The sequence below is a fragment of the Lathyrus oleraceus genome, chromosome 3, assembly GCF_024323335.1.
Source record: "Lathyrus oleraceus cultivar Zhongwan6 chromosome 3, CAAS_Psat_ZW6_1.0, whole genome shotgun sequence".
NCBI classification, from domain to species: Eukaryota; Viridiplantae; Streptophyta; class Magnoliopsida; order Fabales; family Fabaceae; genus Lathyrus; species Lathyrus oleraceus.
This window is the reverse complement of record NC_066581.1, coordinates 457,443,539-457,587,717: the sequence shown is the minus strand read 5'-3', so window position 1 is coordinate 457,587,717 and position 144,179 is coordinate 457,443,539. Positions and strand designations below refer to the sequence as shown.

General features: G+C 38.7%; 4 protein-coding genes, 1 long non-coding RNA gene and 1 pseudogene across 8 annotated transcripts; 4 read left to right on the top strand and 2 right to left on the bottom strand.

Annotated features, from left to right (window-relative positions):
- The first annotated feature begins 38,388 nt into the window (after positions 1–38,388).
- LOC127128163 (uncharacterized) lies at positions 38,389–41,340 on the top strand. The gene is made up of 7 exons (XM_051057410.1): positions 38,389–38,813; positions 39,062–39,224; positions 39,486–39,686; positions 39,814–40,059; positions 40,281–40,428; positions 40,519–40,741; positions 40,821–41,340. Exons 1-7 carry the CDS (start codon positions 38,489–38,491, stop codon positions 41,177–41,179), a joined length of 1,665 nt encoding a protein of 554 aa, XP_050913367.1. The 5' UTR covers positions 38,389–38,488; the 3' UTR covers positions 41,180–41,340.
- A 14,666-nt stretch (positions 41,341–56,006) lies between these two features.
- LOC127128161 (uncharacterized) lies at positions 56,007–67,773 on the bottom strand. 4 transcript variants are annotated; one of them, XM_051057408.1, is made up of 13 exons: positions 67,232–67,773; positions 58,891–59,180; positions 58,574–58,786; positions 58,405–58,497; positions 58,205–58,321; positions 57,801–58,115; positions 57,455–57,712; positions 57,282–57,356; positions 56,932–57,194; positions 56,681–56,841; positions 56,443–56,553; positions 56,276–56,352; positions 56,007–56,175 (listed from the first exon to the last, which is right to left on the bottom strand). In XM_051057408.1, exons 3-11 carry the CDS (start codon positions 58,646–58,648, stop codon positions 56,513–56,515), a joined length of 1,398 nt encoding a protein of 465 aa, XP_050913365.1. In that variant the 5' UTR covers positions 58,649–58,786; positions 58,891–59,180; positions 67,232–67,773; the 3' UTR covers positions 56,007–56,175; positions 56,276–56,352; positions 56,443–56,512. The 4 variants fall into 4 exon arrangements, with proteins under 4 accessions (XP_050913365.1, XP_050913366.1, XP_050913364.1 ...); XM_051057409.1 differs by having other exon boundaries at positions 56,283–56,352; XM_051057407.1 differs by lacking the exons at positions 56,007–56,175; positions 56,276–56,352; positions 56,443–56,553; positions 67,232–67,773 and adding exons at positions 64,536–64,601; positions 64,691–64,852 and having other exon boundaries at positions 56,562–56,841.
- LOC127128162 (uncharacterized) lies at positions 66,629–69,169 on the top strand. The gene is made up of 2 exons (XR_007805716.1): positions 66,629–67,310; positions 68,768–69,169. It is a non-coding gene; the product is annotated as an uncharacterized LOC127128162 (long non-coding RNA).
- Positions 69,170–74,749: 5,580 nt separating this feature from the next.
- Positions 74,750–75,955, bottom strand: LOC127131654 (F-box/kelch-repeat protein At3g23880-like). The gene has a single exon (XM_051060567.1). It carries the CDS (start codon positions 75,953–75,955, stop codon positions 74,750–74,752), a length of 1,206 nt encoding a protein of 401 aa, XP_050916524.1.
- A 30,160-nt stretch (positions 75,956–106,115) lies between these two features.
- On the top strand, positions 106,116–115,210 carry LOC127128160 (importin subunit beta-1-like; annotated as a pseudogene).
- A 290-nt stretch (positions 115,211–115,500) lies between these two features.
- Positions 115,501–115,983, top strand: LOC127131653 (uncharacterized). Its single transcript, XM_051060566.1, has one exon. The coding sequence runs from the start codon at positions 115,501–115,503 to the stop codon at positions 115,981–115,983; it is 483 nt and encodes a 160-aa protein (XP_050916523.1).
- Positions 115,984–144,179: the final 28,196 nt, after the last annotated feature.

Below are 144,179 nucleotides of genomic sequence, written 5' to 3'. Positions count from 1 at the left end.
TTCTTGGTACATGTGGTGGGATCAGCTACAACCCTATACTTGCACGTCGTCAGCTTGGGTTCCCCCTAAAGGACAAACCTAATAACATTCTGTTAGAAGGTGTATTCTTTCAGGAGGATAAAGATCCCCAAGGCTTGAAAGCCAGATTCGTCCGCGCTTGGCGCAGTATCCATAAGAAGAGTAGGAACGAGTTGGGTCCGAAGAATTGCATTGCTTTGGAGCCCTATACTTCTTGGGTCAGACAGAGAGCTGCAACCTACCTGATGCCATACGACTATCCGAGACCTACACCTTCGGATGTGGTTGGGCCTTCAACCCTCCCTATCCAACGTGTAGAGGAGTTGAGAGAAGAAGACCTTTCACGTGCTTGGATCCGTGAAAGAGAGGAGCTACTGCAGCAGCTTAAGGAAAAGGACGCTCTGATTGAATTTCTCGAGCATCGAGTGATTGACGATCCCAATGATACTTGGACTTCTTTGCTTCCTTAGTCTTCCAAATTCTGGAAGAGGAAGTATGATCAGCTTGCTAAGGCAAAGGCAGATATGGAAGCGGCTTATGAGAGAGAGATCAAGAAGCTGTGCACTTCTCGTCTTCCAGCATCCCGAGCTAATAGGGATCCATAGGATTTTGTTTTCCTTTTCTCTTTGTAATAATCAAAACGTTGTACTTCTTTTGTCCAATATATTGAATGAGATATTTTCCATGTGAAATTCAAAACGCTTAAATATTCAAAATACTGCAAATAATACCCTAAAGGTTCCTTGAAAATAAAACAAAGCATCTGCACAAGCATGTCATGCATCATTTTGCATAAACAGGTACCTTGTTTCTGGTCTCCCTGTCCTAACTCTGTGTTCTTCATTCATTTTGAAGACAAGCTGACTCACCGGTATTATACCAGAGCAAATTCTGCCAGAGTAATGGATCAGCTAGAGCAAGAGAACCGTGAACTGAGGGATGAAGTCGCCAGACTTGGCGCTTTGATGGAGCAACTTCTTGCTACTCAGAATCAACCTGCTCAACCGCCTGCAACTCCTGTCCAGAGGACTGTGATCTCAGAGGTTGCTACTTCTGTTGTGCCTGCTGCCAGTATTCCTTATATGCCCAACGCCATGCCAGCCGGATTCCCTTGGGGCATGCCTCCAGGTTTCATGCCTGACATCCCAGCTCCGACTTTTGCTCATATGCCGGCATCTAGCCCGGTCCTTACTGCTGCTCCTCCTGTTGTGCACGCCATGCCAAGGGCAGAGGACCCCATCTATCATTCCGAGCCATCTGAGGGCCCGGATGTTAATGAGAAAATGGATGCTATGAATGACCAGTTCCTCGAGCTGAGGAAGGAATTGAAGACCCTCAGAGGTAAGGATCTATTCGGCAAGTCTGCTGCCGAGCTCTGCCTTGTTCCAGGGGTAAAAATACCTATCAAATTCAAAGTTCCTGACTTTGAGAAGTATAAAGGGAACACCTGTCCTCTGGCACACCTGGTCATGTACGCCAGGAAGATGTCTACACAGACCGACAACGATCAGCTATTGATCCACTACTTCCAAGACAGCTTGTCTGGTGCTGTGCTCCGTTGGTACATGAGTCTGGACAGTGCCAACATCAGATCATTCAATGACCTTGGCGAGGCTTTCGTCAAGCAGTACAAATATAACGTCGATATGGCGCCTGACAGAGATCAACTCAGGTCTATGTCGCAAAAGGATAAGGAGACTTTTAAAGAGTACGCCCAGAGGTGGCGAGAGCTTGCAGCGCAGATCACTCCACCGCTCGAGGAGAAAGAGATGACTAAGATTTTCCTTAAAACTCTTAGCTCATTTTATTATGAGTGAATGGTGGCTAGTGCTCCCTCAGACTTCACCGAGATGGTGAATATGGGGATGAGACTTGAAGAGGGTGTCCGCGAGGGACGACTGGCCAAAGACGAAGGCTCTTCTAGCAAGAGGTACGGCTCATTTGCTAAGAAGAAAGACGGGGAAGCACATGCTGTGCAGTCCCATAAATCAAGGAAACCTCCCGTTCAGAGGAAACCAGCACGCTGTGCTGGTCATCAGCATCAGGTGGCCCATACTGCGCCTGTCTTCAAAGACAATGCTCAGCATCAGCAATATCAACCTCAGCAACAATACCAGCAACCTCAGTATCAGCAACAGCAACGCCCACAGCAACAGGCTTACCAGCCTCGTGGAAGCACAACAAATCAAGCCAATTTGAGTTATGACCGGAAAAAGATCAGCTTCGATCCTATCCCCATGTCATACGCAGAGCTTTATCCCTCCTTGTTGGAGAGAAAATTGGTTACTCCCAGGGATCCTCCTGCTATTCCTGCTAATCCACAGTGGTGGTACAAACCGGATCAACACTGCGTTTATCATTCCGGTGCCCCTGGCCATAACGTCGAAAACTGTTATCCACTCAAGACGAAGGTTCAAGACCTGATGAGATGTGGAATTTTGAGCTTCGAAGATTCGGGCCCAAATGTTACCAAGAACCCATTGCCTTCGCATGGGAAGTCTGTAAATATGGTCCAAGGATGCCCTGGGAAATATAAAGTCAAATATGTGAGCCATATTCGACAATCGTTGGTGGAGCTGCACCGTTTGTTGTGTCAATACAGTTATATGGAACATGACCACGATAAGTGCCGTATCTGTTCAGTGAACCGTCTGGGGTGCAATCAGGTACGAAGAGAATTGCAAGAATTGTTAGACGAAGGGACCATTGAGATTCTCCAGAATCGCAATGTCGATGAGGACGAACCTGAGGTTAATGTTATATCTCCAGTGTTCAAGTTACCAGAGCCTGTTGTTATTCTCTACGATAGCAGCAAGCCGAAGACTTCTCCTTCCCTTGTGATTAAGCCAGCAGGCCCTGTGCCGTATTCCTCTGATAAAGCTGTGCCGTTCAGGTACAATCCAGTTGCTGTGCAAGATGGGGTGGAAGTGCCTTTGCCTTCAACTGCTGTTACCAATATTGCCGATGTGAGCGGCCTGACCCGGAGTGGTCGAGTATTCTCTGCGCCTCCTAAGGCTCCTGTTGCTTCTGAATCTTCTGAGCGTCCAGTTGGGACTGCTGTCAATAGTCAGAATCCGACACTTGATGTCGCCAGACCCTCCTCAACACAAAAAACTCCTACTTCTTCAGCTGGCCCGAGTGGCATTTCGAATGAAGAATCTGATGAGATGCTGAGGCTCATCAAGAAGAGCGAGTATAACGTGGTAGACCAGCTTCTACACACGCCTTCCAAAATCTCCATATTATCCTTACTGTTGCATTCAGAACCCCATAGAGAGGCTCTGCAGAAGGTATTGGATCTGGCATACGTTGATCACGACGTCACTATTGAACAGTTTGACAGTATAGTTGCAAACATCACCGCTTGCAATACTCTGAGTTTCAGTGACGCTGATCTCCCTGAGGAGGGAAGAGACCACAACATGGCCTTACACATATCTCTGAACTGTAAATCTGATGCTATGTCCAACGTGTTGGTGGACACTGGATCATCTCTTAATGTGTTGCCTAAATCCACACTCTCCAGATTGTCATATCAAGGTCCTCCTATGAGGCAGAGTGGGGTTGTTGTGAAGGCTTTTGATGGGTCGCGCAAGACCGTGATAGGGGAAGTTGATCTCCCTATCAAGATAGGCCCAAGTGATTTCCAGGTTACCTTCCAGGTAATGGACATCCACCCATCATATAGCTGTCTCCTTGGCAGACCATGGATTCACGAGGCTGGCGCCGTGACATCCACCCTACACCAGAAGCTGAAGTTTGTTAAGAATAAAAAACTGGTTGTGGTAGGGGGAGAAAAGGCTCTCCTGGTTAGCCATCTGTCTTCTTTCTCATATATTGATGCAGAGGATGAAGTTGGAACTCCATTCCAAGCTTTATCTATTGATGAACCTATCGAGAAGAAGTCTCCTTCATTTGCTTCCTACCGTGATGCAAAGCTGGCCATTGAATGTGGTGCAGTTGCTGGTTTAGGGAAAGTGATTGAGCTAGAAGACAACAAGTCCCGGGCTGGCATTGGCTATTGTTCTGGGGCATATAATGAGCACGGTCTGTTCACGAGTGGAGGATTCATCCATGATGATCAGTCTGTAGAAGAGGAAGCTACAGCTATCATTGAAGAAGATGCGGAGGATATGAGCAATTTTGTTATTCCTGGTGGTGTCTGCCACAATTGGGTCGCTGTAGATGTTCCTACAGTTATCCATAGATCAGAGTAAATATGCTCACTTTGTTTAAAACCCTTCTCCCATGCCAAAAGGAGAAGTGATGACATTGTTTGGCTCATATATACAATGATGTTGTCATTCAATTAATGCATTGTTAAACATTTGTTTTTCCATTTGTTTTCACCTTTCGCTTTGCATGAAATCAGTGATCACAAAAAACCCATAAAAACAAGAATAAAAGCAACCTTTTCATCTGCATAATGGTTTGCTTGTTTAAATGCTAAAAGTTTTTCATTAACCAAAATCATTATGCAGGTTGATTCTAAAACCCATTGAACATAATGATCCAATGCCATCTCCCAACTTTGAATTCCCTGTATTCGAAGCAGAGGAAGATGATGTTGAAGGAATTCCTGATGAGATTACCCGTCTCCTTGAGCACGAGAAGAAGATCATTCAGCCGCACCTCGAAGATTTGGAAACAGTCAACTTGGGGTCTGAGGATTGTGTTCGTATGGTGAAGATTGGGGCACTTCTTGGAGAGTCTGTCAAGAAGGACTTGATCGAATTGCTACGAGAATATTCCGATATCTTTGCTTGGTCATATGAAGACATGCCGGGTCTAGATACAGATATTGTGCAACATTTCCTGCCTTTGAAGCCTGAGTGCGTGCCGGTGAAGCAGAAGCTCAGAAGAACTCATCCAGATATGGCAGTGAAGATCAAAGAGGAAGTTCAGAAGCAAATTGATGCGGGGTTTCTGGTGACTTCTACATATCCTCAATGGGTGGCCAATATTGTGCCTGTTCCTAAGAAGGACGGAAAAGTCCGTATGTGCGTTGATTACAGAGATTTGAATAAAGCTAGTCCGAAAGATGATTTTCCTCTACCACACATTGACATGTTGGTAGACAATACAGCTAAATTCAAAGTCTTTTCCTTTATGGACGGATTTTCCGGATATAATCAAATCAAAATGGCACCAGAGGATATGGAGAAGACAACATTCATCACACCTTGGGGAACATTCTGTTATCGAGTGATGCCCTTCGGTTTGAAGAACGCCGGAGCCACGTATCAACGAGCTATGACTACCTTGTTTCATGATATGATGCACAAGGAAATAGAGGTCTATGTTGATGATATGATTGCTAAGTCCCGAACGGAAGTTGAACATGTTGAGCATTTGTTGAAGCTTTTTCAGCGTTTGAGGAAGTTTAGACTCCGCCTGAATCCGAACAAATGTACCTTTGGAGTCCGTTCCGGAAAGTTATTGGGTTTCATTGTCAGCGAAAGAGGTATTGAGGTTGATCCTGCAAAGGTCAAAGCAATACAGGAGATGCCTGCACCCAAAACTGAAAAGCAAGTCTGAGGTTTTCTTGGCCGCTTGAATTATATTTCCAGATTTATATCCCACATGACTGCCACATGTGCGCCGATATTCAAGCTCCTTCGGAAAGATCAGTCTCATGATTGGACCGAGGATTGCCAGAAAGCTTTCGACAGTATCAAAGAGTATCTGTCTGAACCTCCGATCTTGTCTCCGCCGGTGGAAGGAAGACCTCTGATTATGTATTTGACTGTTCTTGAAGACTCGATGGGTTGTGTACTCGGTCAACAAGATGAATCAGGGAAGAAAGAATTTGCTATATACTACCTCAGTAAGAAATTTACTGATTGTGAGTCTCGGTACTCAATGCTTGAGAAGACGTGCTGTGCTCTGGCTTGGGCTGCTAAGCGGTTGCGCCAGTACATGATAAATCATACAACTTGGTTGATATCCAGAATGGACCCGATCAAGTATATCTTCGAGAAGCCTGCTTTAACTGGGAGGATTGCCCGTCGGCAGATGTTGTCGTCTGAGTATGATATTGAGTATCGAGCTCAAAAAGCTATCAAAGGTAGTATCTTGGCTGACCATTTAGCGCACCAGCCGATTGAAGATCATCAGTCTGTTCAGTATGACTTCCCTGATGAGGAGATTCTGTATTTGAAAATGAAAGATTGTGATGAGCCTACACTTGATGAAGGTCCAGAACCTGCTTCCAGGTGGACGATGGTGTTTGATGGCGCTGTTAATCAGTATGGAAATGGAATTGGGGCAGTGATTGTTAATCCCCAAGGTGCTCATATTCCTTTTACAGCAAGGCTAACTTTCAAATGCACGAATAATATGGCTGAGTATGAAGCCTGTATTATGGGACTTGAAGAATGTATTGATTTGAGAATCAAACATCTTGATGTGTATGGTGATTCGGCCCTAGTTGTTAATCAGATCAAGGGTGAATGGGAGACGAATCAGCCAAGTCTCATCCCGTACAGAGATTATGCAAGAAGGATTTCAACTTTCTTCACAGAAGTTGAATTTCACCATATTCCTCGAGAGGATAATCGGATGGAAGATGCTCTTGCTACGCTTGCTTCCATGATTGTGGTCAGATGGTGGAATGATGTCCCCAATATTACTGTGATGCGCTTGGATAGACCAGCTCACATATTTGCAATCGAAGAAGTCAATGATGACAAGCCTTGGTATTTTGATATCAAGAATTTCCTCCAGAACCAGGTCTACCCGCCTGGGGCATCTGTGAAAGATAGGAAAACTTTGAGAAGGTTGTCAGGCAGTTTCTACCTCAGTGGTGAAGTGTTGTATAAAAGAAATTTTGACATGGTTTTGCTCAGATGCGTGGATAGACACGAAGCAAACCTGTTGATGACTGAGGTCCATGAGGGTTCATTTGGTACTCATTCCAATGGACACGCCATGGCTAAGAAAATGTTAAGAGCAGGCTACTATTGGCTGACAATGGAGTCTGACTGTTGCAAGTATGTGAAGAAATGTCACAAGTGTCAAATTTGTGCGGATAAGATTCATATTCCTCCTACACTTCTGAATGTGATTTCATCACCATGGCCTTTCTCTATGTGGGGAATTGACATAATCGGCATGATTGAGCCAAAAGCATCCAATGGACACAGGTTTATTCTCGTAGCAATCGACTACTTCACCAAATGGGTTGAAGCCGCTTCATATGCGAATGTGACCAGACAGGTGGTTGTGAGGTTTATCAAGAACCAGCTGATTTGCCGTTATGGTGTGCCAGAGAGGATCATTACTGATAATGGATCCAATCTGAATAACAGGATGATGGATGAGTTGTGCGCTGAGTTCAAGATTGCACACCATAATTCCTCTCCCTACAGACCTAAGATGAATGGGGCTGTTGAAGCCGCTAATAAGAATATCAAGAAGATTATCCAAAAGATGACTGTCACGTACAAAGATTGGCATGAGATGCTGCCATTTGCTTTGCATGGATATCGTACGTCTGTACGCACTTCAACAGGGGCAACCCCTTTCTCTCTTGTTTATGGTATGGAAGCTGTTCTCCCAGTAGAGGTGGAGATCCCGTCAATGAGAGTCTTGATGGAAGCCAAGTTGACTGATGCTGAATGGGTTCAGAGTCGTTATGACCAGTTGAATTTGATTGAAGAGAAGCGATTAACTGCCATGTGCCATGGTCAGTTATACCAGCAGAGAATGAAGAAAGCATTCGACAAGAAGGTCAAGCCTCGTGTGTTCAGAGAAGGTGACCTTGTGCTCAAGAAAGTTTTGTCTTTCGTGCCCGATTCCAGGGGCAAGTGGACTCCAAACTACGAGGGTCCATATGTTGTTAAGAGAGCCTTTTCAGGCGGAGCTTTGATGCTTACAACAATGGATGGGGAGGATTTCACTCGTCCTGTGAATTCTGATGCAGTCAAGAGATACTTTGCCTAATAAAAAAAAAGTATATGCAAATGAAAGATAGAATAGCTCGCTAAGCTGAAAACCCGAAAGGGCGGCTCAGGCAAAAATGAGCGTCTCGGTGGAAAACCTGCAAGGGTGATCCAGGCAAAAATTAGAGACATTGAAAAAAATGATATTTGCATCCCGCTAGATTGAGTACCTCACTCTGGGGCAATCTAGGCAAAAAAATTAGGGATTTGGCAAGTAACTGCATCCTGACAAGACCTTCTGGTTACCAGCTGTCTTTTCGTCAGAAGGTTCTCGATTCATCGTCAACTGAAGCTTCGCATACATCGAGATTCAAATTGGTAGAGAAAGGATCATTATGTTCAATGTAGCCCTCTTCCAATATATATCACTGATTTCAAATTTGTACAGATCTATGGAGTCTTGCCATTTGCAGACTACCATTCCATCAAATAAATTTGAGCTTTTATCCAATTATTTGCACTCTTATTTGTTTCAATTCAACAAATGTTTTGCATGTTTTAATTGATAAAAATATCATTGGTTTAAAAATAAATTTTTTCAAAATTATTGTTTTAAACAAAGTGAACATTCACAATGATAAAAGGATACTCAAAGAATTTCCCCAGTGCTCTCCCAAGGGTGGCATGGTTTCCAACAGGTAAGACATTTGTTCATACTCCTGGTTTGGTTTGTATCCTTCTTCTCCAGATTTGGTTGTTGGGGTTGTTCCCCAAGCAGAGATTTCGGTTGTTAGGGTTGTTCCCTAAGCAGAGCTTCTGTGGATTTTGACTCCCCGAAGCAGAGTAGTGTATTGAAGGCTCAGTCTGTTCTCCAGCAGTAGTCTCTCCCCGGCTTGATTGCTCAGTTGTTCAGAAAATTTGTGGTTAGTGGGTTGGTATCCCCGTATCCCGTATTTCTCCCCAAGTGAGTTGCCAGCATAATTGCAAGTCGAGTTGTTGGTGGGGTTGTTCCCCAAGCAGAGTGTTGTTGAAGACTCAGTTTTCTCCAACAGCAGTTTTCCCCAGCATGGATGCTTTCCTTGTGGAAGATTCGGCGGTTGATTGGTTTGTCACCTTGGTGCCTCGCCACTTTCTCCAGTGGATCGCTATCCCCAGACTTTATTTGTCTCCTTGGCACAGTAGAGCAGTTATTGATATCCCCATCGAAGTCGCGAGCAGAGTTGTTGTCACTCATCCCTAGCGCAGTCGAGAGCTGAGTGCTTACTTTCGCTCTATCAGAATGGTTGATCTCCTCATCAGAGCAGGATTTATTTTCCTACTCAGTGGTTGATTGGGTTGATATCCCCGTATTTTCATCCAACTTTCTCCAGCATTTCTCTGCAGAGCGGTTGTTGTGGCAGTATTGCCTGTTGAACCTCTTTCAATCCCCGGTATGGTCGGTTGATAGCTCCGTCATCCAGAGATTGTATTGCTTTCCTGATTACTTTTCGATCCTCAGTAGAGCGGATTTTGTTGCAGAATCTGCTGATGTGATCCATCAGATGTGTGTTCGCCCCGAGTAGAGTGGTTTGGTGCAGAATCTACTTGTTTGGTGCTTTCCTTCCTCGGTGGGTTGTTCCCCAGGAGAGTAGTGGACGATATCCCCAGTAGAGTTGCTTGTGCAACCAAACCCTATCCGGGTGACCTTTGCTCCTTCAGTGGGTTGTTCCCCAATGGAGTTATGTTGGATCCGTTCCCATAGAAGTGTTTGCTAGGATCCCCTGCAGGACTTTGAGATTCTCTTGTTCCCCAACAGATTCGTCTTGGTGGCCGTTTTGCCCGTTGTGACTTTTTGTGCCCTAGTTTGGGCGATCGCTGATCCATTGCTCAGAGATTTGGTATTCTCCAGATATCTCTGATTCTTTTTGCTTCCGCTTCCCAGCAGTACCCGCAGATCTTTGCTTTATAGCATGTAGATCTCCAGCAGAATTGGCCTTCCATTTGGTTTTCCCCTAGAAATGTAATACCGGACGTTTGATTCCTGGACCTTTTGTGTTAGATATGTCTGTTTTGTCAGCATTCATCAAACATAAACCACGCATATTCATGCATATTCATAAAACATTCAAATATTCATGTTGCATTTTTGCCATATATCCCTTGTTTGTTGATCCCTGCTATGGTGATATAGATCTTTATAGATCTCCCTAAGCAGATGTCGGGTGTTAAATCTCTCCATATAGAGTCAGCCCATAAGCAGAAAGTGTCTGTCTTTCCTTCTGCGGTTCCCCACTGAGATATACCCTCGTGGATGACGGTTTCTTCCGTTTCCTCCCAGCATATATATTGGGATGGAGTTTTCCTATTGAGTTATATCCTCATAGGACGTGTCTTGATTCGGTCTGTCTTTTCGGAATATTCCCGAATTGGCGTTTTGTCAACTATATCGTGCTTCCCAGTGGGTTGTTCCCCAGCGGAGTTTTCGGGCCTCTACCCTTATACCGGTAGTTGTAAGTCCTATTGTTCCTTTCCTCTTGGCGGAACTTGTGGTTATATACCTTTCATTCCTCCGCAAGAGTCGATTTTGGCCCCTACCCTTATATCGGTGGTTGTAAGTCCTATTCTCCTGGCTTTCTTGGCAGAACTTGTGGTTATATACCTTTTAGTCCCCAGCCAGAGTTGTTGGTTTTCTACCTGATAGTCGGTAGTCGTAAATCCTAATTCCCTACTCTCCAACAGAGTTTGTGGTCTGTTATAAACCTCATTTTTGGTTTCTCGTGCGGATTCATGATTTATTCTATCCCCACGCAGAGTTTTTGGTTTTCCACCCCGTATTCGGTAGATATAAACCCTAATTTGTGGTTATTCCCACCAGAGTATGGCTTCCACCCCGTATTCGGTAGTTGTGAGTCCTATCTCTTTTCCCCTAGCAGCGGTAACCTGTGTGGTTCGGTCTGGCTGATGGTGGATCTTCTGTTGTTGTGGTTTTATTCCCTAACAGAGTTGGTATCTCCCTGCGGTGATTTGTATCCCCAGTAGAGTTTGTGGTATTCTACCCCGTATTCGGTAGTCGTAAATCCTATGACGCTGTGATTTTTCTCTCCAGCGGAGTGGTATCTTATGATACATGTGGATAATTGCCGGTTGCTAGCAATTTTATCCTCAGCTGAGTCTTTTGGTTTCTTGCCCAGTAGTGGGTATTGTTAAACCCCTTGTTTTCTCAGCCAGATTTTTGGTCTTCTGCCCCGTATTCGGTAGATGTAAGCCCTAATCTCTCCTTTGTGGTTATCTTCATTCAATATTCGATGTTGATATTCCTCCCTGCCTTGGGTAGTTGCTCTTGAGTAAGCACTTGTATTCCCAGCAGTCTTCTGGATCGTTGCCGGATACTCGCAATGTTATCCTTTTGAAGTCACCAGTGGGTCTTTTCACCGTTTGCTAGTGATTTGTTCCCCGGATCATTGGTTGTTTATCAATGTATTCCCAGTTTTGCGGATAATTGTCGGATGCTTGCAATTTATCCCCAGTGAGTCTTTCATTTACCCTTTTTGTTGGTAATGTTGTTACTCCCTTTGATTGGTCATCATTATATGCCTGGTTGGTATCCCGATGCCTCTCTTTTCGGTCGATTTATCCTTTGTTAACCCTTATACCGGTTGTGGATAATCTTCCATGCGAGTATACTATCCACGTTCTGACGGTAATAGATAATATATCTCATGCACTCTTCAGTTGAAGCCTTTTGTGTTTCTCTGGTCGAGTAAGGTTCGTTATTTCCCTTTGCGGAGTCGAATATTCTTGTTGTTGGATAATTGCCGGATGCTTGCAATTTATCCCTTGAGTTGTCTTTCGTTTACTCGGATGCTTGGTATCGATTGTCTCTCTTTTTGGTTAGTCACCTATTATATACTTCGGTATCTCTGGTGTCTTTTCCTTTCGAGTATATTATTCACGGTCTGCCGGTAATGAATAATATGTCTCATGCGCTCTTTAGTTGGAATCCTTTGTTGATTTTCCCCAGCTAAGCGAGATTCGTATTCTTTGTAGAATCGAATATCCATCCTGTAACCAGTTGTGTTTCGGATGTGTGAATTGGCATATATACCAATTCACGTTTGCGGTAGATCACCTATCATATACCTCGGTATCTCTGGTGTTTCTTACCATGCGAGTTTATTGTCTACGTTCTGACGGTAATAGACAATATATCTCATGCGAGTATTCTTATCCACGGTCTGCCGGTAATGGATATTATATTTCATGCACTCTTTGGGTTTGTGTCCCCATTAGAGTAAGATTCGTTTTCCCGTTGTGGATTCGAATGTCCATCCTGTAAGTCGATTTGCTTTTTCAAGCCCTCCTTTCGGATGATGAGTGTCTTGGCATATATACCAATTCACATTTCGGTCGGTCACCTATTATATACCTCGGTATCCCTGGTGTTCCTTCCTTTCTACTCCCTATTATGACCTTGGTCCCTTGTGGAGTCAGATTTTCCTGAGTTTCGTACCCTTTGTCGGTCTGCCTCAGATGTTGGTTGATTGATATCTCTCACCCTTGTACCGATCTTAGATATTCATTCTTCCTGAGTTTGTTACCCTTATACCGGTAACACCTCACTTCTTGTTGCTTTCCCAGGAGAGTCTCTTTGTTAGACAGTCCCCTGCGAAGTTCCTTTGGTGATTTTTACCCTTTGCTATATGGGTGTTTATTCCCCAGTATATGCATTTCCGGCAGGGAAGTTCTATGTGAATCTTTTCCAGGTCCGAGTCCGGATTTTTATCCGAAGTATCCTTTCTGGATAGTTGAGTCAGCTTATGTCGTTCCGATGGATTTATTTTCCTCTGGAATTCTTTATTCCCCGGTGTGAGTCCTTTGCTTCCCCAGCAAGCTCTCCAGTCCGATGTCATTTCCCCACTCCCAGTTGTGTCTTGGTCACGCTGTGTCAGTTTTGTTTTCCCTAATCAGAGTCGTGTCCTGCTCACGCATTCTTTTTCTTACTATCCCCTATAAAAAAAAAAGAGTCCCAATAAGAGTCTTGTTAGAATCTCTGTTCCTGGTGAGTGTATTACTCCGATGGATCGTCTTTTCTTCTGTGCGAATCATATATTCTCCACAGAATTTGTCTTTTGCATGCATACATCTGCATCATGAGGTCTCTTAGGGACCAAAATTTGTCTCATCACTATTATTTAAGCCCATTCTACCGCGTCGAGATGAAGATTTATAAACTTCATTTCTCCGGATAGAATGACCTTAAATAGGGGCATCTGTAAGACCCCAATTTTGGCCCTAAGGTCCCTCATGGCCCATAACATCTCATATCATGGCCTCAAGGATCACTGCATACCCTAGCTGCCCTCCTAGTGGGTGGGATACCTTGTGAGTGTGTTTCTTGATCACCAAGCATGTATTGCATTTGTATATCATTGCTTTTCATATGTCCACTAACCAAAAGTACAAAAATATTGTCATCTAACCTTGTTTCTTGCAGCTGAAGCAATCATCAGTCAATTAGTCAAATCAGGCATTGAGCAATAGATGGTGGCCATTCTTGAAGAATTTGGACACCATGATCATTCATAAAGAGTTCATATAACTTGTGATATCATTTGGAAGCAAGATCTCGAGAAAAAGAGGCTTGGAATTCATCAGAACATGGCCCAATCAAGAAAAGTCAACAAAAGTCAACTGTGGTCGACTGTGCGTTTAATCAGGATTTGGGAGGTGTGAGATGGTTGGAAAGGTCTCATTCATGTCCATATAAGCTTCATTTGGAATTTCAAAGATCAAGGTTGAAGGAATCGAAGTCAGACAAAGAGTTTCCCAAAATGGAAATGACTTGTAATTCTCACCTGCCAAAAATGGAAAGTTTTGCTCCTCAAATTTACTTCATGATACAAGCTTCAAATCAAAATTTGTCCAACATGAAAGTTGAAGATCTTGTCCTCACCATTCCAAAGAGTCCAAGAACTTGAAAATCCCATGTATGGTTGGCAAGTTATGGTCCATTCAATTTCAAAAATGACCCATAATCAGAAGGGCATAACTTCCACATGGAGTGTCCAAATTGGGTGATCTTTTTATGCACAAACTCCATTTGACATGTACTTTCATGGTGCATAATTGGATTTCTTCAAAAATGGTCAATGCAAAAAGTCAAATTTCAACTGTACAGTTAAAAGAACCAGGGGCAAAATTGTCCAACTTGTGAAATAATTGGAATTTTTGAGTGGGGATTTTTGCAACACTTCATAAATGGCATTTGAAACTTGTTGGAATGTTCATAACATGCTAAGGCTTCATGGTTTGGAAATTGGCTTTTGAAATGAACTTGAAAAATGAACAAAGTGCCATGACATAGTGAAATTGAGAAATGTACATTCAATGGACATGGGACCAATTCCATTAGCTCCTAAATGAGATTTGTGACTTGTTCAAGTTGAGAAATCACTGTTACATTGGTCATAGCCATCCAAGGGCAAAAAGGCCAAAATACACACATAAGCTCATTTTGCTAATCACCATTTTTTGCTAATCTTGATTATGAGTTGGGATTAAGCAACCATATATAAGCCTAATTGTAACAGAAACTCACAACACTAATCACAATTCACAGATCCAAAAGCAAAATCTCACCAATTCTCTCATTTTTTCCATTTTTCACCAAGAACTTTTTGCATCAATTCATCAATTTTTACTAATCTTTGTGCGATTTCATGGTTAATTCATCATCTACAGGTCTTGTGTAATTACTGTTTGCAGAGATTGAGAAGAAAATCCAGCAAGAACTCCAACTGTCCAAGTGAAGCTCGATTATGGTGAATCAAGATTCCGTGCATTAGAAGTGGATTCACTCGAACCTGATCATATCATTCAACTTCTTGGAGCTTCTACTGCATATGTTTCGCATCAAAACGCCTTGAAATCTCCAGTTTCGACACTGCCTACAAATCAAGGTACCCTTAGTTGCTCAGTTCTCCTAAGAACTTGCATTGCTTTGCTTAAATAGCAATTTGCATTGAGGTAGACTCTCTATTCTTCATGTAGTCTGGAGACCCGGCCTGTTATTTGGCCGGGCAAACTGTCTGAAGTCCTCCTTAAGAGGCAATGTTTGTGATTGTTTATATTTGTCCCAAGCAGGAAAAGTCCTCATGTGAGGCAATTGGTGGATATAAGAGATATGTAGCCTATCTCCCACTATTCTGTGTGTCTTCTCCTTGCTCCCATTACATGGTTGTAGCATTGAGATCCAAACCCAAGATCTATAGAGTCTTCAATTGGGGAAAGAGTTCCATCTTTCTGAACTCCCCCACATTCTTATATCTATATGCTCTCTCGGACTTGAGATAGAAGCAATGAGGCACACCCCTCATATCCTTTCATCTGCTTCACCTTAGCCCCTCAATGGCAAGGTTAAGAGCGACACTTACCTCTTACAGTGGACTTTCATAGTCAAACCCTTTGATTGAGCCTCATTGAATGGTTATAGTGTGTGCTACTTGAATTTATGTGATTGATTACTTGATTCATTTATACATGATTACTTGATTGCCATTGTGCGGTTACTATCATTGATTGCCGTTGTGCATTTATCATCTTTGTTTGCCATCAGTGCATGATCAGTTCTTTTGTCCTTGTGACATTGATGTTTTCCCATTGAGGACAATTGTAAGTCCATACTGATTGGCTTTTGTTCCTAGGATATGGAAGAGATAGAGTGTAAGACCTCATTGGTCACTCATATCTTCTTTGCTCTTTGTTTGAGCATTGTTGTTGTATGTGAGGATTCATTGTAAGTCCCTGTGATGTGGCATTTGCATTCCTAGGATCATACTGTGGAGGTTAACATAAGTCCAGATAGATTGGCAGTTGACTTCCCTGTTTTGTTTTTTTGTTTTATTCTGATGGAGATTAGTGTAAGTCCATAGAGTGGCTTCTGATATCCTTACTTGTTTTAGGAGACAGGTATAAGACCATTGAGTGGCATCCAGTATCCGCTTTTATTGACTTTCATCTGTTACCATGTTCATATTATTGCTCATTTGTAGCCTATTCCTAAGGACACACTTGAATCATCTTCTATATGGTTTCAAGAGGTGAACCTTTCTAAGAAGTTTTACACCATTTATCCATTCATCCCATTGTGTCCTACCTTTTCACACATGTTTTAAAACTTGAAATAAATGTTGTGCAAACATTCTCACCCCTTTCCAAATTAGAAACTTGGACCTTAAGTCCATGATTTTTCAAACTCCATTTTGTAAATACTTCTTTGAATTGACTTTAATCATACTTTGACTTTTTGTAAATAATCCAAATAACTTCACCCATTCAAATGATTTTGTGGCTTTGTCCATGCTTGTTAAGATTTCATACATTAGCTATAGGTTTGATTTACCCTAGTTGGTTGATATTAATCTCACCGATTTGTCCTTAGTAGATGAATTGTAAGTCTTCCTTGCCTATTATAGGGTTAACCCCTCTCTGGCAAGTGGAAGCTTTTCTCACATGGTGGACTAGTTGTTATATAAGGTTGAGTTTTCTCCCATGGGTAACGTAAAGCCTTAGTGCTATTGTTTTAAAATTGAATCCACTAACTTTTGGAAATTTTTAGCCGAACTACGGCGTTTTGATCCTTACCTTTGATGGAAGGTACGTAGGCAACGGGTTCATCCGTTCGAACACAAAAATAATTAACTTGTATATTCTTTTCTCATCATCCCAATCATGTTTGCACAATACTTATGTCATGACAAATAATAATTTTCAAACAACAAAGTGTGAAAAAGGCTCCCTAGGAGTACCTAGGACGTGATGGGTGCCTAACACCTTCCCATTGCGTAATTTACCCCTTACCCCGATCTCTGATCTTTTCATTGGTTTTCTACGTGTAAAACTTCTTAGGCTTTTGTTCGCTTTTTAGCCAGTCCTTAGGATAAATAAAAGTGCGGTGGCGACTCTATGTTCATTGTATACATTGCTTATGATTTAATCAATAGATCATATAGCAACGAATACACCGCTACAATATGAACCACCTCAAACACCATCTGAACCATAACCAACCCACTCTGAACCACAACAAACCCACTCTGAACCACAACCAACCCAACCACCATCTGAACCAACCCCACAACCTGAACTATCCTTATAGACCTACTCTAACATACCACCACCCATCACTTCCGCTGACCCAATAACTCCCACACTTAATATAAGTGCCCTTATCTCACCCTCCCCATCCTCTGCCACTGAACTAGAAACTACCATTCCTACCCTTGAAGAAGCAATCCAGGTTTTTGCAGAGTCTTCAGTTGAGAAGGTCAAGTCTCTGACCATCAACTCTGGTATCAGTGATGATCCCTCTGCTATGAGTATCCACTGGAATAGAGTGATAAGTTGGATGACCTCTGAAGCCTTCAAGCTGAAAGGCCTCTTTGAACAAGTCCGCAATGACTTCATCAGAGATGCTGGGATTAGACTTCAAGAGCGCCTAGCCAGAGAAGCTCAGGAACAGGCAAGGAAGGAAGCTGAAGAGAAAGTGCGCCAAGAAGAACTTCACAGAATCAAAGAAGCTAAAGCAAAGGCTATTGCTGATGCTGATGCTGCTGAGGCTGAGGCAAAAGCTAAACCCAACGCTAAAGAAGCAGCTCGTGTTGCTAAAAAAGCTGCTGCCAAAGCCAACGCGGATGAACTGACTCAGGGGGAGCACTCTAACTCTGGGTTCGTCCCTCTGGTCTTGAAGACTCTAGAGGAACTGCAGAAAGAACAACAGGTAGTTCGGGCCAGGCTGGATCAATAGGACTCAGTCAACGTCAACATTCAGAACATGTTGTCCCAGCTGCTCCAGAGGATGCCTCCGGCTCCAAACCCTTAGGCACCTAGGCTATTTGCGTGTTGCTTTCTCTGATTTGTGTTTTCTATTTGCTTTCTGCTTTCTGACATATGTGCTTATCTATAAATGCTTCTTTATCAATATCAACCTTTTTTGTTGCTATGTCTTTTTGATTTTGACAAAAAGGGGGAGAACTAAAACAACTCTGATGAAAACATAACTAAATCCTCTCAAACACTGCAAACATTTTCAATAAAATCATTACTAAATCATGACTATAGATATGCAGGAAAGTAGCTAAAGCACTAAACCAAGGAAGGTTCGGTAAGAACATCTGAGTTATCCAAGGATCTAACTCAGGGGGAGCCCACTTACCTATCTGATATAAGATTTTCCTTTATGTTTCACCTTTACTCTGTATTGTTTTGTCATCATTAAAAAGGGGGAGATTGTAAGAACAAAGTTGGTTCTACAATCTATCTCTAAGATATTAATGATAACAAAAGATGAAACAAAATGGTACTCTAATGAGATTTTTTCTTAGTATGTAGGACTCTGATTAAACATCATATAGAAAATTACATCAGATAGAAAATATTCGATTATCAGATGCTACTCAGAAAGAATGTGTCCAGAAGACTCTGATTCTGATCAACGCAGATACCCAACGCAACATAAAGAAGCCAGACTCTGATAAAAGAATACTGAATCCAGACTCTGAATCTGAAGAAGTCTAGAGCTTGAGAAACTTTGATACATTCAGACTTAATCAACCTCTAAAGACAAACTTTGATCTATCAAGACTCTGACGTAGACTCACCAGCTAAGAATGCGTAACCGAAAAGAAATCTGCATTTGGAAAGAAACTATTTCAAGAAGGAAATAATGAGGCTCTCAAAACTGTTTTAGAAAGAAACAAGAAGAGTAATGACATTAAACATTCTTCAATGACCAAGATCCTGTCATCACTTCAACGGTCCTTCACAACGACTATATAAAGGACAAAATACTTCACAAGAGAACACACCTGAGACACACAAGAAATTTCATTCATTCTCTCTCATCTTTCATGAGCTGCTGCTCTAACGTGAAAAGCTATTGTTCTTACAACTCTGTAATTCTTGTTTACTTGTTAGAAGCACTTTACATTACAATTTATATTCTTGCTTGAACTACTTCCTCAAGTGACTCTGCATAGTCCGGATACTTGAGAGGGCTGAGAGATTATTCTCTTAGACAATTGGTTGTGTAATCTTTCAATATTAGTGGATTAAGTCCTTTTTGAAGGCGAAATCACCTTGGACGGGTGGACCGGAGTAACTTTAAATTTCAAGCAAACCAGTATAAAATTCCGTGTCATTTCCTTTTTATTCTGTGTGTGTGTCTGATTTCTGAAAAAGTTTTTATTTCCAAAACAATTCAAACCCCCTTTCTTGTTTTTCTCAACCTTCACTTTCTTATTATTTATCTCATAGTTTTTCTTAACTTGGGGTTTTTGTGTAGCATAATCATGTGTGTGCCTATAAGTGAAATGGGTATATAAATATTTTGGTGTTGTTGCCTTTTATTTAGAATTAGGTTTGACCCTAGAGTATTTGGGTGGCAATAACCAAGACCTCTTTTTCCATTCATTCTTACTACATAGATCGTGGAAGCCATTTTGCTTTTATCTATGTTTCATGCAAGAATTTTTTTTAAAACCATGTCATATTTCTGTATGACACCTTCAGAATCCATATGAGCTTCTAAAAGAATCTCCTTTTCAAGTTCTTTACTCTTGATTATTAAAGTAGAGTTATCTTTTTCAAGAACTAAATTTTTTTCTTTCAGAGTATAATTTTCTTTCTTCAGCTCACTAAGGGCTTCAGAGTCAACTACATAGATTCGTTTCAAATCCTTGTGTCTGTTCTGAAGACTCTAAAACTTTTCAATAATTCCAGTGAGAAAAGACTTAACTTCAAAGCGAGTAAGATTATATAATACCTCATTGGGGTGTGAATCTGATTCTGATCTAGAGTCGGATGCTTCTGCACTTGCCATCAGCACCATGTGAGCCTGCTCTTCTTAAGAATCATCTTCTAAAGCTTCTGAGTCATCCTAGGTTTCCATTAAGACCTTCTTCTTCTCTCTGAAGAATTTCTTTTTAGGCATGAGTTTGGGTCAATCATTTTTTTAATGTCCATGTTACTTGCACTCAAAGTGGGTAACTTCCTTTCCAGCTCCAGATTTCTTATGCCTAGAGGTTAACTCAGACTGTCCACCTATTCTTCTGTGGCCTCTAAAATTCATCTGTATTTTCTTCCAGAGTTGGTTGACCCTTCTACAGAGTAGAGACAACTAATATTCTTCTTTTAGACTTTCTTCAGACTCTTCTTTTTCAGCTTGAAGACCTTTGGCCTTCTCAGGCTTACCTTTGGACTTCAAAGTTACATATTTTACTTTTTTCTAAGTCTCATCCTCCTCAAGTTCAATCTCGTGACTCCTTAGAGAACTTATAAGTTCCTCCAAAGTTATTATGTTCAGATCTTTTTACACCTTCAGTTCTTTCACCATTAGTCTCCATTTCTTAGGAAAACTTCTGATGATTTTCTTTAGATTATATGACATGGTATAACCTTTATTCAGAACTATTAATCTAACTACAAGAGTTTGAAATCTTGAGAACATTTCCTCAATCATTTCATCCTCTTCCATTTTGAAATATTCATAGATTTGGATTTAAGCCAATGCTTTAGTTTATTTGACTTGCTCATTTCCTTCATGATTCATTTTCGAATAATCAAATTTAGACTTAGCATAGTCTTTATTTGTTATCTTTTCATAATCATAGTAGGAAATATCATTCAACAATATAGTTCTGGATCTATGATGATTCTTGTGATCCTTCTTTTGCTGATCGTCCATTTTTCTTCTTTCAAGCTTAGCCTTATCTTCACCTGTAGGATGTGTGTAAATATCTATGACCATATCCCATAAATCAACATCACACCCTATGAAGAAACTTTCGATTCTATCTTTCCAATAGTCAAGATTTTCTCCACCAAAAATAGGAGGTTTTATAGAATAATGATCTTTATCATTGTTTGCGTGAGCCATTCTGTCTTTAAAAAAATGGATCTTTATCTGACACAATTAAGTGTTTGACACAAAGTATTCAAAACTAGAACAGGAGCTCTGATGCCAATTGAAGGTTCAAGAAACACAAGGAAGAGGGGTTTGAATTATGTTTCTAGATTTAAAACTTTTTACACCCAAGAATACAAACAACTACAACAATGATAAATAAAAATAACTCAAGTATTTTTATCCTGGTTTGCTGTTAAAGAAGCTACGTCTAGTCCACCTGCCTGAGTGATTTCACCTTCTCAATAAGGACTTAATTCAATCCTAAAACCGATTACACAAATTCAAAGACAAATTTTTTAAGACTTCTTGAGAAATTATGACTATATTCTAGTCTCTCAAGGAAATACAACTCAAATACTAATTGTATAATACTTCTTGAAAATTATGACTAAACTTAGTCTTTCATGGAAATTAACCAACGATTAAGATAAATGAAGTTCTATTTATAAGATGCTTCAAAAAGTAGATACACAATTTAAAATAAAGATACACTTAAGAAATATTCAAGAAAGTGTTTGAACATGTATGAATGTTTATAGTTTTCTTTTTCTTTTCATGTAGAGCACTTCTGCAACCTTTTGCCGTGTATGTATATATATTCTTAATGTTGTTCTTCCAAGCTTCAAAGACCTCTTTATATAGGAAATAATAGATCTGTTGGAGGGTTAAATTGGAATTATCCTTAATGTAATAGTTGTATGAAGGTCACTTCATTTTTCAAAGTTAGAGTGGTGCTTGCAGCAGAGAGTTAATGAGGATGATGGGACGTGTGAAACTTTGTAGGTACAGTGTACAATACTTTACATAGAAAGTAGATTTAGCTTTTTTACTATTATCACTTCAATTAGTCGTTCACTTTGGGATTTAAACTACTAGTTAGAGGCTTCGTGTACAAGTTGATGAAGCTTAAGTGGAGTTTAGAACCTGTCTTCAGAATTTTGTGAGAGTAAGAGTTCAGAGTCTGTGGAGATCAGAGTTCTGAGACTTCAGAGACTTGTATAATCATAGTCTTTTTCAGGATCTGTCTGGGTAGTTTCTTTTCAGAAATGTTGACTTAACAATTCAGATGCTTGACTTCCTTGTAAACACACTTTTGATTGGTCCTTTGGTTCAGAGTCTAAACATCTTCAGAGTTAGAATATGTTTTCTATTATCTGCACACTTAGCAAAATAGTTAGAGTACAAAATTGTTCTCTAGATTGTGTTATCATAAAAACTTAAGGATAATTGTAGAACCAAACTTGGGTAGTGTTAGGTTCTCATGTTTATGGGGAGCCATAAATAGAAATTCATTAGGTAGTTATAGGAAGAGGCATTGAGCATTATAGTGTTTTTTGTTGCTTGTAAGACTAATTGTACTAAACTACTAATAATGAATTTCCTTTCTTGGGTTATGGATTAAATCCCCCAGGCGTAGGTGTGGTTTCATCGAACTAGGTAAATAACTATCGTGTTATTTATTAATTTTCTACTCTATCATTTGGTAGTTTTTATTATGGTGTTTCTGGTTTAACTTGTCCAACTAGTTGTCTAGGACATTGTGTTTGACATTTTGTCCCTTGAGAAACATAATTTCAACTACTGAGGTAAAAAGGGAAAGGTTGAGAAAATTACCCCATGAGTATGAACTTTTCATAATGAAACCTGAAGGTAGCAAGTCAAATGGAAACATGTTTTACCCATATTGTGAGTCATGTGAGAACTCTGAGGAAAAATTTTCAAATGAGGACTTGATTGTGAATATTCTTAGATGCCTGCACCGTAGTTGGAAAACTAAAGTCACTCTGATTTGTGAATCTAGGCGTTTAGCAACCATGAACATGCATACTCTTTTTGGTAAATTGCAGGAACATTAAATGGAGCTAAAGAAACTTGTTAATGACGAAGAAGGTGACAAGAAGAAGACAAAAAGTATTTCACTAAAAGGTACTAACATCAAAGATATGGAATCAGAAGATGAAAACTGCCAAAGAAAGATTAATAAATACATGAAACTTATGTTTTAAAAATTCAAGGAGTTCATAAGGCACAAAAAATGAATTTCAAGTTTCTAGGACCAAAAAGTGTTCTTGCTAAAAAACACTAAAAGGTTGACTTCCTGGTTCTAAGTCAAGGAGAGCCTAAAATGAATTGTTGGGGTGTCTGTTATGTATAATAGTCTCCCTTTTTTTCCCTCCAAACATCCTCATATTTATAGGCCTCAATCTTCGTCACTTCTCCCTTTTGCTTGACTCTCCATATCCTTCATAAATTCACCTATCAATAACTCTCGCCACTCTTATAATTGCCATATAACATCTGCCTCTTCACTAATTATAACTCCCTACTATAAAGTATCACTGTGTAACTGTTTCCTATGACTCTTCAAATGGCTTCCTGGCCTTGTCATCGGATCCGACTTGTACTAATTGGACCATTCTCAGCTTATGGGAGGTCGGATCCATCTTGTTTACTCAGATATCCTAACTGGATTCCGGTTTGGTGAATGGAAACCCGATAATCCTATTTTCTAACCCTACCATACTCCGTCATTGCGCCAACTCAGCCTCAAAGAACTCACATGTCTAAATAGGCTTCGTCGATCTCATACCTCGGTGGGTCAACTAATTTTTTGGATGTACATAAGCCCCCCCGAGCATGAGATCTAAAAGGTTGAAGTGCTCGAGAAAAAGAAGCCCGAAAAATTTAATTTAAAATTCTCCCTAATCCACTCACAACGTGATGTTTGTTTATGATGACGTGTCTTCAATCATGACAACGCATATTTATCACATTTTATTATTCCTTAGCAATGATGATTTTTATAGGAATTTGCTCCCCCTCAATGACCCGAAGCATTTCATATCATTTAAATCCCTTTGAGAAGAGTTACCCCTAATTAAAACCACCTCTTTGTCTCCAGGTTTATCATTCGTTGGAAAAATCATTTCTCTCTTCTAAGAAATTTTCAGAGTTCTCGTTTTCAAGACCAGGTACATTTTATTTTTGCTTCCATTTTATTTTATTCAATGACTATTGTTAATGCATGTGACGAGAACACCAAAACATTAAGAACCTTGAGCGCCCGCCAAATAAAAGATCTTTGGGATTTTTATTTGGGAGGGTGTAGAGATACTCTAACCCAGGTTGACTTTGATCGTATTGTAAAGGAGGCTTACAGTGATATTTCTGCCTCTTTTAGCAATTCTGATTCTGACTCTTCTTCACCATGTTCATCCGTTGAGGTGCTGGTGCAGATTATAGAGTCATTTGATCATGAAGTAATGAGTTATGATCACAACTCCATAGACGAGGTGAAGATAGACAAACTTCGTTCTTTGAAGAACATATCTTCCATTGGGAATGAAGACGATGTTATTTTGGACCCCTGTATTCCAGGGGAATATGTTTGCATAACTCATCCTAGGGGAGCTAAAGATGAATAATTTCATTTCTATGACGGGGTATTGGAAGATTTTAATATCCACCTTCCCTTTATCAATTTTGAATTCAATATACTAAAAACCCTAAATGTCTCCCTTTCTCAACTTCGTTCTAATAGTTTGGGGTTTATCAAGGATTCTGAAATAGTCCACGAGGCTATAGATATAAATACCACCATACACTTATTTTTCTCCTTTTTTGAAATCAAAGATGTTGAAAAGGGTGGATGGGTGACCCTTAGCGGCCTTCCCGATAAGAGTTTTCTCCAAGCCTACACCACCAACTATAAAGATTTCAAAGACCGATTACTACGAATTAGGCATGGACTGAGATGTCCTCAGTTAATATATGCATTATACATATCTTATCATTTTCCTATTTAATGGACCGAGAATCCTCTTTCAGTATCCGAGTTCGATTTTGATAAATTAAATGACCATGAGGTTAGATCTTTGGCCATCTTAGATTCCTTATGTATGATGAAGGTCTGGGATCTATTTTCTCTACCCGAAGAGGAAATTATTTCTTTCTTGGGTAATGATTATTTATTCTCTTTACATACCACTTTGGGTACCATCCCGTATTCCGTAACTTTTTCTCACTTTGCCTTCAGGAAAAATGATTGACATCTATGTGAAAGAGAAGAAAAGACTGATGCTGGAAGCCCGGGTGATGAGGAGAGTAGGCGACCAAAATGCTGCTAAATCGGACGTGTCCGGTTTAGAGATTGTTGTTTAAGTTCACAGGGTTAAATCAGATTTTTATCTGCGCATTCGACAATCTTATGCCGATATGCCGCCAAATCTCAATACAATAATCGAACATTTCACCAAGTTATAATCTTACGAATGACATTGATCGTGTTATCATTTCGTACAAACCGGTTTTTGAGCACATTGTGACCAATTCAATTCAATCAAGAAAGTCGACGTTATTACCTATTTTCTTTCTCTTTTGATTTAATTAACTATTTAATTAAAAAAAATCTTAATTAGTTTAATTTTGATTAATCAATTTTAATTAACTTGATTATTTGATTTAATTAAATAATTTTGATGATTAATCTTAATTAATTTAATTAATCGATTTAACCAAGTTTTAATAAATTAATTTTGTTAAATGGAAATTGGTCGATTTCTCCCACTATCACAACTTCACATTATTTCAACCCAAAACTACTTCATTTCATTATCAATTCATAATCACTTTCAATTCTATTCCAAACCAATTCATCATCGATTCAAAACCATTTTAAAACCATTAAAACACATAATACTCTATTCAATTTCGAGTCCATTTTCAAATACCTTTGTAAGTCGATCGCTTTTGGCATCGTCATCAACCTCGCATAGCTTACTCTTGGGCTTCCTTACAATGAGACCTATTCGGTTATTAATTAATCGAGTAGATGTTTGATACACCAAAATAATGCAATTTATTCGCAAATACAATTTTAAAACCTCGATCCAATATCAAGTATTGTTATTCAAATTAATTAACATACCTAATCACAATCAAATACTATTTCATTTGGAAATGAAAAAGGGGATGGTTTTGAGTTTTCAACTCCTCTCCTCAATTATTTGAATACGAGTTCTCTTACTCGGTTAGTCAAATGGTTGTCAGTCTTATCCACCTAAACACAATTAAATCAATTTATTCTCATGATAACGAAATGAAAAGGGAGATGGTTTTAAGCCTTTAACTTCTCTCCTCGATTGTTTGAATACGAGTTTTCTTACTCGGTCAGTTAGACACTCGTCATTTCATTATAAACTTCTAAACCCGATTAAATCAAACATTCTTATAATAAGCTAAATGAAAAGGGAGATGACTTTGAGCCTTCAACTTCTCTCCTCAGTTGTTTGAATACGAGTTTTCTTACTCGGTTAGTTGAACAAATGTCATTTTTTCACGAACTTAAATTAATCAAATTGTTTTCATAATAAACTATATGGAAAGGGAGATGGTCTTGAGCCTTCGATTCCTCTCCTCAAATATTTGGATATGAGTTGTTTTACTCAGCCATTTGAGTACTTGTCATTCATTCTAAAAATGCATCAACCATACATAATTCTATTTTCATAATCACTCAGATGAAAAAGAAGGTGGTCTAGAGTCTTCTATTCCCTTTCCCGACTATTAGGATACAAGTTGTCTTACTCGACTATCCGAGTATTCGTCATCCTTTTAAAACACCTTAACTACTATCAAATCCTTTCATAATTAAGGATGAAAAGGGAGATGGTCTAGAGCCTTCGATTCCTCTCCTCGACTATTAGGATACGAGTTGTCTTACTCAACTATCCGAGTAATCGTCATCCAACCAAAAATATCTTAACACATCAAATCTATTTGTCCTCGCCTCGTGCGATTGAAACCAATCCAATAAAACATCAAACCTATTAACACAACTTGTCGCCCCCGTGTGACAAAAACTCTTTTAAAAAAGAACACTATTTAATCCTTTCTAATGCGCACAACAAACTAGTGCTTAAGCCTCCGCCGAGAGTAGACAAGCCAATGTTTAGCCTTTAGAACGCGATCTAAATAACTGTTCGGTAAAAGACACCAACAAACTGTAGTTCCCTGAACTACGAATGCTCTGATTTCCTTATTGCATAATAAGGATACGTAGGCACGAGATTGCTAGATCTTGGCGAGCACACTATTAAAAAAACTCCCTTTTCCCCCTTTCTGAGGTTTCGATTCATCTATATTTTTAATCCTTTATTCACTCGAAGAAAACAAACAACATTCACTAACATTCAAATCGCAAATTAAACTAAAAGGTTCTCGTTGAGTACAACAGACGTGAGGGGTGCTAATACCTTCCCCTTGCGTAATCGACTCCCGAACCCGAATATGGTTGCGACGACCATTATTCTATTTTCAAAGGTTTTATCGATATTTTCCTATTCCTTCATTGGGATAAATAAAGTTCGGTGGCGACTCTATTCGAACATGATTTTTTCCGCGACCATCGTGAGGAATCGTATTTTTCGAGATGCGACACATCGTATAACTGAAGTATTAACGATTTTGATGATGATTTTGTGTGGCCCGGGAAAGTTTTACCGAGGCCCCATGGTGGGCGCTAAATATCCTTGATAAAAAATACGAAAAGGTTAACTTCCTTATTTCAGTCAAGGAGAGCCTAAAACGATTGGTTGATTTCTCTGTTATGTATTTCTTGTCTTTTGTTTGCTTGCCTATTACCCTCAAAGCATTCCCCTATTTATAGGTCCCAACCTCCTTCTCTCATCCTCCATTTTACTTTCCATATTCCTCATAAATACATCTGCCAATAACGTTCGTCATCCCTATAATTGCTACGTAACGCCATATCTTCAATAATTATAACCCCTTATCATAATGCATCATTCTGTAACTGTTTCTTACGATCCTTCAAATGATATGTTAACCTTGTCATCAGATCCGACTTGCACGAACTAGATCATTTCCCGCTTACATGAGGTCGACCCCGTCTTGCTTATTTTTATACCCTAACCGAATTCTAATTAGTAGGTGTAAGCACGACTATCTAACGTGTTAGCCTCACCATACTCGGGTGTCACACTAACTCGGCTTCAGGGAGCTTATGTGCATAATAAGCTTCGTCGATGTAACACCCATATATAATACATGTCTAGAATTACATATTATACATAGTTGTATTATTGGTACTGAAATACATAAGCACCTAGCGACAATATTATACATATTACATGCCCAAAATTAAATACAAACATGGCACAATATATACAAGAGTTCCCAAAAACATAAACTAGGAACTAGATCATTATAGAATGATCTAAAAAAAGATATCTAAACAGCGGAAAAAGCCATCCAAAACATCGAACAAGTAAGGACATCAAGCTATCTTGTCCTTACCCTTCACCTGCTCATAACTACATGAAAATAATCAACAACATGGGGTGAGATAATAATTCCAGTGTGTTCCCTATCTTATGGGTCCACTCGGATTTACAAAGTTCTAATCAACACCTAACTAAAGTCACAAAGGGAAAAAAAACTTGAGTACATACAACTTGCAATGTATGGAACATGTCTCTTGAGTTCATCAACTCAAACAATCACTAACCGGAAACCATCTCAATGTATCTTTCCCCGGTAAGCCCTTCGTCTAGGGTTATCAACACAAGTCACAAATCCATGTATCATAGGTATTTTCCCCGGCAAGCCCTACATCTAGAGTTATCGGCACGGGTTACGGATCCTATCACATACTTTGACATATTCATGGATTTCGGATTCTAAGGGATAACATCCACCTTAAGAGTCGTCGCTTCCTATGGGACTCTAAACCCATTTCAAGCCTTTTACCCATATAAGATTTCCACCCACCATGAGATCCACCGCTTTTGGGATTCAAACCCAGGTCATTCAAGTATCAGTGCGTACATCCCAATTCTTACTCTACATAAGCATTACAACCTGGGACGATACAATCGAGAGGTTGCTTCCGACTACGCGATTAGATAAAACATAACATGATTGTATTTGACAATCACAAGGTGATGACATTCACTATAACAATCACAACAACAACACATGTTTCATACAATGTCTATCGTTCCTAGTTAAACAACTACTTGTTCATGACACACACCTAGGTATCATTTTGTACAAGAACTTCCATCTAAGTCATTCATCATACCCTAATTATCGTTCTAATTCATTCAATTAGTTTGCTCCTAGAGTTTCCTCACCAATCCTTATGAATTTCCAATCATATTATCACCTATACACAAGCAAGCAAATCATAGACAAAATATATGCACAACCAACACAACCACAATTCATAACATATATCATAATGTGGTTCATAAACATGCTTAACCAATTCATGACTAATACCCCAAACAAGAATCATGGCAGGAACATGATTTCTGTAACACCCTTCTACCCAAACGACATATTTAAATAGATTATCAGAGTACAACATGTAGAAGAGTTTACATTTCTTACAACATAACACTTATCGCATCACAACATAAAACATATTATTTATTTTATTAAAACTTCGCAGCGGACAACAACACAAATATTATCATTCATCATATAACAATTCATAATAATGTTTCAACATTATCTCAACAAAGCATCTCAACATATTAGTCATCATAAACAACGTAAATAATAACCAACTATCTATCGAATCCCATAACCCCGGTGTCACATGACCAGAGCATTTGACTCGACTCTGTAGAATAACTCTACACTTATTCTTCAAACCTCAACGATAGCTACTCCTCTTTATCTGCACATTGCTCATCATAGATGAACATAAACACATGCAGAAGGGGTGAGAATTACATTATTAAATAATAATATAACGACAGAAATATAAACATAAATATATTTCACATATGCCAACACAGCTCATCATAATCATCATAATCAACATACTCATGAACATCAACAAAACAACATATCAAATGCAATGCACACACCCATGCATGACTCAACACGACTCGGTATACCCATTTTGTGACCAACTACAGGCTCACCACTCCCAGATTCATCACCATAGAATCCGAGTTCCCCGCAAGGAACCAAGCCTCTCAACAAGCCCGGAGTCAACAACATCATTGGAACTCAGTCCGTTCATCACTAGGCATCGGCCTTTCATGAATGCATGCACACCAAACATGCATCATAATCAACATAGCAACAACAGCATCATATAGTCATGTTATCATCATCATTAATAGCATGACATACAACTCAACAAAAACAACAACAACATTACAACGATATCACATCGTTACATAACACATTTATAACTAAACACGTAAATTCAACATCTCATCATCATAAACACCTCATACACAATCATATAATCACTGTTAATTGTTTATAATACAATTACAGCGACTTACTAAGAGTCTCGCAACTCAACGTACTCAAAAACTCGCCAACATTAGCTTCACAGCACAGTTCGCGCCGCCAACATAGGGACGCGCCGCGAACTCCTCCATTACTCCAGGACGCGCCGCGAACGAAGGATCGCGTCGCGAACAATTAATTCGCTTCAGTACGCGCCGCGCAGCAGGGTTCGCGCCGCGAACGATGCGTTACAAAACTCCTCTAAATCCTGCCCAGTTCGCGCCGCGAACTGGGCTTCGCGCCGCGAATCGCGCGCGAACAGAAGCCATCTGCTACGGAAACCAGCGCAGCTTTGCTTCTCTACTCGCCATAACTCATACCCCACAGCTAACAACCCAATATCAACATTTAACAGTCATATATACACAACATACTTCGATTATAATGCATATAACTCAACAAAACTCACAGATCGGAGAATTTCCATCAAAACCCCAACTTTCCCAATCTCCCTAAAATCCCCAAAATCCATCAACAATCCAACATATATCATGAATTTGCTCGCATATTATCGTTTAATAAGGTTCAGACCCCTTACCTCTTTGGATTGAAGGAAGTTTTGAGCAATCTTTGGCCTTTTCCTCTTCCTTCTCTTTCTCTTCAGCGTTTCTCCCTTTCTCTGACTCTGAGGCAAAAATACGTGAAAACACTCTGAGTTCTCACTTTGGCCTCTTTTATCAAATTCCACTTTTACCCTTCCACTCTTCATATTCCATTTATTTTATTTATTTAATATTATTAAAATAAATAACATCTATAATAATAATAATAATTCCCAATATTATTTAATAATTCATTTTACCTTCAAATAATCATATTAAAATAATATTTAAATTAATCTAACAATATTCGGGGTGTTACAACTCTCCCCCACTTTAGAAGTTTTCGTCCTCGAAAACATACCTCAAGCAAATAGAGCCGGATACGACTCCTTCATCTGATCTTCACGCTCCCAAGTCAAGCTCTCACCAGTTGGACCTCCCCAAACAACTTTCACTAGAGCAATCTTCTTACCTCTCAGGGTCTTCTCTTCTCGGTCATCTATCCGAATTGGCAACACCTCAACGGTCAAATTATCCCTCACCTGGATATCATCCAACTGAACAACATGCGAAGGATCCGCAATATATTTTCTCAACTGAGATACATGAAACACATCATGCAGATTAGAAAGCGACGGCGGTAAAGCTATCCGATACGCCACTTCCCCAACCCTCTTCAAAATCTGATACGGACCCACAAACCTCGGAGTAAGCTTTTTAGACTTTAAAGCTCTACCCACACCTGTCGTCGGAGTAACTCTCAAGAACACATGATCTCCCTCTTGGAACTCAAGTGCCTTTCTCCTCTTATCATGATAACTCTTCTGACGACTCTGAGAAATCTTCATTTTCTCCTGAATCATCTTAACCCTTTCAGTCGTCTGCTGCACAATCTTAGGTCCGAGTACAACACTCTCACCTGATTCATACCAACACAATGGAGTTCTACACCTCCTACCATACAATGCTTCATATGGAGCCATACCGATACTAGCATGAAAACTATTATTATAAGTAAACTCCACCAACGGCAAATAACTATCCCAAGAACCACTCTGCTCCAACACACAAGCTCTCAACAAATCCTCCAAGGATTGGATAGTTCTTTCAGTCTGACCATCAGTCTGAGGATGATAAGCTGAACTCAACCTCAACTTAGTCCCCAACGCTTTCTGCAAACTTTCCCAAAATCTAGAAGTAAATCTGGGATCTCTATCAGACACAATACTGGATGGAATACCATGCAGCCTCACTATCTCCTCAATATACAACTCTGCCAACTTCTCTAAAGAGTGATTAATCTTCATCGGCAAGAAATGCGCCGACTTAGTCAATCGATCCACAATCACCCAAATAGAATCATTACCTTTCACCGCCCTCGGCAATCCCGTCACAAAATCCATGGAAATGCTATCCCACTTCCATTCAGGAATCTTCAAAGGTTGCATCATACCTGCCGGTTTCTGATGTTCAATCTTTGACTTCTGACAAGTCAAACAGGCATACACAAACTTAGCAACATCTCTTTTCATACCAGCCCACCAAAACAACTTCTTCAAATCTTGATACATTTTAGTTGCACCTGGATGGATACTCAATCCACTCCTATGGCCCTCTTCAAGAATACTCTTTTTCAATTCAGACACCTCAGGAACACAAACTCTACCTTTAAATCGCAGGATGCCATTCTCATCAATCTCAAAATTACCACCATTACCCTGGTTAACCATAGTAATATGATCAACTAGAGCGACATCAACTTGCTGACCATTCCGAATATCTTCCAGAATTCCACTAGTCAACTTCAGCATACCCAACTTTACACTATCAGCGGAAACTTCACAACCCAAACTCATATCACGGAACTGTTCAATTAACTCAAGCTCCCGAACCATCATCATAGACATATGTAGAGACTTTCTACTCAGCGCATCTGCAACTACATTAGCCTTACCGGGATGATAACTCAATTCAAAGTCAAAATCCTTCAGTAATTCTAACCACCTTCTCTGCCTCATATTTAACTCTTTCTGATCAAACAGATACTTCAGACTCTTGTGATCACTGAACACTTCGAATCTGGAACCATACAGATAATGCCTCCACATTTTCAACACAAATACAACAGCTGCAAGTTCTAGATCATGCGTAGGATAATTCCTCTCATGAACTTTCAACTGTCTAGAAGCATAAGCTACAACTTTACCATTCTGCATCAAAACACCACCAAGACCCATCAAAGAAGCATCACAATAAACAACGAAGGACTCACCAGGATTAGGCAAGATCAACACTGGAGCACTGGTCAACCGCCTCTTCAACTCAACAAAACTCGCTTCACAAGCTGCATCCCACACATACACTTGACCCTTCTTAGTCAACTGCGTCAACGGCAATGCCAACTTAGAGAAGCCCTCAATAAATCTGCGATAATAACCTGCTAACCCCAGAAAACTGCGTATCTCAGTAGCAGACTTCGGAGTCTCCCACTGTAATACAGCATCAACTTTAGCAGGATCAACAGAAATCCCACCACTCGAAATCACATGGCCAAGGAAACTCACTTCCTTCAACCAGAACTCACATTTAGATAACTTTGCATATAATTTCTTTTCTCTTAACACCTGCAAAACAATTCTCAGATGTCCTGCATGCTCTTCTTCCGTCTTAGAATATATCAATATATCATCTATGAACACCACAACAAAATTATCAAGGTACGGATGAAATATACGATTCATATATTCCATAAACACACCTGGAGCATTAGACACACCGAACGGCATCACAGTGTATTCATAATGACCATACCTCGTACAGAAAGCAGTCTTCGCAATATCATCTGACTTCACTCGGATCTGATGATAACCCGACCGCAAATCAATCTTACTGAAAACATGAGCTCCAACCAACTGGTCCATCAAATCATCAATCCTCGGCAATGGATACCGATTCTTGATAGTCACCTTATTCAACTGCCGATAATCGACACACAACCTCATCGTACCTTCTTTCTTCTTCACTAACAATACTGGTGCACCCCAAGGAGAAACACTTGGACGCACAAACTTCTTCTCAAGCAATTCTTCAAGTTGCTTCTTCAATTCAACTAATTCAGTTGCCGACATTCTATAAGGAGACATCGACACTGGACTCGTACCTGGTACTAAGTCAATGGCAATTTCGACTTCACGTTCTGGAGGTAAATCACTTACATCCTCCGGAAACACATCCTGAAATTCACAGACAACAGGCAAATCTACACTCACCACTTTCTTATCCGCTTGCAGAGACGCAAATAAAGCGAATATTTGAGCTTCATCTTTCACAAAATCCCCCACCTGCCTAGCAGATAGAAATCTTGCCTCATCATTCTCACCAACTTCAGAAAACCGCACCGTCTTCCTATAGCAGTTGATAAACACGCCATAGAATTCTAGCCAATTCATTCCCAGAATAATATCAATTTGGTGCAAGGGTAAGCACACCAAATCAACCACGAACTCTCTCTCAAAGATCGTCAAATGACAACCTCGACAGGCAACAGAAGTCTTCACAGAACCATTAGCAGGAGTATCTATCACCATACTTCCGCCTAGGGACGACATAATCACACCAATCCTGGTCGCACACTCATACGAAATAAACGAATGAGTAGCACCAGTGTCAACAATAGCAAGCAATTCAACATTATTAATCAAGCAAGTACCTTTAATCAGATTATCTTCTTTAGGAGCTTCAGCCCCACTCAGAGCAAACACCCTACCAGTAGTATGAGCTGCAGTAGCCGCCTTCTTCGGTTTCGAGCACTGCGAACTGATATGGCCTTTCTCGCCACAATTAAAACATGTCGGACCAGCATCCTTACATTCAGTAACTCTATGACCAGCCTGACCGCATCGGAAACATCTCAGCACTTTCTTGGTACAGCTATCAGCACGATGGCCTGGCTCGCCACACTTGAAACATTTACCAGCTATGGGAGATCCTCCCCCACTTGGCTTCTTCTCATCTACCACTTTCTGCTTACCTTTACCATTCGGAGATGCATAAGGACTACCACGATCCTTATTCTTCTTCTCACTAAGACTCTTGTAATGAGCAGTCCTAGCCTTGCTATCTTCATCAAATATCCTGCACTTATTAACCAGTGTAGGAAACCTACGAATCTCCTGGTAACCAATGCCTTGTTTGATCTCGGGACGTAACCCGTTCTCAAACTTGACACACTTGGATTCCTCAGCATCAGCATCATTATAATGAGGACAATACTGCACCAGCTCCTCAAACTTCGAAGCGTAATCAGCAACAGACATGTTACCCTGCTTCAGTTCTAGAAATTCCATCTCCTTCTTACATCGCACATCAGCAGGAAAATATTTCTCCAGAAAGACCGTCTTGAACCTTTCCCAAGTCATCTCAGCACCTGGTACTTCAATTCTCTGGCGAGTGTTATCCCACCAGTTTTCAGCCTCTTCAGATAACATATGCGTACCAAACTGCACCTTCTGTGCTTCAGTACACGTCATCACCCGGAAAATCTTCTCAATTTCCCTCAGCCAAATCTGAGCACCATCTGGATCATAGCGCCCTTTGAATGTAGGAGGGTTATTCTTCAGAAACCTTCCCAAATTCTTAAACTCGTCGACCGGCGGATTCTGCTGCGCCTGCATAGCCTGCGCCATAGCAGCCAAAGCCTCAGCAATCGCACGGTCATTTTCTCCAGCCATACTCTGCACAACACAACCACAACCGTTAAATATCGACAGTGTCATTTACACTAATCGACCAACAGGGAAAACATCACATTATGACTCGACTGGACTGACTATGCTCTGATACCACTAATGTAACACCCTTCTACCCAAACGACATATTTAAATAGATTATCAGAGTACAACATGTAGAAGAGTTTACATTTCTTACAACATAACACTTATCGCATCACAACATAAAACATATTATTTATTTTATTAAAACTTCGCAGCGGACAACAACACAAATATTATCATTCATCATATAACAATTCATAATAATGTTTCAACATTATCTCAACAAAGCATCTCAACATATTAGTCATCATAAACAACGTAAATAATAACCAACTATCTATCGAATCCCATAACCCCGGTGTCACATGACCAGAGCATTTGACTCGACTCTGTAGAATAACTCTACACTTATTCTTCAAACCTCAACGATAGCTACTCCTCTTTATCTGCACATTGCTCATCATAGATGAACATAAACACATGCAGAAGGGGTGAGAATTACATTATTAAATAATAATATAACGACAGAAATATAAACATAAATATATTTCACATATGCCAACACAGCTCATCATAATCATCATAATCAACATACTCATGAACATCAATAAAACAACATATCAAATGCAATGCACACACCCATGCATGACTCAACACGACTCGGTATACCCATTTTGTGACCAACTACAGGCTCACCACTCCCAGATTCATCACCATAGAATCCGAGTTCCCCGCAAGGAACCAAGCCTCTCAACAAGCCCGGAGTCAACAACATCATTGGAACTCAGTCCGTTCATCACTAGGCATCGGCCTTTCATGAATGCATGCACACCAAACATGCATCATAATCAACATAGCAACAACAACATCATATAGTCATGTTATCATCATCATTAATAGCCTGACATACAACTCAACAAAAACAACAACAACATTACAACGATATCACATCGTTACATAACACATTTATAACTAAACACGTAAATTCAACATCTCATCATCATAAACACCTCATACACAATCATATAATCACTGTTAATTGTTTATAATACAATTACAGCGACTTACTAAGAGTCTCGCAACTCAACGTACTCAAAAACTCGCCAACATTAGCTTCACAGCACAGTTCGCGCCGCCAACATAGGGACGCGCCGCGAACTCCTCCATTACTCCAGGACGCGCCGCGAACGAAGGATCGCGTCGCGAACAATTAATTCGCTTCAGTACGCGCCGCGCAGCAGGGTTCGCGCCGCGAACGATGCGTTACAAAACTCCTCTAAATCCTGCCCAGTTCGCGCCGCGAACTGGGCTTCGCGCCGCGAATCGCGCGCGAACAGAAGCCATCTGCTACGGAAACCAGCGCAGCTTTGCTTCTCTACTCGCCATAACTCATACCCCACAGCTAACAACCCAATATCAACATTTAACAGTCATATATACACAACATACTTCGATTATAATGCATATAACTCAACAAAACTCACAGATCGGAGAATTTCCATCAAAACCCCAACTTTCCCAATCTCCCTAAAATCCCCAAAATCCATCAACAATCCAACATATATCATGAATTTGCTCGCATATTATCATTTAATAAGGTTCAGACCCCTTACCTCTTTGGATTGAAGGAAGTTCTGAGCAATCTTTGGCCTTTTCCTCTTCCTTCTCTTTCTCTTCAGCGTTTCTCCCTTTCTCTGACTCTGAGGCAAAAATACGTGAAAACACTCTGAGTTCTCACTTTGGCCTCTTTTATCAAATTCCACTTTTACCCTTCCACTCTTCATATTCCATTTATTTTATTTATTTAATTATTATTAAAATAAATAACATCTATAATAATAATAATAATTCCCAATATTATTTAATAATTCATTTTACCTTCAAATAATCATATTAAAATAATATTTAAATTAATCTAACAATATTCGGGGTGTTACAATTTCTCCTTACCCATATAACATACATGATAATATATCACCATTATCCTATCCATGATTGACATATATCCATGTTTCTAATTTAATATTTTATAAAGCATGCTTATGGTAAAAATAAGAATCATGCTCGCCTAGCGAGTTAGGGGTAAGCTCTTAATTCAGTTGCATCTTAATTTAGAGTTCGTGCCAAGTCCTTAGAAGTCTGATTTCCTTGTGCTGGTGCCCTCCTCCTACAGGTTGGATCTGTCTCAACTCAGACAGTGCATGTAGGAATGATTTTTGTGCTAGTTGTGAGGGTCTTTTTCAGGATAGTTGTGATAGGTGGCTTGGTGGTTTCCACAAGTCCTTAGAAATTGTTCTAGCATCTTGGCTGAACTTTGGGGTGTCCTTGTTAGTTTAGAGTTTGTTTGGAAGAATAATTTCAAGAAAATCTTAGTGCAAGTGGATAATAAAAAAGTGGTTGATATTCTGGTAGGAGTTGACCTTAACTACTATCAAGTCTCCTCTATTGCTAGACGAATCTTCTTCTTCACAACTTTGAAGATGTTATGTTCAAGCATGTTTTCAGAGAAATTAACATGTGCGTTGACTTCTTGGTCCAGTTGAATCCTTATAGAGTTGTAAAGGGGATTTAATTGGATGGTTTCTCGACTGAATTTAAGCCGTTCTTAGTTAACGATTTTGATGGTTCTTTTGTTAGGCTTCTAACGCATTTTTTCTTGATTTGGGCTTTTTGCCCTCTTGTATACAATTTTTTTATATAATAAATCATAATTAAATTATTGCTTAAATTATGATTTTTCTAGACAAAATATAAGAAAAAAAGAAAAATTTGTTGGAGAAGCCGCGTAATGCGCGCCACTCATACAAGTACTAACGGGCACCTCATCGGATCGGGTCGAACCCGAGAAATCTGAGTTTCACGCGTGTGGTAAACAAAGAAAGTACGATAAAACAAAAGAACAAAACAGAGAAGATTAGAGAGACATAATAATAGAAACACTTGAGATCCAGCATAACAAAACATAGCTTCAGAATTTCTCAATAGAGAGAGAAAATGAGATATGGCGGTGGTAGAAGGAGGCGAATGTTACTACAACCTTTTCTTGTTTTATGCGCCACCGTGACTGGTGTTGGGTTATTGATGCTAGCTTTGAGGCCGTTAGATCCTCAAATCAGCGTTAAATACGCGAGAGATTACGACTTCATAGATTCCAATACCTCCGCTTTCGATGTCGGCTGGGCCGTCGAAGAGAAACCACCGCCGACAGCTAAACCATGCGCGACGGTGGAAGAGATGGGGAAGGATTTCGAAAGTGGTTTTGTTGTGAAGGAGACACTTCGAGTCAGGAGCATTATCGAGAAACATTTTGTTTTAAACGGTAATTACTTGTTTTTAATATGTTTTGTTTTCGTGACTTTTGATGATCTAAATGAAAACAAAAACATAGGATGCTAATGTTGTTGTCGTGTCGTGTTCTAGGTATTTTTTTTTTCATGAAGATGTGGAATTTTTTCTAGGCTCAGCATAAAAGAATGGTTTCAGTGAAGTTACTAATATGAAAGAAATGTTTTATTGTTTGGAATCATGTGCTCTGAATCTGAACATGACATTGAAATTTTATGTCAGGTGCTTCAAGAGTGAGAGATTTGCCTCCGGATGAGTTCTGTAATCATGGATTTGTTCTAGGAAAGACTGCCGAGGCGGGTTTTGGGAATGAGATGTACAAGATCTTATCGGCTGCGGCGCTCAGTATAATGTTGAACCGGTCCTTGATCATTGGCCAAACCAGGCATATTGGTTCTTTCCCAAGCCTTTCTTTTTCATTTTTAACAACCTGCTTTTGCACCTTTTTTTACAATGCCTGATGTGTCAATGTTTATGTCATGTCTGGTGTCTGTGATAGTGGAAACCTAGAGTAGTATGCCATTGATTGATTTCCAACCTGATTTGAACTTAGCATCTTAGAGTTATCTGCAGATGTTACTATTAGGACATAGAATTATTTATGTTTCCATGATCTCAATGTTGTCTTGGTGGTTCTATATTTCAGAAGCAAGTATCCTTTTGAGGAGTACATTTCTTATCCCAACTTTACTTTCACCATGAAAGAAATAAAGCATCTGTGGAGACAAAATGGTTGTGAAAGCAAATATGGTAGGCGTCTGGTTATGAGGACAGACGACTTCGAAAAGCCATCTCATACTAATGTTCTATGTAGCAATTGGAAGGAGTGGGAACAACCTATCATTTGGTATAGTGACACGGTTTTTTTACGCATCAATTACTCTATCTATTTCTTTTTAGTTGTTGTTTTAGGATTGTTTACAAATACCCAGAAAACCAATAAATTTTGTTATGAAATTATTTGTCCTTTTTAGGTTTCAAGGAACTAATGATGCTGTTGCGTCTCAATTTTTCTTAAAGAATGTACACTCTCAGATGAGGATTGCTGCTTTTGATTTATTTGGTGACCCGCAAGTTCTTGGCTCTCAGCCGAATGTGTTCGGGGAGCTGATGAGAGTTCTTATATCGCCTTCGCCAGATGTTGAGGCAGCTGTCAATTGGGTTATTGATGGCAAGGAGAATCCTGATATCTCGTTGCATATGCGGATGCAAATTAACAGGTGAAATAAGTACTCAATAGTCAACACTTTCATTGAATGAGACTTACAATGCTTGATTGAATCAATTGGTTCATGACCTGAAGGTCTCACCGATACGAACTCCGGTTTGATTTTTGAAGCTTTGATACAAAATATCCATGCAACATCCCGACTTTTTCTGCATATGTACCTTCTCATATGATGTGTTTGACTCATTGATTCAATTTCTGTCTTTCTTTAAGGCCCGTAAGAGCCGTGCAGGCTGCATTGCATTGCCTAAGAAAAGCTGTAGAGAGTCGACACCTAATGTCAAGACCAAAGGTTGTTGTGGTGTCAGACACACCTTCCCTTATTAAAAGTATTGTGCCTAACATAAGTGAATTTGCAGAGGTAATTTTTCAACCCATCCTGGTTGATGATTAGCATGCAATAATGCGGTAAAAAACACATGTCTTTGATTCTTGCGTATCCGTTGAGCAGGTTCTGCATTTTGATTATGAAAAGTATAAAGGAAAAATGTTTGATGGTTTGCCCAAGTCAGATTTCAGAGAGAAGGACTGGGGTCCCGCGCCCAGATGGGTTGCTTTTGTAGATTTTTTTCTAGCATCTCGTGCCAGACATGGCGTTGTTTCCGTAGCTCATCGACGTGTTGGAACTACCTATGCTCAGTTAATTGCTGCACTTGCCGCAGCTCACAATCTAGGTACTTGCTCTACCTGTTTCCCTCTTTCCGTTTCTCCTTTTCGTTATTCATCATAGTTTCATGGAAATTATTTCTTCAGCGGACAACAACAACAACAACAACAACACGACTTCTGGTTCAAGTTTTTCATTTTTCAGCAGTTTCCAAAGCAATCTATTAACAGATGGATTAAAGAATCAAGTTGGTTGGGGACATGTTTGGAACAGATATGCTGGACCATTGAGTTGTTCTAACCAAAGCAATCAATGTGCCTTCACTCCACTTCTTCCACCAGCTTGGTGGGATGGTCTTTGGCAGTCACCAATTCCAAGGGATACTAAACGTCTTGCTTTCTATGGTGTTCAACTATCTGGTTTTGGTAATGTAGACACATATTCACTTCAAAATTATTGTAATTCTAGGAAAACTATTGTGAAAACTCTCACATTCAATTTGTAGCATTTGGAAGTCATGTTTAATTCTAGTTTACTTTTTAGATGATGATACTTAAGGATAAGAACTGATATTTATATACTTAATTGTATTTATATTGAATATAGTATAATGAGAATCCCATAATTAAGGGAGGTAAATCAATAGAGACAGTAAATTCTAATGAATATCAATCATAATAATTATATATAAATTATATCATATCTTAATGCTCTCCTTTAAATTGCAGCATACCGATTGTAAATTTTGTTATATATGTAAGTTATTTTCGGTCTTCAAAAGAGGTTTTGGGAAAATATTGTCAAGTAGACATCAAATTTGTCACTTCAATATATTTAGTATTCTCATGAAAGACTGAATTATATACAATGCATATTTTACAAAAACGCAAGTCTTTGAGTAGATGCTTGGGGAAAATGAGCTGAGACTTAAATTTTGCATATTTTACACGGGCATTATTTTAGAGATGAGATGAGATGAGATGAGTGTGAATACATTGGAAATTCGAGTTTATCCTTTTTAAATTAAGAATACATTGGAAATTCGAGTTTATCCTTTTTAAATTATGACTTAAATTTTGCATATTTTACAACGGCATTACTTTATTCATGAGATGAGTGTGAATACATTGGAAATTCGAGTTTATCCTTTTTAAATTAAGAATACATTGGAAATTCGAGTTTATCCTTTTTAAATTATGACTTAAATTTTGCATATTTTACAACGGCATTACTTTATCCATGAGATGAGATGAGTGTGAATACATTGAAAATTCGAGTTTATCCTTTTTAAATTAAGAGTTGCATCTCCGGACGTACTCATTACATACATAAAAGACGTAATTTTGTTTATGTCAAAAATTAATTTAGAGATGCATTTTTGAAATCACCACTATATGATGTTTTAAGTTGATTAAGCTAGTTTATTAAATCAGTGACAATTTTGAAAATGCATTTTCAGAAATGTCAAATGGGAGATGTTCTTTTTCTACATGATCAAGCACCACTATTCTATCAAAATCCTTAAAAAATCTCATTCCATTCTCAACTAATATTTGCACTCCAAAATAATATTTTTGTGTTTTATCACATCAAAAGAAGAAAAAGAAACTGCAATTTAAAGTGATGAACATGTTTTTCCTTTCATATTGCTTGGTGATGAACATGTTTTTCCTTTCATATTGCTTGCATTAATTCGTTTTTGCTTGTAAAAATGAACGCCGAGTCTGGAGATGCATCTCTAGATAAGGTTGCATGTGTTCCGGATATGCATATTCAAAATTGTTCAAAAATTGAGTTTGAATATTAAATTGTTTTTCTGTTGTATTTGGTTGTAGATATGGTGTATCCTGATACTTTCCCTAAAGCTACTGTGTATGTTGATGTTAAACCGGATAAAGTGAAGGATGATGATAAATCAGACGATGTCGAGGATGATGTTAAAATGGTTGATGTCGAGATGAATGTTAAACCGGATAAAGTGGATTATGATGTTAAACTAGACGATGTCGAAGATGATGTTAAACCGATTGATGTCGAGGTGGATCTTAAATCGATTGTTGCTGAGGTATATGTCAGTGAACAATTTATTACTAAACAGAAGTTTGTTGAGCATGAACATATGATTTAATGGATCAACACGGAGATCGCTAAACTTGGATTCAATGTTGTAATTGGAAAGTTTGATAATGGTTCTGATAGAAGATATGGATTTGTAACAATGGGATACGAAAGAAGTGGCACGTGCTAACAACATATTCGGAAGTTGAAACGGGATGACGCCGAATCGATAAAGTGTGATTGACCTTTTAAGGTTTGTGGATACGGTAAGACAAATAGTATATGGAAATATAATGTGATTTATGGTATACACAATCATTGCTTTTGTCATAAGTTAGTCGGTCATCCCATTGTATGTCGCCTTAATCCTAAGGAGAAAGAACTTGTTTATGACATAACATTGAATATGGTGCCGCCTATAAACATACTTGAAAAGTTGAAATGGAAAAGACCTAAAAATGTCTCAAATATTAAGAAAATATACAATGTTTGTGCCATAAAAAATAAGACAATAAGAGGATCAAAAACTAAAATGCAATAACTGTTTAAGCTTCTAGATTATGAACACTATGTTTCTAGGTACAGAGTGTGTGAGGATGAAGTCATTGTTCGAGATATATTGGTGAGAAAAACAAAAGAGAGGGGGTGAGGGGTTGAATTGTGTTAGTTTTTTCCTTTTAAGCTTTTTAAGCTTTTGCTTCTAATAGCTTTCAAACCGATTCAGAACACTTAGTTTAGAGCCTGACTCAGAAAAGCTTGAATAGCTTCTGAAGGTCCTTATCAGATTCTGAACCAGAATCTGACTTGGAGTATCAAAGTTGATAGCAGCGGAATATAAATGAGCAGAAGAAAGAAAAATAAAAGCAGAGACACAAGCAATTATCATGGTTCCTCTCACACCTTGAGAGTAGTCAAATTCTCTTGTACTTCCAAGAAATTTCCACTATAACCAAACTAATTACAAATGCTCAAGCACCAAGCAAGAGACTTCCAATGCTCAAGCACGCAAGCAAGAGACTTCCTTTGCTTAAACACACAAGTAAGAGACTTACAATGCTCAAGCACACAAGTAATATCCTTCACATGTTCAAGCACTAAAGCAAGATACTTCTAACTTTATAACAAACTGTTAAGAGATTTGGCTAACAACTATGCTTGATATACAATAAGAGGTGTAGACAAAATACAACTTAGAAAGACTCAGACATCAAAGGCGAGATTTTCCTTAAGTCTTCACGTGATCAAAATGTATCTGAGTGTGCTAGAGTTACCTCGATTGAAGAGACTCTGCTTCAGAGGTTGACTTTCTTCAAACTTCACTCTTCAGAGGCTGATCACTTCAGAGTCCTCTTCTTTGCTTCTGAAGCTTCAGTCTGGATCACCAGAGGCTAAATTTCTTCAGAGTTGACTTCTTCAAAGTCTGGATCTTCCATTAGAGCCAAAGTCTTCAGAAGTAATCTTTAGAGCCATAGTCTAATCTTTAGATGCATAATAATTAAGCTTCTCTCCATCTGTTCTTAATCATATAATCATGCATACTTGAACAGATGCCAGAATGCCCAATTGTTCTTTTAATACTTTGTTATCACCAAAATCAAAGGATATGGTATCAAACAATTTTGTTCCAACAATATTTTGGACTAATCCTTATTCCATCAAGTTGTTCAACATATTTCCCACTGTACTTATAATTGATTCAACATACAAAACAGACAAGTATAGACTTCCACTTTAGGAAATTGTTAGTGTTACTTAGAAGGACATGACCTTTTCAGCGGGTTTTGCATTTTTGAAAAGAAAGAAAAAGGACAACATTACATGGACTTTGGAAGTGTTCAAGACTACCTTGAAAGACTAAGAAAATATGCCAAACGTCATTGTAATCAATCACGATACCACACTGATGAATTCGATTGCAAAGTTGTTTCCTACATCCTATGCATTACTTTGCATGTATCTGAAGCTAGCGGAAATATACCCGAATGTATCACACGCTCGAACATACAACAGAGTCACCATCGAACTTTATTTATTCCCGAAGGAAAGGGAAAACATCGATAGAACTCGGGGGAAAGAGATATGTTGCTGGGTAAGGAAGTCGGTTATGCAAGGGAAAGGTATTAGTACCCCAAACATCCATGGTACTCCATGGGAACCGTTTTGATTGTTCTCGCTCGAATAAGTGTTGTATCTAAAGGTTACTCGCAAAAGAATGGGAAAAGGAAAGAAATAAATAAAGTGCTCGATGAGGATTAGGGCCCTCATGCCTACGTATCCTCATAGTGCAATGAGGAATTCAGAGCTCCGTAGTTCAAAGAACTAGTGGTGGGAAGTGAAAAGAAGTGTGATAGAGGTATGGTCTGAACCAAAGAATTATGTGTTTGAACTCCAACAAGAGTGAAAACATGAACCCAAGAGTAAGGTGGCTCTTACCAATACGCGGGCTAGCATGGCTGCCGATATAGGGTAATGCCGAAAAGACGAAGAAATAGGTGTTTGGGCACAGTCCCAAACATCTCTTGGTTCACAAGGTGACGCAAGAATGAGAACAAAGAGGTAGTAGTGTATTTGGCTAAAAGATAACTGATATATCATATGGAATGAAGGAAGGTAGAATATGAGTGCATCATGGAGATGAACGGAATGAAGTGACCAAGGTCACATAAATGAATATTTGGTGACAAGTGACTGAAAAGGTATTGTTTGAAACCGAAAGGTGAAAGTGTATTGGAATCCATAAGAGAAATGGGATTTCTACCATAGAGGGAAACAAGTTTAACCAATACGTGGACTAGCGTGGCTTCCACTATAGGGTATTTAACCAAAAAAGAAGGAATTAAATGTCTGGGTATAAGCCAAACAACTCTATATAGAAATGAGGAATTTTCGCTAGGCGTCCTAAAAGGGTGTATATGGATATCCAAAGGAAGTGCGTTTTTGATCTCAAAGAAGTAGTATGTCACTGGGTGAACGATTTCCGATCAAAGGTAGATAATGAATTATGAGAGATATGAATGATTCCCTAAGGCGGAAGAAGGAATAATTAGGAGTATGCTCGCTAAGGATTCACATCCTTGTGCCTACGTATTCTCACTGTGCAATGAGAAAATCAGAGAAATCATAGTTCGTGGAACTACGAGAATGAAGGAGATATATACAGTGATGAAAAGTATAACTTGTACCAATAGAATGGTATCAAGGGAACCGACAAATGGATGGAACTTGGAATCAAAGAGTAAACAGGCATTTACCAATATGTGGGCTAGCACGGCTGTCGCTATAAGATAAAGCCACAAACAAAGATTGAATTAAATGTTTGGGCACAATCCTAAACAACTATTGATTCACAAAACGGACTCCCGCTATATCGTCCTAAAAGGGTATAGGCAGGGCCCAAGAGAAAGTATTATTGTGTACAAGGGACAATATATCACTGGATGGGGAACAAACAATTTGAGATCAAAGAAGGATAGTATCTTGGGTCCAAGAAAGAGATGGACTCTAAATCAAAAAGCAAGGTAGGCGTTTACCAGTACATGAGCTAGCATGGCTGCCGCTATAGGGTAACGCCAAAAACAAAGACTGAATTAAATGTTTGGGCACAGTCCTATGAAGGAGAAGAGCGATCCAAAATGCAGCGGAATTTAAAAATTTCTCCTTTAGTGATCCTTACGAATGGTCATGAACAGTGATAGAATTGTTAACTCTTGTGGCAATTAAAACCTTTGATGCAGATCTATGGAGCGATCACGAACGTTGAATGGTGACAACGCCTCTACTCAGTCCACACGAATAGATTCTTTTAATCTTAGTGCTAGCTGCTACGAATGAAGGCTTTGAGTGAGTGAGAGAGAGAGAGAGAGAGAGAGAGAGAGAGAGAGAGAGAGAGACACTACGCCAAATAAGGGAAAAGAGGGCGCTTATTTTGGCCTATAACAGCGCTTTTAAGCGCCCTCTAAAGTGGCGCTGGCATAGGTAAAGACAGCGCTTTGTTTTCCTGGAGAAAGCGCTGTCTAAAGGGCCACATTATAGTGCGCTTTATGAAAAAAGCGCCCTCTGGAGTGGTCCATAAAGGGACACCTTAGAGGGCGCTTTCTGGAAAAAGCGCCCTCTAAAGTTGTCAATGTAAAGTGTTCAGAGGGCGCTTATTTTTTTAAAATAACTAACACTTTAGAGGGCGCTTTCTGCAGAAAGCGCCCTCTAAAGTTGTCAATGTAAAGTGTTTAGAGGGCGCTTTCTGGACAAAGCGCCCTCTAAAGTTCTCAATGTAAAGTGTTTAGAGGGCGCTTCCTACAGAAAGCGCCCTCTAAAGTGTTAGTTATTTTAAAAAAATTTGTTTGAAAAACAGTGGATATTTAATTGGTAACCTGTTCGCATGCTGCAAAAGTGTAAAATTCATATTGATTTCATCCTTTAATCCAATGTTATACACCATTAATCCATTGATATATACAACATGAATCCATTTATATACAACATTAATCCTCCATATATACAACATTAATATATGATTCTTTGATCAACAATATACAACAACATATTCATGATTTAGTAAAAGTACAACAACAATATACAACATATATACAACAACAGCATACAACAACAACATTCCATACATATATGTACAACAATATACAACCTAGCTATATGATTCTTTGATCAACAATGAATTGACACAATTCATCCTTCATTTCATCCAAATGAGCTCTTGAGTAAGATTTGTATTCCTCAAAGTACTACAATTAAGAGAATAAAACATATTCATGATTTAGTAACAAATTAGATGAGTTATCTGATAATATTAAAATAAACCCTAAGTTATTATTCCATACCATTTTTGGGATGTCTATACGATTCAACGCAATGATATCTGTAACACCCCGATAATAATAAAATAATTATTTAAATTGAGTTAATAATTTATTTATTAATTTAATTAAATAATTGGAAATTTTATTATTATTATTATTATTATTGGAAAATATATATATGTTGGAAATAAGGAAAAGAGCCCATTTGGAGTAAAAAGGTTTTTACGTGAAAAACAGAGAAGCGATCGTGAAAGAGGAAAAGGGCAAAGAGACAGAGCAAGGGCTGAAGGTTGAAGAGAGAAAAGCTTGGAGCTCAAAGATTCGCCGAATTAATCAGGTAAGGGGGGTTTATCGTCGATTAATGGGTATTATGGGATAATATGTGATGGGTAGTGATAAGCCGTTAATTTGACCCTAATTGGGATTATTGATGCTGGAATTACGTTGGATAAACTGTGTTAAAAACTGAAATTGAATCCGTAGTTTCGTGAGTCGTGTTTTCCGAACGTATAGCTTTTTACGGAATTGGAATCGGAGGTCCGGAAGTCCTCCAACGGCGGAAAATGCGGAGAATTCTGCATTCTGCCTTGAGTTAGCGCAGGAACAGCTTCTGTCTTGCGTTAACCGGTTAACCCAGGGTGTTAACCGGTTAACACTGTGTTGAATTGTGAAAATTTGCTGTTTTGTCTGCGTTAACCGGTTAACCCAGGGTGTTAACCGGTTAACACTGTTGTGATTGCTGAAATATTGCTGTTTGTGCTGCGTTAACCGGTTAACCCAGGGCGTTAACCGGTTAACACTGTTAAGTTTTGGGACAGGAGGCGTGTTGTGCTGCGTTAACCGGTTAACCCAGGGCGTTAACCGGTTAACACTGTTGCAGAGTGGAAAATTGGTGTTTTAAATGTTGTGTGCCTATTTGAGGGTTGGCCTATGTTGGCCTATGATGTAACAGGGATTAATTCCCGCTGTTTTGAGCAGTATAGGTATTAGTAGAGTGTGCTAATACTGTGTTTAATTGATTTACATGATAATGATGTGTTGATACATGTGTTGATGATGTATGATGGTATGCATAATGATGTTAATGTATGTATTATGCATGTATTTGTGAATGGACCGTTGTATGGCTTAGAGTGTGAGCATATGTCCATTGTGAATTGTTGTTGATGCTGCATTGCTAGATGATTAGCATGCATAGCATAGCCTTTGGGGCTGTAGCTAATTCCCATGGTGAGGAATTAGTGAGTGAATCATTGTGGATTTGTTGTTGATGTTTGCATGCTAGATGATTAGTGTGCATAGTCTAGCCTTCGGGGCTGTAGCTAATTCCCATGGTGAGGAATTAGTGAGTGAGTCACTAGGTCTCAAATGAGTGGGACTAGTGAGCTTAGTAGCCGTATCTGGAGGGATCGGTGAGCTTGAACTATATGTTCAAGAATAGTCGGTACCGCATGTGTGGAGTCTCATTGCATAATGTATGTATGGCGTATAATATGAATGGATGTATTCCAATATTATACGTGTGTTTGAGTTGTTGTGGAGTATGATTTGAGATTATACTTGTGCTTTATGTTGATGTTGAGCTGATGTGCTGTTACTGATTGTATGTTGCGATTAGGGTGATTAATGTGTTAAATTACTTAACATGACATTATATTCTATAATGCTTATTATATTGATTGAGGAACTCACCCTTACAACTATTTTTCAGGTAACGAGAAATGAGTTGAGTAGAAGCGAATGCTTGGAGTCTAGTGTAGTCTCCTTAGTGGGTCGTGCTCTGATAGATGTAACATCGGGATGGGATATTTACCTTGTTGAATAATTTACATGTGAATGTTACATGTTTTACATGATTGAGGAGATCTCTATCCGTTGCGTTTTATGCAAATGTTTATGTTTGAATAAATAAAAGAGCATGACCGTAATATTGTTGAATATGGTGTGAATATTATGTGTGACACCCTTGAATGGCATAATTACTCTGAATTGTTATATGTTTATTATTTTTAGTTAAAAATTTGGGGTATTTTAGAAGGGTGTTACATTAGTGGTATCAGAGCATAGTCGGTCGAGTCGAGTCGTAATTATTCTGTTTCCCCTGTACGGTATAGGTGTTGTGTAACCCTATCAGTACTTATTGTTTTAGTTTGTTTGGGTTTCAGAATAGAGATGGCTGGAAGAGGTAGAGATGATGCTGCGATTGCTGAGGCTCTGGGTATGCTAGCTGGAGTACTTGGAGGAAATCCGAATGTTGTGGGAATGGGAGCTGCTCGTCAACTGAGTGAGTTCCAGAAGAACAATCCTCCAATGTTCAAGGGAGCATACGATCCAGATGGCGCTCAGAAGTGGTTGAAGGAGATCGAGAGGATCTTCCGAGTAACTGAGTGTGCCGATAACCAGAAGGTCAGGTTCGGTACGCATATGCTGTCAGAAGAAGCTGATGATTGGTGGGTTGCTACCCGCACTGAGTTGGAAAATGCTGGGAATGCTGAGATCACTTGGGCTGTGTTCAGAGAGAGATTTCTGAGGAAATATTTTCCAGAGGATGTCAGAGGAAAGAAAGAGATAGAATTCTTGGAATTGAAGCAGGGTAACAAGTCTGTTACGGAGTATGCTGCTAAGTTCACAGAGCTGTCAAAGTATTATACTCCCTATAATGAGGCTGCTGGAGAATTTTCGAAATGTGTGAAGTTTGAGAACGGGTTGCGTCCCGAGATCAAACAGGCTATTGGATATCAGCGGATCAGAGTGTTTTCTGACTTGGTTGACTGTTGCAGGATTTTTGAACAGGATTCCAAAGCCAGAGCAGAGAGTTATCAACAGAGAGTTGATAGAAAAGGCAAGAATCAGAATGATCGTGGGAAACCGTATGCAGCTGGCAAAAGTTTCCAGAAGTAGAGTGGGATGAAGAGGCCTAGTGGGGGAGACTCTAGTGCCCCTGCTAAGTGTTATAGATGTGGTCGGGCCGGACATCGTGTCCATGAGTGTACCAGTGCTGAGATGAAGTGTTTCAAGTGTGGCAAAGGTGGTCATTTGGCTGCAGAGTGCCGGTTGAAGACTGTAACTTGTTTCAACTGTGGAGAGGTGGGTCATATTAGCCCACAGTGTCCTAAGCCAAAGAGAGAGAATCAGTCGGGAGGCAAGGTCTTTGCTTTATCAGGTTCTGAGACTTCTGCAGATGATCGTTTGATCCGAGGTACGTGTTATATTAATGGCTTTCCTCTTGTAGCTATTATTGACACCGGTGCTACTCATTCCTTTATATCTTTGGATTGTGCTGTGAAACTTAAGTTAGAGATATCTGAGATGCTTGGAAGTATGGTGATTGATACTCCTGCGAAGGGTTCAGTGACTACTACTTCAGTTTGTTTGAATTGTCCCTTTAGTATTTTTGGTAGAGACTTTGGGATAGACCTTGTGTGTCTTCCACTAGTGCAGATTGATGTTATCTTGGGTATGAACTGGTTGGTGGTTAACCGAGTTTATATTAACTGTTTTGATAAGACTGTGATATTTCCTGAGATTGAAGAAGGAAAGAGTTTGTTTCTATCAGCCAGACAGGTGAATGAGGAAGTCGCAGATGGGGCAGAGTTGTTTATGCTGTTAGCGACTTTGGAGGCTAAAGATAAACTGGTAATTGGCGATCTAGCAGTGGTGTGTGATTTTCCTGATGTGTTTCCGGAAGAGGTGAATGAATTGCCGCCAGAGCGTGAAGTTGAGTTCTCGATTGATTTGGTACCTGGTACTAGACCGATATCGATGGCTCCGTACCGTATGTCTGCTGTTGAGTTAACTGAATTGAAGAGTCATTTGGAAGATCTGTTGGATAAGAAATTTATTCGTCCGAGCGTGTCACCGTGGGGTGCACCAGTGTTATTGGTTAAGAAGAAAGAAGGTACTATGAGGTTGTGTGTGGACTACAGGCAACTGAATAAAGTGACGATCAAGAATCGGTATCCTTTGCCGAGGATTGATGATTTGATGGATCAATTGGTTGGTGCGAGGGTGTTCAGCAAGATAGATTTGAGATCTGGGTATCATCAGATACGTGTGAAAACTGAGGATATTCAGAAGACTGCTTTCAGAACAAGGTATGGACATTATGAGTATTCTGTAATGCCTTTTGGTGTGACTAATGCGCCTGGAGTATTTATGGAGTATATGAATAGGATTTTCCATCCGTACCTAGATCAGTTTGTTGTGGTGTTTATTGATGACATTTTGGTGTATTCGAAATCTGAAGAAGAGCATGCTGAGCATTTGAGAGTGGTTTTAGAAGTTCTACGAGAAAAGAAGTTGTTTGCTAAACTATCCAAGTGTGAATTTTGGTTAGAAGAGGTTAGTTTTCTTGGTCATGTGATTTCAAGAGGTGGTGTTGCTGTTGATCCTTCTAAGATAGAAGCGGTGTCTAAGTGGGAAGCTCCGAAGTCTGTTGCTGAGATTCGAAGTTTTCTGGGATTGGCTGGTTACTATAGGAAATTCATTGAGGGATTTTCTAAGTTGGCGTTACCGCTGACAATGTTGACTAGAAAGGGGCAAGCATTTGTTTGGGACTCAAAATGTGAAGAAGGTTTCCAAGAATTAAAGAGAAGGTTGACTACTGCTCCTATTCTGATATTACCGAGTTCGTCGGAACCATTTGAGGTTTACTGTGATGCTTCATTGTTGGGTTTGGGTGGTGTGTTGATGCAGAATAAGCAGGTTATAGCTTATGCTTCGAGACAGCTGAGGGTTCATGAGAGGAACTATCCGACGCACGATTTAGAGTTGGCAGCTGTGGTATTTGTTCTGAAGTTATGGAGACATTATTTGTACGGGTCAAGATTTGAGGTTTTCAGTGACCATAAAAGTTTAAAGTATTTGTTTGATCAGAAAGAGCTGAATATGAGACAGAGGAGATGGTTAGAATTTCTGAAGGATTATGATTTTGGTTTGAATTACCATCCGGGTAAAGCAAACGTAGTAGCTGATGCATTGAGTCGGAAATCATTGCATATGTCTATGTTAATGGTTAAAGAATTGGATTTAATTGAGCAGTTTAGAGATTTGAGTTTGGTGTGTGAGAGTACTCACAATAGTGTTAAATTGGGAATGTTGAAATTAACGAGTGGTATTCTGGATGAGATTAGAGAGGGTCAGAAATCCGATATGCTTTTGGTTGATAAGTTGACTTTAGCGAATCAAGGTCAAGGTGGTGAATTCAGAGTTGATGAGAATGGTGTTTTGAAATTTGGTAATCGGGTGTGTATTCCGGATGTTACCGAACTTAAGAAGAGTATCCTTGAGGAAGGACATCGTAGTGGCTTGAGTATTCATCCTGGAGCTACAAAGATGTATCATGATTTGAAGAAGTTATTTTGGTGGCCGGGAATGAAAAGAGAAATTGCGAGTTTTGTTTATTCCTGTTTGACTTGTCAGAAGTCGAAAATTGAGCATCAGAAGCCGTCTGGGCTAATGCAACCGTTGGCTATTCCAGAGTGGAAGTGGGATAGTATCAGTATGGATTTTGTTTCTGGTTTGCCGAGGACAAATAAGAATTTTGAAGCTATTTGGGTGATTGTTGACAGATTGACAAAGTCGGCTCATTTCATTCCGATCAGAATGGATTATCCGTTAGAGAGATTAGCCGAGTTGTATATTGAGAAAATTGTAAGTTTGCATGGTATTCCGTCTAGTATTGTTTCGGACAGAGATCCTAGATTTACATCGAAGTTCTGGGAAGGTTTGCAGAGGGCTTTGGGAACTAAGCTGAGATTGAGTTCTGCATATCATCCGCAGACTGATGGTCAGACTGAGAGGACGATTCAGTCACTAGAGGATCTTTTGAGATCTTGTGTTTTGGAAAAAGGAGGTGCTTGGGATTGTTATTTACCTTTGATTGAGTTTACCTACAACAATAGTTTTCATTCGAGCATTGGTATGGCACCGTTTGAAGCTTTGTATGGTAGGAGATGTCGGACACCTTTATGTTGGTATGAGTCCGGTGAGAGTGTTGTGGTTGGACCGGAGATTGTTCAACAGACTACAGAAAAGATTAAGATGATTCAGGAGAAGATGAGAATTGCTCAGAGTCGTCAGAAGAGTTATCACGACAAGAGGAGGAAGTCACTTGAGTTCCAAGAGGGAGATCATGTGTTTCTTCGTGTTACTCCGATAACTGGTGTTGGTCGAGCTTTGAAGTCGAAGAAGTTGACACCTCGATTTATTGGTCCTTATCAGATTTTGGAGAGGATAGGGGAGGTAGCCTATCGTATCGCTTTACCGCCGTCGCTTGCGAATTTGCATGAGGTTTTTCATGTGTCTCAGTTGAGGAGGTACATTCATGATCCGTCGCATGTAGTCCAAGTAGATGATGTACAGGTGAGAGATAACCTGACTGTTGAAACATCACCTATGAGGATTGAGGATCGAGAGTTGAAGCAGTTGCGGGGTAAAGAGATTGCCTTGGTGAAGGTAGCTTGGGGAGGACCAGCAGGTGGCAATGTGACTTGGGAACTGGAGAGTAAGATGAAGGAGTCTTACCCAGAGTTGTTCGCTTGAGGTATGTTTTCGAGGACGAAAACTCTTTTAGTGGGGGAGAGTTGTAACACCCCGATAATAATAAAATAATTATTTAAATTGAGTTAATAATTTATTTATTAATTTAATTAAATAATTGGAAATTTTATTATTATTATTATTATTGGAAAATATATATATGTTGGAAATAAGGAAAAGAGCCCATTTGGAGTAAAAAGGTTTTTACGTGAAAAACAGAGAAGCGATCGTGAAAGAGGAAAAGGGCAAAGAGACAGAGCAAGGGCTGAAGGTTGAAGAGAGAAAAGCTTGGAGCTCAAAGATTCGCCGAATTAATCAGGTAAGGGGGGTTTATCGTCGATTAATGGGTATTATGGGATAATATGTGATGGGTAGTGATAAGCCGTTAATTTGACCCTAATTGGGATTATTGATGCTGGAATTACGTTGGATAAACTGTGTTAAAAACTGAAATTGAATCCGTAGTTTCGTGAGTCGTGTTTTCCCGAACGTATAGCTTTTTACGGAATTGGAATCGGAGGTCCGGAAGTCCTCCAACGGCGGAAAATGCGGAGAATTCTGCATTCTGCCTTGAGTTAGCGCAGGAACAGCTTCTGTCTTGCGTTAACCGGTTAACCCAGGGTGTTAACCGGTTAACACTGTGTTGAATTGTGAAAATTTGCTGTTTTGTCTGCGTTAACCGGTTAACCCAGGGTGTTAACCGGTTAACACTGTTGTGATTGCTGAAATATTGCTGTTTGTGCTGCGTTAACCGGTTAACCCAGGGCGTTAACCGGTTAACACTGTTAAGTTTTGGGACAGGAGGCGTGTTGTGCTGCGTTAACCGGTTAACCCAGGGCGTTAACCGGTTAACACTGTTGCAGAGTGGAAAATTGGTGTTTTAAATGTTGTGTGCCTATTTGAGGGTTGGCCTATGTTGGCCTATGATGTAACAGGGATTAATTCCCGCTGTTTTGAGCAGTATAGGTATTAGTAGAGTGTGCTAATACTGTGTTTAATTGATTTACATGATAATGATGTGTTGATACATGTGTTGATGATGTATGATGGTATGCATAATGATGTTAATGTATGTATTATGCATGTATTTGTGAATGGACCGTTGTATGGCTTAGAGTGTGAGCATATGTCCATTGTGAATTGTTGTTGATGCTGCATTGCTAGATGATTAGCATGCATAGCATAGCCTTTGGGGCTGTAGCTAATTCCCATGGTGAGGAATTAGTGAGTGAATCATTGTGGATTTGTTGTTGATGTTTGCATGCTAGATGATTAGTGTGCATATTCTAGCCTTCGGGGCTGTAGCTAATTCCCATGGTGAGGAATTAGTGAGTGAGTCACTAGGTCTCAAATGAGTGGGACTAGTGAGCTTAGTAGCCGTATCTGGAGGGATCGGTGAGCTTGAACTATATGTTCAAGAATAGTCGGTACCGCATGTGTGGAGTCTAATTGCATAATGTATGTATGGCGTATAATATGAATGGATGTATTCCAATATTATACGTGTGTTTGAGTTGTTGTGGAGTATGATTTGAGATTATACTTGTGCTTTATGTTGATGTTGAGCTGATGTGCTGTTACTGATTGTATGTTGCGATTAGGGTGATTAATGTGTTAAATTACTTAACATGACATTATATTCTATAATGCTTATTATATTGATTGAGGAACTCACCCTTACAACTATTTTTCAGGTAACGAGAAATGAGTTGAGTAGAAGCGAATGCTTGGAGTCTAGTGTAGTCTCCTTAGTGGGTCGTGCTCTGATAGATGTAACATCGGGATGGGATATTTACCTTGTTGAATAATTTACATGTGAATGTTACATGTTTTACATGATTGAGGAGATCTCTATCCGTTGCGTTTTATGCAAATGTTTATGTTTGAATAAATAAAAGAGCATGACCGTAATATTGTTGAATATGGTGTGAATATTATGTGTGACACCCTTGAATGGCATAATTACTCTGAATTGTTATATGTTTATTATTTTTAGTTAAAAATTTGGGGTATTTTAGAAGGGTGTTACAATATCTCTCATAAATCTCAATACAAAAAATCCGCAATCGACCGAATTATTTTGCTGAGGACACTACACAGAAAAACAAACAATATATATATAGTTAATTTCTTACAAACACTATTATAAGCAAAAAAACAAACACTATTATAAGCAAAAATAAGATACTTACTATATACCTGAACTCTGACCCAGGTAATGTCCTTCCTAATGCGGTAATTCTTTTTCGATCTAAATTTTATTATTGCCCTAACAAAATAAAAACGTATATTGAGATCAATCTGACAGACATAATTAAATATAGAAATACACACGAATATTTAGGGGAATTTCACTTACGTGTCAACCATCTTCTTCAAACCCGGATATTTACTCCAATCACCCGATAACGAATCGAGATAATACACTATTAGTCTCGAAAGATCCATAGCAACCAACATCCAGTGACCACTGTAAAATAAAACAAAAATTTAGATGAATGAAAATTTTCTACGTAAAAGATATACATAGATTAGAATGAAATTATTAGAAAGAAAATCTAATCCGTTGCCAGAATTAAACGGTAAAAAATACAAACTGCGTGTAGTATTATCGCTGGCCGCCATGAATCTATCGACTAGATCATTCTTTACGGATGTTGGATTTTTCGATATTAACGTTGCGTTGACACGGGAAGCAGCAATAAAATTGAAACGGTTACACAATTCAGTTCCCCGCATCAATTTGTCATACATATACCTTAAATAAAAACATAATAAATATTAGACTACTCATTGAAATGTGTAAATAAATTGTTCAACTAAGTAAATTATAGATTGATCGGAGTACCATATGTATGTATGAATGATAGCGATGCCCAATTCGTCGTGCTCAAAAAGTTGTTGCATGTCCTCCTTTCCAATTATTTCGAAATGAGCTTTTCCGAAAACACCTTCATCAAAATCTATACTACGAATGGACCCGTCCATAATATCGGACTCTTCCACCATTTTCTCAAGACGCATCATAATTTGAGATTTTGTCCCGGCCGTCGTTGGAATATCCTTCGTTGGAATATCCTTACCATCGCTTTTCAACTTTCGACCGGGAACCTAAAAATTCATATAAAATAAATCATTACTTTTTGTGATGCAAAAGAATCGTTGTGTATATAATTCAATGGGTATATATATTTGTACCTCTTTTTGAGATGCAACCGACTCGATGCGTCTTGAAATCCCTTTACCAGCTTTAGGGGTGGGTCTTGTAGGAGTCTAACATTACCATGTAATAAGGATTGATTAAATATCATAATTGTAGCTGAATTGAAATGTGAATACTAAATATTCATAATCATTTAGAACATATATACCTCGGCATCAGGGAAAATTAGATCTGACGGCCAACCAACAAAGGATCCGACTGCATCTCGCATCAACGTTGTCTCTGAAACAACGTCGGGTAATGGTAGACGGGCGTCCGTATCTAATACGAGGTCAACCGAAACTTTCATAAATCCCACCGGGAGGGGATTATGGTGAAGTAATTCACCCGAAGTATTGTGCACTTTTCCCTTGCCAACCATGCGATAAGTTGGTGACGATAGATACAGCTGACAAGGTGAAATGCCCTAAACCAATAATAAATGTTATTGTTAACTTGTATATGTGTCAAGTAAAAAAGTGCTATTTTAATTTCATAATAACATATATAATTACCTCGGGAAATTTCGGTTGATGATTGATACTAGCTCGGTCACTAGTATCTTTTGCCTCGGAAGCGCACCTTTCCTCTCTATACCTTGCATTCTCGTTTTGCAGTTGGAGTACTTGTGCCCTTAACTCCGCCAAGGTCTCCATCACCTCTTTGTTGGTAGGATTTTTTGTTTTTGTTTTTTTATAAAATGACGACGGAGTCACACCAAAACCCTTACCCCTCACACGACCGGAATACTCAGGAACATTTAGTACTCGACTAAGTACGCTCCTGCAATCCTGGACCTCGGTTGAAGGTACGGTTTGGGATAAAGTCTCCTGAAATATTATTAGAGGAGATTAAAAATGAATTATATGTCTAACAAAATTTTCGATATAATTAAAGAAATAATGTTACATATACTTACACATTCGTCATAAACATTTTGGACCGCTTCAACGACAGTCCCATCCTTCCCAACCCGAGCAGCCTTCCATAATACGTGATCCGGAAGAGATGTTGCGTCACTTTTCTCCTCGGCTAGCTACACATTGAATTAGATTATAAGATCATCAATTATAACATATTGTGACAATGTATAAGCTCATAGCATTTGAATATACTCACAATTCTTTGTTGTAACCGTGCATAACCCGTACGCCCTTTTTTGTACGGATACGCGGGTTTTGATGCCCTTTTCCTATTTATGTCGCTTACTTCCTGGATAAAAAAGTTTAAGGCATATTAGAACCAAGTAACTTAACAATTGTATAATACCATAATTAATAGACATTACATGGAATTTTTCGTTTCTTCGTTTGGCGACAAAGTTATCCCATTCATCGGCTGAAATAATCTCGACATACTTCATTGGCCGTTCTCCTTCAACAAATTTTCCTTCCTCATCCTTGAGAAATTTGTTGCACAAAAAGGATCGAAATCCTCAGAGTCTTTTTCCGGCCAATTGAATACAATATTTTTGCCGGCTTTCATCGATGTGAAAGGATCTCTAAAAAACATACAAATGGAGTGTGTTATTATAAAGTAATATTATAACAATATATGGCTAACAAATAGTCAACAAAAAAACATATAACAATATATGGTAAGTACCTGTATCTCCGACCATATTTTTTCCTTGCCAACCTTCAAGTCCGGACTTCTCCAATTATCACATGTAATCGGAATATGTTGGCGAACAAGGAAACCAATGTAACTTGCCAACATTGAACCGTTAGGCTCAATTAGTTGGTCTTCAGCACTCCAATGTACTTCAAATTTTACACCCTTGTCTCTTGCACGAATGATTGACTTCATAACAGTCAATCCTCGTTTGATTTCTTTTTCAACATTATTACGTGATTCATTCGCGGCATGGGTATCGTCTTGGTTAGCCATTTTATCTGTAATATAGAAATGATTCAATAAGACCCAAGTAAGACAATGATTCAATACGTGAACACATTCATATACCTTCCATTTCTCTCATGTTACAACAATCTAAACTCTTTTTTTTTTATCATTATTGAATACAAACTCACACACACCTACTGCATGCAAAAGACCAATGCAAACTTATGGTGTTTGGAACATGAACAAACTTGCATCCATAATCATCAAACTTCCAAGCACAAGCTCAAACACACTTCAAATATATCAGTTTTCAATCAGAAATAAAAAACTCAGTTTGCCCTAAACAACATTAATCAACATAATGCACAAAATGAAAAACTAAGTTTAGAAAATGCCCTAATCAAACACATGAAGAAAGTGAACGGTAACGATGGAGAAGAGAAATACCTTAAAGGTGACAGTAACGACGGAGAAGAAAGTGAACAGTGACGGTGGAAGAGGTTAACGCAGTGAACGTGAACGGTGAGGGAGGGAGAACGAACGGTGACGATGACGGTGAGGGAGGGAGAACGAACGGAGGACGAGAGTAATCGCAGTTGAGAGAAAACCCAGTTACGTAAACGAAATAGCTTATAGAGAGGGAAAATAAAGAGACATGCAGTATATGTTATAATTTTAATGTTTACTAAAGGGGACCTTAGAGGGCGTTTTTTTAAAAAAAGCGCCATCTAAAGGGGGCCTAAGAGGGCGCTTCTGAAAGCGCTCTCTAAGGCTTTCCAAAAGCGCCTTCTAAACTGGAAATGTACATGGACTTAGAGAGCGCTTTTTCAAAAGCGCCCTCTAAGGGTAACCTTAGAGGGCGCTTTCACAAAAGCGCCCTCTATTGTTGTCCCTCCATTTTTTTTTGGCTTCACTTTAGAGGGCGCTTTGTTACAAAAGCGCCCTCTAAAGGGGGCCTAAGAGGGCGCTTCTAAAAGCGCTCTCTAAGGCTTTCCAGAAGCGCCTTATAAACTGGAAATGTACATGGACATAGAGAGCGCTTTTTTAGAAGCGCCCTCTAAGGTTACCCTTAGAGGGCGCTTTCAATAAAGCGTCCTCTATTGGTGTCCCTCCATTTCCTCATTATTTTTTCGCTTCACTTTATAGTGCGCTTTGTTACAAAAGCGCCCTCTAAAGTGCGCTGTCTATTCCAATAGTATGCTCCTTATTTTTTCTCTTCACTTTAGAGTGCGCTTTTGTAATAAAGCGCCTCTAAGGGGCGCTGTCTATTCCAGTTTTTGGCGTAGTGAGAGAGAGAGAGAGAGAGAGAGAGAGAGAGAGAGAGAGAGAGAGAGAGAGAGAGAAACGAAATTACAACTACGTAAATGCTTCTGCACAAGGGTTCTATTTATAGAACCACTTGTGTGGGCTGCAAGCTAAAAAGCCCACTTAAGTGTATGTGGCCCATATCTTATAATTGACCAAAGTCACTTAAGCGCATGGTACCTTACCATATTTCGTATTCTACTTAAGTACACCGTACCTTACGATGTTCTACAATTCACTTAAGTGCATTGTACCTTACGATGTTCCTTAGTTACTCTATCTCTCATCAATCCGTCCTTTTGTGTGTGACCCTGTAGGTTTTCGCGGCATTGGCAATTATATTAGATCACGTATTTAACATAATAAACAGTGAGCGGTATCTAGTAACACATTACTGCTACCCAAGATACGAAAATGTCATGTGATCTGACAAATCCTTTTGTGATAATACTTATGCGTACAATTACCTTTTTGCCCTTATGTCTATATTGAACACAAGGCATAGATTGTGTCATCCTTGTCTAGTTCAATATTAGGCCTGTAGACATTTATCTTGTTACGCAGGATGGCCAAATTCCATCTAGGTCACTCATGTCCCTCAACATGCTTCGTGGAGTACTCATCAACTGTCTTTATGGTCATCCAGTTACGGATAACGTTTGATCAACAATAAGGCACTCGACTCTACATCTAGGGTCCATAGTGGTTTCAGGTCGAAGGGTGGTATACACCATTATCACCATGAGAATAACTTATGACACTTTGCATAACATTCTATATAGTATTTTCATAGCGGGTCAATCCAGTATAAATATTACTCTTAATATTCATACCCATGTTTAAGAATTGATAACTTCTTATCCATGATCCATGAGATGTGATCATCAGTCTATATACATAATAGTCTTAATGCTTTAATGTTATCCCACTTCACAATAAATCTCGACTACAGATACTTTAAGAATAGTGTCCTTATGTTTAATGGGATCTCATGATTAAGTCACACTTGATACATTAAACGGACTAGCTATTCTAGGGACTTTATTAAACAAACATAATAAAGAAAAAGCCTTTTATTATTAATAAATAATTCGATACAAGTACCAAAAGTATTGTCCTCTAGGGCTTACACCAATAATCTCCCACTAGCACTAGAGCCAATCAGGCATACCCCTAATGCCCATAGATCTAGTATGGCCATCATGCTTCTACTGCGCAAGAGGCTTTATCAGTGGGTCAGCAATATTGTCAAGTGTAGGTACTCTGCATATTTTCACATCTCCTCTATCTATTATCTCTCGAATGAGGTGATAACGCCTAAGTATGTGTTTGGATCGCTTGTGAGATCTAGGCTCCTTAGCTTGTGCGATAGCACCATGGTTATCACAATAGAGATCAATGGGATCCACAATGCTAGGAACTATGCCAAGTTCACTAATGAACTTTTTGATACAAACAACTTCCTTTGCTGCACTTGAGGCAACAATATACTCGGCCTCGGTTGTAGAATCAACAACTGTGTCTTGCTTTGAACTTTTCCAGCTCACAGTGCCACCGTTTAAGCAAAACACATAACCAGATTGCGATCTAAAGTCATCCTTATCTGTCTGGAAGGTAGCATCGGTGTATCCAATTACAACAAGCTCTTCATGACCTTCATATAGCAAGAATGAGTCCTTAGTCCTTCTCAAATACTTAAGGATATTCTTGACAGCTACCCAATGAGCATCACCGGGATCAAATTGGTACCTACTTGTTGCATTTAAAGCATACGAGACATCTGGTCGAGTACATAACATGGCATACATGATAAATCCTATTATAGATGCATATGGAATCTTATTCATGCGATCCCTTTCTTCCTTAGTTGAAGGGGATTGTGTTTATGATAGACATAAGCCATGTTGCATAGGTATGAATCCTTTCTTGGAATCATGCATACTAAAGCGTCTCAGCACTTTGTCTATGTACGTACTCTGACTTAGGCCAAGCAGTTTTTATGATCTATCTCTATAGATCCTGATTCCTAATATATAGGCTGCTTCACCCAGGTCCTTCATAGAAAAGCATTTCCCCAACCAAGAATTTACTTGTTGTGGGGTAGGGACATCGTTTCCAATGAGTAATATGTCATATACATATAATACCAGGAAGACGATCATGCTCTCACTAACCTTCTTGTAGACACAAGGCTCATCTTCATTCTTGATGAATCCATATTATTTTACTGTTTCATCAAAATGAAGATTCCAGCTTTTGGAAGCTTGCTTCAATCCATAGATTGATTTTTTAACTTACATATCTTTTGGGCTTCTTCTGGTATGTCAAATCCTTCAGCCTGTGTCATTTACACATCCTCAAGAAGATTCCCATTAAGGAAAGCAGTTTTGACATCCATCTGCCATATTTCATAATCATGATATGCATCGATAGCAAGTAAAATCCGAACAGATTTAAGCATTGCAACTCGTGAAAAGGTTTCATCATAGTCAACCCCATGAATTTGTTTATATCCTTTTGCAACCAGTCTTGCCTTATAGGTATGTACCTTACCATCCATGTCAGTCTTCTTTTTGAAGATCCACTTGCATCCTATAGGGTTAACTCCTACAGGAGGCTCTACCAAGGTCCAAACCTAGTTTGTGTACATGGAATCCATTTCAGATTTCATTGCTTCTAGCCACTTCTCAGACTCGGGACCAGTTATGGCCTCTTGGTAGGTCACAGGCTCATCTTGATCCATGAGTAATACATCACCTTGATCAATTATGAGATATCCATATCTCCCAGGTAGGTAACATATCATGTTTGACCTACAATGGTCTTGTTCTACTTGAGCAGGTTGCTCTTCCACAACTACTTGTGTTTCCTGCTCTAATTCCTCCATAGGTGTATCAATGCTTTGTGATTCTTGAATTTCTTCAAGCTCTACTTTCCTCTCACTGATTCCTTTGGAAATAAAATCCTTTACTAGGAAAACTCCAGTTCGAGCGACAAACACTTTGCCCTCAGAAGGATTGTAGAAGTAATACCCTCTTGTTTCTTTAGGATACCCCATAAATAAGCATTTGTCAGATTTTGGCTCAAGCTTAGTTGAAATTTATCGTTTCACATAAACTTCGCAACCCCAAATCTTCATGCAAGACATATGTGGTTTCTTACCACTCCATATCTCATATGGTGTCTTATTAACCTTTTTGGATGGAACACAGTTAAGTGTGTAAGCTGCTGTCAATAGTGCATGTCCCCAAAAGGAGTGGAAGATCAGCGTGTCTCATCATGGATCGAACCATGTCTAACAAGGCTCATTTTCTTCTCTCAGATACACTGTTCCATTGGGGTGTTCCAGGAGGAGTAAGTTGGGATAGGATCCCACACTTTTTCAGATGGTCATCAAACTCTAGGCTTAAATACTCACCACCTCGATATGATCGAAGAGTTTTAATATTCTTACCTAGTTGGTTTTGTACTTCATTCTTGAATTCCTTGAACTTTTCAAAGGGCTTTGATTTGTGTTTCATTAAATACACATAACCATATTTATTGAAATCATCAGTAAATGTGATGAAGTACTGAAAACCTCCTCTAGATGGTATGTTCAGTGGTCCACATACATCAGTATGTATGAGGGCCAAAAGATCATTATCTCTTTCACCTTTTCATGTGAATGGAGACTTTGTCATCTTTCTAATTAAACAAGATTTGCATGTCTCATATGATTCATAATCAAAAGAGTCTAAGAGTCTATCTTTATGGAGTTTGGAAATGCGTTTCTCATTTATGTGGTCTAATCGACAATGCCAAAGGTAAGTTGGATTTAACTCATTAGGTTTCATCCTTTTAGTATTAATGTTATAAATATGCATTTCAAGATCAAGGACATATAGTCCATTGTTCATTTGTGCAGTAGCATAAAATATATCATTCAAATAAATTGAGCAACAATTGTTCTTTATTATAAATGAAAAACCAAACTTGTCCAAACAAGAAGCAGAAATAATATTCCTACTAATTGCAGGTACATAATAACAGTTCTCTAACTGAATTATTAAACCATTAGGTAAAGTCAATACATAAGTTCCTACGGCTAAAGCAGCAACCTTTGCTCCATTGCCAACTCGTAGGTCAACTTCACCTTTTGCCAAATCTATACTTCTTTTTAGCCCCTGTACATTGGTACAAATGTGAGATCCGCATCCAGTATCTAATACCCATGATGCATAATTAGATAAATTAATTTCAATAACAAAAATACCTGAAGTTGAAGTCTCTACTCCATTCTTCTTATCTTCCAGGTACTTTGGGCAGATTCTCTTCCAGTGTCCGGTCTTACCGCAATGGAAGCAGGTGCCTTACTTTGCTATGCCTCCACTAGGCTCCAATTTATATAAATAAAAAGAGATTTTTGGTCATATCAAATTGTTACAATTTCCATTTATATATATATATATATATATATATATATATATATATATATATATATATATATATATATATATATATATATATATATATATATATATATATATATATATATATATATGGGGCCCATAAGAAAGTATTGTTTGGGTACAAGGAACGGTATATCACCGTAGGAAACAAACAATTTGAGATCGGAGAAGAGTGGTATATCGGATCCATGAAGGAATAAACTTTGAACCAAAGAGTAAAGGCATATTGTCAAAAAAAGAAGAAGGAATAAAGTGTTTGATATCAAGGCAAACCTCTCTTGGTTCACTAGGTGGACTTTGATTAGGTCGTCCTAACAGGATGTGCATGGAATCCAAGAAATAATATATTGTTTGATCTCAAAAAGATGGTATTAATTGAATGGATAGTGAAGTATTAATAAATAGGGTAGAAATAAATAAGGCATCTCGCGGAGAATCTGAATCCTCCTGCCTACGTATTCTCATCGTGCAATGAAAAAGTCAGGGCTTTCGTAGTTCAGTCTACTAGGGCTGACAGCAAGATGATTGAGGCAAAATAAGTGATTGATTAATAATGGAATATGAAGAGTGCTTGACAATTGTTTGATAAGTATCATACTAAAGTATATGAATGAGGGCGATTGGTTTGAATAGCTAGGGCATACGCCTCGTACGCAAAGTCACTCTAGACAAGGGTAAGAGAAACTCTGTCTCATTATTCCTCATTACTTTAGGTGCATGTCGTATGTTTTTATCATAACTAACAAGTTGTTAGAGAAGAATCATCATTGCTTCTCCTTGAGTTGATATTGCTTTATGAAGAAGATTTGGAAATTTATTTGATTCGTATTGTATTAAAGTCTATAAATGAAGACAAATGCTTTAAATAGATGGGACCTACACCCCGTATGCAAAGTCACTCTAGATGAGGGTAGGAGAAACTCCGTCTCATCATTCCTCATTACTTAAGGCATGTGGTATACAATTTGAATCGTAGTTACCAAGTGTTGACCTTTGATGTATCTTGTATAATTTGCTGCCTGATTTGACTAAGATGCCTTGCATGAAAGTCTGGACTTGGAGCTTAGAGATCCACAGTGTTAGAAATAGTCATATCAAGTGATCAAGGGACTTTTGATCACTTGAATGGACTGTGGGATTATACATGATCAAAATATTTAGCTAATCAAAATTGCTTTTGATCAACTTGGATCGAAGGGTTTGAATTGATTTGAAAATTGTGATTAACATAATATAAGGGTTAAGATTATTCACAAGCTATTCTTAAGGGAGCATGCCACAATTAAAGTCATACTAATCAAATATTCCATAAAAAAACTTGATTAAACTAGCAAATATTCTAAGTCAAAATTTAGTCCTAAAGGAACATGCATTCTTATGGCTAAAATGACAAAAATAACCCTAAGCGTAAAATGGTATTTTCACATGAAATGTCAATTATGAAAAAAAAATTAAATTCTAATTAAAACTCTAACTAGAATCTAAAAATTAATCAAGCTCTAAAATCTATTTTAATCAAATCAAATAACCTAATTTTTTAGAAATTAAGCTAAATTCTAAAACATCAATTAAAAATCTAATTAGTCCTAATTTTAGTCTAATTAAAATTCTATGCTAATTAATCCTAAATTCTATTTAATCTCTAACTTCTAATTAAATCCTAAAAACTAGATTAACCTAAGGTAAATGATTACCAAGAATTAATCACGATTAGATCTAATTAAGCTACAATTTAGAATTAAATGTAATTAAACTAAAGAAATATTGGGGGTGCAGAACTGGAACTGGTGTGTGATCAGCGAATGGGCCTTAGGCCCAAGAATTTCTGCTGCAAAAACAAAAACGATCCACAACACTACAGCTAGGGGGTATGTGGATCAGTTGGGGATGATGATGTTTGAAGGATGGTTAGACCCAAAATGTTATAAGCCCATCATAATCACATGTCATTGCTTGAAACAAAAAAAACTCCAATATGCGCCCCCAAAATTGAATTTGAATGGAGCACAGACGCGCACTCTCTTTGCCCACCCTATCAAATCAATGGCTGTCGCGGGCCACCACACTGAAAATCGCTTCTCGCGGTTGTGGCCACCAGAAACACAAACCAGATATTCTGTTGGAATCATCTTCACCTCCCCAATTCGAATCCATCCTCAATTTCAACCAATTTCTGATCCATTTCCAAAAATTGGATTAAAGAGCTCAAGAACCCTAGAGGTTCAAATACAAATTACATATTGGAGAGACAGATTCAGATCCACAAATGTTAGGGCTTTTAATTGCCCTGATGCAAGCTACAAAATGACAACATGATTGTAGTGAAAGGGTGAGGATGAACCTACCTCTGAAGCTGAGGATCGCTCCGGAGAAATGTTGAATCAAAGAAGACAAACTGGAGATGGAAAATCACTTGATTAACAGGTATGCTCTTGGCTCTCTCTTGATGTATGCTTCTTCTTCTGCTTTCACTTCTTCTCACAAACTTCTTTTTGTGATACGATTAAATTGAGATTGATGAAAGGTTAAGCTCACTCTTCTTGAAGCTTCAAGGTGAAGCTTCAATGGAGTTCTGAATAGAGCTTTGAGTGAGAGAGGGAGAGAATTTGGATTGATAAAAAACAGAGTGAGAGTAAAATTCTGAGATTTGTGATCGTGATCTAATGATTGGCAATGACGAGGCTTTTATAGAGCTCACAGCTTGTAACAGAATTGGGCAGGTAGTTAGGTAAGTTTTTTTAGGGCAACTTAGGGGTTAGTGAAATTCAGCTATGGAATTGGAATTCGAGGCAAAATGGTTAGTTATGGAAGTTAGATGATTTCTGTTATGAATTAGTTAACATGACAGCTTGCATTTTCTGCTATTGAAGTTAAATTAGGTTAGCTACAAAACTATTAACTTGAATGGAGTGATGTTAGTAGACTGCTATGAAAATAACTTGTTAGCAAAACCAAACTATTGGTACAAAGTAGTAGTTAGCTATGTCAATAATGGTTTGATTAATAATTTAAACCACTTGTTTATTAAGCCTGTTTTGAACATGATGGTAGCTGATTTGAATATGATGCCATTAGCTGTAATACAATGCTTAGTAAATGGGATATGCTATAATGGAATTTTGAGTTAATACTGAAGGGATGTGTTAATTGTATTTTGAATTTGAAAATGAATGCACATTTAAATGACAATGTATCTCCAATGAGCTGTTAAAGGAAAACTTTCTAGGAGCTATGACCATGCTATGATTGTTATGTTATGAGTTAACTTGTGTTGAAAATGATGTGGATTGAAAATGCTAATGGAAAGTGTATGTTATGGATTTTCAATTAAGCTTGAATCACCTAGAGCCAATATGCGAAATAGCAGTTCAATTAGCATGCTAGGCATAGTCATGGAATGATTGGTTATGAATGATTTTGTGAATTGTCACATGCTTAATGTTATTGACCTATGTTGTAATGTGATGCTTGTTATACATGTATGTATGCTGCCAATTAGTGTTAGGATGTGTTGTAAGTTAGCTATGTTGCAGCCCAATTACTGATGTTGATTGCTCGATTAACTAAAGCCATCACCATGGTCATGGTGGTCATGGATTTATGATGATTGGTTTGTGCACTGCAAGGAACTTGTTGTAGGACTTGATTTGTTCATTTGATATGCTACTAAATGATGATGCTTATGTATGGAACTATTGCTGTAATGATCCTGTGTTAATGTAGTTTGGTTTTTGTTTCATGACATGTTCTTGTTTGGAATTTCTAGCTTAGCGTATTGCTTGGTTTGATGTTTGCTTTTGCATTGCATTCTTCATCTTGGTTTAAAAAACATGTGTGTATGGAAAGCTTGACATGTTCTGACCTCATTCATACATTGTTAGGCTTCTTGGTCATGAGCACATGAAGGGTGGTTTTGGAACAAAAGGTTTGCAACATGACATTGAAAATGGAAGCAACATATACCAATGGAAAATCAAAGGATCAAGTTGGATCTTGAAGGTCAGGAAAAGGGTTTAGAATGGGAAAAGAGGTTAAGTTGACTTTGGTCAAAGTTGACCAAAAAGTCAACTTTTGACCAAAGTCAACACTTAGTAAAAGTTGCCAAATTTGGTAATTTTATGTAATGATCATTATAATGGATTGTAGTGACCATTTGAATGAAATTGATTGGTTTTGAAATTGAATCTTGTACATGTATGATCTTGAATGAACTTGAACATATCATGAACCATTGTTTGAACATGTATGAAAAGGAATAAAAATGAGTTGAACATGACTTGTAATGATTGGAATGGATAACATAGATTAAAATGACAATGATTTGATTAACATGAATGATGATCAAGATTATGACTTGAATGAAATTCATCATAAATCAAAGGACATGTATATGGCTTGAATGAACTATGCCAAGCATGAAACAAACTTTACAAAGGCCTAAGATGTCTAATGAACTAAGTCACAAATAAAGCCACAGAGGGACATATGGGGCCTTGAAATGAACTTGATCTAATCAATGAAACTTCATAATGAGCCAAAAATAAATAGTCTTAAATGAAGCTTGACCAAACAAGGGAATCAAGCCACAAAGGGATGGTCATATGAAATTAGGTTTGGGAGGTCACACAAAGGGCATTAGGACCACATCTCCCCTGATTAGGATTTCCATGAGGCATACCCTTCAACTAAGGTCTTTGAATCAATCAATATGCTTCACAAGCAAATCTCCAATATATGAGTCCTCAACTAGGGTTTAGAAGCCAAGACAAGACCCAGAGAACAATCATGAAGCCTCACCGGTAAATTATCAGAAAATTAGGGTTTGAGACCCTTAAGAGTACCATGATGGAACTTTGTTGAACTCATGTCCCAAATATCAAGTCATTAGGGTTTTTCATCCCCTACGATCAAATGAACACCCAAGTCATGCCTTTAGGTTTTCATCCATACACAAACCCTAGCTTTGCAAGCCAAGAACCTTGGATCCACAATGATCAACTACTAAGTATGGATGAGTGCTTAATGCATATGAATGAAACATGAATGTATGCAAATGATTCTCAAGTTAAAGGTTGAATGAAAAGATAAAAAAGGAGGGCAAATTTTGGGGTACAATAGTGGTATAATAATGATGTTGATAATATAGTAGAATGGTTAGTGATAGTGATGCTGATAAGTTATATCAATATGCCATGGTAATGAAATGTGCAGTTCAAATATATGTTGAACATAAAGGTAAAGGCAATGCAGAAGAAGTTGATGTAGGTGATTTTCAAGAATATGGTGCTGGTGGTTTTGAAAAGGTTGAAGAAGCTAATGTTGATGGTGTTGAATAGGTTGAAGAAGCTAATGTTGGTGTTGTTTAACAAGTTGAAGACACAGAGGACAGTGAGAACAATTATGATAATGACTTTGAAGCTGATGGTTTATCATTTGATGATAGTGAGGATGAGAGGGCTCTTGGATTGGAAGATTGCTTTGATGTTATTGAAAACCAAGTTGAAGAAAAGGGACATAAATTAAATTTTTTAAACATTCTGATTCATTCAATAATTAATCCTTATAGGGACGAAATTCAACAACTACCTTTCTTCTAGGGTCTAAAACCAAAAAAAAAATTACAAACACCATGAACATGAAAATCACTACCATTTTTGGTAAGCAAAGAACAAACACCATGAAAGAGTCAACAAAAGCTTAAACACTTTGGTCTTCTCCCTTTCATTTTCCAACTTCAATTTCATCTTCTCCTTTTCCCTAGCTTCAAGATATTTAATGGTGCAACCTAACTCCTGAACTACCTCCGAGCAATTGCATCTGATTGACTTTTTGTATTCAGTTGATGTGTTGCGTTCAACTTCATCATCCCATATGAAAAGCGAGCAACCTAATCCTGAATGAGTACACTTCCAGAATCTTCTTTTAGGGTTTTTAGTTAAATATTATATGAACATCCTCATTGCTTTATTGCAACTACAAACTGGGATTTCAGACTCAGAGAAATTACCTATAGATGATGTTGCCATGGTTGAATATGCATTAGGTTTGAAGTTTTGAACAAAGAAAAAAGAGAAGAAGAAGCGACGAAGATTTGAAGAGAAGAAGAAGAGATGTAAAATGGTGTCATTTTTTTTGGATTTAGTCCTCTTTTTCAATTCCCTTCCACTAGGTTTTCCATGTATTATACCCAGAAAATTAAAAAACAATTCCACGTGTGCACTGTTTGCCAAGTCACCTTTTTTAAACGAAAATCTAACTCCAGGGACTAACACGAACATAAAAGTGAGATATAAGGACTCAGACCCAATAAAAAGATATAGGGACCAATAGACTATTTAAGCCTTTGAATTATAATAGAAAATTAATATGTTATTGAAAATATTTCATGATATTATATACCTGATCTCACGAATCAACAATGCTGACAGAGACGATGTTCACATGTGTTTCATTACATAGTATCTACACTTGTATCCCTCTACTTATTTCATAGTCTAAAAATTTAAACATTTCATGAATATATATATATATATATATATATATATATATATATATATATATATATATATATATATATATATATATATATATATATATATATATATATATATATATATATATATATATATATATAAAGATGAAATGACTTTGCAAAGATGAAATGAAAATGACAAAGAAATATTCAAAGACCAATAATTATTACCGTCAGTAGTGTGATGCTGGCTATGACCTGTTTCCTCTTCCATATACAACCATCGCTCAGCTTCGAATACAGGTAGATCAAATAAGCCTCCCCCGTTTGTACTCATGGATCCGCTCGAAATCCATAAAGTAATATAGGTAGACGACATATGTATAGGTGGCACTCTTGTCTATTAAAATCGCAATGCCAACCAAATAAACTAGGTATACTCTTAATGCATGCGATTTGTGGAGCGCAACCTACTCATCATCACCATCAACATATTGTGCACTCAGGAGCGCATCCTCATATACCTTCTTCAGGTATACAAATCTAGCATGAGCACCCCTGGTCTTATCCAACTCATCCATCGCCTCCCCTAGATTCACCCCCAGATACTCTACCATTATCTCGAGTGCCTCGACTTTGGTCATCCTCCCATGATCTAGGAATCTCCTTCTGATCGAAAGATGTAGCGAACACGAGACATCATCGAGTGTGATAGACATCTCACAATGTCAGAGATGAAACGAAGAGGTCTCTGAGTGTCATCTCTCCATGAATGAATTATGCATCATGTGGTTAACTGTAATATAATTGGTCATGCACAAGTCCTTTAGGCCAGATAAGGACAAAACCGACTGAAACCATTCCTCATTCGGCTGAGGCAATGCATCAATCTTTCTCCCGTGGTTAAGAAACTTATACGGATCACGCTCCTGAAATTTGTCAAAAATAATCAATGTTAGAAATTAAAATTAATGTAAAAATAAATAAAGAATCCAACTAATGCTACCTCTTCGTCCCATATATGTCTGGAAGTATGGTCTGGATACATAGGTAGTAAGGAAAAATCAACTAGTCCATCTTCAAAAGCCACTGGCTCAACATCTACAACAACCCCACCCTCCAGAGGTAACACTGAATCAACAACATCATCAGTAAGAGGTGGGACAGGAGGTGGGACTAGATCAGCAGCATCATCGGTAGGAGGTGACACTGGTGAATCCTGACACCCGCGGGAGGATGAGGGAGTGATGCGTCAGATAGTGAATCATGTCTCCTATGGGAAGAAGAAAATGGAATGGCATGAGGAAAAGCATGATCCCCAGAAGTAGATGACTCTGCCTGACCAGAGGGAACATGAGCCTCTAGAAACTGCTGACTCTTCTCCTGCCGAATGAATGTGTGGTGAGCAACCCTGCCATGCCTCAATCTATCATGTCTATCAGCCATTATGCCTGTAAGTTAAAGTAAGACTGACCATTAGTGCAGGCAAACAACACAAGTAAGAAAATAAAAAAAAACAAAGAAATTTCTATAGATGCGTCTCCAGTTACTAGGCATTAAACCGCTGAAAAATTCCAAAGATGCATATCCAGAATTTTCTACAACTCAGAAGTCGCGTCAATGGCGTAATCTACCACATGCAAACTCAAAAAACATGTTTTGATCATCAATTTCATCCAGCAACCAACAAATACACTATACCTAAACTATCTTAAATGTGATTTCTACTCATTTGTAACCCTAATCATTGATTTCTATTTATTTACACAAAAACTCAAACTTTTATCGAAAACTCGAAAAACTTACAAGAAATTGATATTTTTGATGAAGATGGATGATGTTACAGATGAAGATTGATGTTCCTTTGAGTTCCCTTGAGCCTTGTTGAATGAAATTTGACTTGGTATAGAGAAGAAATTTGAGAGAGATTGAAGTTGAATTGAGTTTGAGTAATGTGAAATGAGGAAGGAGAAGAGTCTGACGCAACTTAACCTCCACCGGAGATGTATCTTTGGAATATTTTAACGTTAACTGACATTTTGATGCGTCATAGATGCATCTACAGAAACTGGGAACATTTTTAAAATTTCACGTGGTGCATAAGAAACATATCGGATGCATTAAGAAATCCTCGAACCAAAAGGTAAGTACCATATGCAACATAGTTATGAAAATTAAAAAAAAAGTTGTTGTTGAGGATTAAATCTATGAACATTTCAAATATCCTCTCAATTATTTAAAAACCGATGATTAAAGTGGTAAATTCTCATATCGTCCTTCGTTATCTTGTTTGACTAATTGAGGCAAAATCTTCTTCATTCATGAGATAAAATAAATATATTTATAATAATGATACGTTCATGACTTTCACTTTAAATTAACATTATAATTTTAAGTTTCGTATTTGAGTCTATCTTGTATAAATTAATTGCAATAATCGTCACCATCACAACCATTTGAAATTTAAGATCATTTCAAATCTGAAAGAATTTAAAAACTGTATTGAAAGTGAGTTTGAAGATTTAACCAAAATTTTAAAATCTAATGTGTGGCTAACATTAAAAATATGTTATAAATAAGTATTCATTTATTACTACTTTTTACAAAAATACTCTTTTAAAAAATGTAGAGATTTGTCTATTTTGTTTTTTTACTCCACTCTTTCCAAAGTTCTCAATTTCTCACTCCTCAAAATTCACAAATAGAACTAAAATAAAGTTCTTCTGGTTACTCACATAAGTTTCTCTAAAAGTGACGTTCAAACTATTTTGGGTACTATAGTTGACTGACAGTGTTTGTGAATACTCGTACAAACTTGGATCAACAGTATTTAAAGAACTTTACCTAAGTAGTTTCCTATATTAAATGGCTCACAACTCTCAAATGGTCATTGTATTGTTTTGCTCAGTAACAAAAACAAGAGTGGAGATGACATTGTAAAACATTTTATATAAACAAGGATAAATTGTAACAGATACATCATCTTGATTGTTGTTCGATTAACTGTTTTCAGCAAACTCAAAACAAAGTACTAACTGTAATATTTAAATTATCCTAACTAAAAAAGAATCTTAATATCTGTCTGATAAAAAGCACATTCTAACTGATTGAAAAATTACACTCATATTCAGTCTCACCCCTCTATATATCTCTTGCCTTAGTATCCACGTGTCCATATTCCATATAATATGATAAAATAAAAATTGATATTGCATTAGATGGCAAACAACTCATTTATGAAGAAAAACACACACAAGATGATGAAGTAAACAATGAACAAGACACTGTTGTATAGTATTTATTCATGAAAGAACGGTACATCATTAAAATTATAGAAGCTTGTAGCTAATAATAAGTCGAAACATGAAAAATGTGGAAGAGAAACTCACTTTTAACGAGTTGAAACCAAACTTTCAGTGAAATACTTGCTCTGCGACCACAATATATTGTCACTAATTTCAATTTTCTCTACTCTATTGTCTTTGCAGTTATAGATAAATGCTTCGTCATACCTATCGTTTGCCAATATCAATGTATCGCCATTCTCAGAAAGATACATCGGCAACAAATCCAACCATTTAAAGAAATTCGTATAACTAATTTTAAATAACTGAATCCAAGACTCCTGAAACCCAAAATTCTTCATCTGCCATATAACAAAATGGGTTTCCTCCAAATCATGACATAAACAAAGACAATCCCTCAAAACCACAAGCGCCGGCGGAAAACGTGGCACCTTATCAAAACCCTGAGGTAGCAACAATTTAGTATATGTCTCGGTGGAGAGATCAAGTGAAACAATCAGAAATTGCTCAAGATCAATACTACCCTCATTCGAACATAACAAATAATTGAAACAAAAGTAATCGCGAAGCGCCAACCAGTTCATAGTACCACTCAAATACACACCATTGTTGATACTATTATTATTAAATCTATAAAGCGGAAGCGCGGGAAAAGATTCAATATTTCTCCAAGAATCATCCCCCATGCTGAAAACTTTCACCATGGTTCTTGCATCGCAAAACTTCACCATACTTGTTTTACGACGTTTCACATCCAACTCTACATGAAACGCTACCACCTTATAGATTTCATTTAAAGTATCGTAACCAAAAGCGAACTGAAAGGAAATATTCGAAGATGGTAAAAAGTATTCAGTTTTTGCCCTAGTGGCTGGATTCTTGAAACAGATGCGCGAATCGCGATTAAGAGGTGGAATATTGGTATCAATTAAAGTGAGCAATCCATTGCATGAACCAACAATCCACCAACTAGAGTTATTCTCGTTCAATTGATAGTAAGGATAGAATTCAACAATGGTTGACGAATTATCAAGTAAGTGAGATATTGGAAAGGTTATGACACTGCAATCGGTAAAAGGAGTCTCGTAATTTTGTTGCGAAATTAGTGTGAGGTTAGGGTTTCGTTGTGATTTGTTGAGATGCATGTGAACGAAGTAAGGATCGGAGATGAGAGAATTGAAGGATTTGTTAACGCATTTGAATCGCATAAGAGATTTTACACCGAGTAGGGAAAATATTTCTGCCAGAAGCTCATTGGGGAGAGCCGTCGATGACGAATGATGCCGCTTCATAGTTTCTATTGTTGTTAAAGTTGAACCCTAGTAGTCACTGATAATGATCCCAAGCACACAATTTGAATTTTGCTACACCACTGAATAATTGAATCAAATCTATCTATTATATATATAAAAAAATTAATTAATAGATTGATGTTGAATATTTAAATTAACTTTGGGTTGATTAGTTTTGGACTTTAGGAATTTTAAATTCAAATTTGTGGACCCAATTATAATTGAGACTCCTCAAATATAAACATAATAAAACTCCTCAAATATAAACATAATAAAATGATTATATTAACCTTGTAAAATTTCCAATCATTTTTAAAGTTTATTTAAAACTTGTTCAAATTTTAAAAACTCCATAGCAATTTCAGAAATTCTGTAGTCTCCAGCAGAAAATTTGAAAACAATTATTTTTTTTTGAAAATTTTAAAAAATTGTGAGAATTTTTGAATTTGTAACCGGAATTTCTAAAATTTCGATATTTTTTTATGTATTTTTTTCCAGAAATTTTAGAATTTCCGGTAATTTTTTATAACATTGTATCGGAATTTTATGAATTTTCAAGAGTTAAAAAAATTTGAATTTTCCCCAAAAATTTCAGAAATTTCAATGATATATGAGAAATTTCAAAATTTCCAGAAGTTAACTGATATTTTGCTTTTTTTTCGTTTTTGTAGTGAAATACAGGAGAATGGACGACACCATTGTAGACAGGACTAGAGATAAAGCATCGGTCCAGGCTAGGGCTTGTTGAGGCTGAGTCTTCACATCTACAGATTGAACGAGTAGTTCCAACCGATTCACACCGGAAACGGTTGGCTGAACAAGGGCAGTTCCGTGTACCCCGTAGCACCTGATGCTGAGCGGTTAGATCAGGGGAGCAACCCAGAGATGACGTTGAGGTTGTTCGTGCGCAGGAGGTGCAAGGTCAGGTTGCTCATGACCCAACGGTCGGGACAAATGCGCTACATGTTGCTGATGAGGTGGCTTATGAGGTTGCAACTGAGGTGGCTGAGACAGATATCCATGTTGCTAATGAGTTGGTCGAGCTAGATGCCCATATTATTGATGAGGTGGTTGCCACAAATTTGGTCTCTTCTGCTACCGCTAATACAAAGGTTACATCTCATGGTTCTACAAAGTCGTCTGTACATAGATGAAGAGTTCTCCGGAGGAGGCATTGATCGATCGATGCTTATCGATCATGTGGCATATCGATTATGGCAGGGAAAGGTGTATATTTTATGTTTAACTTTAATTTATTTATTATTGTTCTATGATGTATTGAAATCTAACTTAGATTTTTTTTTAACTTTCTTTTTTACAGGACCGTCCCCCGTAGAAGGTGACATCCCAGAGGTCAAAGATGAAGAACTTCTCTAAAACTATGATGCCTGAGCAGGTCAGGTGAATTTTGCATGATTTTGGTCTCCTCTCATTTGCATACTGCTCACTCACCATGTTCGATATTTCACTTCTTACTGTTTTTGTTAAGAGATGGCACAAGGAAACATCTTCCTTTCATCTTCCATTTTGGAAGATGACTATCACTATAGATGACGTATCCTCCTTGTTCCATCTCCCTATCGGTGGTAGATTCTTCACCATTCATGTTATTAGTCAATCGCTTGCATGTATGGTAGTTGTAAGAGATTTGGGAGTTAATGGGGAGGTCGTGCTAGAGGAGTTTGATTTTAACAAAGGAGTTCACCTTCGTATGTCTTGACTTCGTGATAGGTACGACGAGTTTGTGAAGGCACAAATGTATGAGGTTGCCGCTAGGGTGCATAGATGTAACCTCTGTATCAGCAGTAACAGAAACGACGGATCTATGACAACCACCTCATCAGCAACATGGGCATCTAGCTCGACCACCTCATCAGCAATAAGGGCATTTGTCTCGGCCACCTCATCAACCACCTCACCAACAACAAGTAATGTATATGTCTCTACCGATGGATCATGAACAACTCAGGCATGCACCTCTTGAGCATGAACAACCTCAACATCATCTATGGGTTACTCCTCTGATCTCACCATTCGGTGTCGGGTGCTACGGAGTACGCGGAATTGACCCTGCTCAACCAACTATTTCTGGTGTGAACCCGTTAGAACTACTCGTTCAGCCCGTAGTTGGGAAAATTCAGTCTCAACAGTCTTAGCCTGGGCTGCCGCTCTATTTGTGGCCCTTCCTGCAATTGTGTCGTTCTTTCCTGTGTATTTCACATAAAAAACAAAATATCAGTTAACTTCTGAAATTTTTGAAAATTTTCCTAAATCATCAGAAATTCTGAAATTTCCGGAAAAAAATCCAAAAAATTTGAACGACCGGAAATTCAGAAATTTTCGATACAATGTTATAAAAAATATCGGGAAGTTTGAAATTTCTGGAAAAAAATACATATAAAAATATTAGAATTTTAGAAATTCCTGATAAAAATTCAAAAGATTTTCACATGAATGTTGAAATTTCCAAGAAAAAAATTATTGTTTTCAAAATTTTCGAGATTTGGGAATTTCCGATATTACTCGTGAGTTTTTAAATTTTACACAAATTTGAATGATTTTGAAAATGATTAAAAGTTTTGCAAAATAATACGGTAAATTCATTAAATTTGGGAGATAAAAGAGACAAATGGAGTTAGAAAGTTAAATGCTCCATAAATTTGGAATTAAAATTCCTAAAGACCAAAAACTAATGTACCCAAAGTTAATTTAAATATTCAAGATCAATCTATTAATTAATTTTTTTATATAATAGATAGATCAATTCAATTATTCAGTGGGTGTACCAAAACTCACTTTCGACTCGTTAAAAATGAGTTTCTCTTCCACATTTTGAAGTTGTTTGATTATACATCTAAGACAACTTTGATGGATTTCTTTGCCAGTCTTCTCAAAGCATCATTGTGCAAAAGGATGAGATTTACATTTTGAATTTAAGTTATTAAGTATCTTTTTCCGCTCTCAATGTTTCATGGCTAGGTAGGTTCTTACTAAGTGAACTTTTGAAGATAATATTACTTCTTGTATGGAGTATGAACATGTGTATGACGCAATGAGGAGAAATATAGAGGGGGTGGGGAGACTGCAATTGAAGGTGTGAAAGCAACATGGGAGTAATTTTTCAATCAGTTAGAATGTGCTTTTTTGTCAGACAGATATTAAGATTCTTTTTTAGTTAGGATAATTTAAATATTAGTTAGTACTTTGTTTTGCAAGAGAAATGCCGGTTTAATCTTTTCAGTAGTGCAACCTCCGATAAAGATCTGACTTTGTAATATATAAACGTTTGAACGTCTTAATAGGATCTTCAACTGTTGGTTAGATGGAGAAATTTACTGAGGGTGAAAGGATCAAGAGAATTCAATGGTTTGATTCCACGTTCAATCAAAATGGAGAAGTTCGTTTATGGGTGGATATTAAGATTGACAGATACGTTCACATGATGATGTATACTATGTATAAAATTGTTTTGATGGTTGTAATCACATAATTATGTTGTTGTAATCGCATATTATGTTGTTTATGTGTTGTATTTGGTAGTCATGAGATTTTATTTGTTGTAGTTTGTTGCATTGTTGTTTATGTGTTGCTTATGTGTTGTATTTGTTTGTGATGGTATTTCCTCACAAAGTTATCATATGAAATGAATGTTATTTTTAATATAAAGCAAAAGAGTTATAATTAAAATTATCTTGTTGTGCTTGTTCCAACACTGGGACAATTAGTACGATTATGATCGGGCTGACGACATGAACTACATAATCTAACCATTTTATTCACCGTATCCATTTTGGTTCAAATACGGGTGCTCTTTGAGCGACCCTTTTTCTTTATTCATATTATGTTAGTGTGCCAGAGAATGCCCCCTTGATATGCAGGTCAGTAATCCTCTTTTGCAACCACTGAAAAGTTAATTTTTATAAAAATTGCAAAGGCTTATGACTTTGTAAGCGTCAGATAGTAAGTAGGGTGGATCTCATCGAACCTTTGAACATGACGCTATGACATGGGAGCAGGGCATACAAAAGGCTTGGATCTTTCCGCAGTCGCACTAACCTCTATCTAGTTCCACTCGATAGTGTCCCCTCGACATGCCTTCATTGTTATCCATGGACTCAACAACATTGTACCGACCTTTAGTACGGTCAAACATCGTGACCACATGTGTGTTAGCTTTAGAAGCTTCCTCTATAATGAATTTCATTGAAGCATCACTAAACAACTGCCTAGATTGTAACACTGAACTCCATTTGGAACATCTGGTCTCAAACAGCGCCCCTAGCATGAAATAGGTTGCTTGCACTAAAATGGTTATATGTAGGTTTCAGATGCCTTTGAAGACAAAGTTCATTGATTCCACAAGATTTGTTGTCATGTGGCCCCAACTTTGACTATTTTCGTATGCCTTAGTCCATTTCTCCAATGGAATATTGTCTATCCACCTTACTGCATATGTATTTGACAATCTAATGTCTTCGTGGTAGTGTTTGAAAGAAGGTTCTGTTAATGCATACCCTGCGTTGACAACCTTCTTCCGCAATGTTTTGTCTTTGATCTCCTACATGAAATTTTGAGCGATATGTCTAATGTAGTAGTCATGCATCGACGGAGGATCCTGCCAGCCACTATTAATGTTTTTATAGGCACTCACTATTGAAGTGTGTCAATCTGAGATCAAACATAAGTTAGGCTGAGGAGCAACGTGCAATCAGAGATTTTTTAGGAAAAAACCCCACCCCCCAGCAGTCTCCCCTTCAACTAGGACAAAGGCGATTGGAAAAATGTTGTTATTTCCATCTTGTACCACTACCATCTGTAGCGTTTCTTTATATTTCTCGTACAACCATGTACCATCAATTTGTATAATAGGTTTACAGAAAGTAAAACCTTTGATTCATGGTTGATACATCAAGAAGAGTCTGTGGAATATTACATTACCAATTGCACAAGTCCCGTCTGGGGTATACGCCGACAATGTTTCCAAATTGAGAATAGTCCCTGAAGCATAATGTTTAAGAGCCACCAAGTATTTTGGAAGTCGTTTGTATGACTCCTCCCAATTTCCAAACACTTTTTCAACTGCCTTAGTCCTAGTTATCCATGCCTTCCTGTATGAGGGAGTATAGTTGTATTGTATAACAATATGCGAGATTATTGTACTCACCTTTAACGACGGGTTATCGCTAATGACAAGCAAAATTTCATCTCATATTAACTGAGAGTTGAGTTTGCGATGGTCTTGCATTGGGTTCGTGATTAAGCATGTGTGAATTGGACCCATAAAACCAATCTCCCCAGAATCACTCCTCTTCCGGTAAGATGCTGACAACTGGAACAGGTAGAGGTCATTTTGAAAATAAATCTTATACCTTGTTGCATTAGTTAGATCAACCTTATAATGAACTGATAATTCCATGTGGTACTTTTTAATGGCTCTGAAATAATCTTCTTTTGTGCGAAATTTGTCTCCTTCTTTCAATGATCCTTGAATTTACAGATAAGGATTGTAAAATACATCTGACGAAGGTTCATCTGCACCTAAATTCAAGATCTTCATGTGTTGAGGCAGACAATATACATGACTAGATGGTAATGGCTCTTCTTCTTCTTCATCATCATTCACCATTTCATCACCAATAACTCGACTTCTTCTTCTTCCTCGTCAACATCATCGACTTCAGCTTGTTCGTCGTCATCAGTTTCACAAAACACTTGTGACAGATCAACGAACTGAGACACTTAATTTTGTTGTATTAATATATATAACTCTATATCATTGTACCCAGATTGTTCATGACTGAGAAATATATGGTGAACATCGTTATCATCTCAAATCTTCAACTGATAAAACTTTACTTGGTTGTCTGCAAAGAACACCAGATTTTTGTAAATGATTTTTCCCACCGACTACACTGCAATTTTTTTTCTATTCTTTGTTTAAAATATGAAAAATTTGATCATATATTTATTTTAAACCTAGTTACTTCTATGTTGCAAAAATAAAAACCGAATAAGTGACACTCAAATATTTCACCATCGGTATGGGCACTGATCATGTAATATGATGACGAAAACATCTTTTTAAGATTTAAGTTTAGTGTTTGATGGTGAGTTCATTGATCACATATTAACATGCAATTAAATATGGTAGATGGTGAAGGCAACACATGAAGAAGACAAGGCAAGTGTACTGATCACATATCAACTTTTTTAAGAATCTGTAGGATTCCATGCAGAGACAAGACAAGGAAAACGTCCTTACCAATGGCGCCTGCAAGATTCTTCTGCCCTAATAAGCCAAGGCATGCACCTGCATGATTCTCTGTAAAGATGCTTCTGCCATAACAAGACAAGGCATGCTCCCTTATCAATGGCGCGTCATGACATGCATAAAGTAACTCATGTGCCCTTTTCAATGGCGCCTACTCACATGCATGCATAAACACAAGGCATGCGCCCTTACCACTGACGCATCCTCACATGCATGCAAAAATAGAAGGCATGCTCCCTTAGAAATGACGTCTTCACATATACATCACATGCTTCAACTTACCATCAAACTTACTTTCTCATTTATAAATATTACAACACTCAACCTATCTCTACAACACTCAACATCTCTGCAACACTCAACCTCTCTACAACACCCAACCTATCTGCAACACTCAATCTCTCTACAACACTCAACCTATCTGCAACACTCAACCTCTCTGCAACAATATGTCTCTATTAACTATGGCTGATAAACATCGAGGAACAATCGATAAGATTGCGACATTTGTATGTTATTACTTAATCTATATTGTTTATTACTTATTCTTATTCTTATTCTTATTCTTATTTTGTAACAAAATGTATCTATTGCTTATTACTCCGTCTTACTTATTTCTTACTTATGTTTTATTAGGACCCAAAGAGATTTAGATGTCATGTACATGAATATGTACCACACAATCCTTTGATAGAACCATATATTCGAGGATGCGGTTTTGGTAATCTACTCAACATAGTCTCATACTCACTTGACTACAAATTTATTCTTTCTTTGTTAGAGAGATGGAGACCCGAGACCCACACATTTCACCTTCCTTTCGGTGAGTGTACCGTCACACTTGAGGACGTCTACATGTTGTTAGGTCTACGTATCGATGGTAAGGTCGTAAATGGTAGAGTTAAAGAAGATAACTCTATATGCAATGAATTGTTGGATGCCCCTTTGTGTGAACACACAACTACGAGAGAGACTTCTGGTCAACCTAGGGGTCAAGGTATTAATTTAAAATATCTTAAACAATATTATTCAAGTATGACATTAAACGAAGAATCTACCGAGTATGAAAATATAATTAAAGCTCGGTGTTATATTATAATTCTATTTGATAATTTTTTATTTCCTGAAAGTATTGGTAATGCGGTGAATATTATGTATTTGCCGTTGTTATGAAACATAAATAAGGTAAGCACATATAGTTGAAGTTTATAAGACCCCAATTTTGGCCCTAAGATCCCATATGACATCTCATCATATGCATTGACTTTGGGATCACACCTTGGCATCCTCCTTACCCCCCCAATTCATTGGGTTTGCATTGGGAGAGGTCACCAATCACATATGATTGTATCATACTTTTTTTTCATTATTTACTAACCAAAATACCAAAAATATGTCAATGTATAGTTTGTTGCTTTTATAGGTAGTGTGTGTGTTCATCCATGCCTCATCAAGCTCATATCTAGGGTTTAAGACCTTCAATGCAAGGAGAATAATTAAGAGATGGTTCAAATTGACTCTAGACATCATATATTTATCCCCATGGACTTCACATATCATTTTGATCAAGAATTCATCAAGAGTTTGAAGCTTGTTTGCCTTGGAAGCCCTAATTCATCTGGGTATCTTGTGTGACTTCCTCAACAAGTTTCTTCATCATTTGATCAAATATATCAAGGGATACTTCATATTACATCATATTATGCATATATTATCCTCCATGAGTCCCAAACATCAAGAGAATGTCAAGTTTGCAAGATGGTTCATGGTGGTTGACCAGAGAAAGTCAACTGGTCAAAATTGGGGTTCCCTAGACCCTATCTCCTACAATGTTTGTCATATGAAAATGATTCCAAGAGAAACGTTACTCCTTATGACATTACAAACAACTTTCATGTTGAAGTCAAGAGCTAGTTTTTCTTTTAAAGTCATTTTTAATGGTGAAAGATTATAGGTCATTTTGTTTGAACCCTAGTTAGGAGGTCAACTTCTAAGGACCATAACTTGCTCAATTGTTATTATATGAAATCCATTCAAGTTTCATGATAAAATTAAATATGTCATATCAAACTTTTATGTTTGTAATAATTTCAAATTCAACTCTAAAATGCATGTGCCAAGAGGAAACATTATAGGTCATTTTGGGCATTTACCATTGAATAAGTGATTTTCCTCAACTTCTAAAATGCATAACTCCTTCATGAAAAATCCAAATTAGGTCAAATTTGTTACCAAATTGAATAGGTTTAAAGATATACAACTTTGATGAAGGAACTTTTTCCATTTGAAGTCGATAGCTGAAGTTATTCAAGGTGGAAGAAGTGAACATTTGACTTAGTACTTAGAAACTTTTCAAATATGTTTGATTTTCCGAATTCCACCGCAAATTTCATCATGATCCAAGCTTCAAAAGGAAAAGTGTTCAAGACGAACGTTACTCCCCTTGATCTCACCTTTCCAAAAAGTCCAATATCATCTCATTTGGATCAAAACTGAGGGACTTGCACATGGCTTTTTGTTGGGTTTTTTTGGCAAGATTTGGATTCAAATGATCATTCTTCTTTGCATGATTCCAAGTGATGACCTTAGTACACTTTGTGCACAAATTGGAGATGGATGAAATCATTCTTTAGGCCTAAACCATTTCCTATGCATCCATGCAAATTGGTTTCCAATTTTGACAAAATTTCAAGTGGTGCAAAGATCAATTCCCTTGCCTATTTAAACAAACTCATGGCCTAAGAAATCACATCAACACCTTGCTCATGCTTTGCCAAGAGAACTCAGACCCTCACACCATAGAACTCAGATTCTGTGAGCTATGAGTGCAGGAGATGCTGCTGATCAGGCGATTCGGCAAGTAGACAAAATGATTAAAAGCGGTGATCGCTTTGCCCGTGATGCTCGAGTTGGCAAGAATAACCAACCATCAACTCAGTTGCCAGCTTCTGGGGAATTATCTAGGAAAAGACCAGTTCCTCATGATAATGAACAATTGGCCAATGGTCACGAGGCTATTGCTAAGCGAATTCGTTCAGGTCCAAGCTGGAACGACATGTATGTTGATGGAATTGTGTCATACAACAATGGACTTGAGAGTTTCACGTGTGGCTGCAACTTGTTCTCGTTTTTACCATCGTTTTGGGTTCGTTGGCAGTTGGAGGTTGCTGCAATTGATGATGGTTCTGCTGCAGGACTTCGGGTCATAATACAGTTGTGCCGCTGCCGAAGTTTTCCAGGATTACGGATATCATGTTGTACATGGCCTGAATGTTAAGCATATCATGGATTTAGTATCGATCTTGAATCATGTGGATCGTAGTAAGATCTGCTAATGGACTGGAATCACAATGTTTAACTATGGCTACTGCGATAATTGTGATTTGCTCCCAGTATTGGAAGAGGGAGTTATCTGATGTCCAGGGGATCGTTTACTGATTTAAGTACTTGACGATTCTGATGACGAAAGCATACAATGGTTAATTAAGGCCGAGGTGTCTAAGTGGAACCAAAAGGGAATCAACATAATCTATCGGCATTGCCTAATCAGGACTGGATACAAAGCTGGAAGTCTTAATTCTGCAATGAGCTGTGGCTATGTGAAAGACTATGAATATGTTGCAATATTTGATGCAGACTTTCAACCAAATCCTGATTTTCTTAAGAAAACTGTGCCACATTTCAAGGACAACCCTGAACTAGGTTTGGTCCAAGCTAGATGGTCTTATGTGAACAAGAATGAGAATTTGTTGACTCGTCTTCTCTTATGAGTGGATTGTCACAAAGAAAACTGGATGGCCATCTTTTGGTGGAGCAAATAAACCTGATGCTACTGCAGAAAATGCTGAGACCTACAACAATTGAATGATTCCGGTCCACCTAGTCAGCTGGACATACGGATCAATACATACATATATGAATTCAATGCAATGGTATGATGTCCTTACAACAGCAGAAGCAACAATGTTGGAACTCCTCAACAGACCAACATCAATTCATTATCGTCACAAGGTGGGGTGAATGTGATCCAACCAAATCCACATCGAAGTTGCTGCGACATAAATACATAAAAATCAGTTTAACAAAAAAAATGCAAACTTTTCAGCTAAGTGAGTTACAGTGGTGAATTGTTTCTTACCAACAGTGAAGTTTTGGAAATAAAGAGAATTGAGAAGGGGACCATAAGTTGAATATGGACAAAATTCAAAATGTCTTCCGTACAGACATTTCCCACTACTCTGAGGAAACACAGCAACACAACAGAGAAGAGATTAGCCATATAAAAAGAGGGGCAATTACTATTCAGAAAAAAACCCTAAGTTTGGAGAGGAGCCGCTACTGTTCACTAAGAAAAAAAAGGAGTCGACGACAAGGAGAAAAGAAAACCATAGTTTTTCTTGGTGGTGAAGAACGGACAAGAAGATCGAAGACCGATTCAGACGAAACCTTACCTACATCCGTCGGTCAATCTCGCCGCAACCGGTTAGTTTCCTTTTCGAGTTTCTATTTCCATTTCTCCATTTTAGCTTCCTTAAAGCTTCCATTTTTACTACTATTGTTATATTTGTTATTTAATTATATTCAGCGCTTGTTTATTATATTTATAGTAATGCAGACGATATTTGGATAACAAAATAGTTCTAACCTAGTGGCAGAAACATTGTTTGGTAAACCCCTGGTTCTGCGTTCGATCCCTGGGTTCTAGCATTTCTTATTTTTTAATATAGTTTCCATTTCCTACTAGTTTTTATTATTATTACCATTTTTTATTATTTTAAACCTTTTATGATTTTTTTTCTCTTTTTTTAAACACTTGTTGATTTTAATGTTTGTCCTTGATTTATTGTTTAAACATCGATTTTTAATCTATGGATTTGGCAATTTTCTTGTTATTTATCCATGATTATTTTTATCGATATATTGATAGTATTTCACCACATTTTGATTAATCGCATATGACATTTCAATTATTGTCAACATGCGTAAACCGACTTTGAGCATATTATTTAGGTTTTGTGTGTCCCTCAATTTCCATCCGTGCAAATCCCGATTTTACCTTTTTTCGATTTAATTTTTAAGTGTGTTGTAAATATAACTTGTTGTGTTATTTTCTTCACATGGCTTACTCTCGGGCCTTCTTACAATGAGACAGTTCTCTTGCACTTACACTCATACATCGCATTGTTTGTTGTTTGGGCCCGATTTAATTATTTCATTACTTTGAATCCCCATTCGACAAAATTGTACCCCCACTCCCATGGCATGTCGCTTTTTATTTCTTTGTTTGCTTGACTGTTTAGTTAGCTACTAACACAAGAATAAAATCAACCATTTCCAAAAGATCAAAAATAATGACTCGATCCAACGTCGAGTATTTTCTCAATAAACAAATCAATCCATTTCTCCCTCCCATTCTATTCCATTTCTTTCAAACCTTCATCAAACGCTTGATCCAACATCAAGCCATTTTTCATAATAAAAACTCAAAAAATATTAATTCATATTTAAGACCTTTTCAATAAAGATGGAAATGGAACATGGTGGATACCACGCACTCCTGAGACTAGGGTTCGAGATGGATGCCTCGCCTATCTTAGCTCTCGCCATCATCCAAATCTATCTACTCTATTTCTCTCAAACATTCATTCAAAAATTTCTCTTAAACGTACATCAATGCTTGATCCAATGTCAAGTCATTTTCACAACAAAACTCAAAATACTTATTTCCTATCTAAACACCTTTCAATAAAGATGGAAATGGAACATGGTGGATACCGTGCACTCCTGAGATTAAGATTCGAGGTGGATGCCTCGCCTATCTTAGCTCTCGCCGTCATTTAAAATTGTCAATGCGGTTTCTTCAAACCATTTCTCAATCAAACGTCAAAAACATTTCATTCTTATTAAACACTTTTACAAATAAGATGGAAATGAACGGGGTGGATACCACGCACTCCTGAAACTAGGATTCGAGATGGATATCTTGCCCATCCAAGTTCTCGCCATTATTCAAAACACATCAAACCAATCAATTTCTTTTCTCGCCGCCGTGCGATTGACTCTTAAACCTTTTCACAAACGAAAGGTACTTTGTTTCAAAGCAATGCAAGGCAATGTTTTTCCACCTGTTTTGGGTAGTCCAACAATGTTTTCGTCGATTTGACACAAAGTAGCTTTCGCTAAAATCGACCAAGAAACAAACATTTTTCTACCCAGAACTACGTAAGCCTTGATTTCTCTGTTGAGATACGTAGGAGCAGGATTTGTAAATCTTGTCAGGCCCACTAATAAAAAACTTAGGTTTAGTCCTTCGTTAAAAATCCAAAAATATTCTCCTCTCATCCTTTCTTTCTTTCTTTCCCACTTAAATAACTTAAAGCATAACATTTGAAACTAACACGAACGCACACAACTAACCTAATGGTTCCCGTTGAGTTCAACGGACGTGAGGGGTGCTAATACCTTCCCCTTGCGTAATCGACTCCCGAACCCTGATTTGGTTGCGACGACCAATATCATTGTCGTTCTTTCTTGGGTTTTATCAATATTTCCCCTTTCCTTTTTTAGGAATAATTAAAGTTCGGTGGAGACTCTGTTCAGTCCATCATTGCGAGCGTGTGATTGCGCTTCGCTTAGGTCGTGTCTCTCATTTCTTGAGGTACGACAGATGGCGACTCTGCTGGGGACTGTCGTTCCCTAAGCGAGTCAAGCCTAGTTAGGACGTTTGTGTGCCTTTGTTTGTTTAATTGTGTGGCTTTTCCTTATTTATTGCTTTTCACTATCTTTATTATTATATTGATATATTTGTTTTATATTGGTTCCACTGTGTTGGGTACTTGGATATTTGATTGCAAACCATGTGGGAAAGACTCTACACCCGAGTCTAGAGTGAAAAAACATAAGATAGGACGATGGTTGAGTAGTACAGACTGCCGAGGTGAATAATTCGTAAGAGTCGGTACGAGAATCTCACTTAGAGTAGATCCTTTTGCAAATATTGTCGCCCGAGGTGTATACCTTGTAAGCTTCAATGTTTCAAAGGGGTCCATGACTCTAAGAACCTTTTAGAACATTGAACCTTTGGCCAACTAGAAATCATGGTTGCGTAGTATGGATTCCCGAGGTGAATACTTCGTAAGAATCGATACGAGAACCTCGCCTAGAATAGATTCTCTAGATGGAGTTGACGATCGGAAAGTATTTTCCGTAAGCGTCAAACATTCTTTTGAATCCATGACTCTGAGTACCCTGTCTAGAACCGAGTCGATGGTTGCGTAGTGCGGACTCTCGAGGTGAATACTTCGTAAGAGTCGGTACAAGAACCTCACCCAGAATAGATTCCCTTGATGGAGTTGACGACCGGAAAATATTTTTCGTAAGCGTCAAACAATCTCGTGAATCAATGACTTGGGGATCCTTTGTAACAAAGCCCCAGATCATACCCGGTGAGAACCCCGTTTTGGAAAGCAATCAGATTTATCCATACCTCGGACCGTTGAACCTGTACCAAAAAAAACATTGCATCCATCCATTCATTGCATACGCATAAAAAGAAAAACTCTTAGGTTGTTTCACATTATTTCAGGAATCCAAGACTTGTTAGCAAAATGAATCTTGAGAGAAGAAGCACTTTTCAATTCAAATACAAGAATGTGGACCTTACCAGCCTGCAGAAGTTAAGTGCCAAAGTAACACCAATCAAACTCAACAGCTTTGTGCAAGACTATGGGAGAATTCTGGACATCTTAAATGAGAAGATGGACATGACGACCGCAGTGACTATTGCTCAATTCTATGATCCACCTCTACGTTGTTTCACGTTTTCTGACTTCCAATTGGCTCCTACCTTGGAGGAGTTTGAGAGGATTGTAGGCCGAAATCTGAAGGATCATAATCCATTTCCTAAGTTCGATGAAGGTATTCCTCCCAAGAGGATAGCTTTAGCTTTGGGTCTGAAAGTTTCTGAAGTCGTGGACAATTGGGATATAAAGGGAGCTTTCAATGGTTTTTCTAGGAAGTTCTTGGAAGATCAAGCTAGAAAGATGGAAAAAGAAGGGAATTGAGAAGTCTTCTATGCTGTGTTAGCCATGTTGGTATATGGGATAGTTCTCTTCCCAAATATTGATCATTTTGTGGACCACCTGGCGGTGAGAATCTTCCTCTCTGGTAACCCTGTACCGTTCCTCCTGGCAGACCTCCACTACGCTCTCCACGATCGTCATGAGAAAAAGGGAGGAACCATCTTATATTGTGCGTAGCTTTTGCATGCATGGTTTAAATCCCATATGCACGAAGAAGGCCCTTTTGTCTTAAAGGAACTCAAGCCTTCCCAGAAGTTAGCTTCCCTCACCTCCAATCATGTTAAGTGGTATATCAGGGATTGGGAAACCGAGGATGTTATTGTCAGCATTGGAGACTTCCCCAATGTGCCTTTGAAAGGAACCAAGGGTTGCATCAACTATAACCCCGTGTTATCTCTGAGGCAGCATGGTTACCCTATGAATGGGCCTCCAAAAGCTGAAGCTTTAGAGCCTTTCATCTTACACAGTGCTGAAACAGATCATCCCATTGTGAAAAAGATCAAGAGGTCTTGGCAAGCAGTTATCAGAAAGGGTAAGGAGTTGGGTAAGAGAAATGTCATTGCTCAAGAGCCTTATACTTGTTGGGTGAGAGAGAGGGTTCAAATGGTTAAACTCCCTTTTCCATTTGATCCTTCTATCTATCCATTGGTTCCTGAGCCAGAACCCATATTACCTGAAGATGTGGAGAAACTCAATGCCCGTATCAAGGAGTTGGAGTTGGAGAATGCTGACTTGAGAATTAAGCTCGACCGAGTCTCGATAGAGAATGGGAACTTGAAAGACGGTCAACAAAAGAAGGACAAAGAGCTTGAAATCTCCAACAAAAGAGCCAGGGAGTCTGAAGCAAGGAGAGAAAAGTTCGGACAAGCGCTCTACAACACTAAATCTGTGTTCAAGTCAAAGGAGGAGGAGTTGGATATAAATTTACTCAGAATTCAAAAACTCAACAAGACTTTGGAATTGACCCTTGAAATGAAAAGGGAAGCACGACTGATTTCTGAGATTCGTACTCGTGAACTGGAGAATACCATTCAAAAATACAAAGATACTCTGGAACGCGAGAAGCTGAAGATGGAAGAGTCAGAAAGAGTTTGTACACGACTGAAATATCATTTGGAACGAGCCGATGCTAGAATCCAGGCACTTGAAGGTAGGGATCAGGATGCTGCCTATATGATGTTGCTAGGTGAATGCAGAAATTGGAGAAACCTCTATAGGGACATAGAGGTGACCAAGGCTGAAGACTTGCGCATCATTCAAGACCTCCAAGGGATTTACATTGAGTGGAAGGGCAAATTTATGAGGCTGTCCAGATTTGCGAATTCCGTCATGCGAGAGCTACCTGAGAAACTACAAGAAGTTGATTGGTGCATGTGTCCAGAGAACACCCCGCATCAAGTCTTTAATTTCATTAAATTTTGTAAAGCGATGCTAGAAGGGCTGACTACCAACCTTGCTACGGTTCGGAAAGCCCATAAGCCATAAGCACGTTGTTTGTATTTGAACTTTGCTATGAGATTAATGAAAAATCGCTTTTTGGATTCATTTTATTGTGCTTCCTTTCCTTATTACTTTAAATATTTGCGAACAAGTATTGTGGTATTTCTGAAATGAATGACTGAAACTAACCAAGAGTTTTGCAAACAAGATGCATCCATACATGCATTCATACATTTTCAAAATAGAGTCTCACCCCGCCCTTTCTTCCTCCAGTTTCACGCTGAATTTTCAACACCAGTATAATACTCGCGCCAGAGTAAGACAAAGAATGGCTGAGCAAGAACAAGAGAGCGCCCAAGTTAGAGCGGAACTAGACGAAATCAAGGGAGGCATGTCCCAGATGAGAGAGATGCTGCAAGCTTTAACCTTCAGGTTTGAGATTCCGCAAGCGACTGTGATTTCAGAGACCACGGGCCCAGCAGTGGAAGTCCAACCTCAGAGGACGTTACCCTCAACCCTTCCTCCATATGGGCTACCTTATGACTTTGTTCCCCGAGCGGAAGTAATGCATGACATGGGGCAATCTGTCTAACAAGCCGTGCCATTACCGGTTTACACCGACGCACGTCCGGTAATCCATATTGTGGTTCCACCAGCTGCCTATGCTAGGCATATTCCTCACAATGAAGATCACAATCACATGTATCAGACTGCCGACTCAACAATTGCTGGTGACAAAGTAAGGTTTGAGGATTTCAGAGAAGTAAAGGAGAACATGCAGCTCCTCGAGAAGAAGTTCCGAGATTTAGAAGGAGACCACGTCTTTGGATCTGCTGCCAAAGAAATGTGCCTTGTATTCGGGTTGGTGATTCTAGCCAAATTCAAAACGCCAGACTTCGACAAATACAAGGGGCATACTTGTCCAAAGAGCCATCTCATCATGTATTATCGAAAACGGCTGCACACGTGGAGGACGACAAGCTGATGATCCACTGCTTTCAAGACAGCTTAAGTGGGGCTCCTTCCAAATGATATCTAAGTCTGGATCAGAACAGGATCAGGTGTTTCTAAGACCTGTCAGACGCGTTCATAAAACACTACAAGTATAACATGGATATGGCGCCTGACAGAAGACAATTGCAAAGCATGTTCCAGCACGACAAGGAGTCTTTCAAAGAATATGCTCAGAGATAGAGGGAACTGGCTTCTCAGGTTGAACCACCTCTAGCTGAAAAGGAATTGGCCGAACTATTTATCGACACTGTCCAACCCCAATTTTATGAGAAGATGGTTGGAAGTGCTTCCTTGGGATTCTCCGAGCTTGTGGCTATAGGAGCTCGCGTTGAATATGGTGTGAGAAATGGAAAACTGGCGGTTGTAGCTGGAACTTCAAACATTAATCAAAAGAAGTTCTCTGGAGAGTTTCCCAGAAAGAAGGAAGGGGAAACAAATGTTGTGACTGTTGGTCAAGGAAGAGCTCCTCCAAGAAGGAGACCACAATAATATCCACCTCAGTAGTATGTTCAACAACCATTTCCCTATCAACAACCCATGTATCCCGTCCAGTACGCTCCTCAGCCGTACGTAGCCGCTGTGACTCCCGCATTCAATCAACAGCCTGCTCAGGCTTATCAAGCGCCTCCAGTCTATTGACCAGCTCCAGTTCAACAACGTGCTACGGCTCCGCCAGCTTATCAACAAGTACCAGCAACTCCTGTTTATCAACCGCCGAGAGCTCAAGCGCCAAGGCAAAATGCTCAAAACCAGAATAAGAGGCAAGGGGATATGGTGACCTTCAACCCAATCCCAATGTCGTACACGGAACTTTATCCCTCCTTGTTGCAAAAGGGTTTGATGGTTCCCAGGCCTATGGGACCTCCACCTGATCGTCTTCCCCCATGGTACAACCCTAATACACACTGTCCTTTTCATGAAGGTGCCCCCGGGCATGACCTAGAGGGTTGCTACGCTCTGAAGCATAGGGTTCGTGAACTGATTGAGAGCAAGATCTTGTCTTTTAAGGACATGGGACCGAATGTGAAGAACAATCCTCATCCTCCCCATGGAAATCCTGCGGTAAATGCCATTGAAGACGCCTTTGTTGGTGTTACGATTGATAAGGTGGATGATGTTAAGACTCCTTTGGCAGCGTTCCATGCCCGATTGGTGGAAGTTGGCCTGATTAATGTTAATCATGACAACTGTGAAGAGTGTGCCACACATCCAAGAGGGTGTCAGATGGTACGAGACAATATCCAAAACTTGATGGATAAAGGAGTGTTTCAAGTCTCTAGTGTTGCAAAGAACGAAGACGTGTTGGTAATTGAACCTTGCTTCAATTTACCCGAACCAGTGGAAATCCCTTACTATAGCAGAAGGGTGGCGCCTGAGAATAGTCATATGTCGTCTGTTGAAATATGTATGCCCGCACCTTTTTCGTATGAGAGCACCAAGGTCGTGCCTTGGAAATATGAGATTACTGTTGTGGATAAGGTTGTTGAAGGAAGTGCAGACGCTGAAGTGATAGAAACTGTAAGTGAAGATGTCACCAATATTGCAGGGATGAGCAGAATGACCCGTAGTGGTCGAATCTATATGCCTGAACTCAATGTGACTCCTCAAGGGCCAAACAAGGAATCAACAGTTGCAGCTCCCACTAAAGAACCTGAAGTGGTCCAATCCGAAGATGCTGTTGAATTCTTGAAGTTAATCAAGAGAAGTGACTACAAGGTTGTGGACTAGTTGCATCAAACACCATCTAAGATCTTTATCCTGTCTCTGTTTTTGAGCTCCCAAGCCCATAGGGAGGCTTTGTTGAAGGTGCTTGCCCAAGCTCATGTCACGCAAAGCATAACAGTTGACCAATTTGATGGAGTAGTTGCAAATATCACAGCTTGCAATACTTTGAGCTTCAGTGGAGAGGAGTTACATGAGGATGGACAAAATCACAATCGTGCTCTTCATATCTCGGTAAAATGCAAAGATGATGCTTTGGTGAGAGTTTTGGTTGATATCGGATCTTCTCTGAATGTGATGCCAAAAAGAACACTCGCCAAGTTATCTTATCAAGGACCAGCTATGAAGCCTAGTGCCCTGATAGTGAAAGCTTTCGATGGTTCCAGGAGAGCCGTGATTGGAGAGGTTGAATTACCTATATTGATTGGTCCTCATGTATTCCCCATTAATTTCCAAGTCATGGATATTAATCCAGCGTATAGCTGCTTACTGGTGTAGCGGTGTATTCGTCGCTATATGATTTATTGATTAAACCATAAGCAAAGCATACAAAGAAATCGAGTCGCCACCGCACTTTTATTTATCCTAAGGAATGGCTAAAAAGCGAACAAAAGCCTAAGAAGTTTTACACATAGAAAACTAATGAAAAGATCAGAGAGTCTGGGTAAGGGGTAAATTACGCAATGGGAAGGTGTTAGGCACCCAAAACGTCCTAGGTACTCCTAGGGAGCCCTTTTCACACTTGTTGAATGAAAATGTTTATTTGTTTATGACATATTGTGCAAACATGATTGGGAAGATGAGAAAAGAATGTACAATTTATTATTTTTGTGTTTGAACGGATGAACCCGTTGCCTACGTACCTTTCCATAAAAAGGTAAAGGATCAAAACGCCGTAGTTCGGCTAAAAGATTTCCAAAATATTAGTGAATTCATTTTAAAACAAGAGCACTAAGGCTTTTCATTACCAATGGGAGAAAACTCAACCTGAATCAACAATCCACCATGCGAGGACGACTTCAACATACTAGTGAGGGGTTAACCCTATAATAAGTATGGAAGACTTACAATCAACTCACTAAGGATAAGGTAAGATTTACATCAACCACTATGGTAATTGAAACCTATGGCTAATGTATGAAAACATATCAACAATGGACAAAGCCACAAAACAATTGAATAGGTGAAGTTAATTGATTATGAATATTCACAAAATATGGTCAAAGTATGATTAAGATTCGATTCAAAGAAGTGTTATGAAATGGATTTTGAAAAGTCAAGGACTTAAGGTCCAGGTTTATAATTTGAAAAGGCATGAAGATGTTTGCACAACATGTATTTACAAGTTTTAAAAGTCAACAAGTGAAAAGGGATTTTGAAACAAAAGGGTGTGGATGAAGGAGTGTAAAACTTCCTAGAAGTTCACCTCTTGAAATCATATAGAAGATGATTCAAGTGTGTCCTTTGGAATGAGGCAACAAAACAAGCAAGCAAATAAAAAGCAAGGTGATACCGGATGCCAATCAATGTACTTACACCAATCTCACAAACAAAGGCGGATACCGGATACCAATCAATGGATTTACACCAATCTCCTAAAAACCGGATGCCAATAAATGGACTTATACCAATCTCACAAAACAAAGGCTGATACCGGATACCAATAAATGGATTTACACCAATCTCCTAAAACAAAACAATGATACCGGATGCCAATAAATGGACTTATACCAATCTCACAAAGCAAAACAAAACATGGATATCAGATGCCAATCTATCTGGACTTATTCCAATCTCCACAGGATGATCATAGGAATACAAATGCCAACAACATGGACTTACAATTGCATCCTCACATACAACAAACAAACAAAAGCACTAAGCAAAGAGGACATAAGTGGCCAATGAAATAGTCTTACACTCAATCCCTTCCAAATCATAGGAACAATGGCCAATGAATGGACTTATAGTTGATTCCTCAATGGGCAAACTCAAACAAGTCACAAAGATATGAAATGATGATCATGCAATAATGAACAATTAATGATGATAAATGCACAAAGGTATGCAAGCAACACGTACATATGAATCAAGCAATCACAAACAAAGTCATTTAGCACACACTATATACAAGCAATTAGGCTCAAACAAGGGTTAGACTTTAAAGTCAACTGGAATGGGGTAAGTGTTGCTCTTAACCTTAACATTGAGAGTTAAGGTGAAGCAGATGAAAAAGATATGAGGGGTGTGCCTCATTGCTCTTATCCCTGGTCAGGGAGAGCATTGAATATCAGAAGGTGTGGGAGTTCAGAAAGTTGGAACTCTCTCCACAAGTTAATGACTCTATAGATCTTGGGTTAAGATCCACAATGCTACAACATGTAATGTGAGTAAAGGGATGACACACAGAATAGTAGGAGATGGGCTACACACCTCTTTTATCTACCAATTGCCTTATCAAAAGGACTTTTCCTGCTTAGGGACAAAGATAAACAATCACAAACATCGCCTCTTAAGGAGGACTTCAGACAGGTGCCTGGCCAAGTAACAGGCCAGGTCTTCCAGACTACATGAAGAAGAGATGTTATACCTCAGTGCTTAAGCTATCAAGCAAAGCAAAAGCAAGTTCACAATGAACTATAGCAACTAAGGTACCTCAATGAAGATGCATAAGCTAATTTGCTGGATTCAAAGCTTGGAATGTAAAAACAGATGTTCTCCTAAGCTCAGATGAATGAATGGATGATGAAGTGTAGCTCAGTTGTGCTTGATTCGTCCAAAAATTCCAGTTGCCATGGATGATGCAATGTTCAACAGTCCACGAATTCTGCAGAATTCTTCAAGATCCAGCTTCAATTCACTTCTACTATGCCTGTAGATGATGAACAGATCGAAAGCAAAGCAAAAGAGATGAAGAAAATTGATGAAAAAAGTTGAGAGAATTTGAGATGAAAATTTTAGATCTGAGTTTGTGAAGTTCTTCCTTTGATTTTCTGTTATGATTAGCACTTTATACCCTCTGCTAATGATGCTGATTAAACATGTTTAGCCAAAAAAACCCAAAGATTAGTGAAATGGAATGATTTATGCAATTTGGCCAAAGTACCCTCATGCACATGCTAGACAATGGAACAGTGCGAATTGCACTTGAAACAAGTCTTAAAATCTGTTTTGAGGCAAATGGAATTGGTTTGAAATGAAAATAATGCACATTTTTCAAATTCACATTTTCCCACCAAAATTCAAAATGAAATCAAGTGAAAAATGCACTTTTTTTGTGATGAGTTTTAATTAAATGTGATGCATGATTATGATAGTAGAGATCAAGAGAAAATTGCTCCAAAAAGAACCACATGAATTGGCCATTTGGTGTGAAAGTTATGCCTTATTGAAGTTCAAATTCCATGGACAATGATTTGATCATAACTTGCCAACCACAAACGAGAAATGGATGTTCTTGGACTTTTTGGAAAGGTGAGAGCAAGATCTTCAACTTTCATGTTGGGAAAAATTTGATTTGAAGCTTTCTTGGACATGTAAATTTGAGGAGAAGATCTTTCCATTTTTGGCAGTTTGAAATTACAGGTCACTTACTATTTTTGGAAACTTTTCATCTGACCTCAAATTCTTCCATGTTGATGTTTGACATGTTAAATGAGACTTGTATGGACATGAATAAGGTCTCTCAAACCATCTCCCACCTTCAAATCCCTGATTAAATGCACAATTGACTTGTGTTGACCATTCTAGGGTTTCAGCTGACCTAGCTATGCCCTGATGAAATCCAAGCCTCTACCACTTGAGATCTTGATTCAAAATGATACCATGGTAATTCTTCAGAATGGCCACCATCTATGGCTCAATGAATGCCTTTGAATGGCTTGACCTAATGTTGCTTCATCTGCAAGTAAGAAGGTTAGATGACAATATTTTTGTACTTTTGGTTAGTAAACAAATAAAAAGCAATGACATACAAATGCTAAACATGCTTGGTGATCAAGAACCACACTCAAAAGAGAACCCACCCATAGGAAAGGAAGCAAAGTGCACAATGATCCTTGAGGCAATGATATGATGTGATATGATGCCATGAGGGATCTTAGGGCCAAAATTGGGGTCTTACAACTGGGACGTCCTTGGATTCATGCTGCAGGGGCAGTCACCTCCACTTTACACCAGAAGATGAAGTTTGTAATGGACAATCAATTAATCATCATTTCTGGAGAAGAGGACTTTATGGTCAGTCATCTTTCATCCTTCAGATATATCGAGGCTGATGAAGACGCTTTAGAAACTTCTTTCCAAGCTCTTGAAATAGCCAATGCCACTTTTGTGGAGATGAAGGACCCTGTTGGGAAAGTTTATTCATCTTTCGCGTCTCTGAAAAGCACAAAGTCTAGTATTGAAGGAGGAAACCCTGAAGGTTAGGGTCAACTTATTGATATTCGTGAGAAGCATGATCACTTTGGTCTGGGATATGTGCCTTCCGCTGCGAAAGGAGCCTGAGTCCCTACAAAGGACAACACTCGAAGCATCCAAGAAGTATTCCTTAGCACATGATTCATTCATGGAGATCAGGTCAACACAGTTGAAGATAGCACCAAAAATGAAGATGAGCGATGTTTGGTTTACCGGTGTGAGACAACTTTGAACAACTGGAAGGCGGTTGAGATCCCCGAAATTTTTCCTTTGTCAAAGTAATAATTGTTGTATTTTTCCTTTCAAATCCTTAGCTCTGCCCAAGGCTAATGGATCATGTTGTAGGGCCCCTTTTCATTTTCAAATAATCATTATCAATGAATGAAAGGCATTTTGTTAAATTCTTTTTATTCATTTACTTGGCTTTCTCTTAAGAAAATGGCAATCTTTTCAAAAACAAAAAACTTTTCATTTATGCATCTTTTACTTTTACTTTTCTAAAAGAAATCAATCATTCAAACATGCAGAATAAATGATAACCCCGTTGAATCCAATGACTTTACTACCTCTCATAACTTTGACTCCCCTATCTACCAAGCGGAAGAAGAGGGTGAAGAAGATTGTTACATCCCCGACGAATTAGCAAGGCTGCTCGAGCACGAGTCCAAAGCCCTTCAGCCACATGAAGAACCGGTGGAAACAATCAACCTTGGCACAGAGGAAGAAAAGAAAGAAGTCAAAATCGGCTCCACGCTTGAAGCAAGTATTAAAGAGAGATTGGTTAAGCTGCTACAAGAATATGTGGATGTATTTGCATGGTCATACTAGGATATGCCAGGTCTAGACACTGACATCATTGAGCACAAGCTGCCGCTTCAGCCAGACTGCCCGCCGGTAAAACAGAAACTCCGAAGAACAAGACCAGATATGGATCTGAAGATTCTTGAAGAAGTCAAACGACAATTTGACGCTGGTTTTCTCGCAGTGGCGAAGTACCCACAATGGGTAGCTAATATTATACCTGTGCCTAAAAAGGATGGAAAGGTGAGGATGTGTGTTGACTATAGGGATCTGAACAAAGCGAGTCCAAAAGATGATTTCCCTCTACCATACATTGATACTCTGGTAGACAACACTGCGAGTTTTGTTGTATTCTCCTTTATGGATGGTTTTTCAGGATACAATCAAATCAAGATGGCTCCAGATGACATGGAGAAGACCACTTTTATTACCCCTTGGGGCACTTTTTACTACAAGGTAATGCCTTTCGGTCTCAAAAATGCCGGGGCAACTTACCAAAATGCTATGGTCACTCTTTTCCATGATATGATGCACAAGGAGATAAAGGTCTATGTTGACGACATGATCGCTAAATCTCAGAATGAAGAAGATCATATGAACCATCTAAAGAAGCTGTTTGAACGCCTCAGGAAGTTTAGATTACGGTTAAACCCTGCAAAATGCACCTTCGGTGTCCGTTCAGGGAAGTTGCTTGGTTTCACCGTTAGTCAACGAGGAATTGAGGTGGACCCTGATAAGGTACGAACTATACAAGAAATGCCTGCTCCACGCACCAAGCGAGAAGTTAGAGGTTTCCTTGGACGTTTGAATTACATTTCAAGGTTTATCTCACATATGACGGCCACGTGTGAGCCTATCTTCAAATTGCTTCGAAAAGATCAAGCTGTTGAATGGAATTCTGATTGTCAAAATGCTTTTGAGAAGATTCGTCAATACTTGCAAGAGCCTCCTATTTTAATTCCACCTGTCCCAGGAAAGCCATTAATCATGTATATGATTGTACTTGAAGGGTCAATGGGATGCGTGATGGGGCAACATAACGAAACTGGTCGGAAAGAACATGCTATTTACTATCTGAGTAAAAAGTTTACCGATTGTGAAAGTCGATATTCACTTTTGGAGAAAACTTGTTGCGTGCTAGCATGGGCCGCTCGTCGTTTGAGGCAGTACATGATTTGCCATACTACTTTGTTGATCTCGAAGATGGATCCAATAAAGTACATCTTTGAGAAGCCTGCCTTGACTGGAAGACTTGCCCGTTGGCAGATGCTCTTGTCAGAGTACGATATCCAGTACGTAACCCAGAAGGCAATCAAGAGAAGTATGTTAGCAGAGTATCTTGCTCACCAACCAGTTGAAGACTATCAGCCATTGAAGTTTGATTTCCCCGATGAGGAGATAATGGTGATAAAAGATTGTGAGACCCCAGGCCCAGATGAAGAACCAGAACCAGGATCTCGATGGAAGCTCGCATTCGATGGTTCCTCCAATTACAGTGGTCATGGTATGGGAGCCGTTTTGATGAATCCAAATGGTGGCTTTACCCCTTTCACAGCAAGGTTGTGCTTTGATTGTACGAATAATGTCGCCGAATATGAAGCTTGTATCCTTGGTCTTGAAGCCGCAATTGATCTCCGAATCAAGATCCTTGAGGTGTATGGAAATTCAACCTTGGTGATCTATCAGGTCAAAGGTGAATGGGAGACCCGTGATACGAAGTTAATCCCATATCGCACTCATGTTGTGAAGATGATAGAATACTTTGATGGAGAATCAAGTGGCTGACGCTTTGGCAACATTAGCATCAATGTACCAAGTCAGATTCCATAATGAAGCTCCACTTATTCGAATCGAGCGAAGAGATGAGCCTGCTTACTGTCAGCTGATTGAAGAAGAAATTGATGGTAAACCTTGGTTTCATGATATCAAGCGATATCTTTTAAGTCAAGAGTATCCAGAAGATGCTACATTGTTAGATAAGAAAACTCTAAGGAGGTTATCGTCCAAATTGTTTTTGAGTAATGATGTGCTTTACAAAAGAAACCATGACATGGTTCTGCTCAGATGCGTGGATAGACACGAAGCAGACATGTTAATCAAGGAGATTCATGAAGGATACTTTGAGACCCATGCCAATGGACATGCCATGGCCAAGAAAATTTTGAGAGCTGGCTATTATTGGTTGATTTCATGGAGTCCGATTGTTTCAGCTATGCCAGAAGATGTCATAAATGCCAAATTTATGCTGATAAGGTGCATGTACCGCCAACACTGTTGAATGTTTTGACATCACCTTGGCCTTTCTCAATGTGGGGCATCGACATGATTGGTGCTATAGAGCCTAAGGCTTCCAATGGTCATCACTTCATCCTGGTTGCCATCGATTACTTTACTAAATGGGTAGAGGCTACTTCCTACACCAATGTGACGAGACAAGTGGTTGCTCGCTTTATCAAGAAGGAGATTATCTGCCGATATGGAATCCCTAGCAAGATCATTACAGACAACGGTTCAAACTTGAACAACAAGACAATGACAGAATTATGTGAGAGTTTCAAGATTGACCACCATAATTCTTCTCCATATCGTCCAAAGATGAACAGTGTTGTTGAAGCTGCCAATAAAAATATCAAGAAGATCCTGCAAAAGATGGTGAAAACTTATAAGGATTGGCACGAGATGCTACCCTTTGCTTTTCATGGATACCGGACCTCAGTCTGCACTTCAACAGGGGCAACCCCATTCTCCTTAGTGTATGGGATGGACGCAGTTCTCCCAGTCGAAGTGGAGATACCTTGAATGAGAATATTGATGGAGGCCAAGCTAGATTAAGCTGAATGGATCCAGAATAACTATGATCAACTTAACCTCATTGATGAGAAGCGTATGACCGCTCTGTGCCATGGACAATTGTACCAGCAACGAATCAAGAAAGCATTTGACAAAAAGGTCCGTCCTCGAGAGTTCAAGGAAGGAGATCTCGTGCTCAAGAAGATCTTGCCAGTATACAAAGATTCACGTGGGAAGTGGACTCCCAACTATGAAGGCCCATACATTGTAAATAGAGCATACTCTGGAGGTGCTCTATTTCTCACAACTATGGATGGCGAAGAGCTCATTCACCCTGTGAACTCTGATGCAGTCAAAAGATACTATGCCTAACAAATCCCGGTGGACTGAAAACCTGAAAGGGCGGTCCAGGCAAAAGTTAGGGATGAAAAAAATGATAGCTCGCTAAGTTGAAAACCTGAAAAGGCGGCTTAGGCAAAAAAGAGCGTCCCGGTGGATTGAAAACCCGAAAGGGCGATCCAGCAAAAATTAGGGACAAGAGGCATAGACTGCATCAGTTTGTCACTGATCAACATAGAAGAGCTGAAAATGGAAGATCAACCCAGTTACTCCCTTCAGAAGCAAGGTTTTGTAGAGTCATTGTTATTAGGGATAGTTAGTCATTGCGATTCGATGTAAACCTTTCCCTATTGCCATTTTCAAATGTGTGACATTCCATGGAGCTACACCGTTTGTGTGCTACCATTCTTGAATAAATACAAGTTTGCCTATCAAATTCTATCATTTGTTGTTCTTCTTTGATTTTCTTTGTTATGCAAAATGTCATTTATTTGTTAATAATGAAATTTTGAACTCAAAAAGAATTTTTCAGCATATTGAGAAACACAATTTTGCTTTGACATGTGGAAATATTAAAAAGGAAACCTTTCGTCTTTCCCCGTAAGTCTAAAGTTGCAAGACTTCTCTTGGATGATCTACATACATCTCCGGAGAGCTTAGAGTTATCATTCTCTGAAAGGATTACTGGGCCAGTTGTAACTGCTCAGCTTGATGGATCCTCCTTTAATACATTTTACTCACTCCTTCGGTTGAGTTTATTGGTGTTAAGGATTCAGTACCTCCACAAATCTCTCCCTAATTTCCAGTCTGCATATTGTCAGCATTTGCATATCATGATCATTCATATATCATGCATATAAGCAAAATCCAAATCATGCATAGCCCGAAGTGCTTCGCGCTCATTTGCATGATCTCAGGTCTCGTTGTTGATTTTTATCCCTTGACCTCTAAGACCAGTTGTTACTGGCATCATCTGTTAAGTCTGGTTGTCACCAGTGTCTTTGTTGAAATCCAGTTGTAACTGGTATCCTTTAAAGTCTGGTTGTAATAAGCATTTGTTTTAAGCCCAATTTTTATTAACATCGTCTGTTCAAATCCAGTTGTAATTGGTATCCCTTTAAATCTGGTTGTCACCAGCATTTTCTGTCAAAACCAATTGTTATTGGCATCACCTGTTAAGTCCAGTTGTAACTGGCGTTCGAATGACAAAAATCCAGTTGTAACTGGTATCTTTTAAAAGTCTGGTTGTCACCAGCACCTTGTCTCAAATCCAATCGTAATTGGTACCTTAGGCACAATTGTAACTGGCACTTTGATAAAATCCATTTGTGAATGGTACGATAAATCTGGTTATAACCAACATTGTCTGCAAGTTCAATTGTTATTGGCATTATCTGTTAAAATCCAGTTGTAACTGGTATCTCTTTAAAGCCTGGTTGTCACCAGCATCTTATCTTAAATCCAATTGTAATTGGTATCCCCAACCAGAGTTGTAACCAACACTGTCTTAAATCCATTTGTAAATGGTATGATAAGTCTGGTTATCAACATTCTTGTTTGCAAGTCCAATTGTCATTGGCATTATCCGTTAAGTCCAGTTATAACTGGCGCACATTTTGAATTCCAGTTGTAGCTGGTGTCTTTTTAAATTCTGGTTGTCACCAGCACCTGCCAAATCCATTTGTAAATGGTATCTTTATGTCTGGTCGTCACCAGCGCCCTTGAAGTCCAAGTGAAACTAGAACTTCCTGGAAAGAGGTCTTTTTGACTCTTTCATTGACAGTAATTTCCAGAATTTTTGATCGGATGATTTTCTTGTAAGAAAGCTCTGGATTTGTCAAGAATGTTCAAGTTGTCACCAGGTCATGTATGAACTTATGGATATACTCTCTTTTGAATCTTTCTGTTTGCTGTCAAGTCATGTTTGAACTTGCTGTCAGTACTATTCTTGATACTCCCCAGTATTGTCAGGTCATGTATGAACTTGTCGCTGAACCTTTTCATTCCAACATTACCAGGTCATGTCTGAACCTATGTTTGAAGAACCTTTTTCTTAGATTATTCCAGTGTCGTCAAGTCATGTATGAACTTGTTGTGGAAATTTTCTCAAAATATTTGAGTTTGTTAGTAAATCATGTGTGAACTTACCGTCGAAATCTCTTGTATTCGAAGTGTCGTTCATCGAATTTCACTTTGAGTACTCTCCAATGTGTGTCTGACTCTCCAGCAAGATTGTTATCTCCAGCGAGTTTGTTTTACCCTATTTGTCTGTCTCCCTGTGGACCATCAGTATTCCCCACAGATTGGTCTGTCCAATAGCACCTCCTGTTGAGGATTCACTGTGTCCCTAACAGATAAATTCAAAAAAATAAATAATCCTGCATCCATGCATATCATATCATAACATTTTCATTTTTCAGGTTCAAAATCTGGGTCTCCATGGTATTTAACCATCCCCCACTGCGATCAGATGAAAAGTACCGTTTCATTTTCCTCTGGTGGAGGATGTTTAAATAGGGGCAACTGTCATACCCCGATTTTGGCCCTGAAAAACTTTTCCCAAACTCACTCTTCAAATCCTTCTGTGCGGCTGAATTGCCATTGCCACAATGATTAGGGTTCTCTCACCTTCAGGGATCAAAGGAATCAAAGTCAATATTAAACATTCCAATTTTTTTGAAAGATAGCAAAGATGATTTGATTTTTGTTTATGGTAAAGGGAACCTCCATGATATTTCTAGCATAGGCGGTGAAATTCTTTGGAGGAAAGATCTTGCCAGCATTGAAGTTAACTATATTGTTCAGTCTCTTGAAGTGATTTTTTGTAGCTGCCTTTGTTGGCTCTTTAACGTTTTACATGTATGAATTGAATGCTAAGAATGAAGAGTTATTAATCGCATAGCACTTCCATTTGGAACTTTTGGGGAATCATTATCGGTCTCAGGTGATAAGTTTGCGGTATAAACAAATTCCAGACCACGATAAAGATTTGTCTGGACAGGCAGTAATACTACCATCAAGGCTTCTAGAACTGTTCATGTTAAAATCAATTCCAATGTTTCTTTTAACTAAAATTACAAATGAAGGTGAGTTGGCGCTGGTGGACAAAATTGATAATGCGACAGTTTTAGCAATGCCTTGTCAATTTCAGAGAGTCAACATGTTTTTGCATTTGTTCAAAACGAAGACAATAAAATTCACCCATCTGTAAAGGATGTTAACGATTGGAATGGTGGCTTGCTAAAGGAAGACTTGGTAGTGGACCATCAAAGAGGAAATATTGAGAAGATTCTCACAAACAATCATGTGAAGGACACCACTGCATGGACTCTTGGGCGAATGTTTGAATTTTTGCATGGGTCAGCTTTGGATACTCCCATCATCAATAAGGGAAACTGCCAACAAATTATTACTGTCCTCCTTCACGGCATGAAAGATGTTCCAAATGTTGTTGAGAAGGCCTGTGGTGCTCCAATGGTCGCCCAACTAGTTACTGTCATCATGATGGAGCTTCACCAGACTCTTAAGAATTAGAAGGTCTCATCTGATGATAGGCAGAATGAATTACAAGGCCTTCTATGTGGTTGTTTGCAAGTAATCATACAGAAGTTAGGTGCCTCTGATCCAACAAAGCATCATTTAAGGCAGTATGCTGACCAAATTATGGGTTTGTTCTTGAGAGTATTTGCTTCTCGTAGTGCAACGGCACATGAAGAGGCAATGCTTACCATTGGTGCTTTGGCTTATGCAACCGGAACTGAGTTTGTTAAATACATGCAAGAATTTTACAGGTATTTGGAGTTGGGTCTTTAAAATTTTAAGGACTACCAGGTTTGTGCCATCACAGTGGGTGTGGTAGGTGATGTAAACAGGGCTTTGAAGGAGAAGATACTGCCTTATTGTGATGGGATAATGACCCAACTTCTCAAGGATTTGTCCAGTAATCAGTTGCATAGGTCTGTAAAGCCTCCAATGTTTTCGTGTTTTGGTGACATTGCTTTGGCAATTGGTGAAAACTTTGAAAAATAATTGTTATATGCTATGCCTATGCTCTAGAGTGCTACTGAGCTCTCTACTCATACCGCTAGGGCAGATGATGATATTGTAGGAGAATAGTCATCCAAGGCGCAGCGGAATTTTAAAATTTCTCCATTTAGTGATCCTAACAAATGGTCATGATCAGTGATAGAATCGTTACCTCTTGTGGCGATCACGAACGTTGAACGATGACAACGCCTCTACTCAGTCCACACGAACGGATTCCTTCAATCTCAGTGCTAGCTGGTACGAATGAAGGCTTTGAGTGAGAGAGAGAGGGAAACAAAATTCCAATTAGAGTGACAATGCTTCTACCCAAGGGTTCTATTTATAGAACCACTTGTGTGGGCTTCAAGCTAAAAAGCCCACTTAAGTATATTTTGGCCCATATCTTATAATATGCCCAAAATCACTTAAGCATGTGGTACCTTACCATATTTCATATTCCATTTAAGTGCATCGTACCTTACGGTGTTCCTTAGTTACTCAATCTCTCATCAATCCGTCCTTTGTGTGTGACCCTGTAGGTTTTCGCGACGTTGGCAATTATATTAAATCACGCATTTAACATAATAAACAGTGAGCGGTATCTAGCAACACATCACTGCTACCCAAGTCACGAAAATGTCATGTGATCTGAAAAATCCTTCTGTGATAATAATTATGTGTATAATTACCCCTTTGCCCTTATGTCTATATTGAACACAAGGCATAGACCGTGTCATCCTTGTCCAGTTCAATATTGGACCCATAGACATTTATCCTGTTATGCAGGATGGGCAAATTCCATCTAGGTCACTCATGCCCCTCAACATGCTTTGTGGAGTACCCATCAACTGTCTTTATGGTTATCCAGTTACGGACAATGTTGGATCAGCAATAAAGCACTCGACTCTACATCTAGGGTCCATAGTGGTTTCAGGTCGAAGAGTGGTATACACCATTATCACCATGAGAATAACTTATGACACTTTGCATAACATTCTATATAGTATTCTCATAGCGGGTCAATCCAGTATAAATATTACTCTTAATATTCATACCTATGTTTAAGACTTGATAACTCCTTATCTATGATCCATGAGATGTGATCATCAGTCTATAAACATAATAGTCTTCATGCTCTAATGTTATCCCACTTCATAATAAAGCTTGACTACGGATACTTTAAGAATAGTGTCGTTATGTTTAATGTGCTCTCATGATTAAGTCACACTTGATACATTAAACAGACTATCTATTCCAGGGACTTTATTAAACAAGCATAATAAAGAAAGAGCCTTTTATTATTAATAAATAATTCGATACAAGTACCAAAAGTATTGGCCTCTAGGGCGTACACCAACAATCTCCCACTAGCACTAGAGCCTATCAGGCATACCCCTAATGCCCATTGATCTAATATGGCCATCATGCTTCTGCTGCACAAGAGGCTTTGTCAGTGGGTCAGCAATATTGTCAAGTGTTGGTACTCTACATATTTTCACATCTCCTCTATTATCTCTCGTATGAGGTGATAATGCCTAAGTATCTGTTTGGATCATTGGTGAGATCTAGGCTCCTTAGCTTGTGCGATAGCACCATTATTCTCATAATAGAGACCAATGGGATCCACAATGCCAGGAACTATGCCAAGTTCACTAAGGAACTTTTGATCCAAACAACTTCCTTTGCTGCACTTGAGGCAGCAATATACTCGGCCTCGGTTGTAGAATCAACAACTGTATCTTGCTTTGAACTTTTCTAGCTCACAGCGCCACCATTTAAGCAAAACACATAACCATTGGAATCATTCATATTAAAGCGTCTCAGCACTTTGTCTATGTACTCTGACTTAGGCCAAGCAGTTTTGTGATCTATCTCTATAGATTCTGATTCCTAATATATAGGCTGCTTCACCTAGGTCCTTCATAGAAAAGCATTTCCCAACCAAGACTTTACTTGTTGCAGGGTAGGGATATCATTTCCAATGAGTAATATGTCATCTACATATAATACCAGGAAAACGATCATGCTCCCACTAACCTTCTTGTAGACACAGGGCTCATGTTCGTACTTGATCCATGAGTAATACATCACCTTGATGAGTTATGAGATATCAATATCTCTCAGGTAGGTAACGTATCCTGCCTGACCTACGCTGGTCTTGTTCTACTTGAGTTCTACTTGAGCAGGTTGCTCTTACACAAGTATTTGTGTTTCCTGCTCTAATTCCTCCATAGGTGTATCAATGCTTTGTGATTCTTGAATTTCTTCAAGCTCTACTTTCCTCCCACTGATTCCTTTGGAATTAAAATCCTTTTTTAGGAAAACTCCAGTTCGAGCGACAAACACTTTGCCCTCAGAAGGATTGTAGAAGTAATGCCCTCTTGTTTCTTTAGGATACCCCACAAATAAGCATTTGTCAGATTTGGGCTCAAGCTTAGTTGAAATTTGTCGTTTCATATAAACTTTGCAACCCCAAATCTCCATGTAAGACATATGTGGTTTCTTACCACTCCATATCTCATATGGTGTCTTCTCAACCTTTTTGGATGGAACACGGTTAAGTGTATAAGTTGATGTCAATAGTGCATGTCCCCAAAAGGAGTTTGGAAGATCGGCGTGACTCATCATGGATCGGACCATGTCCAACAGGGTTCGATTTCTTCTCACAGATACACCATTCCATTGGGGGTGTTCCAGGAGGATTAAGTTGGGATAGGATCCCATACTCTTTCATATGGTCATCAAACTCTAGGTTTAAATACTCACCACCTCGATCTGATCGAAGAGTTTTAATATTCTTACCTAGTTGGTTTTGTACTTCATTCTTGAATTCCTTGAACTTTTCAAAGGACTCTGATTTGTGTTTCATTAAATACACATAACCATATCTACTGAAATCATCAGTGAATGTGATGAAGTACTGAAAACCTCCTCTGCTTGGTGGGCCTTTTGTTCTGTCTCTTTCCATTTCCAATCATCAGAATGGACTTCCCTTTCGACTTCAGATTCTGTTCAGCAGTTCTTAACATGGCTAGCAGTTCAGGAAGAGATTTGTCCATATCATTCATATTGAAATTTAGGACAAATTGACTGAATCCATCTGGCAACGATTGCAAGATCAAATCAGTCGCAAGTTCCTTTCCGAGGGGAAAACCCAATCTCTCAAGGTTTTCCACATACCCAATCATCTTGAGCACATGGGAACCTACAGGGGCTCCCTCAGCTAACTTGCCTTGAAAAAGGGCTTTTGAAACTTCAAACCTCTCATGCCTTGCTTGCTCTTGATAGAGCATCTTCAGGTGTTCGATCATATCGAACGTTGCCATGTTCTCATGTTGCTTTTGCAATTCTGAGTTCATGGTAGCTAGCATGAGACAAGCAGTTTCATTGGCATCATCGACATGCTTCTTATAAGCATCTCTTTCTGCCTTAGGTGCAGAACTAGGAGGTTCCTCTTCAGGAACAGGCTTCTCCAAGACATACAGCTTTTTATCATGTTTGAGGACAATCCTCAGGTTTCAGTGCCAATCCAGAAAATTTGTCCCAGACAATTTTTCTTTGTCAATGATTGATCGCAAGATGTTATTAGAGGTGTTTGCTGTCATGATAATCTACATAAGGATTAATGAAAATATAAGTATCATTGACATATTTAATTAGGCCTTTAATTAAATATGCTCCCACTATTTAACTCAAAACAAATGACCCTCATCATTTGATTCGGAAAATCCCGTTGGAAGATTTTCTAGTGGGTCGAGATCCATATTTCACTTCGTTCTAAGTCCGGGTAGGTGGATTACACAAAACTAGGTTATTTAGGTAGGAACTCCTTCCAATTGTATCTCATACAACTCTCGAAAATTTCAGTTGGGTGAATAACTCCTTATTCCAATCTATCATATGGATCATTCCCAACTCTTGCTTCTAAACATATATAATATTATTATAATTAAGTTTGACCCATCGTTTTAGCAGTTAGATATTACAATTATCCCATCGCACCTTACTAATACAGAACACGCACCTCGCGTAGGCAAAACCTACATTATCCGATACTAGTCTTGATGAGTGCTAAAACTTGGAAAGCAAACATATATAATATTATCATAATTTGTTTAGTTAAGTTTGACCCATTGTTTTAACAATTGGATATTACAATTATCCCATCGCACCTTACTAATATAGAACATGCACCTCACGTAGGCGAAACCTACATTATCTGATACTAGTCTTGATGAGTGTTAAAACTTGGAAAGCATAAACTTAATATTTAATTTGAGGGAATTTGCAATTATCCTGATCTCATCGGCTTATTTATCATATAAATCGTCTCTCACATGCATCAACATACATTCACATGCATCAACATACATACATACATAATGAAATAGTTATGGCCCCTAGCGCAATTGTTCTCCCAAGCCAATGGGAGAACCTAAGCTAACCTAATAACGATCTAAGCTTCTCCAAGCAAGATCTTCAAGGTTGTCCTTCTTTGGCATTGACTTCTTTGCTTTCTTCATGTCATTACATTACATAAAAGAAACTCGTTTTACATACGAGGGAGTGAGATGAGAAAAGAAGTTACATAACTGATCATCACAAGACAATAATAAACACATTATTATTTTTATCAATTTTAATTCTTTTAATCAATTAAAACCAAATTAAATCTCGACGACCGATCACATTACGCAGAGTTAGCCGAACGGGTGAATTTTGCCTTGCGTTAACCGGTTAACCAAATGCGTTAACCGGTTAACCAAATGCGTTAACCGGTTAACACTGTTTGAAATCTGTTCAAAAATTGTTTTCTGCCTTACGTTAACCGGTTAACCAAATGCGTTAACCGGTTAACACTGTTTGAAAATCTCTTAGAAAGCTGTATTCCTTCTTGCGTTAACCGGTTAACCAAATGCGTTAACCGGTTAACACTGTTTGAAAATCTCTTAAAAGGCAGTATTTTGTCTTGCGTTAACCGGTTAACCAAATGTGTTAACCGGTTAACACTGTTTGAAAAACAGTTAGAAAGCAGTATTCCGTTTCGTGTTAACCGGTTAACCATATGCGTTAACCGGTTAACACTGTTCAAAAAAGTGTTTAGAAAGCACAACTCTTGTGCAGTCACAACCCCAATCGCATAACTCTCTGACAACACAACCCTTGTACCGTCACTAACCCTGATGCACCAATTTCAGACCGTCAAACACATCTCGATTGTTGATTCAGTATGATTGATCAATACGTCATTACTTCACCATACTAATGTCGGATCAAGAAGCAAACGACCATTGATCGCTCAAAGGAAAACAACCATTGAGTGTTTGAATGAACGAAACAAGAACACTATATCATATATAATGTATTTTGCATCAGGATTACTTATATCATATATATAACTTGATCGATCTCAATTTAATCTTTGATTCATTCTGTCTTTAATCGTATTAATAGAGAAAAAAAACAGTTATCAGATTCATGGTTTCGTAAGTGGCTCTGATACCACTGTAGGAGAATTTCCATCCAAGGCGCAGCGGAATTTAAAAATTTCTCCATTTAGTGATCCTTACGAATGGGCATGATCAGTGATAGAATCGTTACCTCTTGTGGCGATCACGAACGTTGAACGATGACAACGCCTCTACTCAGTCCACACGAACGGAATCCTTCAATCTCAGTGCTAGCTGGTACGAATGAAGGCTTTGAGTGAGAGAGCGAGGGAAACGAAATTCCAATTAGAGTGACAATGCTTCTACCCAAGGGTTCTATTTATAGAACCACTTGTGTGGGCTTCAAGCTAAAAAACCCACTTAAGTGTATTTTGGCCCATATCTTATAATATGCCCAAAATCACTTAAGCGTGTGGTACCTTACCATATTTCGTATTCCATTTAAGTGCACCGTGCCTTACGGTGTTCCTTAGTTACTCTATCTCTCATCAATCCGTCCTTTGTGTGTGACCCTGTAGGTTTTCGCGACGTTGGCAATTATATTGAATCACGCATTTAACATAATAAACAGTGAGCGGTATCTAGCAACACATCACTGCTACCCAAGTAACGAAAATGTCATGTGATCTGACAAATCCTTCTGTGATAATAATTATGTGTATAATTACCCCTTTGCCCTTATGTGTATATTGAACACAAGGCATAGACCGTGTCATCCTTGTCCAGTTCAATATTGGGCCCATAGGTATTTATCCTGTTATGCAGGATGGGCAAATTCCATCTAGGTCACTCATGCCCCTCAGCATGCTTTGTGGAGTACCCATCAACTGTTCTTATGGTTATCCAGTTACGGACAACATTGGATCAACAATAAAGCAACTGACTCTACATCTAGGGTCCATAGTGGTTTCAGGTCGAAGAGTGGTATACACCATTATCACCATGAGAATAACTTATGACACTTTGCATAACATTCTATAGAATATTCTCATAGCAGGTCAATCCAGTATAAATATTACTCTTAATATTCATTATATGTTTAAGACTTGATAACTCCTTATCTATGATCCATGAGATGTGATCATCAGTCTATAAACATAATAGTCTTCATGCTCTAATGTTATCCCACTTCACAATAAAGCTTGACTACGGATACTTTAAGAATAATGTCCTTATGTTTAATGTGCTCTCATGATTAAGTCACACTTGATACATTAAACGGACTATCTATTCCAGGGACTTTATTAAACAAACATAATAAAGAAAAAGCCTTTTATTATTAATAAATAATTTGATACAAGTACCAAAAGTATTGGCCTATAGGGCTTACACCAACAGATATGACTGAGTACCAAACACTTTAAGAAATGGAATTCTTGAGGCATACTCTAGGATCTTCCAAGGATTCAAAGGTTCCCCGAAGACACAGCTTCTGAAGCCTTATGCTCCTCATGTATTGCAATTCCTGGGCAGTTTGTACTTGGAGAAGGACATGGATGATGATGTGACCAAGACAACAATTGGTGTGCTTGGAGATTTAGCTGATACTTTAGGTGGAGCTGCTGGTCCTTTGATTCAGCAATCTGTATCTAGCAAAGACTTTCTGAAAGAGTGCTTATCATCTGATGATCACTTAATCAAGGAATCTGCGGAATGGGCCAAGTTGACACTCAGCCGAGCAATATCGTTACCATCATATTGAGGCTTCTGTTGCTGTTTCATGGGTCCTACTTCTTCCATACATGTTCATCATTGCGTTGGGGTCTCAATTGCATACCATGAGTCGGGTCATCACCATTTTTGGGGATAGGTGTTTCGGTCAGTTGGCTGTCTGCATTTTGTCAGAACATGGAGTCTACCTTTTTTCATTTTATTTTTTTGAATTTATTATTATGCATTGCTATGGAGGAAGTCGGTGGGTGATGATCCATCTTTCTGCTGACTTGGCAGAAAAGACGTGGTTTTTTGCATACAGAAAGAGAAACTGGGTGGAAAGGAGGGCGAGAAGAAAATGATATATCCCCATGAAATGCCAATACAGACATCAGTATTGAGCTTGCATGTGTTATTATTTGAAATGTTTGGAGTCTATGCTGGCCATGAACACATGCAAGATATCGTTGTGTTGTTGTTCAAGTACATTAAACTTCTACAACAGTCTGGTGTTTGCAAATGGATATTTGAAGAGCTTTCAGCGGTTTGTGAGACTAAGTTTCACTATCAGGATAAAATTCCTCCTAGTGATTATGTCGTTAATATTGCATCAAATATGCAGTACTATCCTCCAAAAGATTGGTTGGTTGGATCATCACTGCCTTCTAAGTTTAGCCCTAGTGTTATCCAAATGGTTCTAGATCAGCTTTCTCCAAACAATGTTCAAATCTTTTGGGAATCAAAAAAACTTCAAGGACATACTGATAAGGTGGAACCATGGTATGGAACTGAATATTCCATTGAAAAAATCACTGCCTCAACAATTCAGGGGTGAGTGCTTTCTGCTCCTAACGAAAATGTGCATCTTCTAGCTCCTAACAAATTCATTCCAACTGACTTGTCTCTTAAAGTTGCACCAGTGAAAGTGAAATTTCCAGATTTGTTAAGCAGGTCTTCTTATTCAGCATTATGGTACAAGCCAGATACATTGTTTTCCACACCAAAGGCTTATGTTAAGATTAATTTCATTTGCCCATATGCTGGAAACTCTCCTGAGGCTGAAATTTTGACGCACATTTTCACTCAGCTATTGATGGACTACTTGAATGATAATGCTTATTATGCTCAGGTTGCTGGTTTGTATTATAGCATAAGCCATACAAATGCCGGTTTCCAGGTGAATCTCCTTGGTTATAATCACAAATTAAGGATTCTACTTGAAACTATTGTTGAAGAGATAGCAACATAGTTTTGTGTGTAGACCAACCTCAAACCACACCAATTCTGCGGTAATTGGACAACAGTGTAACAACACGCCTGGTTTTAGTTTTGGCACGAACGTGTCTATGACTTCTTCCGTCCGCCGAAGCCCAGTTTTAGTTTTGGCACGAACGTGTCTATGACTTCTACTTGAAACTATTGTTGAAGAGATAGCAACATAGTTTTGTGTGTAGACCAACCTCAAACCACACCAATTCTGCGGTAATTGGACAACAGTGTAACAACACGCCTGGTTTTAGTTTTGGCACGAACGTGTCTATGACTTCTTCCGTCCGCCGAAGCCCAGTTTCAGTTTTTGAAAGTAGTAGTTATTCCTCAGTTGAGAACTCCAACTTTGAGTTACCATTGATCCCGGCAAAGCGTCCTCGCAGTAAACACCGACGTCTCTCAAGCTTCAACAAGCTCTTCTTAATTCAATTCATACCTCCTTTTCAAAAACATCAATCAAAAACACAGTGTGCTGGTAAGCCAAGAAAAAGGATATCTCGTAGCGGAGAGTCCAAAGAAAGCCAACTCATTGTTAAAAGTGTAGGTCAAATCTTGAATCCAATTTGGTCTAAGAGAAACAGAAATATTCCAAGTGAAACCAAGGAAGATAATATGAATCTCCAAGGAAATGTATGCTCAGATGATCATAGACTTGCAATTTTCAAGGAGATAAAAATGCATTCTCATTATAGATTTGGTACTAGTCAACAAGAAGAAAGTGAAAATTTTGATTTAACTAAAAAAGTTGTGTGATTTTATTCCAAAAACTGCACGAAAAGCCTGCAGGAAATAATCCAAGGTAGCTCCATTACATTCACTCAACTTGCTGCAGAATGGCTTTTGCAATCTAGTACTGTTCTTCAGAATGTTTTTTCTTTTACTGATGCATCTGTTATCGCGCTATGGAAAGTTGAACAGTTTCAGTATCATAAGCTTCTTCATGCGAGATCCCGTCCGCTATAGAGTTTATTTGATGATTCTGGTTCCGGGGAAGATACTATGATATGGAAGTTATACCTCATTCTCCACAACTGCAGAAACAGTTACAGAAATGTCTTGGAAACAATTTGTAGTTTTTTTTCATGAAGAGCTCTTGGCATTTTTATGCATTGGTAATGATAACTTTCAAGTCCTTCCAACAACACTATGGTACTATCCTCTCAGCTCTGCTTGATTTTGATCCAAATGTTCAAACAGTAAAAGGATGTCATCTTGTCAGTATCAGTACTCTTTAAGAGCCATTTTTTTTTGGGTTTTCTAAGATGCATTTATTCTCCAAAAGTAGAGTCAAGAGAAAGACTGATAAGGAGCCTGTGAGCTATGACTGCAGGAGATGCTACTGATCAGGTGATTCGGCAAGTAGACAAAATGATTAAAAGCGGTGATCGCTTTGCCCGTGATGCTCGAGTTGGAAAGGATAACCAACCATCAACTCAGTTTCCAGCTTCTGGGGAATTATCTAGGAAAAGACCAGTTCCTCATGATAATGAACAATTGGCCAATGGTCACGAGGCTATTGCTAAGCGGATTCGTTCAGGTCCAAGCTGGAACGACATGTATGTTGATTGAATTATGTTAACCATGGACTTGAGAGTTTCACGTGTGGTTGCAACTTGTTCTCGTTTTTACCATCATTTTAGGTTCGTTGGCAGTTGGAGGTTGCTGCAATTGATGATGGTTCTGCTGCAGGACTTCAGGTCATAATACAGTTGTGCCGCTGCTGAAGTTTTGCAGGATTACGGATATTATCTTGTACATGGCCTGAATGTTAAGCATAACATGGATTCGGTATCGATCTTGAATCATGTGGATCGTAGTAAGATCTGCTAATGGACTGGAATCACAATGTTTTACTGTGGCTACTGCGATAATTGTGATTTGCTCACAGTATTGGAAAAGGGAGTTATCTGATGGCCAGGGGATCGTTTACTGATTCAAGTACTTGACGATTCTGATGACGAAAGCATACAATGGTTAATTAAGGCCGAGGTGTCTAAGTGGAACCAAAAGGGAATCAACATAATCTATCGGCATCGCCTAATCAGGACTGGATACAAAGCTGGAAGTCTTAATTCTACAATGAGTTGTGGCTATGTGAAAGACTGAATATGTTGCAATATTTGATGCAGACTTTCAACCAAATCCTGATTTTCTTAAGAAAATTGTGCCACATTTCAAGGACAACCCTGAACTAGGTTTGGTCCAAGCTAGATGGTCTTATGTGAACAAGGATGAGAATTTGTTGACTCGTCTTCTCTTATGAATGGATTGTCACAAAGAAAACTGGATGGCCATCTTTTGGTGGAGCAAATAAACCTGATGCTACTGCAGAAAATGCTGAGACCTACAGCAATTGAATGATTCTGGTCCACCTGGTCAGCCGGAAATACGGATTAATACATACATATATGAATTCAATGCAATGGTATGATGTCCTTACAACAGCAGCAACGACAATGTTGGCACTCCTCAACAGACCAACATCAATTCGTTATCGTCACAAGGTGGGGTGAATGTGATCCAACCAAATCCACATCGAGAAAAAAACCCTAAGTTTGGAGAGGAGCCGCTACTGTTCACTAAGAAAAAAAAGGAGTCGACGACAAGGAGAAAAGAAAACCATAATTTTTCTTGGTGGTGAAGAACGGATAAGAAGATCAAAGACCGGTTCAGACGAAACCTTTCCTACATCCGTCGGTCAATCTCGCCGCAACCGGTTAGTTTCATTTTCGAGTTTCTATTTCCATTTCTCTGTTTTAACTTCCTTAAAGCTTCCATTTCTACTGCTACTGTTATATTTGTTATTTAATTATATTCAGCACCTGTTTATTATATTTATAGTAATGCAGACGATATTTGGATAACAAAATAGTTCTAGCCTAGTGGCAGAAACGTTGTTTGGTGAACCCTAGGTTTTGGGTTTGATCCCTGGGTTCTAGAATTTCTTATTTTTTAATATACTTTCCATTTCCTACTAGTTTTTATTATTATTACCATTTTTTTATTATTTAAAACCTTTTATGATTTTTTTTCTCTTTTTTTAAACACTTGTTGATTTTAATGTTTGTCCTTGATTTATTGTTTAAACATCGATTTTTAATTTATGGATTTGGCAATTTTCTTGTTATTTATCCATGATTATTTTTATCGATATATTGATAGTATTTCGTCGCGTTTTGATTAATCGCATATGACATTTCAATTATTGTCAACATGCGCAAACCGGCTTTGAGCACACTATTTAGGTTTTGTGTGTCCCTCAATTTCCATCCGTGCAAATCCCGATTTTACCTTTTTTCGATTTAATTTTTGAGTGTGTTGTAAATATAACTTGTTGTGTTATTTTCTTCACATGGCTTACTCTTGGGCTTTCTTACAATGAGACAGTTCTCTTGCACTTACACTCATACATCGCATTGTTTGTTGTTTGGGCCCGATTTAATTATTTCATTACTTTGAATCCCCATTCGACCAAATGTACCACCACTCCCATGGCATGTAATAATTTTATCGCTTTTTATTTCTTTGTTTGCTTGACCGTTAAGTTAACTACTAACACAAGAATAAAATCAACCATTTCCAAAAGATCAAAAATAATGACTCGATCCAACATCGAGTATTTTCTCAATAAACAAATCAATCCATTTCTCCCTCCCATTCTATTCCATTTCTTTCAAACCTTCATCAAACGCTTGATCCAACGTCAAGCCATTTTTCATAATAAAAACTCAAAAAATATTAATTCATATTTAAGACCTTTTCAATAAAGATGGAAATGGAACGTGGTGCATACCACGCACTCCTGAGACTAGGGTTCGAGATGGATGCCTCTCCTATCTTAGCTCTCGCCATCATCCAAATCTATCTACTCTGTTTCTCTCAAACATTCATTCAAAAATTTCTCTTAAACGTCCATCAATGCTTGATCCAATGTCAAGTCATTTTCACAACAAAACTCAAAATACTTAATTCCTATCTAAACACTTTTCAATAAAGATGGAAATGGAACATGGTGGATACCGTGCACTCCTGAGATTAAGATTCGAGGTGGATGCCTCGCCTATCTTAGCTCTCGCCGTCATTTAAAATTGTCAATGCGGTTTCTTCAAACCATTTCTCAATCAAACCTAAAAAACATTTAATTCTTATTAAAAACTTTTACAAATAAGATGGAAATGGAACGTGGTGGATACCACACACTCCTGAAACTAGGATTCGAGATGGATATCTTGCCCATCCAAGTTCTCGCCATTATTCAAAACACATCAAACCAATCAATTTCTTTTCTCGCCGCCGTGCGATTGACTCTTAAACCTTTTCACAAATGAAAGGTACTTTGTTTCAAAACAATGCAAGGCAGTGTTTTTCCACCTGTTTTGGGTAGTCCAACAATGTTTTCGTCGATTTGACACAAAGTAGCTTTCGCTAAAATCGACCAACAAACAAACATTTTTCTACCCAGAACTACGTAAGCCTTGATTTCTCTGTTGAGATACGTAGGAGCAGGATTTGTAAATCTTGTCAGGCCCACTAATAAAAAACTTAGGTTTAGTCCTTCGTTAAAAATCCAAAAATATTCTCCTCTCATCCTTTATTTCTTTCTTTCCCACTTAAATAACTTAAAGCCTAACATTTGAAACTAACACTGACGCACACAACTAACCTAATGGTTCCCGTTGAGTACAACGGACGTGAGGGGTGCTAATACATTCCCCTTGTGTAATCGACTCCCGAACCCTGATTTGGTTGCGACGACCAATATCATTGTCGTTCTTTCTTGGGTTTTATCGATATTTCCCCTTTCCTTTTTTAGGAATAAATAAAGTTTGGTGGAGACTTTGTTCAGTCCATCATTGCGAGCGTGCGATTGCGCTTCGCTTAGGTCGTGTCTCTCATTTCCCCGAGGTACGACATACACGATACTACACTCAGACGAATTTTTGTTGAGAATATTATGGGTTGATGAGCCAATCATCCTAACCTGTAATATCCGATAGATGGGATTAAGACTCTGAGAACTTTTTAGAACATGATCTACAAGTTTTGATCCTTAGTACACTCCTTGAGGATGGTCCTTAATCTGACTCCATGCTCGTGACTCACAACAAACCCTTTGATTCTCAATTGATCCGACCAAAATGGATGATTAATCTTGATGATGACTTGATCCATCCCTTGACCTTTGTTTGTGTTCGCCTTGTGTGTGATGCCTTATTTATGATTGTTGCATTCATGCATACATGCGGATCATAACATTCATCACGGAAAATTAAATTTCAAGGAACTGAGGCCTTATTTGCAAATATTTTCAGACCATGGATTATGGACGAAGGAACACTAAGAAGTATGGTTTCAGATGTCCTGATTTGAAAGAGCTAAGGAAGTTGTCATCTTTTGTATTAGATCCCTTGGACTTCAAGCAACGTCATGGGAAGCTCTTGTATGTGTTATCTGTTGATGTGGTTGAAGGACTTCTGAGTGATTTGGATCAGTACTATGATCTTCTCTACCAGTGCTTCACTTTTCCTGATTATCACCATGTACCTACGTTTGGAAGAGTATGCACATCTATTGGGAATACCCGTATCTGACAAGGTACCCTTTAGTGGATTGGAAGAGATTCCCATATCTCATATCATAGCTGAGGCTCTTCATTTGAAGAAATCTGAGATTGATGCTCATTTGGTGAAGAAAGGAGGAATTATGGGGTTGACTTCTGAGTTCCTCATTGGTAAAGCTACTGTCTTTGCTCAAGCCGGTAGTGTGGATGCTTTTGAAGCCATCTTTGTATTACTCATCCATGGTCTAGCTTTGTTCCCTAACATTGACAATTTTATGGATGTTAACGCCATTAGAATATTCTTGATTGGAATTCCTATTCCTAATCTGTTAGGTGACATGTATTTCTCTTTGCATTTAAGGAATTCTAAACGTGGTGGGACTATTGTGTGTTGTGTTCCTCATAGGTACAAGTGGTTTATTTCACATTTGCCTCAGACACCTGCTTTCTTAGAGAACAAATAATGTCTAAGGTGGTCTCAGAGACTCATGTCTCTCACTAATGATGATATTGTTTGGTATGACCCTGCATTGAGTAGTCTGGATATTATTGATAGTTGTGGTGAATTCTCTAATCTGCCCCTCATTGGTACACAAGGAGGAATCAACTACAACCCTGCTTTGGCTCATCGTCAACTTGGGTTCCCCTTGAGAGACAAACCTAATAACACTAAGTTAGAAGGTCTTTTCTATCAAGAGGGTAAAGATCCCCAACATTTGAAGCAGAAGATGATGCATGCTTGGCATAATGTGCATAGGAAGGGAAGATCCGAGCTTGGTCCGTGCAACTGTGTAGCTTTGGAAGCTTACACTATTTGGGTGAAGAAAAGAGCTTTGGAGTTAAAGATGTCGTATGCTTGTGAAAGACCTATGTCTTTGGTTGTGGCCGAGCCATCAACTCTCGCTAACCAAGATATAGAGGAGTTGGAAGACGCACTCGCCAAGATGAAGCAAGAAAAAGATATATAGGAAGAGTGGTTCCATGCTTTAAGACGAAAGCATGAGGAGTTGCAGCTTGAGTCGAAGAACAAGGATTCACTTATTGAACTTCTTGAAGACCGAGTAGTAAAAAGACAGAGAGAGCCAGATGGTCTACCTTCCTCTAGTATGCCTCAGCTTTCCAGTGCTTGGAAGAAGATTGTTAATTAGCTTATCCTTGAGAAAACTCAGATGAGACATATTTTGAGTCCGAGATTCGACACATCTGAAGGAACTACGCACTCATAACCAGATCATCTGGTACCGTTTCTAAGGGATCCTTAGGATGGTTAGTTTCCTTTTCTCTTGTAATTTTACTTTGGTTTCTGAAATTGTACTCAGTGTAATCCTTCCAAGTTTTATGAATAAAAAGAGATTTTATGGTCAATCAAATTGTTGTTATTACTATTATATATTTGCAAATAGAACTTCACATGTTCCTTGGAATTTAAATAAACAAAAACATTTCATTGCATGCATCATTTGCATAGCAGGTTTTCTTCCGCCAGATGTCTTATCGGTTTTTCTTCTGTGATTCAGCCAAGTTGACTCAATGATACGACACTCGCGCTAATCAACCAAATTTCATGGAACACTTAGAGCAAGAGAGCAGAGAGCTGAAGGATGAGATTTCCCAGTTAACAGCATTGATGGAATCCATCATTGCTGCGCAGAATCAGTCTTCACCAACTCCTGCAACTCCTCCCCAGAGGACTGTCATTTCTGAGGTTGCTACCTTGATTGTTCCTATTGCTACCAATTAATCCGGTCCTTCCATGCCCGCTGGATTCCCTTGGGGAATTCCATCCAACTTTATGCCAGAAGGGTATGCACCCACCTTTGTTTCTCTTCCGACATCTAGCCCGGTCATGTCAGTGCCACCTCCAGTTGTTCATGTTCTACCTCGTGTTGAGGACACCATCTAACATTCTGAGCCATCCGAGGGCCCAAATGTGTATGAGAAAATGGACAAAATGAAGGATTAGTTCCTCGAGCTGCGTAAAGAGTTGAAGACTTTAAGAGGAAAGGACTTGTTTGAGAAGAGTGTTGTTGAGCTCTTCCTAGTGCCTAATGTGAAAATCCCGATGAAGTTCAAGATCCCTAACATTGAAAAGTATAAGGGAACACTTGTCTGCTAAGCCACCTTGTGATGTACACCATAAAGATGTTAACTCAAACTGATAATGATCATTTGCTGATTCACTACTTCCAAGATAGTTTGACTAGTGCCGCTTTGAGATGGTATATGGGGTTAGACAGTGCAAGTATTCATACTTTCAATGACTGGGTGAAGCCTTTGTTAAGCAATACAAGTACAACATTGATATGGCACCTGATAGAGACTAGATGAGGTCTATGTCCAGAAAGATAAGGAGACATTCAAAGAGTATGCTCAGAGATGGAGAGAACTTGTTGCCCAAATTAGTCCACCATTGGAAGAGAAAGAGATTACGAAGATCTTCCTAAAAACGCTGAGTTCGTTTTATTACGAACGTATGATTGCTAGGGCCCCCAATGACTTTACCGAAATGGTAAATATGTGGATGAGGTTAGAAGAAGGAGTCTGTGAAGGATGTCTGTCTAAAGAAGAAGCACTGTCTAGCAAGAAGTATGGCGGTAGTTTCTCCAAGAGGAATGAGGGAGAAACTAATTCAGTGATTGTGGGGAGGAAGAGGAGGCCTTATGTCAGAAAGAGTTCTCAACCTCGACAACATCAGCATCAAGTTTCTTCAGTGATTCCAGTTTTTTCCAACAATTCCAACAATTAATCAGCTCTGATTCAACAACAACAACATCGACAACAACCGCAACAAAGAACCAACTACAACAACAACAATAATCAACAAAGCTTTGAGAGGAAGAAGGTATCTTTTGACCCTATTCGTATGTTGTACGCAAAATTATATCCATCATTGATTCTCAAGAACCTCATTCAACCCAGAAATCCTCCACAGATTCCTGAGCCAATTCTATGGTGGTTCAAACCTGAACTTCGCTGTGCTTTTCACCAGGGAGCCCCTGGCCACGACATCGATAACTGATATCCATTCAAGTATGAAGTACAAAATCTTGTGAAAAGTGGGATGGTGTCCTTTAAGGACAGAGCGCCTAATATGAAAGCTAATCTGTTGCCAGCTCATGGTAATGCTTCAGTCAACATGGTGGATGGCTGTCTAGAAACTTTCTGAGTATTCGATGTATGACATATTCGTAGGTCGTTGGTGGAAATGCATAGAACCTTGTGTTTGATCCGTGATTGTGAGCACAACCATGATGTTTATGCAATATGTAGTGTGAACCCCCCGTGGGTGTATGATTGTCAAGAGAGATATCCAGAAGTTGATGGATGAGAATGTAATCCAGATTCAACAGTCGAGGGATATAGATGATGTGAATGTGATCGTGCTAGTATTCAAGACCCCCGAGTGGGTAGTTATCCAGTTCGATAGTGTAAGACCCCAATTTTGACCCTAAGATCCCTCATGTAATGTCATCATATGCATTAGCATTGGGATCATACCTTGGCATCCTCCTTACCCCTCTTTCATTGGGTTTGTTTTGGGAGAGATCACCAAGCACCATGTGATTATATAATACTTGTATATTATCATTTTACTAACCAAAATACCGAAATATGTCTTTGTATTTGCCTAACTCTTTTGTAGGTACGGCATGATCACCATTGATCTATCAAATTCACATCTAGGGCTTAAGACCCTCATTGCTAAGAGCACAATAAAGGATTGATCCACAATGTCTCTAAGCATCATATATGAGTCCCAATGATCTTTACATGTTATTTTGATCAAATATTCTTCAAGAGTTTGGAATTGGTTTGCCTTAGAAACCCTAGTTTTCCTAGGTATCTTGAGTAACTTGTTCTACAAGCTTCCTTATCAATTGATCAAATTTCTCAAGGGAAACTTCACAATTAATCATCTTATGCATATATGATCCATCATGAGCCTAAAAAAGTTAAGATAATTGCAAGTTAGCAAGTTGGTTGATGGTGGTTGGCCAGATGAATTCATCTGATCAAAATTGGGTCTCCCTAGACCCTATCTCCTACAATTTTCATCATATGAAAATTATTCCAAGATAAACGTTACTCTAAATGACATTCCAAACAACTTCCATGTTGAGGTCTAGGGCTAATTTTGCTTGTAAAGTCATTTTCTATGTTGAAACATTATAGGTCATTTTGTCTAAACCCTAATTTGAAAGTCAACTTCCCAAGACCACAACTTGCTCAATTTTGATGAGATGAAAGATTTTTAAGTTGCAAAATCAAATTCAAGATGTCTACTTCAACTTTGATGTTTGGAGTGAGAGCTAAATCAACTTTTATGAGCATGTGATATGAGGATACATTATAGGTCATTTTGGACCAATACCATTGAACAAGTGATTTTCCTCAACTTCAAAAATGCATAACTCTCTCATTATAAATCCAAATGATGTAAAATTTGTGACAAGTTTTAAGGTATTTGAAATATCTACAACTTTGATGAAGGCATGTTTCTCATTTGGGGCTCACAAAAAAAGTTTAGTAAGGTGGAACATTGAAATATATGACTTGACACTTAGAAAAGTTTTCAACATGTTGAAATTTCCAAACTTCTACTTCAAAATTCACCATGATCCAAGTTCCAAATGGAAAAGTGTTCAACATAAGAGTTGTTCCTCTTGATCTAAGATTTCCAAAGAGTCCTAATTCATTCATTTTGGATGAGGTTTGCTAGGGTTTCATATGGTGTTAACAGGCCTGCATCAATTGGTAAAATGAAAACTTAAAATGACCATTTCACTTTGCCTTGTCAATCAAGCTTCATTCGTACTCCAACACAGTTGAATTTGGACCTTAGTGCATTGCTTCATGGGCCTGTACACGCCCATGCAAGCTTGAACATGACATTGCCAAATTTGGAAGAACTTTCAAGTGTGCAAATAACACTTCAATTTGCTATAAATATAAACCCTCTGAGCTCATTTGAGAGGACCCTTGCGCGCCGTATTTGCCTCCACTCTTCAAACCCTCACAATTCAAAGGAAAATCTGATAATTTTCACTTGAAAATTGAGTTTGAATCTCACTGTTTTGAGATTCAAAAACTCCAAGATCCAAAGCTTTGTACCAATCCTAATCCACTTCTGCAAGCTATTGGAGCAAGATCAAACAAGAATTGAAGCAAAAGAGATCAAGTTCTGCACAACATTGAAGGTATTTTCCAGATTTTTTCTTCTCTTTGATTCTCACTCAATTCTCTTGGATCTTTGGTTGTCTGAAGTCCTACCAATGTAGGCAAGAAGATTGAGTTGCTTTCAGGTCAAATCGAAGCAACTCAATTGATACACCTCAAAATTCAACTCCTCATATTTTTCTATATATTTGGAGTTAGTTAAAATTGAGGTCAGATTCGTGCTCTACGCCATTTTTTATTTCAGATCATGTCCTCCTTTTTCATTTTAATCATGGTGATGATTGAACCAGTCCGGCGAGGTTCGCCTGAGAAGGTGATCGACCTTTGGCTCAGGCAATGATGTGGCATGGTTCAGAGCCATTGATTTCATTTGAAATGTTTTAGTCACAAGTGTTGGTTTTGATTACCACTTATGTGGCACGCTGACTAAGTTCCATCATGGAACGCGCGTTTGTGTCTACTTGATCTGCCACCTCAATTAAGGAGGGAGATCAAGTGGTCCATGTTTTTTTTGTATTTTCTGATTTTCATTTTATTCCTTTGATTTTCATTAATTCATATTAGATTTAATATTGATCCAAAAGAAATGAGAGTTTCACCAATTTTTTTTTAAAAAAAATCCTCTTTCATATGTTGAATTAAAACTATTTTTTGGACCATTACTAATATTTTTCATGATTTAATTGATTTTGTGATTATTTTTAATTGTTTAAAAATACTTTTAAGTTTCCAAAAATTCTGAATTTTTTTCTCCAAGGTCCTTTGACCTTGTTTGACATATGATAAATCTCATGGCCATTTCTTTGGTGTTTTGATGAGGTTTTAGGAATTTGACCAACCATATTTAATTTAATGCATTATTTTTAGTATTTTTAATTGAATGAATGCCAAATAATTGTGTTGAGCCATTTTGATGGACTTTGTAAGTTTGACTTGTGTTGTTGGGCCTTGGTCAAGGTTGACTTGACTTTGTTAGATTAAGATCATTGGATTTAGGGGATTGATGGAATGTACATTCCATCTCCCAAAATGAATGAATGATCTTAATTTGGTAAAAGTCCTCCTTTATCCAATTTGAGTTTGATCTATCTCCCATCCCTCTTCATCTTATTCCCATTCTTTATGCATTCATGTCATGGACCTATGATATCTCTACATCGTAAGGCTAGTTGGTTGCAAAATTAACATAAGTATGGATGAGATTAGGCCACCACTTTTGCATATTCTTTTTGTGTGTGGTATGTTTCATGAGCATAGTCCATTATAATATGTCTCTAACATGCATTAACACCAAAATTCTATTGCCCGACCTCAAATAATTGTGACTTCTACATAAGTTCAATTACGATTGCTTAATATAGTGCTAAATTTTGACTCAAAAGGCATAACATTCTAGTTAGTGAGATTTTAAGTCTCCCCTCTTTCATGGTATTATGTGGAAACTTGACCTTTTTTCCTTCCTTTGGAAGATGTCTTGGTTCAAGGATCCATGCTTATGATAAGTGGGTTGAGTGTTCTCCAAAGAATGACTTAAAACAAAAGCAAAAGCAAAAGCAATACTAACTTCTAACTCATTAACAACTAACATTTAATTTCAAGTCATTTACTTTAATGCACTTTATTTTTAAGTCTTATTCATTTGCCATTATTCATATCATTCTAATTGTTTATATTAATGTCATTTTCACTTTGTCCACTTGGACCATATTTTGTGATATATTTTGTTTGTGTATATTATGTTTGATTGTGTGGTCTTTGACCATTAATGTACATAATAAGAACAAAAACCCTAAAAAATATCTTGTGTGGACTGTTGGTTGATCTAAGGCTATTGGACTTAGAATTTAGGCAACATTCCCTATGCAAAGGACTTGGCCAATGCCAACTTTAATGAAACCAAGTACTTGAGAATTGAAACTTCATATGATACATCATTAAAGATCCATTTGAGTTCATCTGCAACATGATCATTGTGAAGCTGTTATTTTGAACCTGTGACTTGTGGCATTGTGGAATTCATCTGCTACATGGGCAAATTTGAAGAAGATCATGGAGTTGCTAAGCTTAGATGTGACTATATTTATTTGATCCCTTGATATTTAAGTTGTTTTTTTGTGCATTATTTGTTGCTTGATTCTAATGTCCAAGTGAATTTGGGTTTCTATATGACATTCTTGTCTATTGAATTGCAGCCCATTGGTCAGATTTTTTCAACTCTTAACTTTTAAATTTATGCTTAGGATTAGTCTATTCATCTCTTCCCAATTTCTTTAATTTTAGAATCTTTCCCTCCTTTTAAAAAAAAATCTTTTCTTGTGCTTGTTTTCGAAACTTATACCATTTTGCAAATTAGAAACTTTGGCCTCATGCCATTGCATTTTTAAACTCATTTTTCTTAATCAAACTTGTAAATATACTTAATTATACTTGACTTAAAATTTTCAAAAGACAAAAAGAACTAACTCATTCAAACCATTTTTAGGTCTTTGTGCGTTTCAAACTTAATTTTTTTTGTTAAAAAGCAATGCATCCACTTTGAAATTTATACCACGAACTACAAAGTTTTGATCCCTCATTTTTATGTTGGCACATAGGCACAAGTCCGAAGGTCTTGTCAAACACGAATATATAACTAATGAATTCTTTTCTCATCCCCCCATTCTATTTGCTTGCAAACATCATTTTATACAAAATACATATGCACACAAAAAAGGGCTCCCTAGGAGTACCTAGGACATTTTGGGTGCTAACACCTTCCCTTTATGTAACCAACCCCCTTACCTGTAATCTCTGGCATTTTATTAGTTTTGATTTGAAAACTTCTTACTCTTGGGTTTTGTTTGCACTTTTCCCTTTTCCCTTGAAAACAATAAAAGCGCGGTGGCGACTCTTGTTATTTGATGTCAAGCTTGTTCATAGCTTGATGATCATGAATTTACCGCTACAGAAATTAAGTGCCGACTCTGCTGGGGAGTAGTCTCCAGTGGGTTTTGCCTACTTTTTTGTGTGAATATAATTGTATAATCGATGTATGTATATTTGTTTGTATGATATAATCTGCTTGTTGTGCTTGGTGATCTCTGAGTGGTGAGATAAGTTCTAACCTGAACTTGAGTGCAATTAAGATAGGAGGATGGTATAGTCATGTTCGACTTGTGTGGAGTAGTCCTTAACAAGTTGGCTTGAGACCCATCAACTAAGTGGAAACCCTTTTGGATTTGGAAATGTCACACAACTATTTATGGTTAGGCATTGCTATCTCTAATTTGGGGTCCGAGAAGTTGAGGACTGTAGAACACTTACTCCCTCTTGGCCTATTTAGGACGTAGTGCGAAAACTGTCCAAGTGTAGACTTGATAACAGTTGTTACGCGATACTACACTCAGACGAGTTTCTCTTGAGAATATTATGGGTTGATGAGTGAGTCATCTTAACCTGTAATATCCGATAGATGGAATTATGATTATGGGAAGTTTTTTTAAAACATGATCTACAGGTTTTTATCCTTAGTTCACTCCTTTGGGATGGTTCTTACCCATACTCCATTCTCGTGACTTATAACAAACCCTTGATTCTTGGTTGATCAAATCAAGTCTTGTCAATATCAATGGAACTTGGGTGTTGAGGAGGTGTAAACCATAATCCACCAAAATGGATGATTAATCTTGACAATGACTTGATTCATCCCTGGACCTTTGTTTGTTTGCCTTGTGTGTCATCCCTTATGTATGATTGTTGCATTCATGCATTCATGCGCATCATAAGATTCATCACACGAAAATTTCAAGGAACTGAGGTGTTATTTGCAAATATTTTCAGACCATGGATTGTGGACGAAGGAACACTAAGAAATACAGTTTCAGACGTCCCGACTCTAAAGATTTAAGGAAGCTATCATCCTTTGTATTAGATCCTTTGGACTTCAAACAACGCCATGGGAAGCTTCTATACATCTTGTCTGCTGATGTGGTTGAAGGACTTTTGAGTGTATTGGTGCAGTTCTATGATCCTCTCTATCGTTGCTTCACTTTTCCGGATTATCAGCTTGTGCATATGTTAGAGGAGTATGCCTATGTTAGAGGAGTATGCCCATCTCTTGGGAATACTTGTTTCTAGCAAAGTGCCTTTTAGTGGATTGGAAGAGATTCCCAGATCTCATCTTATTACTGAAGCTCTTCACTTGAAGAAGTCTGAGATTGAGGCTCATTGGGTGAAGAAAGGAGGATTGTTTGGGTTGCCATCTGATTTCCTCATCAAGGAAGCTACTGCCTTTCCTCAAGCCGGTAGCGTGGACGCTTTTGAAGCTATATTTGTGTTGCTCATCTATGGACTAGCTTTGTCCCTTAACATCGACGGTTTTGTTGATGTTAATGCCATTAGAATTTTCTTGATTGGGAATCATGTGCCTACTCTATTAGGTGATATGTACTTCTCTTTGCATCTGAGGAATTCTAAAGGTGGTGGAACGATTGTCTGTTGTATTCCTCTTCTGTACAAGTGGTTTATTTTGCACTTGCTTCAGACACCTGCTTTGGTGGAGAACAAACAATGTCTACGGTGGTCTCAATGACTTATATCTCTCACTAACGATGATATAGTTTGGTATGATCCTTTTTTGAGCAGTTTGGAGATTATTGATTATTGTGGTGAATTCTCTAATGTGCCTCTCATTGGTACACACGAAGGAATTAACTACAACCCTGCTTTGGCTCGTCGTCAACTTGGGTTCCCCTTGAGAGACAAACCTAATAACACCTTGTTAGAAGGTCTTTTCTATCAAGAGGGTAAAGATCCCCAACATTTGAAGCAGAAGATTGTGCATGCTTGGCATAATGTGCATAGGAAAGGAAGATCCGAGGTTGGTCCGTGCAATTGTGTAGCTTTGGAGGCTTACACTCTTTGGGTGAAGAAGAGAGCTTTGGAGTTGAAGATGTCGTATCCTTGTGAAAGACCTATGTCTATGGTTGTGGTTGAGCCTTTACCTCTCCCTAACCAAGATGTAGAGGAGTTGGAAGACGCACTCGCCAAGATGAAGCGAGAGAAGGATATGTGGGAAGAAAGGTTCCAAGCTTTAAGCAAAAAGCATGAAGAGTTGCAACTTGATTCTAAGGACAAAGATGCACTTATTAAGCTACTTGAGGAACGAGGGACGAAGAGACAGAGAGAGCCAGGGGTTTCATCTTCTAGCATGCCTCAGCCTTTTGTTGCTTGGAAGAAGATTATTGATCAGCTTGTCCTCGAGAATGTAAGACCCCAATTTTGGGCCCTAAGATCCCTCATGGCCCATATCATATCATATCATAACCTCAAGGATCATTGCATACCCTAGCTGTCCCTCCTAGTGGGTTGGTTGCCTTGTAGGTTTGTTTCTTGATCACCAAGCATACTTTGCATTTGTATATCTTTGCTTTCATATGTTTATTATTCAAAAAGTACAAAAATATTGTCAGTCTAACCTTGTTGCTTGCAGTTGAAGCAATCATCAGCAATTAGGTCAAAGTCAGTCATTGATCAGTCAAAGCAATGGATGGTGGCCATTCTTGCAGAATTTGGGCACCATGATCAATAATCAAGAGTTCATACATCTTGGGACATCATTTGAAATCAAGTCCTCAAGGAATTAGGGTTTGGAATTCATCAGAAGTGCATCAATCATCCAAAACCCTAGAAAAGTCAACAGACAGTCAAACTTGGTCAACTGTTGATTTAATCAGAGATTTGATGGATAGAATTGATCTGAAGGAGTTCATTCATGCTTGTATAAGCCTCGTATATCATGTCAAACCTCATCATGGAAGAAAATCAAGTCAAATCAGAAATTTTCCAGAAATAGAAAGTGGACCTGTAATTTCAACTGCCAAAAATGGAAACTTCTTGATCTCAAACTTACATCATGATACAAGCTTCAAATGAATTTTTGCCCAACATGAAAGTTGAAGATCTTGTTCTCCCATTTTCAAAAAATCCAAGAACTCCCAAATCCCATGTGTGGTTGTCAAGATATGATCAATTCATTTTCATCAATTTTTGAACTTCAACAAGCCATATCTCTCAAACCATAAGGCCAAATTTGGTGGGGTTTTTCCTACAAACCACATTTTTCATCCTCTTTCCAAAAATATAAATTTCATGACCTAAAACCCTACCATTCAAAATGGCATTTTTGGACCTTTTTCATTTAAAATCAAAGTTTGACTCAAAGTTGACTTTTTGATCCTTTGACTTTTTCTCATTTTTGCCAATTGGGAAATGTTTTAAATCACATTTGAAACTTGTTCCAAGCCTAAAAACATCATCATACCACCATTATGCTATCACTTTGAACCAAAATGCAAAACTTGAAAATTAGGCAAATGGTTTCATAAAAGGCAAAGCAAGTACAGCATTCTAGTACAAAATAAAAACAGCATTTTGAATGGTCTGCTAGCAGCTCATTCCAAGCCCAAATCGTGCCAATTCACACCCTCCACTTCATTTGTACAAGTTTGGCCAAATATGCAAATGGCTTCATGAGTGAGAGTACAAGTTAGTAATTCATGTGCAGAGGCAAAACAACATTTTTGCATAGTCTGTACAGCCTGTCCAAGCCCACTCAAGCAGCAAACACACCCTCCATATCCACTTTGGTACATACTTAGCAAAATACAAATCATGTCATAAAAGTTAATCAAACTTAGCATTCCTTAAACCAGCTCTAAACAGGCATATAAAAGCAATTTTGCTGACAGAATAAACCCTAGAGACAAAAAGCTACAGCCTCCATTGCACAGAAAAACTTCTTTCCTCTCATCTGTCATTCTGGCTCGATTTCCTTTTTTGCCAAAAAAACTCCAAAATACTCGAGCAGCTTTTGAGTGTTCCATGACCTAGACAATATCCTGAAGCTTTTCCAAGCACAATTCATCACCTGCAGCCATCTTCTTGCTCTTTTCTCTTCATAGACATGAAATGGTGGATCTAGATTTACAAGGTTCTGAGCATCACTGAGCTGGTCTTCTTCAAGTATTCAACTTTGCCAAGCATTATCTTCTTCTGTTTCAGCTCATATCATTCCAAACAACACTGTTTCCTCCATTACTTAAAAATCAAGTAAGTAACCGACCCTCACCATTTCCTAAATCATGAGATGTTTTAGATAGGTTTTGGTATGCTTGTTTCAATGCACTTTATTTCATTTAAAATGGTGCTCTCATGAGGGAGAAATCTGAGTTTTCATTTTTGCATCCAAACCTATTTCCCATCGATTTGCTCACATGGTTGTGATTTCATGAAAACCATTGCTATATGATGCTTGTATTTAGTTTGATGAAGCTATTGATATGCTTATGGTTGATTTCTGAGCATGTTGATTCTTGGTGATTTTGCATGATGTTGATGAATGTTGCTGTTTTGAAACCCTACTCTGCCCAGTACATGAACTCATGATTATGTGTGTTTTGTTGTTAGTTGATGTACATGTTAATGGTGTTTCATAGGTCATGATTATTGTTGATTCTGTTTATGTTTTGGTTGTTCATAATTTTTGGTTGATATTAATGATGAACATGAGCTGCCATGCTAATTAAACCCTGCTTGTTTGAAACTCTATGAACATGTCCAGAAATCCACCTTGATTCATGTTATGTTTGTTGGTGTTGAATGCTGTTGTTTATTTCGTTTGGTTACATGATGATGAATGTTACTACCATGCTGTTGTCTGTTTTGTTTGGATGTTGATGAACACACGATACCATTGCTGACAAAACCTTGCTGCAGTTTTGAAACTCCTTGAAAACCTTACTTGCTGTTGGTTATGATGAGTACATGATGATGAATACCATTGCTGCATTTGCCCTGCTGATTGAAAACTTTAAACTTGTTCATAAAATCCATACGCTGTTGTTTGTTTTAATTGCATTGAACCATTACCACTTGCTATGCTTTTGTTCTTGGTCGAATTTTGTTCAAAGATGATGTTTACCCCTGCTGTTTTGCTGCCTTAAGCTGCCAAGAAAATCTCATGAATATGCTTATGCTGTTGTTGGTTGATAATGCATGAGGTTGTATGTTTGGTTGAGACATGTTGTTTGATGTTGTTGATGATTGCTTGAAGACACCATGAAATTGATGCATAAACCTTGCTGCTGTTGTTTAAACCAAATACTTTGTCCATATTTATGCTATGATGTTGTTGCTGGTCGAATTTTGGTGTTGCTGTTGCTGCCTGAAATGCCTTTGCCATGATTAAACCTTAGGGTTTTGAAAACCAGAAAATTTGAAATGGATTGGCTGGTTACTGTTTTATTGGCTGAGAACCAATGAAAACATTTCATTCTGCTTGCCCAAAACACACCGTTTTGATTAATGAAGGGATATTTGCAAAAATGCCATCCGTTGACCTTGGTTTGACCACTAGTTCATGCTATTTTGCTCATGTTTCATCCAAATATCATCCAACTTCCATAATTCATTTCTAATTCATTTTAACTCCAAAAATTGTGGGATTTTTTGCATTAAACTCATGAATGTGTCCTCTATTTTATGGTGAATTTTAATTAATTTTCCATGTTCTGGATTTTAAATGATAAATGATTTTTCAACATGTATGCCAAAATGATACATTGTGCCATTTCAATTGTGAAATTCTCATATTGTATCCAATGCCTTTGAAATTTTTTGTGGTGAAACTAGACACATTGACCTTCATTTCCATATAAAGTTTGTGCATTTATCATTTGTGGATTGAGAGTTATGATTTTCTGAAGTTATGTGTTACATTTGGTGCTATATGAATGACATGCATTTTCCCAATTTTTGTTCACATGCTTCCCTACATCCAAATGATCCCAAATTTTGCATGAATCATCCTTCATATGTCTAGTTTGTATATGAATTTTCCTGGAATTAATCTTGCTGTTTTCCATTTATTTGAGAATTTTCTTCCATGCTTAGTCATTTGTTGACTTTATGTGATACACATTGCCAAATCTTTTGTGAAATTCTCAAATCTTATTGTATGATCATGAAATTTCATATGTGATAACTAGACATCTCAAGCTTTGCATTGGTGTTAATCTCATTCATTTCTCTTCTGTTTTCAAATTGATATGATTTTTTGAAGTTGACCCATGCTTGTTGACTTTCACCATGCTTACTTGAATTTGGTTTGACTTCATGATTTTACTTGACTGCCTTCCTCTCATCCAAATGCCATGAAATTTTACATGCCTACCATGTTAGATGTTAGGATTGAGTGTGATTTATTTCATGATTTTTGAGATTGTTTGAGTTGACTTTTGAATGAAGTCTTTGCTGTTGACTTTTGTATGCTTCTCTTGCCATGCTTTGCATCCTTTTGCATATGAAATGACCATGATGCATGATTTGATTATGAATCTAATTGAGAATGCTTCTTGAATGTTTAGACTTGGTTTGGGTTGACTTTTCCTTGCTACCTTGACTTTTTCTTTCATCTTTGACCCTAGGCTAGTCCTAGTGGTCTTCTAAGCTTATGTTGAGTTCATCTGTTTCAGGTTAAGCACCAATGCCTTGAGGATCATTCAAATGTGTTTTAGTTTGATTGTTTAATGTGCTAACCTTTGTTTTGTAGGTGTGACTCACATACTTGAGTCTTTGTGCCTTGCACAATTGGTCCCTCTGTGGTTGACTATTGGTTCATTTTCTTTTGATTTTGATTGTTGACTTGTTTACTAATGAGTTTGACTTTTTAGGTACTTTAGTTGCCTAAGTTCTTTGAACTTGCTTGCTTTGCTATTTAGCATTTGCTTTGAGGTATAAACCTTTCTTCTTCATGTAGTCTGGAGACCCGGTCTGTTATTTGACCGGGCAAACTGTCTGAAGTCCTCCTTAAGAGGCAATGCCTGTGTGTGTTTAAAATTGTCCCAAGCAGGAAAAGTCCTTCAAATAAGGCAATTGGTGGAAGGTAGGGATAAGTAATCTATCCCCCACTATTCAGTGTGTCCTCTCTTTGCTCCCATTACATGGTCGAAGCAATGAGATAAATACCCAAGATCTAATCGAGTCGATAATGTGGAGAGAGTTCCTACTTTCTGAACTCCCACACTTTCTTTGATGCTCTCTCTGATCTGAGATAGAAGCAATGAGGCACACCCCTCATCTCCTTTTCATCTGCTTCACCTGAGCCCCTCAATGGCCAGGTTAAGAGCGACCTTCACCTATTACAGTGGACTTTCAAAGTCAAACCCTCTTGTGTGAGCCTCCATTGTTTGGCTATAGAGTGTGCTGTTTGATATTCATTGATTGTTTGATTGCTTCATATGCACTTGCTTGCCTATATGTTATGCATCTATCATCATCATCAATTGCCATTAATGCATGATCATCTCATTTGCTTTTGTGATGCTTTTATTGTTGTTTGCCCATTGAGGTCAATTGTAAGTCCATTGCTTTGGCATTTGCTCCTGTGATATGGAAGGATAGAGTGTAAGACCTCATTGGTTACTCATATCTTTTGTTTTATCTGTTTGTATGTGAGGATACAGTCATAAGTCCCTGTAAGTTGGCATCTGTTATCCTGTGATCATAATTTGATCTGTTTGATTTGTATGAGAGGTCGCAGTTATAAGTCCCTGTAAGTTGGCATCTGCTTTCCTGTGATCATAGTTTGTTCATCTGTTTGTGTGAGAGGTTGCAATTATAAGTCCCTGTAAGTTGGCATTTGCATTCCTGTGATCATATTGTTGCTTTTGTTCTTGTATGTGAGGATCTATTGTAAGTCCCTGTAATGTGGCATTGGATTTCCTAGGACCATACTGCGGAGTTAACCTAAGTCCAGACAGATTGGCAGTTAACTTCCATTTTTCATCTTTGTTTTTCTTTTGAGGAGATTAGTGTAAGTCCATTGAGTGGCATCTGATATCCTGTTCTGTTTTAGGAGACTGGTGTAAATCCATCTATTGGTATCCGGTATCCGCTTGTTATTTCTTTGCTTGTGGAGATTAGTGTAAGACCATTGAGTGGCTTCTGACATCCCATTCTGTTTTAGGAGATTGGTATAAGACCAGTGATTGGCATCCGATATCCGCCTTCTTTCTTGTTTGTTTATTATTATCCATTCCTATTCCAAAGGCCACACTTGAATCATCTCCCATATGATTTCAAGAAGTGAACCTCCTAAGAAGTTTTACTTTCCATCCTCATCCATTCATCATTCATTATGTCCTAAACCTTTTCACACTTTACCTTTTAAACTTGACATAAGTGTTGTGCAAACATCTTCATGTTTTCTAACTAAAAAACCTGGACTCAAGTCCTTGACTTTTCTTCAAACTCATTTTCATAATACTCTTCTGAATCAATCTTAATCATACTTTGACTTCATTTTCATAATCACAATCAATTAACTTCACTCATTCACTTGTTTTGGCTTTGTCCATTAATCTTTTCATGCATTAGCCATAAGCTTCAATTATCTTTGTGGTTGATGTAAATCTTGCCTATCCTTAGTGAGTCGACAGTAAGACTTCCGTACTTCAAACAGGGCTAACCCCTCTAGTACGTCGAAGCTATCCTCGCGTGGTGAATGTTGTTTTTGGTCGAGTGTTCTCCCATTGATAATGAAAAGCCTCAGTGCTTGTGTTTAAAACTGAATCCACCAACTTTTGGAAATCTTTTAGCCGAACTACGGCGTTCTGATCCTTACCTTTGATGGAAGGTACGTAGGCAACAGGTTCATCCGTTCGAACCCAATAACCCAATAACCCAATAATAAAAATTGTATATTCTTTTCTCATCATCCCAATCATGTTTGCACAATATTTATGTCATAACAAATAACAATTTTATACAACAAGTGTGAAAAGGGCTCCCTAGGAGTACCTAGGACGTAGTGGGTGCCTAACACCTTCCCATTGCGTAATTTACCCCTTACCCAGAATCTCTGATCTTTTTATTAGTTTTCTACGTGTAAAACTTCTTAGGCTTTTGTTCGCTTTTTAGCCAATCCTTTGGATAAATAAAAGTGCGGTGGCGACTCGAAATTTCAATGTATCTCCTAGCTTATGATTTAATCGATAGATCATATAGCGACGAATACACCGTCACAGAAAAGTGGCGACTCCACTGGGGAACTCACCAGAATCCTTGGTGGTATTGCCTACTTTTCACCCTTGTTGTACTATATTGTTATCTATTATTTGTGACATATTTTTGTACAATTTGGGATCACTGTATTGATTGTAATGTGTGAATTGCTTGATATACATTTGCTGTTTGCTTTGGTGATCTGTGAGATGAGTTCTATACCCGAACTCGAGTGCACTCTAGGATAGGAGAATGGCATAGTCTTGTTGACTGGTGTGGAGTATTCCTTAGCCAGTTGACTTGCGAGTCCATTCACTTGGTGGAGGTCATGTTGAACTAATAATGTCACACAAGTTATTTGTGGTTAGGCATTATTCTTTCAATCATGTGCCGCAGAAGCCAAGGACCGTAGTTTACCAAACCCATCTTGGCCTATTTTTAGGACCGTAGTGCGGAGGTCGTTCAGATGTCAGTTCTGATACGATTGTTACGCGATACTACACTCATAAGAGTTTCTCTTGAGAATATTCTTGGAATACGAGTATTCGTTCCTCCGATAATATTCGAAAGATGGAACGATGATTATGGGAACCTCTGATAGAACATGTCTGGCAGGTTTAAACCCTAGTACACTCCCTTTGGGTGGTTCTTAACCGAGACTCCATGCTCGTGACTCTCAACAAACCCGTGATTCGTGGTTGAGTCGTTCAAACATTGTTAATATCAATGGATCCCGGATCAGGTGTAAAACCTAAATCCATCAAAGCGGCTGGTTGATATTAGGAATGTTTGAACCGGTTCATGTACCGTTAATATCAATGGAACTTGGGTGTTGATAAGGTGAAAACCTAAATCCACCAAAATGGATGATTGATATTAGGGATACATAGAGCTTTCCCACGACCTTTGTTTGGTGTGCTTTGTTTGATCCTTGAGTGTGTTTGTTGCATTCATGCATTCACGCATTCATCCGCATTCATGTCATCAAAAGAGAAAATTTTCAAGGAACTTAAAGGGTTATTTGCAAAATTTTCAGACATGGAAAGACCGAAAAGGCATACAAAGAAGTACAGCTTTAAGCAGCCTGATGTAAAAGAGTTAAGGAATCTGACATCGTATGTACTAGATCCCTTGGGTTTCAAGGCTCGCTATGGGAAGCTTCTGCCGTTGTTGACTACTCAAGTGGATGAGGGATTGATGAGCACTCTTGCTCAGTTCTATGATCCGCTCTATCATTGCTTCTTATTTCCGGATTTCCAGTTGTTGCCAACCTTAGAAGAGTATTCTCACCTTATTGGGATTCCGATTCTGGATCAAGTGCCGTTCAGTGGCTTAGAGGATATTCCATCTGCTCGAGAGATTTCCAGCTTGTTGCACATAGATGAAGATCTGATTAGAGCTAATCTGACTACCAAAGGCGGAATTCAGGGTTTTCCTTCCGAGTTCCTCATTGCCCAAGCTACCTTTTATGGGAAGGCCATGAGTGAGGATGCCTTTGAGGCTCTATTTGTGTTGCTCATCTATGGATTGATGCTGTTTCCCAACTTCGACAAGTTCGTGGACATGAACGCCATTAGGATCTTCTCAGTCCTTAATCCGGTTCCGACCTTGTTGGGTGATGCATATGTCTCCATGCATCTGAGGAATATGAAGAATGGAGGAGTCATTGTCTGCTGTCTACCTCTGCTGTACAAGTGGTTTATTTCGCACTTGCCGCAGACAGTTGCTTTCAAGGAGAACAAGGGATGTCTACGGTGGTCTCAGAGACTCATGTCTCTCACCAATGATGATATCACCTGGTATGATCGCGTGTATGATACTGTTCAGATCATCGATTCTTGTGGTGAATTCCCCAATGTGCCTCTTCTTGGTACATGTGGCGGGATTACCTACAATCCTACGCTTGCACGTCGTCAGCTTGGGTTCCCCCTAAAGGATAAACCCCATAACATTCTGTTAGAAGGTGTATTCTTTCAGGAGGGTAAAGATCCCCAAGGCCTGAAAGCCAGATTTGTCCACGCTTGGCGCAATATCCGTATGAAGGGTAAGAATGAATTGGGTCCGAAGAATTGCATTGCTTTGGAGCCATACACCTCTTGGGTCAGACAGAGGGCTGCTACCTACCTGATGCCGTATGACCATCCGAGACCTACACAGTTGGATGTGGCTGGGCCTTCAACCCTCCCTACCCAACGTGTAGAGGAGTTGAGAGAAGAAGACCTTTCGCGTGCCTGGATCCGTGAGAGAGAGGAATTGCTGCAGCAGCTCAAGGAGAAGGATGATATGATCGAATTTCTCGAGCACCGAGTGATCGACGATCCGAACGACACTTGGACTTCTATGCTTCCTCAGTCATCCAAATTCTGGAAAAGGAAGTATGATCAACTTGCAAAAGAGAAAGCTGATATGGAGGCTGCCTATGAGAGAGAGATCAAGAAGTTGTGCACTTCTCGTCTTCCAGCATCCCGAGCCAATAGGGATCCATAGGATGTCATTTACCTTTTCTCTTTGTAATAATCAAAAATGCTGTACTTCTTTATCTTGATATATTTGAATGAAATATTTTCCATGAACAGTTAAAATGTTTAAAAATTCAAAATATTGCAAACAAAGCCCTAAGGGTTCCTTGAAAAACCAAGCATTTGCACAAGCATTTCATGCATCATTCTTGCATAAACAGGTACTCATTTTTCTGGTCTTCCGGTTCTAACGTCTGCTCTTCATTTATTTTGAAGACAAGCTGACTCACCGGTATTATACGAGAGTCAACTCTGCAAGGATCATGGAGCAGTTGGAACAAGAGAACCAGAGTTTAAGGGATGAAGTCGCCAGACTTGGCGCATTGATGGAGCAACTTCTTGCTGCCCAGAATCAGCCTGCTCCCCAGCCAGCAACTCCGGTTCAGCGGACTGTTATTTCAGAGATAGCTACCTCAACGGTGCCTGTCAGTGCCCGGCAGCCAAACGCCATGCCTCCCGGTTTTCCTTGGGGGATGCCTCCCGGCTTCATGCCTGATCTGCCAGCTCCTACGTTTGCTCAAATGCCGGCATCTAGCCCGGTCCCTATTCCCGTTCCTCCTGTCGTGCATACCATGCCGAGGGTAGACGACACCATTTATCATTCTGAGGCATCTGAGGGCTCAGATGTTCATGAGAAAATGGATGCAATGAACGACCAATTCCTCGAGCTGAGAAAGGAATTGAGAACTCTTAGAGGCAAAGATCTCTTCGGCAAGTCAGCAGCCGAACTTTGTCTAGTTCCCGGTGTTAAAATACCAGTTAAATTCAAGGTCCCAGACTTTGAAAAGTATAAAGGGAACACTTGTCCTTTGGCACACTTAGTCATGTATGCCAGGAAGATGTCCACGCAGACCGACAACGATCAACTCTTGATCCACTACTTCCAAGACAGTTTGTCTGGTGCTGCTCTCCGTTGGTATATGAGTCTGGACAGTGCCAACATCCGCTCTTTCAACGACCTTGGCGAAGCTTTCGTCAAGCAATACAAATACAACGTTGACATGGCGCCTGACAGAGATCAACTCAGGTCTATGTCACAAAAGGACAAGGAATCGTTCAAGGAGTACGCCCAGAGATGGCGTGAGCTGGCAGCTCAAATCACTCCACCATTAGAAGAGAAAGAGATGACCAAGATCTTTCTGAAGACTCTTGGGTCATTTTACTATGAGAGAATGGTGGCCAGCGCTCCCTCTGATTTCACCGAGATGGTGAACATGGGGATGCGTCTTGAAGAAGGTGTCCGCGAGGGACGGTTAGCCAAAGATGATGGTTCTTCCTCTAAGCGATATGGAGCATTTAAGAGGAAAGAAGGCGAAGCGCATGCTGTGCAGTCTCAGCCAAAGCATCGAAGACCCTCTGTTCAGAGGAAGCCTGCACATCGTGCCGGACATCAGCACCAGGTGGCTCATGTAGCGCCTGTATTCAAGGATAATGCTCAACAGTATCAGCATCAACAGCAATATCCACAACCGCAGTATCAACAGCAACAGCAGCGTCCACAGCAACAGGCTTACCAGCCTCGTGGAAGTACAACCAATCAGGCTAACATGAACTATGATAGGAAGAAGGTCAGCTTCGACCCTATTCCGATGACATATACAGAGCTTTATCCCTCCTTGTTGGAGAGGAAGTTGGTTTCTCCCAGGGATCCTCCTGCTATTCCTGCAAACCCGCAATGGTGGTACAAACCAGACCAGCATTGTGTCTACCATTCCGGTGCTCCGGGCCACAACGTTGAGAACTGTTTCCCGCTGAAGAATAAGGTTCAAGACCTCATGAGAAGCGGAATTCTGAGTTTTGAAGACTCTAACCCTAATGTCACCAGGAACCCATTGCCTTCGCATGGGAAATCTGTGAATATGATTCAAGAGGACCTTGGGAAATACAAGGTGAAGTATGTCAGTCATATCCGGCAATCGTTGGTTGATTTACATAAGATGCTGTGTCAGCACAGTTATTTGGAGCATAACCACGATAAGTGCCGTGTCTGTTCTGTTAACCGCTTGGGCTGTGATCAGGTTCGCAAGGAATTGCAAATGATGTTGAACGAAGGTACCATTGAGATTCTCCAGAATCGCAATGTGGATGTAGTTGAGCCCGAGGTGAGTGTCATCTCCCCGGTGTTCAAGTTGCCTGAGCCTGTTGTTATTCGCTACAATAGCAACAAGCCGAAGGCTTCACCTGCTTTGATTATTAAGCCAGCTGGCCCTGTGCCTTATTCATCTGATCGAGCTGTACCTTTCAGATATAGTCCTGTTGCTGTCCAGGATGGGGTCGAAGTACCTCTGCCGTCTACTTCCGTGACCACTATCGCTGATGTTAGTGGGTTGACCCGCAGCGGTCGTGTGTTTTCTGCGCCCGCTAAAGCTACCGCTTCTGACACTGTTGTGCACCCCGTAGGGAATGCTGTGAATGTTCAGAATCCGGCACCTGCTGTTGCCCAGCCTTCCTCCTCTGTACAAAAGACTCCCATTTCTTCAGTTGTTGGCCCGAGTGGCATTGTTGATGAAGAGTCTGATGAGATGCTGAGGCTCATCAGAAAGAGTGAGTACAATATTGTAGACCAGCTTCTACACACGCCCTCCAAGATTTCTATTCTTTCTCTATTGCTAAATTCAGAGCCTCATAGGGAGTCTCTGCAGAAAGTCTTGGACCTGGCATATGTCGATCACGACGTCACCTTGGAACAATTTGATAGCATTGTTGCAAACATCACCGCTTGCAACACTCTGAGCTTTTGTGACGCTGATCTCCCTGAGGAGGGAAGAGACCACAACATGGCTTTACATATCTCTATGAATTGCAAATCTGATGCAATGTCCAATGTGTTGGTGGACACTGGATCATCTCTGAATGTATTGCCAAAATCCACACTCTCTCGTCTGTCATATCAAGGTCCTCCTATGAGGCAGAGTGGGGTTGTTGTAAAAGCTTTTGATGGGTCGCGCAAGACCGTGATTGGGGAAGTGGACCTCCCAATCAAGATTGGACCAAGTGATTTCCAGATCACTTTTCAAGTAATGGATATTCACCCATCATACAGCTGTCTCTTAGGCAGACCATGGATTCACGAGGCTGGCGCCGTGACATCCACCCTACACCAGAAGCTGAAATTTGTCAAAAACAAGAAATTGGTTGTAGTAGGGGGAGAAAAGGCTCTCCTGGTCAGTAATCTATCTTCTTTCTCGTACATTGACGCAGAGGATGAAGTTGGAACCCAGTTTCAAGCTTTATCTATTGATAAACCAATCGAGAAGAAGTCTCCTTCATTCACTTCCTACCGTGATGCGAAGCTGGCCATAGAATGTGGTGCAGTCGCTGGATTAGGGAAAGTGCTTGAACTTGAAGATAACCGATCCCGGGCTGGCATTGGCTATGGTTCTGGGGCATGCAACGAGCAAGGTCTGTTCACGAGTGGAGGATTCATCCATGCTGATCAACCTGCAAAAGAGGAAGCTGCTGCTATCATTGAAGAAGAAGATGCAGAAGATTTGAACAATTTTGTTATTCCTGGTGGTGTCTGCCACAATTGGGTCGCTGTGGATGTTCCTACAGTTATCCATAGATCAGAGTAATTGTTCATTTCGTTTAAAACCCTTCTCCCATGCCAAAAGGAGAAGTGATGACATTGTTGGCAAAGCATATATACA

Excerpts from the sequence above, each read along its gene's own strand:
- LOC127128163 (XM_051057410.1), top strand. The coding sequence starts at position 38,489 with ATGAGATATGGCGGTGGTAGAAGGAGGCGAATGTTACTACAACCTTTT. Across the intron at positions 39,687-39,813 it reads TGGGAACAACCTATCATTTG|GTTTCAAGGAACTAATGATG; the intron begins GTATAGTGACAC and ends TGTCCTTTTTAG. Across the intron at positions 40,060-40,280 it reads ATGCGGATGCAAATTAACAG|GCCCGTAAGAGCCGTGCAGG; the intron begins GTGAAATAAGTA and ends TCTTTCTTTAAG.
- LOC127131654 (XM_051060567.1), bottom strand. The coding sequence starts at position 75,955 with ATGAAGCGGCATCATTCGTCATCGACGGCTCTCCCCAATGAGCTTCTG.
- LOC127131653 (XM_051060566.1), top strand. The coding sequence starts at position 115,501 with ATGACTTCTTCCGTCCGCCGAAGCCCAGTTTCAGTTTTTGAAAGTAGT.
- LOC127128161 (XM_051057406.1), bottom strand. The coding sequence starts at position 58,648 with ATGAAGTATGTCGAGATTATTTCAGCCGATGAATGGGATAACTTTGTC. Across the intron at positions 58,116-58,204 it reads AAAATGTTTATGACGAATGT|GAGACTTTATCCCAAACCGT; the intron begins GTAAGTATATGT and ends ATAATATTTCAG. Across the intron at positions 57,357-57,454 it reads TAATTTTCCCTGATGCCGAG|ACTCCTACAAGACCCACCCC; the intron begins GTATATATGTTC and ends TGGTAATGTTAG.